The 110323-nt window shown below is 43.0% G+C and overlaps 1 protein-coding gene across 1 annotated transcript; it reads right to left on the bottom strand.

Annotated features, from left to right (window-relative positions):
* Positions 1–970: 970 nt before the first annotated feature.
* Positions 971–83673, bottom strand: TPO (thyroid peroxidase; the record flags this gene model as incomplete). The annotated part of the gene is made up of 17 exons (XM_080911921.1): positions 971–1009; positions 22482–22614; positions 24164–24263; positions 32007–32138; positions 38381–38551; positions 39854–40062; positions 41894–42131; positions 45559–45729; positions 47377–47635; positions 48841–49341; positions 49699–49905; positions 51583–51712; positions 62754–62886; positions 65124–65275; positions 72166–72250; positions 78657–78751; positions 83579–83673. 17 exons carry the CDS (start codon positions 83671–83673, stop codon positions 971–973), a joined length of 2850 nt encoding a protein of 949 aa, XP_080768047.1.
* Positions 83674–110323: the final 26650 nt, after the last annotated feature.

Consider the following 110323-nt stretch of genomic DNA (forward strand, 5'->3'; position numbering starts at 1 on the left):
AGGGTGGGTCCATTTCTGAGCTCCTGTGTAGGTATTTCTGTGGTGTGCTGGCTTAGAGCCATCAGGTACATGCTTAGGAAAGATATGGCCAGATCAAATGGCAACTCTAGTTTTAGTTCTGTGATGTCAATAGTGGCTGCAGCCACTTTACGATTAAGTGATATGGCCCACAAGAGCTAGCTCTAATGGGAAGGTCAGTGGAACTGCCCTTAAAGTGAATGGTAGGACTCCTGCCCTTCCCCATATTTTTTGTGTTTCAGACGTGAGTTGAGCAGCTTTGTTGCACTATGTGACCCCACCATAGTGTTCTGTCTTACTAGAGACTCAAAGCTACGTGACCTATCAGTCATGGACCAAAACCCCAGAACAGTGAGCAACAATAAAACTTTCTCCCTATAGTTTACCATGCCAAGCATCAGTGACCATAATGCGAAGCTGACTAACAGAGTAGGAAGACAAGGAAGGATTAAGGATGGAGAATGAGTGTTAATGAACAAGCTAGGATGGTCATGGTGAAATGATGTGTCTGGGCTTCTAAAGATACATCATATGTAAATATGTTTTTAATGCAAGCCTAGAGGAGGAGGATATCTGAGCTAGACCAGCAAAAGGCTGTGGCATTTATTCATCTGTGCTTTGTGGTGACTGGAACATAATGAGAGAACTGAATGTATCTGGAAAGGAGTCTTGTTGGTTCATGGAATTGTCTGGAAGGATCTGGAGTCTATGCCAGCTTCTCTCAAGTTCTTTCATGTGTTTCTGTTAGCCTTCTACCCACTCATCCATTAGCCTTAATATGTAGGAGAGGCATTAGCATGGTCTGGCTTGGACTGTTCCTGTGGAAAAACATGAGATGGAAGCTAATGCAGCCTTAGACTGATGATAAGATTAACCATCTGCTGTCCTCAAGCCTCTGACTCCAATATGCATCATGTCTTTCTTTGCTCAGGCTCCAAAGCAGTGAGGTTCTCTATTCACACAGGAGGTCCCTGGATCCATAGGCAGGTTCCTGCAAGAGAGAAGGCAGGATGAACAGTGTCCCCAATACTAATACCCCTGATATTTCAGGTGCCACTCAAGTCACTGAGGTATGGGCTTAAACTCAAAGGCACCCTTTGCATTTAGCTGGGCAAAGCCTTCACTTCCATGAGAATGAGCCCCAGGAGGCAGGCTCAGCCACTTGCAGCTTTTGCAGTGAGCCTAGGACCTCTGCTCACTTTAAGGGGTGGAGTGCTTGGGCCCCACCCAGCAGTGAATATTAGGGTAAAAATGGTCATTTCATACAGGCCTCTCATGTGATACATGACTTTGAATTAATTTTGCTAAAAGAAATTAGTCCATTTATTTTATAGGCATGAACATGCCACAGCATACACGTGGAGGTCAGAGGAAGAAAAATCATGAGAGTTGGTTCGCTCCCTCTAATGTGTGGGTCCTAGGTGGGAGTGGGGGTGTCAAATCTGGGTCCTCAAGGATGACAGTACCTTTACCTGTTGAGCCATGTCCCTATCCCTAAATTTTATTTTTAAAGGATAATCCAATGTATTTGTGTTGTAAGTTCTTATATTTTGACATGTGCTAGAATTGTGGAATAAGAATAATAATTAACCAACCTGGCACCTGAAAGTTTTCTTGTAGAGAGAACATTTTGCACACCAGTCTTTCAACAACTCCAAGACATAAAAGACAGTGCTATGGTCACACTTTGGGGAGCAGCCCTTCCTGTCTGATTGAAATTTCACTTTCTATCCTGTATCTCCTGAGAGTCACATACCTCACATGTTAGGTAGCCTGACCTATGTCACACATGACCTATAAATACATCACCTGGGGGCATACCTGAGGGTAAGAGGCAAAAGACAAAATTTGTGCTGATTTTTTTCATGCTGGTTATAACCTTATTTTTGTTCAGTTCTATTTTTACTCCTGTGTATGTGTGTATGTCTTTGTGGGTATGTGCATATGTGTGCCTGGGCACAGAGGCTGTAAAAAGGCCTCGGATCTCCTGGACACTGGAGTTACAAGCATTTGTAAGTAGCTTCCCTGATATACTAGGGACTAAACTGCTACTGTAGAACAGCAAGCACTCCTAACTGCTGAGTCGTCTCTCCCACCCCTTTAGACATTTTATTTTAAAAGGCAAATTTTTTTCCTACTTCCTCCAAGTAATAACTCAGATAATGTTGAAGCAAATGTACAGATATTTGCATGTAGTTTCAAAACCTGTTTGTACATATCTTTCACAGGGTACAAAGTGGGGTTTCAGCACCAAATGTATCAAGGCAAGGTATGACTACTTCAAGGTATGTTCAAAGGGAAGGCTTTCATTGTACATCCAAGGGACAGTACTGCAAGAGGTATCTGGAAAGGTCCAGAGCAGAGAGACCAGGCATGGTCAGTAGAATGAACCAGACTGTGAAGGGGGTTTGAGAGAGGAAGACCAAGAGTCCAGAGGGCACTTGACCAAAGTAGCAGGGTTAGACAGAAATGAGAAGGTGGGGGAAGGAAAGCTTATGAGAGGAAGATTAGGGTAGGTGGAAGAGTGAGAGGCTACCAGCATAGACTGTCACAGTCAGTTACTTGTGAAGTTGGGAGCCTTTGGGGCCAGTGTGTGCTTTGGTATGCTAATAGGCACCTTAACCCTAACCCTATTTGTCCTGTGGTTTCTTTGGGATTTGACATCTGAGCACTGTTTTTTATAAGGGGTGAGGTAATCTCTTCTGTAATTGCTTCTTTGCTGAAATTGGGCTAACTGTTGCCATTGTCAGGGCTCAGGAAGGCTGGGATAGTAGTTAAAGACCAGGTAGGAAGCCAGGAGCGCAGGCTGGGGCCATCTGTTTTGCTCACTATTCAGTTTCTTCTGGAACACTTGGGACCAGTGAAGAACTGGCAGTTTCGGGTCAGCCTAGAAGTGCTGGGTCAAGCCAGAGGGTCTGGCTGGTTGAAAATCCATGACAAACATCTAGTTTACATCTGGTTTCAGAACATCCAGGACTTGCTGGTTTGATTTAGAGCAATTTTCAGGCTTCAGATGACTGGAAATCTCCTGGGACAGGTCTAGACTAGGGACTAAATGTAAAGTTAAAGAACTGAGGGGAATTTTTTAAATTTTTGACATGTACTTGAAACTTCCAGACCTGTGCTCTTGGTAGTTGGTGTGGAAGCAGCAAGTTCAAAGAAATTTTTCTCTCCCCAAAGTCTGGTCTTTAGACAAAAGCCGGCACTGTCTTAGGGACTTGAGAAGCTACTTCTCACTTGCTAGGAGGAGTCATTCTCCTTATCACTGGCAAAAGGGACACATGGTCCTTCTGCTGGGTTTCAGACCCAGGACAAGGGGCTGAGGTGCATATGTTACATACCAAAGTAGACCTGGCCTCCACAGTTTCCCAGCAACCCCGAGTCCCTACCTGGTATCTCCTACCCTCTACCCTGAACTTTTCATACCAGGGACTGGGCTGCCCTTTCTCCAGAGGATCTTCCCCATAAAATCCAAACATTTGGTTCCCCGCCCACCCTACCCACACACACTTCTCTGTATACACACTCTCCTTCTCTCTTTTCCCCCTCCCCTCTGTCTCTCTCCTCATGGTGACTTCCTTGGCCTCATTCCTTGGGACTAGTGAACTCACTTGGAGCTGCTTTCTAATAAGCCTACCCTTATATACTCTATTTTTGTGTGAACTGACTCATTTCCAGTAGAGGAAAAGCTTATCATCTTCCATTAACATATACCTGTAGTGCCCATAGCATCAGGGTCCATGCTTGTCTCTAGCCTCTCTCAGCCTCTACTCACTAGTTACTGTTGTATACTCCAAAGCCTCCCACCAAGCTCACTGACTTCCTCTTAGATGCCCATTTCCCTATAGCCCCAGAGATTATTTTCTCTGTTGCTTCTCCATGGTGATGTCCATCGTACAGACAATTTCTTTTATGTGTTGGGGGAAAGAGGCAGTCCCCTGGGAAGATCCCCACTGAATCTACCTGGCTTGTGTTGAGAATCAGTCCGTCCGCAGGGTAGCCTGAGATAAAATGACTGTCTCCTGACCAGCCTCTAAAAGGCCTCCTGCATCAGGTAATTAATAAACTGAGGGAGGTCACTCTGAGGCCAGATGAAAATACTGCCAAGTCTTATACCCTAGAGAGCCCTTCCTTCAGAACACAAAGCTAGAGCCCAATTCTCAAGAAGGCATGCTTGTCCTCTTGCTTCCTGTTCCAGTTAGCTACCGATATTAGAAAGAAAAGAAAAAAATAAAACTTAAAAGGCTGGATGACAGTCCTCATATTCCCCAGAGAGATTGGCTGGATTTCATGGAAGAAAGAGGCAGGGAAAGATGCAAACTGTGAGAGACTACCAGCTCCTGGCCACAGCCCTATGGTGTCCTCTGAAGACAATGATGGAGACATAAATGAACCTTGGGGCTTGCTTTAAAGTGGCAAAGCCAACCCCTGGGTGAAAACCTTCCCTTCACTTTGCCTACCTCCAGGACCCTGCCTGAACTATAGAAAAACAGGACACGGAAGAGTTGACTATACCTCTTTGCCTCACTAAAGTAGGTCAGTGCCCCAAGTTTCTCCTTCACAGGAAAGACTCTTGGATCTTCTGGGCCTGTTGTCCAAAGATTAACACCACCCTGGGACTTCCACCTCTAACAAAACCATCAAGATTATCATCACAGCAGCCTAGAATAACAGTCTAAGTAGTGGGTAAACCTCTGCCATACCTAATAGATCTGGGAGCTATTTGGCCTTTGCTTCCTGCTTACTCTGATGAAAGTTATCCTTCTCAGATCCTGTGGTGAGTGTGGTAGTGATGGTCAGCCCACCAGCCCAAGGCTACAGGTCCTCTTCTCTGGGGAACATGACAGCTCACTCCCTCCTCATTGCGTTATTGGGCAGAGATATCATGGTTACGTTACACTTTTCCTTTTCAACCAACTTTCCTTGGAATTTCCCCCTCTTTCAGCTTCTGAAGGAGCCCCCTTATTCACAGGCTAACACTAATGCTTTACCATACCTTCTATCAGATTCTCTCACTGACCCACTCCTATACCAAAGTGGCCTCACATCACCCTCTATTAAGATCCCACCCTTGGACCCTATCTTCTACACCAGTCATTCTTAGTACCATACTTGTCTAAAACCTAGACAGGGCTTAACCCTCTCACATAGTGCTTTCTTGATAGGCTCACATACTCACTTACCCTACAACACTCATATCTTGCCTGTACTGAAACCTGATGGTTCATACTGCTTAATTCAGGACCTCATAACTATTAACAACACAGGTGCCCTTCCAATACACCCAGTCGTCCCTAACACTATATTCTATTCTCACAGATTTCTTCTTCTACCTCTTAATTTACTGCCCTAGACCTTAAGAACACTTCCTCCACCATATCTTTACACTCAAATTCACATGATCTTTTTGCTCTTACCTGGGCTCATCCTCACACTGATAGACCATGCCAGCTTACTATGAGAGTCTTCCCCCAGAGGTTCTGACATAATCCACATTTTTTCCAGCCAGGCTCTGGCCACTGACCTCCTCTCCTTAGATCTACCCACAGCCACTTAATCCAATATGTAGACAACCTTCTACTATGCAATCCTTCACTCTCATTATCACAATTACATACTGCCTAGCTTCTTACTGTCTAGGAAGCAAAGGATACAGAGTCTTCCTTTCTCAAGCTCAACTTTCTATCTATTCTTAGATCAAGAATCTGGGCTTTCTGCTATCCATGAATAGTTGTGAACTCACTCTTGATTACAGACAGTACCTATGGATGCTCATGTCTCCAACCATCAAAGAAAAGATTCTCTCCTTCCCTCACCTGGTGAGGTACCTTAGAACCTGGATTCCTAATATTGCTCTTATTGTTAAGCCCCTTGTTCAGCTCCTTGTTAAAACTTGTTCAGTTCTAATAAGCATCTAAGGGTTCCCTGACTGAGCCCTTAAATCCTTTTAAGCCTGTCATGCCTGTTTTCCCTAGCCTCTGAGATGCAGTCCCACAGGCCCCTGCCCTGGCTTTCCTAGACCTTGATCAACCCTTTCTACTACTGAGAAACAGTAAATGGCTGTAGGGGTTTGGGAACAAATGAGAAGACACACATTTGCTTTTGTTATCTTTTCAAACATAGCAATGGAGAGCTTGCCTATGAGCACCAGTAACAGACTTCCTACTGGCCTGAGAAGCTTTTAAGCTCACTTTTGGTTGCCTTCTCTCTGCTGTCTCATCACACTGACTTGAGGATTTCTTCTCAAATAAGAGTCTCTCTCCACTCTGGTCCCTTCTAAGCTTTGGCTGTTTCACATCATCATCATCCTAAAGAAAGCCTGATATTTCATTTGGTCCCTGACCTTCACTTGACCCTGCTACTCACCTACCTTCCTGAGTCTACTGTTCTTACCATTCCTGCCCAGAGTCATTTGAAACCCTGACCTACACAAACCCACAGCTTCCTATTTCTCCTGTGTCAGATGCCTATACTTGGTTTATAGATACACGCTCATCTCTCTATTCCATAGGCTCCTGCCAAGCCAGAGAGACTCCATAGTCTCCTCCAACCTGGTTGTAGAATTTTTCCCTTTAACCCCAAGCTCTACATCTCAGAACACAGAGCTCATGGACCCCACTAGAGCCTTCACCTTATCACTAGACAAAACTGCCTAACATATACACAGATTTTAAGTATGCTTCCCACAGTCTACATTAACATGCTTCTATTTGGCAGGAAAGAGGTTTTCTCACAACCAAAGGAACATCTGTTACCAAAGGGCCTCTAATTCTAAGGCTACTAGAAGCCTGTTACCTTCCCAGTTAGGCAGCAGTTATTTATTGTAGGGGCACCAGACAAATATAACTTTGGGAAATGCATTTGCTGACAGTACTGCTAAAGAGACATTCCTACCATCCTTTTTCTATTCGTCTCTTGGTTCCTCCAAGCTTAATCTCTATGTACTCTGAGTACCAATGACAGGCTCTCCATGTTATGGGAAGCATCATGGGTTTTCAGGATTGGCTCCTTCTACAGTACAGGTACTGTCTTTCTGACTCTCAAGCAATGTCCTGTTTATACATCTTTTCACGTCGGGGCTCAATCTCTCTACTGATTCCTCCAACTCTTATTTCACCAGCCTTTGCCCTTCTTAAGGATACCATCCAGGCACTTGAATTCAAACTTCCCAAAAGGGGGCCTTGCATGATCCCCTCCTTCTTCCAAACCACACTGATTTTAAGGCATACACACACACACACACACACACACACACACACACACACACACACACACACACACACACTATTGCTGTCCTTAAACAGATCAGAAGAGGGCATCAGATTCCATTACAGATGATTGTGAGCTATGATGCAGTTGCTGGGGATTGAACTCAGGACCTCTGGAAGAATAGTGTTCTTAACCACTGAGCCACCTCCCCAGCCACATTAGGGGGTACTCTTCTGAGGGAGGACTGGCAGATCTCCCCCCACCTCTTTCTCTTACACACACACACACACACACACACACACACACACACACACACACACACACACACACCTCAGGATTAGTAGAAACTTCTCCTATTCCAGCTGAAACTGCAGAAGTGATTTGTTCCTACATCATGAATGATATTCTACTCAAGTTTAGACATCCTATATCCACATGTTCAGATAATGACACAGCATTTATTTCTAAAGTCACTCAGTTAATCTTGAGGGCCTTAGGGGTACAGTGGTACCTCCACATTCCATAACAACCCCAGTCCTTTGGAAAATTAGGAAGGGCTAATAGAGTTATTAAGACTCATTTATCAAAACTGTCTTCTGTACGTTCTTTTTCTTGGACTCAACTTTTGTCTGTTTCTCTCACTGGAATTTGGGCCACACGCCTCTTTCCTCAGAACCTTTGAGTTAATCTGCATCAGTACCTTCTAGGAAATTTACTTCGTGTGGAAGCAGCCCCACTGTGTGACTGTTCTACTTACTTCTTCTCTGAGACACCATCTCTGGGAACATGCTGATCTTGTGCTCCTCTAGCTCTCTACTGATTCTACCACCCAAACCACACTGTCCAACCAAACCAACCACAGGAGATTGGTTTTAATTGAAAGTTTCTCTCCCACAGGCCTTCAACCCACACTGAATGGGTCTGCATCTTGTCATTGGTGGTAACTACACCAATAGCAGCTAATTTTCAGGGAATTAAAATCTGGATTAACCTATCACAGCTCAAATGGACTCCTGATCTCTTATCTGAGAAATACAGCAGTCAAGTCTATGTAAACTTTAAAGCTTAAGCTGTCTCACTTACCACCTATCCCCGAGAATGGCCGCCTTTGTCACCTTCCTAACCTTCTTCTCAGACAGCAGGACCACAACAATCCTTCAAGTTCCAGAAATATGCTATTCTTAGTAATAAACTCTTTAGTTCTGCCTTCTGTCTAGTCTCTTGCTGCCACCCAGAGATTTAACAGTGCTGGCTTGGATATGCTTGGCCCAGGGAGTGTGGGACTGTGGGCATGGGCTTTAAGACTCTCATCCTAGCTACCTTGAAGTCAGTCTTCTCCCGTTTACCTTCAGAACAAGATATAGAACTTGTAGCTCCTCCTGCACCATGCCTGTCTGGATGCTGCCATGCTCCTACCTTGATGATAATGGACTGAAGCTCTGAACCAGTAAGCCAGCCTCAGTTAAGTGTTGTACTTGTAAAAGTTGCTTTGGTCATGGTGTTTGTTCACAGCAGTAAAATTCTAACTAAGACACTAACTTTCCATACCCAAGCAGACTTTTTACAAGTACAGCAAGGAATGGTCCACCTTCAGTTTTTATAACAATCCTAGGTACCTTTGTCTTCTGTAATACCAAACCCAGCCTGCACTGACTATTCCTCCTGGGACAGATGCCTACATTCAAGCTCTAAGTACCATCACTATAACCAGGGTGGGACACACAACCTCAACAATGCTGTTGTGGACCATGCCAGGTATGGCCATCTTCATCATCCAGGTTCCTTGAGTTAAAGAATATGTTCAAGGGTTGTGGGGTAGATGTAAACCTATATGACTGGGGCTATCCCATCTGGCAAAAGGTAAGTGGTAATTTTGTTAGATTCCCTTGGGGAAACACTCACCATCCATTTAGGTAATACAGAGGAAGTTTATTCAACAGTCTGAAATCACTCTACAAGTCCAAGTTACAGGAGACCTCTTTTAACCCAGCCCTTTGGAAGACCATTCTAAAGAACCTGAGTCCCCTCCACATCTATGGCAGTGACTATGGGTAGTAGCAGTGAACAGTAACAAGTAATGTAACGTCATGCTTCCTTTATGCTGCTTTGCAACAATCCCTAAAATCTACATTCTATAACCTCAAAACATGGCCCTCCTCCATCAACTCTTGTTAGAATTTCCTCTAGGCTCTGCCCAACAGTTACCTAGCAACAGCCAGGTAGAAGCTTGGCTAGCCTATAAAAACTGATAGTTATCTCTCTCCATTTTTCCTTTCTCTCTACTTCTTTATTTTCTTTTATTGGATATTTTTTATTTACATTTCAAATGTTATCCCTCTTTCTATCTCCTACTCTCTCTCTCTCTTTCTTCCCTACATTCCTGGCCAGGCTTTATCCTTTTTTTCTCTTGCTCTCTCCTTTTCCTTTCTGTCCTTCTCTGTCTCTCTCCCTTCTGCACCTTTCCAGGTCTCAAATACACTCTTGTAGACTAAGCCTGTCATATGGGTGATTTCTCAGAGGGAGCACTTTGGCACAGGCCTGCCCAGGTGCTCCCTTTCACCACACCACCCCAGGTGTGGTGCCTCTGATCCTCTTGTCTCTCTTATCCTACTGCCTGTCCAATAACCATTCTCAGTCCTGCCCTTTGTCCTCACATATTAACCTCTCAACTCCAAGAACCTTCTTCTGGTACCATTTCAAGCTGTATCCATTTTAGCAGTCTTCACAAGCTTTACCAGTCCACTCATAGTCCCCATTTTCCAACTCTATTACTTTCCCAACTAATTCTATAAACAGAAGGAGAATTCTCTCCTCTCCTCTCCTCTAAGTATCACACAGGGTCTGATGGGCTACATAGCCCTTCTGATCATAACTAGAATTAGTCTGTCAGTCTCAGCAGCTGCTATGAGTTTGGCCACAGGCATCTGGGGTTAACGTCTATGTCTGTCTCAGTAGATATCACCCAGCTAGGAGACACCATCCAGGAATCAGTCTCTGCTCTGCAATTACTCCAAAACCAGCTCAGTTCTTTAACCTTGGTGGTCCTAGAAAATGAAAGCTGAAAGACAAGTACCTGCCTCTCCCTCAATGAAGAATGCAGTTATTATGTTAGAACCAATCTGGCCAGGTAGAAGAAAAGAGTAAAAAGTAACATGATCTAGAAAAATCTCTTTGGTGTCTAGAGGCTAACTCTTTTCTAGAACTCTCATTTTTGACTCTTTTGGGTTCCTGGCTCTTAAATCTTCTTGGCCCACTGATTTCCATACTCCTCATAGTAATTATTGATCCTTTTCTCTTTGAGTTCTTTCAGGAAAGAATTAGCAAAATTACCTGGTGGTTGGCAAACCAGATACTTCTGATGGAATTTCCCCTGGTCACCTACCATCAACTGTCAGCCTGAGCCCCTAACTGCTCCAAAGTGGCCTGTAGTTCATTAGCCCTAGATAGTCTTACAGAACAGTGAGTGGAAAAAAAATACAGATGTTTCTGACCATTGCCTGACTTCTCTTCCTGGCCTTATGACTGGCGTTTCAGCCTTCCAGGTTTCTAACAAATGAAATCCTAATTTTGGCTGAGAAGTAGTTAGAGGAGAGATTATATCTTTAGTCACCCTATGTTAACAACCAAAAAGGCTGGAATGTCAGATCTCAGGACCTTCCAAGATCTGTCAGTTAGACAAGAGCTGACTTTCCTTCCAGGACTTGAGAAACTAGTTCCTACTTGCTAGAAGGATTTATTCTCCTTATCTCTGGCAAAAGGGATACATGGCTCTTCCATTAACATATAACTATGGGTGGGGGAGGGGGGAGGGTGTTTGGGGAGGGGGTCTGTAGGTGGATCCAAGTCTCAATTCCCAGAAGCTTACATGGATTTAAAGCTTTAGATAAATTAGCAGATCCTTTGTAATCTGCACCGAATTCCCCATTGTGTGTGTTTGTGAACAACTGTGGTAGACTCTGTTGAGTGATAGAAGCAGCTATGGTTTTTGGGTTTAAATCATGAACACTCCTCTGTCTAAAGGGTTGGATACACAGCCTGGACAGAGATGTTTTCAGCATGATAGCAAGTACTTTGAAGTCTACACAACCAAAGAAAATTTGAAAAGTTGAGCTGGTGACTATGATAATAGCAGTCAGTACTCTACCAGAGCTAGATAGTAGCTTATCAGAACTCCTTTGGTTATTGTTAAAACTGTGAACTTTTGAAGTCTTAATACTAACACTAACTACAAACAATAGCTAGCATACTCAGAGAGAACGGAATCTAAAGCATTTTTTTTCATTTCTCTCACATACACTTTGAATTTACAAATCTTAAACTGCTTTCATGTCCCTCACAGCTTAGGTTTTCACTTAAAATGCATCTACGCATCTTTTTTTTTTTAAAGAAGAGATTTATTTATTTATTATATTTATATGAGTACACTGTAACTGTTTTCAGAAACACCAGAAGAGGGCATCAGATTCTATTACAGATGGTTGTGAGCCACCATGTGGTTGCTGGGAATTGAACTCAGGACCCTTGGAAGAGCAGTCAGTGCTCTAATCACTGAGCAACTTCTCTAGCCTGCATCTGCACATCTTAAATTAATTACTCAGACCCTCACAAGTTACATAAACTCCAAATCTTTTTCTTTAGTCATTTGCCATGACACACAGCTGTTTACTCAGAGCAGTCACTGCAACACGAGCTCCTTTAAATAAAGGAGTAGTAAAATCTTATGTTGAACCCTGTTTGTGAGGTTATCTCTTTCAATGTAAGTCTACCAGAGCAGTAAACAGTCTGCGTTCTGATTTCATATATGAAATGGATTGACCTTGTAGCTGCAGACTTCGGGGAGGAGCTGGTTTGCTTGCTGCTATTAAACTGATAGAGCCACCTTTAGCCACTAACAGAATCAGAGATCTGAAAAGGATAAATCAGGGCAAGAAGTATAGCCCAAATGACCTTCGCATCAATTAAAATGACAAGATCTACTCACTATCTAGGCTCCCCATGATAATCTAAAGGGTCCATTGGGGGTAGAGTTTATCAGTCTTCTGGCTGTCACCCAGGGCAGTATTAAGTCTCAGCTGCCAGACCCAGAAGGTCTGAGAGATTTTCCTGTGGAAGAGCAACTCTGGAAACCTGACATATCCTGAGGAGGCAGAGTAGAGCAATTTACCCTACAGTTCAGTGTCTACAGTTCAGGAAGCAGGACCCTGAAAGTGGGAGAGGCATGGAAGTTCATTTCCCAGTTAGTGTTACTACAATCCAGGTGTAATCATCTGTGCCCCTTGGTCTTCTTTGAGGAGCTGGCATTTCTGTCTATTGTGGGAAGATTTTTCATTAAATATTTTAAATGCCATATTCAGCAGTTCTCTGAGGAGTTTGAGGACTATCTGTTTAGTGTACCTGTTTAAACAAACTTTACTTATTTTTAGTTCCTTGCTGCTTTAGGCTTAACTTTGAAAAAAATATACAGGAAGCTAAATAAACCTTGTCCTTGGAAATGAGTTACATTTGTACTTAGCGTCACTATGAGCATAGATCTGAACGAATTAAAACGTTTGGTCAGTTTTAAGATAACTGGCCATTAACTTGCATGGTTTAATTAGCTTTAACAGTTTACAACAAGTTAATAGCGTACATTAGATTGGGATTTTTACAATTTTATTTCACTTAAAGTTGGGCACTAAGAACTTGAAGACTTAACTAAAAATTCTTTAGCATCTTTGAACTATAAATACAGTTGCAAAAACAAAGGGGCTAGACATATATCTTTAGGTCAGTTTCTGATATTCTTAATAGACCTTAGGAATTCATAAACCTTGATTACCAGATATATCTTATCCATCAAACATAGATGCTGGGTTTCAGACCTGGGACAAAGGCCTAGGCTCATATTTTACACATCAAAGTAGACCTGGCCTCCCAAGTTCTCCCAGCATCTCTCAGTCACTACTGATAAACAGGTCCCCTACCAAGAACATTCTAGCCCATGCTGCCTTTTCCTCAGAGCCTATTTAACCCAGACATTTTGGTCTCACCCCACTCTTTCCTTCTCTCCAATATATGCTTGCTTTCTTTCTTTTCCCCTTTCCTTCTGTCTCCCTCTCCAATGGCAACTTCACTGGGCTCCCTCAGGGCCAGTGAACTGGCCTGCCTGAGAGCAACGTCCCAATAAACCTGTGTTTATATATATTTTAGTCTGGCTTGAGTTGGTTCATATCACCCACAAAGAAATAACTTATCAACATGTTGTTCCTTTAAAAATTTTCTAGAAGCCTGATGTTAAACAGTTAGTAAAGACATAAGTTGTGAGACATGTTCCTCTAAGGTTCTGTTAACATAAACATACCTTTATAACCTTAGAAATTTATCATTATACAAAAATCTATCCTAATCCAAAATATTTTGGAGGCCTGTTGTTTCCTCCTAAGTCTAAAAAGGAGATATAATGATAAGCAGAGGGCTGTGGCACTAAGTAGTTTTATGATTGTTGCCTTGGTTTCTTTATATCACATAGTCATCTGAACTAAGATGGTGGGAAGATTACATGTACCCTTAGTTAAAATGGCTGCCAGCCACATGGTTATTTCCATCCTGATGAGGTCACCAGCCAAGGTGGAGGTGAGTAACATGGTTGCTATTTGAAAACATCTATTTTCCTAAACAAAGTTGAATTCAAGTTACTTAGACAGTATGCTGTCATCTATTTATCTAAACAAGAGTTGAGTCACATATATAGGATGGTATAGCAGATTAAGATTACCTATGTATTGTTTTTTAACAATTACTAGCCATTTTCTTTTATTTTTTTTAAGCCTTTTGTCACAGGTTCAACAGATTTTTAAAAATTGTACCCAATAGTGGTACAGGCTGAGCAACTGGTGAGTGGGAGACCTAGGCTGCGGGGGAGCAGAGGGATCTCTGCGGAGTGCACACGGAAAGGGCACCCCCTGCCCTGACCTGCCCTGTCCTCCCCGATCCAGTGACCGGGAACAGATCTTAGGAACTTCTGTTCCCACCCGGAGACGACTTCAGGATGCAGAGCGGAGCCTGGCCCAACTGCCAGCTGGAAAGGCGGCTGGTACAGGCTGAGCAACTGGTGAGTGGGAGACCTAGGCTGCGGGGGAGCAGAGGGATCTCTGTGGAGTGCACACAGAAAGGGCACCCCCTGCCCTGACCTGCCCTGTCCTCCCCGATCCAGTGACCGGGAACAGATCTTAGGATCTTCTGTTCCCACCCGAAGACGACTTCAGGACACAGAGCAGAGCCTGGCCCAACAGCCAGCCGGAAAGGTGGCTCGGAGAGGCTGAGCATCTGTGACCAGGAACAGATCTTAGGAACGTCTATTTCCACCCGGAGGCAACTTCAGTACAAAGAGCGGACCCTGGCCCAGCTGCCACCCGGAACCTGGGCTGCCGGGGAGTAGAGAGATCTCTGCGGAGTGCACACGGAAAGTGTACCAGGGACACAGACCAGATACAAGGGAAAGGCAAGAACATATCACTGACAACAAAATGGCAAGAGGAAAGAGAAAGAGTATATCCCAAGGAAACCAAGACAATCTAGCAACACCAGAACCCAACTCTCCGATAGTAGCAAACATCGGAATTCCAAACACTCCAGAGAAAGAAGACACAGACCTGAAATCATGCCTCAAGACGCTGATAGAGTTACTTAAACAAGAAAGGGAGGAAAAGCAAAAAGATTCAGAAGCTTTTAAAGAAGAAACAAGAAAAACACTACCTCCCGACACATAATAGTAAAAACATCAAGTGCCCAAAGTAAAGAAAGAATACTAAAAGCAGTAAGGGAAAAAGGTCAGGTAACATATAAAGGCAGACCAATCAGACTCACACCCGATTTCTCAACAGAGACTATGAAAGCTAGAAGAGCCTGGACAGACATCATGCACCCCTTAAGAGAGCAAAAGTGCCAGCCCAAGCTGCTATACCCAGCAAAACTATCAATCACCATCGATGGAGAGACAAAGATATTTCAAGACAAATCAAAATTCACACAATATCTGACCACAAACCCAGCACTACAACGAATTATAGGTGGAAAACCCAATACAAGGAGGGAAAATACAGCCTAGTAAAAACAAGAAAACTCCTAAACAAGAAAACTAAAAGAAGAAAAAAACACAGACACAACTCAACCCAAAAAAGCAAAAATGGCAGGAAACAGAAACGATTATTCCTTGATATCTATTAACATAAATGGTCTCAACTCCCCAATAAAGAGACATAGACTATCAGACTGGATACATAAATAAAATCCAGCCTTTTGCTGCATACAGGAAACTCATCTCAGAGACAGAGACAGACACTATCTCAGAGTAAAAGGGTGGGAAAAAAACTTCCAAGCAAACAGCTCCAAGAAGCAAGCTGGAGTGGCTATTCTAATATCGAATAAAGTAAACTTCCAACCAAAAGTTATCAAAAAAGATAAAGAAGGACACTTTTTACTCATTACCGGGGAAATCTGTCAGGAGGAACTCTCAATCCTTAACATATATGCTCCAAATAAAAAATCACCCACATTCATAAAAGAAACTCTACTAAAGCTCAAAAAATACATTTCACCCCACACAATAATAGTGGGAGACTTTAACACCCCACTCTCACCAATGGACAGATCAGGGAAACAGAAACTAAACAAGGACACTGCAAAACTAGCAGAGACTTTGAACCAACTAGAATTAATAGATATATACAGAACATACTATCCTAAAGTAAAAGAATACACCTTCTTCTCACCACCCCATGGCACCTTCTCGAAAATTGACCACATAATTGGACACAGAACGAGCCTTCATCGATATAAGAAGATTGAAATACTCCCATGCATCCTCTCAGATCACCATGGTCTACGGCTGGTCTTTAACAACAACAAAGACAACAAAATGCCCACATACACATGGAAACTAAACAATGCTCTGTTAAAGGATAGCAGGGTCAAAGAAGAAATAAAGAAAGAAATTAAGGACTTTCTAGAATTCAACGAAAATGATAACACAACATACCCAAACCTATGGGATGCTATGAAAGCAGTATTGAGAGGAAAACTCATTGCCCTAAGTGCTTCCAAGAAGAAACTGGAGAGAGCTCACATCAGCAACCTGACAGCACAGCTAAAAGCCCTAGAACAAAAGGAAACAGATATACCCAAAAAGAGTAGACGGCAAGAAATAATCAAAATTAGGGCAGAAATAGACCAAATAGAAACAAAAAAAAAAACCATTGAAAAAATCAACAAAACAAAGAGTTGGTTCTTTGAGAAAATCAACAAGATTGATAAACCCCTAGCCAGACTAACTAAAGGGCAAAGAGAGAGTATCCAAATTAACAAAATCAGAAAGGAAAGTGGTGACATAACAACTGAAACTAAGGAAATTCAAGAAATCATCAGATCCTACTACAAAAACTTATACTCCACAAAATTGGAAAATCTGGAAAAAATGGACGAATTCCTAGACAGTTTAACCAAATTCCCAAAGTTTAACCAGGACCAAGTAAACCATCTAAATAACCCTATAACACCTAAAGAAATAGAAGAAGTCATCAAAAGCCTCCCAACCAAAAAAAGCCCAGGTCCAGACGGGTTCAGTGCAGAATTTTATCAGACATTTATTGGGGATATAACACCAATATTCGCCAAACTATTCCAAAAGATAGAATCAGATGGAATATTACCCAACTCATTTTTTGAGGCTACAATAACCCTCGTACCTAAGCCACACAAAGACCCTACAAGGAAAGAGAACTTCAGACCAATCTCACTTATGAACATTGATGCAAAAATACTCAACAAAATCCTTGCAAACCGAATCCAAGAACACATCAAAACCATCATTCATCATGACCAAGTAGGCTTCATCCCTGGGATGCAGGGATGGTTTAACATAAGGAAATCCATCAATGTAATCCACCATATAAACAAACTTAAAGACCAAAATCACATGGTCATCTCACTAGATGCTGAGAAAGCATTCGACAAAATCCAACACCCCTTCATGTTAAAAGTCCTGGAAAGAACAGGAATCCAAGGCCCATATTTAAACATAATAAAAGCAATATACAGCAAACCAACAGCCAACATCAAACTTAATGGCGAGAAACTTGAAGCAATCCCACTAAAATCAGGGACTCGACAAGGCTGCCCACTCTCTCCCTACCTATTCAACATAGAACTGGAAGTCCTGGCTGGAGCAATTAGACAGCAAAAGGAGATCAAGGGGATACAAATCGGAAAGGAAGAGATAAAAACATCACTCTTTGCCGATGACATGATAGTGTACTTGAGTGACCCCAAAAATTCCACCAGAGAACTCCTACAGCTGATAAACAAGTTCAGCAAAGTGGCCGGATACAAAATTAACTCAAACAAATCAGTAGCCTTCCTATACTCAAAGGACAAACATGTGGAGAAAGAAATTAGGGAAAAGGTACCCTTCACAATAGTTACAAAAACTATGAAATACCTTGGTGTGACTCTAACTAAGGAAGTGAAGGACCTGCATGACAAGAACTTCAAACCTCTAAAGAAAGAAATTGAGGAGGATCTCAGAAAATGGAAAGATCTCCCATGCTCATGGATTGGAAAGATCAACATCTTAAAAATGGCCATCCTACCAAAAGCAATCTACAGATTCAATGCAATCCCCATCAAAATTCCAACCCAGTTCTTCATGGAATTGGAAAGATCAATGTGCAATTTCATATGGAATAAGAAAAGACCTAGAATAGCGAAATCCATCCTCAACAACAAAAAAAAAAAAACATCTGCGGGAATCACTATCCCTGACCTCAAGCTATATTACAAGGCAATTGTGCTGAAAACTGCATGGTACTGGTACAGAAATAGGCAAGTGGATCAATGGAATAGAATAGAAGATCCAGAAATGAGCCCTCATGTATATGGTCACCTGATTTTTGACAAAGGAGCAGTAAACATTCAATGGAAAAAGGACAGCCTATTCAACAAATGGTGCTGGTCCAACTGGCACTCAACATGCAAAAGAATGAAAATAGACCCGTTCTTATCTCCTTGTACAAAGCTCAAGTGTAAGTGGATTAAAGATCTCCACATTAAACCAGATACACTGGAACTATTAGATGAGAAAGTAGGGAAAACCTTAGAACACATAGGCACAGGATTAAATTTCCTGAACAAAACACCAATGGCTCAAGCTCTAAGGTCAAAGATTAACAAATGGGACTTAATGAGATTGCAAAGTTTCTGTAAGGCTAAGGACATCGTCAAGAAAACAAAACGGCAACCAACGGAATGGGAAAAGATCTTTACCAACACCTCATCAGATAGAGGCCTAATATCCAAGGTGTACAAGGAACTCAAAAAGCTAGACACCAGAGAATCAAATAACCCTATTAAAAAATGGGGTACAGAGCTAAACAAATCATTTTCAGTTGAGGAACACCGAATGGCCGAAAAACATCTGAGGAAGTGCTCGACATCCTCAGCCATCAGGGAAATGCAAATCAAAACAACCCTAAGATTCCACCTCACACCAGTCAGATTGGCCAAGATCCAAAACTCAGATGACAGCAGATGCTGGCGAGGCTGCGGAGAAATAGGAACACTTCTCCACTGTTGGTGGCGTTGCAAGCTAATACAACCACTCTGGAAATCTGTCTGGCGATACCTCAGAAAATTGGATATAGTACTACCTGAAGACCCAGCTATTCCACTTCTGGGCATATACCCCAGAGACACTTTAATACACAACAAAGATATATGCACCACAATGTTCATAGCGGCTCTATTTATAATAGCCAGAAGCTGGAAGGAACCCAGATGTCCTTCAGAAGACGAATGGATACAAAAATTGTGGTACATATACACAATGGAATACTACTCAGTCACCAGAAACAATGACTTAACCAAATTCTTAAGAAAATGGCTGCATCTAGAGAAGATCATCCTGAGTGAGATAACCCAGTCACAAAAGAACAGACATAATATGCAGTCACTGATAGTGGGATGCTAACCCCAGAGGCTTGCACTCCCCCAGAAACAACTCACAGACTGTATGAAGTCCAAGAAATAAAGAAAACAAAAAATATACATATATTCACAAAACAAGAAGACTTTGACTATTTCCATGTTGCGTTTTGTTTTGCATGTACTTTACGCTTATTGCAACTAGTACGTTGTCAATTCATACTGTCAAGCCCTTGAAAAAAATCAAGTACTGACTAAAAAACATATTCACATGGTTTTATGTAAAATTTATTTTAATGTCTGAAAAAACAGTACTGACAAAAATGTATAATTTTAAGCAAAAAATGTTTAAAATCTTTACATTTTTCCTTGTTTTGCAAAATAAAGTCGTTTAAAAAAATAAAAAAAAGAATAAGCTTAAAAAAAAAAAGAGGGGGCGGAGGGAATGGAGAGATGAAGGGAGGAAGGAAGAAGGAGGAAGATGGACCACAGAATGCACAAAACTAGCAGATTGCAGTTATAAGACAGTATGTGGAAGATAAAAGCTAATGAAGAGCAATGAAAATAATGATTTAAACCAATTGGGAACTAATAGTCAGCAATAGTGACAGTTACTCTTTATTAAATGATTTTTATATGCCAAATACTCTGTTAAGTATGTGTTGTATGGTTTTTGTCAAGTAACCCTCATAAAAAATACCAAAACAGGAAAAAAAAAATTGTACCCAATAAACTTACAAATCCTGCATTAAAGAGTTTACACAGTTGTTTTAAAAGATTTTGTTTGAAAGTAGAGCAAAGAAATTGTAGAGGTGAAAAGATTTTTAAGAGTGAAAAGTAGAAAAAGATTAGAAGTAAGAGGCTTTTGAGAATGTAAAACAGAGACAGTTTATATAGAAGACATTTGGGGATGATTTGTTTTTGCAGTGGCAGATGTTGTTACCATATAAAAAAATTTGGAAATCAAGTGTGCCATTTTTAGCCATTGAGTTGTAATGAGAACAAGATGCTTTCAGTAAGACAGCAAGGGTTTAATGAAATCTGAGTCCAAGGAGAGAAGAAAGGATCACAGACTGGAGTTCTACTAGATAAAAGGTTCCAATACATTCCACTAAGAGACAGAGGAGAACAAGGTCTCCATGAGAGACAAGTGTTGCAAGCAGCAACTCTACATAGTGAGAATTCTAAGAGTAAAGGTTCAAGGGGACATAAAGAACCTGAATGGCTTAAAGAGCACCCCCTAGTGGGGGGGTAAGGAGACCCCAGAAAGAAACGTGGGGAGAAAGAGAGGGTGGGAAGGAGAGGATGTCTTGGTGACACAATATTCAATCTGAGCATCTCCAAGTGGAAAGAGAAATGTCCCACATTATAGAGGAGAGGAACCCCTTTCCATATTGATGGAAATGAGAGGAGCATCCTATCCTGGCACATCAGTGTGGCTTTTAAAGTAACAGTAGACAAAGCAGGTGTCTCTGGGGTGATATTTTACCTAGTAGAAGAGAAGTGAGTGGTTAGAGCAGGTAGATGAGAAAGCAGCTGCAGATATAGACTGGGAGAGGCTTTTAGGAAAAGGGAGGATTCGAACAGAGGAAGAGGGGTAAGGGGTAAATTGTCTTAGCAGAGAGAGAGAGAGAGAGAGAGAGAGAGAGAGAGAGAGAGAGAGAAAGAGAGAGAGAGAGAGAGAGAGAGAGAGAGAGAGCTCCAGAAGCCAGAGAGACTAATTGGACAATTATTGAGTGGGCAAGGAAAGACGAATGGTAGCAGGTAGAAGGAAGTATTGGCATGTTTTTGTGCACCGTGGGAAGGCTATCCTTGCGTTGTTCAAATGTTGACTTGTCTGCGTCATGTCTCATTTCAATCTGGACACATGGCTCTGTAATGCTTATGCCAAGAATCTCCCGTTTCAAGTTAGTGTAAACAAATTTTGCCATTTATTCTCTGCCTTGTCAATAAATGGTGATCACTCAATGACTGGGTAGAAGAGAGAATAGGGTGGGGTGGAAGGAACTTCTACCAACCAAAGGAAGAGGAGTTGGAGTTGAAGCATTGAGGAAGGGGTTCAGAGAGAGGCCCTAAAACACATCTGAAGCCCAAAGAGCCAGATCAACAATAATAAGTAAGTATATTGTGATCATGACAGGGAGGTAGCCAGATTAGTTTAGGGGGTTAAGATAGATCACTTGACTGCCCAGATATTGAGGTGAAATATTAAAATAAATGCTAGTTTTTCTGTGTCATTATATTATATAGCTAGAATAAAGATATACACTTACACTTGTATTACAATAATTCATTTTATAGGGAAGAAGCAGCTGAAGAGCCAGACTCTAGAAACAAACATATTTCTTGGAAACAAATATGATGGGTGGCAGAAGCCAGCGGAAACAAATGATTAAAACATGCTCCAGGGGAGTCAGATCAGTAGATTGGTTTGGATAGGAGTGGCCAAGCTGGTTAGGTGGCTCATATGCCTTTTTTTTTTTTTTTTTTTTTATTTTAGCACCAGATGTATAAAGTAAAGATGACTGTTCCATGGCTGAAGGAAGGTTTTTGTCATAGATATGAGGTAGAGTACAACTAGAGGCATCTGGAAGTGTCCAGAGCAGAGAAAGAACATCAGTAGTAGACTAAACATGGCCAGTAGATCAAACCAGTCCATGAAAGGAATGGAGGTGCAGGGGCAGAGGTTGGGACAAGAGGACCAAGAGAGAGAGAAGGGACCAAGAGCCACGAGAGCATATGACCAGAATTATATAAGGACTGAGAAGCTAGGGGGAGGGAGATCCATAAGCTGAAGAAGTTTAGGGTAGGGATGGAGTGAGAAGAGCTAGCCAGCATGGACTCTCCATAAGCTGAAGAAGTTTAGGGTAGGGATGGAGTGAGAAGAGCTAGCCAGCATGGACTCTCCATAAGCTGAAGAAGTTTAGGGTAGGGATGGAGTGAGAAGAGCTAGCCAGCATGGACTCTTGCTATGTTGAGAGGACCTGAAGCCAGCATATGTTCGGGTATGCTAATAAGTGCCACTTAGCCATTTGTCCTCAGTTTCTTTTGGACCTGAAATTTACTAATTCTAACTCACCTGTACTTCTTAAGTAGTAGGTTCAACTTCGGACAAATTAGCAGTCTTTTATAAATAAACAGTGTGAGAAAGAAAGCCAGGAGGAAGGAAGTACAGGATACAATAGGGCTCCATATTAAATAGCTGTTTGAAGAGCACCTGTGTATGGGTGTAAAAACAGCTGAGAGTCTTAGTGACATTACTGGGATTGGGGAGATGACATACACCAGTGTGTACCCACCTGTCGAGTGTCTTGAACTGTGGCCTTGTGTGGTGAAATCCCCCTCTCCTGACTCTTTCTGAATTCCGACTCCATGGTCACTCTTGCATCTCTCTCTGTGATCGGCCATGTGGATTTCTTATCGGCATGTGTCCTGTGAATAAACACGTATCTAGTCATTGTTGCCAAAACTTAGAAGACCACTCCAGGGCCTGAGACCATCCTGTTCCACAGAGCTCGTCATAGACATGGGAACAGTAGTCACTTCTCTGGACAGCACCAGGGAAGTCACTCAGGGGACCACAGAGAATGGCTTTTTCTATGGCCTCATGCAGGTTGTTAAATGATAACCTGACTGTAGAAGAACCAGTGGAGAGGAGTTTTTGGCAGTGTCAGAAGGAGTTCCAGACACAGCAGCTAGCAAAACCACTCATCGTAGCTTGGAAAAGCTGCATCTATGCCTGACCCCGCCTCATTTAATTTATCATGCTTTTAATGATTCAAGAAACGTGTTCATCAAATTGCAGAGCCTGCAAGGAGAAACCAATTTGTAAAGCAGAAGCTTGCTACTCATTGCTTCCCCTTTGTTAATGGCCTGTCACATTTGCTGCAGCTGTAGGATTATAAGCTGTCCTGTAGACAGGGAAGGCCATGTTACTGTCACTTCTGTCACCTCACAGAGCCTATCTACCTTATGGCTCTCCACCCCCATGTACATGCAAGTGGTTATGTGATGCTGGAAGAAGAGCCATGCTTTCTTCCATCCGTGAGCCATGGGCTGTCTGTCTGTACATTCCTCTTCAGCAGGAATTGTGTCCTGTGCACAATCCTACTTCTCTTACAACAAAATAACTGTAAACAAAATTTCTGTAAGATTGATGATGATGGTTTAAAGAAATGCCTTCCCCCCAAAAGGGCCTGGTCCTGGAACCCTAAAACAGGCTACAAAGCCCTATTTAGTGTATAAATATCTTTCCTGGAGGGACGCAAGGTGTGTGAGCTACGGTTAACTGTGTGCTTGGGAAAGAATGCTGTGGATTATAAAAGTAAAGTCTTTCTTTCAGAGACAGGATGGGGGAAAGAAAAGAGAAGAAGGGAGAGGTGAAAATGGATGTGGGGAGAGAAAGAGGGTGGGGAAAAGAAAGGGGAAGAGAAAACTTGACACAGCCTAATTTAGGCTGTACACTGATAAGTTAGTGGTCACCATGGCCAGTGACTTGGGACATGTGTGAGCTGCTTAGTGGAAGAACCACTCATAATGTCACAGTTTCCTGGGAACACTTATACAGTGCTCTACACACTATGGATGTGTGTCCATCCTCCACCTCGTTCTATCATTTTAGAGCTAATCTTGCCTACACAGACTTCACAGATGCATCCAGACTGGTCCCCACAACATTTCATAGGGCCCTGTCACAGTGGTTGATTGGTAGTAACTGCCACAGCTTGCCACCATTCTGGTCATACAGCAGTTATATGCATGACCTGGGTTCTTCTCATTGAATAAGACCATCTCTTCTGTCCCTATACTGCCTACTTCGCCTTTATTACCTAAACCACACCTGATAATATAGTCTGATGTACAGGGCCCATGATAAATAAGATTGGGGTTTAAACTTTCCTCATAATAAGGGAGCTTTGGAAAGAGCTGCACCCAAAGGAGAGGTAACACCCTGTGTTACTAGGCAGAAGGAGGAACTTACCACCTGCAAATTACAGTCCAGGTGAGACTGGCCAAACCACCAATGAGAAGTGCACCCAGTGCAATGGAGACCCAGGATGCCCGAGGTAGTCTGCCAGAATCTGTACAGGAGGACACAGGTCAGCAGATCTGGCCAGCATGACCTCAGATCCCCCCTGGCTCCTAGCACAATTCATGGTGAAAAGCTATTTAGATAATATGTCCTTCTCTGAGTGAATTGAAGGCAGGGAGAGCTGGCAAGGACTGACTGTTAACTGGGAGATAGGTTCAGGTCTAGTGATGGCCACCGTTGCTAGGACAGTGAGCTTCCTGAGTGAGCTTTTGAAAACTCCTAAAGGACTCTGATGGGACATGACAGTGGGGCTACAGCAGCTGCACCTGAAGAACTCAGCACAATTCTCAGAATGTCTTTATATGCATTTTCAAAAACTGTGAAATTCAGCTAGGGTCCAGGAAGTAGTCATGTTCAGTTAGAAGTTTTGGGGAATCTAGGGACAGACAGCAAATTTCTCAGTGATCTTTGCCACATAGAGATATATTGAAGTATCCATTGGGGGTTATGGAGCAAAGGACAGAACCATTAAACTACCCTAGCCAAGGACTTGTAACATCTGATCTGGGAGTCTGAGCAGGCATTGCTCTCATTTCCTCCTGTGCTGCTGCCAAGTTCCTAACCCAGTGACTTCCTGTGAGGAACAGTCTGTTTGGGGTCAGAAGCCATTGCTTCAAAATCTCTATCACAGCCTTGCTATGAACTCTCTTGTCAACTGCTCATCACTGGCTCATAAAATTTGTTAGAAATAACCCAGCATTGGGGCACAGGTATCACTGTACTGCCTGAACCAGACCCTTCTGGACTCTATCTGTTCCCATAGCTAGAGCCAGGGCACTGCCATCAGAACTCACAGCTTACCCGCAGAGAGCAGATTACTCAACAGAGCTCTCCCTCCTGAGCCCACAGGCCCACAGACCCAAAGGAGAAACAACCTCCAGTCAGAGACAAGAAGATCAACCAGCATCACAGATAACAAGATGGCAAGAGGCAAGTGCAACAGAAACCAAGATAACCTGGCAACATCACAACCCAGTGCTCCCACCACAGCAAGTAGCATATATCCAAATACACCAGAAAAACAAGTTTTGGACTTAAAAATCAAATCTCAGGTTGATGATGGAGGGCTTCAAGAAGCACATGAGCAACTTCCTTAAAGAAATATAGGAAAACAAAGGTAAACAAGTAGAAGCACTTAAAGACTAAACCCAAATTATCACTTAAAGAGCTACAGAAAAACACAAAAATAAATTGAACAAAACCATCCAAAATCTATAGATGTAAATAGAACCAATAAAGAAATCACAAAGGGAACCTTGGAGATAGAAAATCTAGGGAAGAGATCAGGAGTCATAGACACAAGCATCACCGACAGAATACAAGAGATAGAAAAGAGAATCTTAGGGGTAGAAAATACCATAGAAAATATTGAAACAACAGTCAGAGAAAATGCAAAAATAAAAAGTCACCTAACCCAAAACATCCAGGAAATCCAGGACACATTGAGAAGACCAAACCTAAGGATGATAGGTGTAGAAGAGAGTGAAGACTCCCAACTAAAAGGCCCAGTAAATATCTTGAACAAAATTATAGAAGAAAAATTTTCTAACCTAAAGAAAGAGATGACCACAAACATACAAGAAGCCTACAGAATTCCAAATAGATGGGACCAGAAAATATATTCCTTCAGACACAGAATAATCAAAGCACCAAATGCACAAAACAAAGAAAGAATACTACTAAAAGCAGTAAGGGAAAAAGGTCCAGTAATATATAAAGGTAGACCAATAAAAATTATACCAGACTTCTCAACAGAGACTATGAAAGCTAGAAGATCCTGGACAGATGTCATACAGACCCTAAGAGGACACAAATGCCAGGCCAGAGTACTATATCCAACAAAACTCTTAGTTACCATAGATGGAAAAACCAAGATATTCTAGGACAAAACCAGATTTATACAACATCTGTCCACAAATCTGTCCATATAAAGGATAATACATAGAAAACTTCAACACAAAGAGGAAAACTACACCCTAAGAAAAGGACAAAACCAAAAGAAGAAAAGCACAAAAACATAATTATTCTTCTAACAACAAAGATACCAGGAAACAACAATCACTATACCTTAATATCTCTTAACATCAGTAGACTCAATTTTCTAATGAAAAGACATAGACTAACAGATTGGATATGTAAACAGGACCCAGCATTTTGTTGTATAAAGGAAACTCACAGCAACAGACAATACTTCAGAGTAAAAGGCTGGGGAAAAGTTTCTAAGCAAATGGCCCCCAAAAAATAAGTTGGAGTAGCCATTCTAATATAGAATAAAATAGATTTCCAACCAAAAGTCATCAAAAAAGATAAAGAAGGACACTTTTTACTCATCACAGAAAAAATTTATCAAGATGAACTCTTAATCCTGAACATTTATGCTCCAAACACAGGGGAGCCACATTTATAAAAGAAACTCTACTAAAGCTGAAAGCATATATTGCACCAGACACAATAATAGTGGGAGACTTCAACACTCCACTCTCATCAATGAACAGATCATGGAAGCAGAAACTAAACAGACACACAGTGAAACTAACAGAAGTTATGAACCAAAAAGATTTAACAGACATCTATAGAACATTTCATCCTAAAACAAAAGAATATTCTTTTTTCTCAGCACCTCACGGCACCTTCTCCAAAATTAACAATATAATTGGTCATAAAACATGCCTCAACAGATCCAAGAAGATGGAAACAATCCTATGCATCCTATCAGATTATCAAGGAATAAAAGCTGGTCTTTATTAACAACAAAAATAACAAAAAGCCCATATACATGTAGAAGCTGAACAATGCTCTACTCAATGATAACTTGGCCAAAGAAAAAATTTAAAAAGACATTAAAGACGTTTTAGAATTTAATGAAAATGAAGGCACAACATACCCAAACTTATGGGACACAATGAAATCAGTGATAAGAGGAAAACTCGTAGCTCTGAGTGCCTCCAAAAAGAAACTGGAGAGAGCATACACTAGCAGCTTGACAGCACAGCTGAAAGCTCTAGAACAAAAGGAAGCAGATACATCCAAGATGTGTAGATAGCAGGAAATAATCAAACTCAGAGCAGAAATCAACCAAATAGAAACAAAAAGAACTCTACAAAGAATCATCAAAACCAGGAACTGGTTTTTTAAGAAAATCAGCAAGATTGATAAACCCTTAGCCAGACTAACTAGAGAGCCCAGAGAGAGAATCCTAACTAACAAAATCAGAAATGAAAGTGGAGACATAACAGAAACTGCGGAAATTCAAGAAATCACCAGCTCCTACTACAAAAGCCTATACTTAACAAAACTGGAAAATCTAGAGGAAATAGACAATTCTAGACAAATACCAGATACCAAAGTTAAATCAGGATCAGATAAACCAACAAAACAGTCCCATAACCCCTGAAGAAATAGAAGCAGTCATCAAAAGTATCCCAACCAACAACATCCCAGAATCATATGGGTTTAGTACAGAATTTTATTAGACCTTCATAGAAGACTTAATACCAATACTCTCCAAACTAATCCACAAAACAGGAACAGAAGGAAGACTACCCAATTTATTCTTTGAAGCCACAATTACACTCATACCTAAACCAAAGACCCTACAAAGAAAGAGAACTTCAGACCAATTTCTCTCATGAACATCGATGCAGAAATACTCAATAAAATTCTTGCAAACCATATCCAAGAACACATCAAATGATCATTCACCATGAGCAAGTAGGCTTCATCCTAGGAATGCAGGGATGGTTCAATATATGGAAACCCATCAATGTAATCCACTATATAAACAAACTCAAAGAGAAAAAAAACACATGATCATCTCATTAAATGATGAGAATGCATTTGACAAAATTCAACACAACTTCATGTTAAAAGTCTTGGAAAGATCAGAAATTCAAGGTCTATATCTAAACAGTAAAAGTAATACACATCAAACCAGTAGCCAACATCAAACTAAATGGTGAGAAACTTGAAGCAATCCCACTAAATTCAGGGACTAGACAAAACTTCTCTCTCCCTGTATCTATTCAACACAGTGCTGGAAATCATAGCCAGAGCAATTAGACAACAAAAGGAAGTCAAAGAGATACAAGTCAGATAAGAAGAAGTCAAAATATCACTATTAACAGATGATATGATAGTATACTTAAGTGACCCCAAAAATTTCACCAGAGAACTCCTACAACTGATAAACAACTTTGGCAAAGTAGCTGGATATAAAATTAACTCAAACAAATCAGAGCCTTCCTCTACTCAAAGAATAAACAGGTTGAGAAAAAAAAATTAGGGAAAAGTCACCCTTCACAATAGTCACAAACAATATGAAATAATATGGTGTGATCATAAACAAGCAAGTGAAAGATCTGTTTGACAAGAACTTCAGGTCTCTGAAGAAGGAAATTGAAAAAGATCTCAGAAGATGAAAAGATTTCCCATTCTCATGGATTGGCAGGACTAATATAGTAAAAATGGCCATCTTGCCAAAAGCAGTCTACAGATTCAAGGTAATCCCCATCAAATTCCCACTCAATTCTTCATAGAGTTAGAAAGAGCAATTTGGAAATTCATTTGAAACAACAAAAAACCCAGGATAGCAGAAACTATTCTCAATAGTAAAAGAACTTCTGGGTGAATCACTATTCCTGACCTAAAGCTCTATTACAAATCAATCATGATAAAAACTGCATAGTATTGGTACAAAGACTGGCAAGTAGATCAGTGGAATAGAATTGAAGACCCAGAAATGAACCCACACACCTATGGCCACTTGATATTTGACAAAGGAGCTAAATCATTTAATGGAAAAAGGACAGCCTCTTCAACACATGTTGCTGGTTCAGAAGAATGCAAATCGATCCTTTCTTATCTTCTACAAAGCTCAAGTCCAAGTGAGTCAAAGACCTCCACATAAAACTAGGTACACTGAAACTAATAGAAGAGAAAGTGGAGAAGATCTTAGAACACATAGGCATAGGAGAAATTTTCCTGAACAGAACACCGATGGCTTATGCTCCAAGATCAAGAATGAACAAATGGGACCTCATAAAATTTCAAAGTTTCTGTAAGGCAAAGCACACTGTAAATAGGTTGAAACGGCAACCAACAGATTGGGAAAAGATCTTTAACAATCCTACATCTTATAGAGGGGTAATATCCAATATATACAAAGAACTCAAGAAGTTACACTCCAGATAACCAAATAACCCTATTAAAAATGGGGTACAGACTTAAAGAAAGAATTATTAATCCAGGAATATCAAATGGCAGAGAAGCACCTAAAGAAATGTTCAACATACGTAGTCATCAGGGAAATGCAGATCAAAACAGCCTTGAGATTCCACATCACACCAGTCAGAATGGCTAAGATAAAAAACTCATGTGACAGCAGATGCTGACAAGGATGTGGAGAAAAGAAACACTACTTCATTGTTGGTGTGATTGCAAGCTGGTACAACCACTGTGGAAATCAGTCATGGGGTTCCTCAGAAAATAAGATAGAGTAATACCTGAGGACCTAGCTATCCCACTTCTGTGTTTATTCCCAAAAGATGTTCCAACATATAACAGGGACACTTGCTCCACCATGTTCATAGCAGCCTTATTTTATAATATCCAGAAGGTGGAAAGAACCCAGATGCCCTTCAACAGAGGAATGCATAGAGAAATTGTGATACATGTACAGGATGAAATACTACTTTGTTATTAAAACAATGACTTCATGAAATTCTTAGGCAAATGGATGAAACTAGAAGCTATCATCTTGAGTGAGGTAACCCAGTCACAAAAGAACACATATGGTATGCACTCACTGGTAAGCAGATACTAGCCCAAAGTACTTGGAACATCCAAGAAACAATTCACAGACCTTATGGAGCTCAACAAGGAGGAAGGCCAGAAAGTGAATACATCAGTCCTTCTTAAAAGGGAGAACAAAACACTTATGGGAGGAAATACAGAAATTAATATAATAGCAGAGGTTGAAGAAAAGATCATCCAGAGGCTGCCTCACTTGGGATCCATCCCATATGCAGCCACCAAACCCAAGCAGTATTGCAGATGCCAAGAAGTGGTTATTGGCAGGAGCCTGATATGGATGCCTCCTTAGAGGCTCTGCCAGAGCCATACAGATACAGATGAAGATTCTTGTAGCTAACCATCAGACTGAGCATGGGGACTCCAATGAAGGTGCTAGAGAAAGGACTGAAGGAGCTAAAAGGAACTCACAGGAAGAACAACATTATCAACCCACCAACTCCTTCAGAGCTCCCAGGGACTAAAACACCAACCAGTGAATACACAATGAGAGACCCATGGTTCAAGTTACATATATATCAAAGGATGGCATTGTCTGGCATCAATGAGGGAGAGGCCTTTGGTGCAGTAAAGGCTCATTTTTTCTAGTGTATCGGAATGGGAATGCCAAGGTGCTGAGTTGGGAAAGGGTGGTTGGAAAAGTGAGCATCTTCATCGAAGCAAGGGAGTGAGGGAAAGGGAATAACATTTGAAATGTAAATACAGAGAATATTCAATAAAAATAAAAAATAATAAGATTAATAAAGAAAAAAAGAAATCACCCACCAAAGAATTGTTTATTAAGTGCCATGCCCTATGTCCATTTCTGACACCCTTAAAGCTATGGGAACTAGTTGCAGCAGCAGGCTGTGGGGGTTGTGTCAGTGCTGGCTAGGGATGATTCTGAGTGAGAGAGGAGGCAGTAGAGTCCTGGTAGCTTAGATTGGCTTTCCTACTGGGACCTGCACCCCAACTGTCCTCTTTCTCTAGAATCTTAAAATCTCTCTTGGAAGCTGAGGGCATCAAAATTTCTTAAAGTTGACCCTTAGAGTTTAAATTTGGCCACATTTCCATGAAAAACTATTTAGATGAACTTCATTCTCTACCCAGCTTCTTTCCTGGACACTGCCTTACCAAGATCCTTCTATCCTTCCCCAGCTTGGACTTTCCAGTGCATTAGGCCATTTACGGTCCGCTGGCCTGTACAAGATGGCGGAGTCTCAGGACTTGGCTTTGCACTGTGGTCAGCTTTATGAATCCCTAGTGCAGGTGTGAAACCACCATATTTTGTCTCTCTGAAATGCTTTTATCAATTTCAGCCTGGTCAAGATCTTCAGTCCCACACATACAAGGGCCATTGTCCATCTCTTGTGTTTCTGGACCGTGTATTCTTTGGTGATAACCCATCAAATGGAGAAATCCTGTTCTCAACATTTTTCTGGCTTCAGTGACAATCATTCAGAAAGGAATTCTAAAGACATCCTGAGCTAAGCATTAGAATTGTAGACATGTGCCCTTTAGCTGATTGACAGCATCAAGAGTTTTATTCTCAGTTCTTAGAGCTCTCTCATGGGATGAAGTGAGGTTAGCAATGCTTCTGGGCCTACTGGGGATTAGGATGCTGACTTCAGGGCCTCATGGTTGGCAGGTTTCTTTCTGAATAAGATTTCTTAAATTTACAAGGTAAAAGCAGATAGAAGTGGCCTCAAATTCTGTTCTACACACTCTGTAGCATGATTTGCATCGAAAAGGTGTTTCAGACATGCTGTTGAGAGCTGTTCGGGTGTCATTCCCTGAATTTCTCCAGAATCTCATTGTCCACTTGCTACTAGGAAGGGTGAGCTTCAGTTTGGCACTTGGGAAATTTTTGGGGTGCCCTATAGGAACATAGCTAAAGTCTGAGAACCCTAAACAGCATTTTTTTTATTCCAAAGAAGCCACTCACCTATGCAGGTCTTTTCATCTTCACCTAGCACGTAGGGATCTGTGCACACACACTGGAAGCTTCCCTTGGTGTTCTTGCACTTTGCAGAGGGGTGGCAAGGTGGGTGCGTCAGATCTGCACACTCATTAACATCTGTAGGAACAAAGCATAGTCAGTAGTAGGGAAAAAAAGAACCCAGGTCCTCAGCTCCATGTAGCAGACTTCTTTACCAAGCCACCTAGGCCCACCCTTGTGCGCAAGGACACCTTGTCTTGCCACTTTCTCACTTATTTGGCCACCTCATATTTCTCATGTTTAAGGTAAAAAACCTGCAGAGCATCTCAGTCCAGATTCTGTGCCAGGCCTATCTCAGCAGCTCCTGTGGTTCATGGTCTACCTTGTCTCTGCTTGCACTGCCATTGAGGCTTCCACTTAGCCTCCACTGCCTTTTTCTTATGAGCATGAGTCATTAAGCAAAAGGGCCAAACTTACCATTTCTGCCTCACTGTATGAAGACTCTGCTGGTTATATGGACTCAGCTCAGCCTCTGTGCTTGTGGGAGGTAATGGATGACTAACACATACTATGAACCTCTCACCTTCTCAATGCATCCTGGGGAATCTTATCCTTACTTTTCCTGTATGCTTTTTTTGGCGGCTGCAGCAAGGAATCACCACAAGCTGAGAGCCTTAAAACCTGGTTCCCTTTTGGTTCTGGTGTCCAGAAGCTTAATGAAGGTGTCAGAGCACAATGCCCCAAAGGCTCTTCCTTTTTATCTCCCAGAATAACTCTGAATGTGTGGCATCTTGTAGACTCATTGTTGTGTTCTCTGGTCCTCTCCAGCTATCCTGGTGTCTTTTCCTGAATGGACACTGGACTGTGGGTAAGGACCACCTGGGACCATCTGAAAAGATTCTATTTTCAAATAGGACTACATACTTAGATACTGAGGCTTAGGACTTGGACATAGCTTTCTTGTAAACAGCAGTAAATCTCAGACTTAACAAGTTCTGTTTATTCAGAACCAAAGTCAATCTAAGAGCTAGTGAATTTGAGAGCATACACATTCTGGGCTTTCTTGCAGATGATTAACCCTGAGGTATGTGCTGCGAGTCTTCCCAGAGTAGAGAGTTGTGCTTTCTACAAAGAAAAGAGAAAACATGTTGAGGCTGGCTACTTTACTAGAACTCTAGTGCAACCTAAATGGTGTTGTGTGTCTGATAAAATTTTGTTTTTATTCAAAATCAGTAGAAGGTGTCTTCAAATCACCATAAACATATCTTCACAGATATGTTTATTCCTGAGAGCAAACATAGAAATAGATGCATGTATCCCTTATGAGGGAGAGAGGGGAGCCAAGAACAGCATCCAGGAGGCCAAAAGAAGGGGCAAGAGAGAGTAGGTAACCAAAATGTTTGAATTATATAAGAAAGAATCTCTGGGGATATGGCAGTTCAATACCTAGGCTAGCAAGTTCAGGCAGAGAGTGGGATATATCAGCAATACCTTATAACAAGTAGGGACTGAGGGATTCTGGGAGAATCTGGAGGCCAGGTTCACTTTGATATGTTACCTTAGACACTTGTCCTGGGGTTGAAACTTGACAAGCATATGATCAGCTTCCCCAAACAATGAAGTCAACTGTGACCAAGTACTCAAATGCCCAAGACTGTGGGAAATATCTCACTGAAAACAGTACATTGCATTCCTTGTATCCTGTAGGCTGATAGTCATATCATAATGCAGAATGCATTTAGTCCAACTCTGAAAGTCTTCATAGTCTCTGAGTTTTACAGTTAAATGTCCAAAGTCTGCATCTTTTCTGAGACTAAAGGCAATATCTAATCTGTAACCCCTGTAAACTCAGAAAGCAAACTGCATACTTTAACACATATGCCATATAATATACACTGCTATTCCAAACGGGAGGTAAAAGCTATAGCGAGACAATAATAGACCAAAGCATGACTAAAACCCAATATGGAAAATACCAAATCCTGTAGCTACATGTTTGATGTCAAAAAGCTCAGACATATCTACCCTTCTTTTTTTCCTCTGTCTGTCTGTCTGTGTCTCTGTCTCTCTCTCCGTCCACTACCAGTGTTCAGCTGTCCTTGGCAGATACTCTAGGCTGTAATATGGAACAACTTATCTCTATTGAAACACAGGCTTCATTTTTACAGCTTCATGCAATGATCTCTTAGGACCTCTTGCTCTCTTAAGGACCTTTATGTAAGGACTCCCCTGTAACAATGTTTTACCTCAGTGGCTCTCTGAGACTGTAGGAGAAGATTCCATAACCTCTTTATTCTCACATCTTTTATGATGTGGATAACACTGGAAAGTTTCCTACCAGCCTGTGATGGACTCTAGAGCCCCTGAGTCACATATGAAATTTCTTTTTGTCTTTCTTGCTCATTTTCATTACAGACATGCATAAGAATGATTACTAACAACTATATGCTAGAATCAATATTAGGGTGCTTAAAATTTCCTCCAACAAATAAATTAAATCATTACCTTTAAATTTGTTCCCAGGCAAGTTCTTAGGACAAGGGCAGAAAGTGGCTAAAATTTTACCAAAATCTCACAATAATGGTTTTTAGCCCAGTTACTAATGTTTTTGTCTTCTAGAATCTCTTGACATGGGCCTCCACAGTTCACAGAACTCCCATCATTACTATCTTTTAAGATCCTAATAGGAGGGTCACTAAGCCACACTGCAGCATTCAAGCATGTTTCTAGTCCTAAATTCCAGGGTCTTTCACATTCCTCTAAAAACCAATATGCTCAAGCATAGCAATAGTCCATTCCTCATACTAACAACATCTATATTTATTACTTTTGTATATTACTGTGAAAAAATATTGTGATCAAAGCTACTTGTAGAAGGAAGGGTTTATTTGTGCTAATGATTACAGATAATAGTCCATCATGGTAGGGAAGTGTGGCAGAAGGGATGCATGGTGGCTAAAACAGCTAAGAACTCACATCTTGAATCCCAAGTAACAGAGAGCAAAATTGGAATGGCACAGGATTTTGAACTCTCAAAACTTGTCTTTAGTGATACACTTTCTCTACCAAAACCACTTCTCCTAAGCCTCCGTAAGCACCACCCACTGGGGATCAAGTATTCAAATGTCTGAGACTATTGGTTTCAACTCATTCAAACCATTGTAGATGGATTTTAGTGGCTAAATGGGATTTGAACAGCGAAGATAAAACAATCTCATTGGATTTACTATGTCAAATACTAAAGCTTGTAGCTTTCCCATCTATAGCCAGTCACATGGATTCACAACTGGTTGGAGATTGGCTAGACATATATTCATGATAATTTACTACAAAAATGTTTGGTCTTTATTATTCTTTAGAGGCTTGGTTAGTTTCCTTGTAATACCCTCTTTGAATATATGTGGTTAGAGGTAAGATTTAGTGTATACACCTGTAGGTGTCTATGTATCCACACCTAGAAGGTTTCCTTAATGTACTGCCACAATTTGTGTAAAAAAAATATAAAAATAGAAGGGCAGAAAACATGGGACTTGTACTCATAAAACTAACAATCTATCTTCATTCCAGTTTCCTATCTTGCTCTGCAGAAACGCCTGCAGTTTTAAGGTCTCAGTCCTGTCATGCTCTTTGCAAGCTCATGAAGACCTTTATCTGTGTATCCCATGCAAATTGGTATGGAACAAATCAGAATTGGTTCTCATTTAGAATACTACGCTGTCACTTCTGGTTTTCTTCAGTGATTTATCTTGGGTAAACTTGGTTCTACAGTATTATCAGACCCTTCTTAATGTATTCAGTATGATATTTCATGGTGTGCAGAGAGGGCACTAGGCCTTGCTCTTGATGTTGTACACTCATTAGTCACTTTAAACAGACAACCAATGAGCTGGATCCCATGCCACTCTCACTGTATATTTAAAGAGTTGGAGGCAGGAGTAAGGCTGAGTGACATAAGGGGCAGAGTAATTCGCTTCTGAAAGAGCCAATCTGGTGTGGAGCTGCTGAGTTACTGCACTGGGGAAAGAGTTCACAGTCAATACTGTTCAATGGGTATCTCACTCCTCATAGTGTCCCAGAGACAATGCCAAACTGACCTCACAACTGTTGGTCCCGAAAGGCTGCAGGTCTGAAAAGAAGATATTGGATGTTGTGTCTTCGGCTCAGAGTCTACATTCATGAGCTCACTTATTGCATTTGAGGCCATGTCACCTGATGTTCCTATAATTGGAAGAACTCAGGAAGCTCAGACATTAAGGCAATGGTCACTAAGTTCTTAGTACCTACTGACCATTGTACTGTACATCTTCTATAACCTTAGGGAGTTAGGGACTCTAGAAGTATAAGGTTAAGATAGGAACAGCTGAAGGATATGTGCTGAGGACAAAAAAAAAAACAATTATTTCTAGGGTATAAAACTGTCTAGTGAGAGCATGAGGGTGCGCTACTATTAACATTTTGCCAGAGGGGAGCCTTGCAAACGGTTATGTCATCTCATATTCACCCATGCAGACTGAGGACATGTAGAGTTTTCTTTAGCTAAGCTTTCCTTTGCAGTCATAAGTCCTAAAGCAATCAGCCAGAATGAGGACATAGAAGTTCAGGTTTGAAGACAAAATGTAGTAAGGTGTACAAGCTTAGATATCATGATCCCAGGGCTGATCAGCCATAAAACATCGCTGTGACAAACCCCAAGTATCACATCAGTGGGGAGAACTGGCAATCCTAGTCAAGTGAGCATTTCTTGTTTAATTGCTAAGCCAAACCAGCATGAAAGCTTTGAGCTTTGTCATAATGTTAATGAAGATTAACTACAAAATGTGATAATTCAGAGGGAGCAAAGTAGCAGCTGTCAGAAACAACACCTGCACACAAATGCTGCCACTTCATAGAACATCTGGGTTATTGTCACTCTTTCCATGAGCATTCTGTCTGCTAGCAGAGCATTTCCGGTTGTGTTCCCAGTGATAAAACTCCTTGGCCTTATTCCCTGGCTTACTATTGCTCATAATCAGATCCAAATCAGAGCTGGAGTGTCTGTCAGCTCTGAGCCTTCACAGCCCTCTTTCTAATGGTGCAAGTCTGAGACAGTGGAATTGTTGGTTTACATCCCAGGATTCAGGTCAGGTTGGTGGTTTCAGGAGACAATCATGGCTAAGGTTGAGACTTTCCTTCTGCTTCTTTCCTACTCAGGGTCTAGAAATGATGAACATTGTAACCCTTCAAGAACAAAATATTCTGGGTTTCAAAGTTAAAATGAAATGTTCAACCTTGTGGCAAAAGAGATATAAAGTAAAGCTCACCCTCAGACACTGACTGTGGGAACTCAAAGGTATCTGGCATATTCAGTGCTGAACAGAGTCATACCAGCTTGCCATAGCTCTTAAAAAGAAAACAAAAATCTCTGCAAACCATCCAGTGTCTTCATGATATCACCTTTGCATTCAGAGACTTTGCTAAATGTCTTCCATAGTAAGCAGGCAATAGAAGGCTAGCTTTGGCATCTACTCCTTCTGAAGGACCACTCGGTATGCAAAGTTTGTCTTCTATTCAGGAGTCTATCACTAATGTGACTGACAGACATTGAGGCACTATATCCTCTTTAAAAGTAGGGCTCCTGTATCCTCTCTCACTGCTCCATTCCCCTGACAGAAGTACTACTTAAAGGAGGTGGATTTTAAGTTACAGAAGATGCTAACTATTGTACCAATAAGTCTCATTGGCAGGGGAGTAAAGACCAGGTATCTTTTCCAACAGACTTGTCTCTCTGCTGACAAAACCCAGGACTCAGGCTTTTCCACAAGAGGCTAACATTCTTGCCTACTTCCCATCCATCTTGGGGTGATTTCTACTCAGCAGAGTCAGAAGAAAGAAGTGAGTAGCGGAAACCAGGGGAGTTCTTACAGCAGGACCTGAGAGTACCTTTTCCCTTCTGTTCTTCTATTACTGGACATGAGAAGGATTGGAAATTGATTTCCTGAGTCTGAGGAGGTCAAGAACACAGCTTGGAAGGTTGCACTCAAAGGCATGATAGTTCTGGGTCTTTCTATGGGTACCATAAATGAGAACTTTCTCTGTTATTTCATCTGGGGAATAGGGTCTATAAATTCTGTCTATAACCTTATCTAGAATTGATTATATTCTTTTCTTCTTTCCTTACTTAAATCACCATGAGTTCAGATTTGATGTGACTGTCTCCATGTATTGCCATCTGGGGAAAGCAATGAAGTGTGGGCAACAGAGAGATTCCTTTTTCTCACTGAAAGATCAGCACTAGGGATACCAGTGCTTAGAATAATGTTTTGGTGAAGAATCTGTTGATCTCCACTGGGAAACAGATTGCTTTGTAATTATTGTTAACCATACCACATGACACCACTGACCTTTACAGACAGGAGGCTCTGAGTCCCATCCATTCTGGGTACATGTGACCTGCTCCTGGCCTTGCAGCTTGTATCCATGGAAACAGGAATACACCAGTACCAGCTTCCCAGATTCTTCACAGTGCGCAAAGTTTCCATTGTCCACCTTCTCTGGGAAGACACACTTGTCATCTGTGGAATGTTGAAGGTCAAACTGCAGTTAGGCCACCAGAAAGAAAGACTCTAGGCCACCACCAGCCCTACTGTGGGTGGAGCTATACCTTTTCATTAAAATTATGTCCCCAATACTCTATCTACATAGCATTACTTTTGGAGATGGAGGATGCAGAGAGGTTTCCTTGGTTATTTTTTTTTGGCCTGGGATGGAAGTGGTTAACTAGTTAGTCTATGTGTCTCTCTCAATTGGTGTAAACAACATGCATCCATGTGTTTCTTTTGGCAAATGGGTCCAAGGCCCTGGAAAAATGTCTGTCATGTAGCTAATTCTTCTGTTCCCATTTGAAGCCAAGTCTTACATGGCACAAATCTGATGTCATAGTTAATGAAGAAGTAAACACTTTGTGTGGTTGAGAAAATTTCTCAGTGAGTGAGGTGCTTGTTGTGTAAGTGTGAAGACCAGAATTTGAATACCCAGAGTCCATGTAAAATCTGGCTGGGTATGGTATTCTGATCACAGTCCTAGTACACAAGAGGCAAAGACAAGGAATTCCCGGAACAACTTGGCTAGCCAGACCAGGGAGTTCTACAGTCAGTGGGAGATCCTGCCTCAATAAAGTAAGGTGAAGCTAGATTGAGAACACCCAATGTCAGTATCAGGTTTCCAGATGCATGTGTACACAGATGTGCACCCAAACACATGCAAGAGCCAAAAATATACATACAGCACACACATACATATGCATACATACAAAAATTAAATATTCATGAGTTGGTGGTAATTCATGAGATATAATTTAGTCTGTCCCAAGCATGTATAGAGTTAAAACCAAGGTGAGAATATTTACTTTGTTAATTAAACCTCGGGAATCTGTAGGTCCCTGCTCAGTCTTACATCTTTTCCATGTGGCCAAATGTCAGTCACTACTTGGTCTTAAATGAAAGTTCATCTGCTGCTTTGCAGCTGGGAAGACTGAGCCAGCAGGCTCCCAGGAGGCTCTGTACTCATCCATGGTTGCCAGAATTCTAGAGTAATGTTCAAATCTCCTGGGCACAGAGCCCATGACAGAAGAGCAAAATCTGGGGGGTTGCGAGTGCTACGGTCCAGCAGTTCCCAAGCACAGTGTATGAACCTAGATGGAGCACAGGCCTTCCAACCTCTGCTCTGATTCTTTGCTCTTGCTGGGGTGCTACCATTCTACAAGAGAAAACAAGGCTCAGTCTTGTCATCTCAGAAGGACAGATTTAAGACCAGCCTCGTTGAGAGGTTAAACTGACTTTAATGTCACAATAAAATATCAAGAGGCTTCGAGTTACCTTGTGGGAAGGTCTCCCTCCACGGTTCGAGGTCCATGCTAGGGATGTCCTCACAGGATTCAAAGTCCTGGGGAAACTTTCCAATGCGGAAGGCATCCACAGGTACTCTGGTGAGGCCAGTGTTGTCACAGATGATCCGAGGTAGTGAATGCTTTTCTAGTTCCTGCCTCTGAGCGTCTGTGAAGACATGGCTGTTCTCCCACCAAAACCTGCACAGGAAAGGGCATGTGGGTGGGATGGGATGCTTTGCTCTTCTGCTTTTTCATGCACTCAATGCATGAAATCCTGTCATAGTGTAGTCACAGCACAAAGGACCCACGAGAATCAGTCATTGTGCACATGGAGGAGGAAAGGAGAGACTGAGCCTGTCTGTGGGTTGGGCCACAAGCTGACCCACTTGTAGTGGAGTAGTCATCCTGAGTCTGTGTGGGTGCAGCCCTGCCTCAGAAATAAGTGCAGCAAAAGCAAAGTCAGCCACAGGAAGAGGTGCTACTCAGCCCAAGGTCCAAGTTTTGTTCTTGCCCCTACCCCCAGTCCAGGGTCATCAGAAAGAAAAAAAAAAAACAATGTTAGTTTTCAGAATGTCAATATCACAGACAAAGTTCCAGTTTTCCACAGCCCTTTATCATATAAACCATGTCTGCATCCCTACTTAGGAACACATTCCCTTAGGATGGGAGAAGGACTCCAGATGTATTGGACAGCACCAGAAAGGAGTCTCCTCTATATCAGTTGGTTGATTGAAATTTTGCTTTTTGGAGACATCCAGTCATAAACACGAGGGTGAAAAATGCCAGCATCACTCCAGTATCTGCCAGAGGCTCTTGGACTTTGCCACTGAACATGACCCACAAGCCATGTCCTACTGAAGGGAGTTTAAGACATGAGCTGCCATCCAAGCTTGTGACTTCTCGTGTCCTAATTATGTCAAGCCACATCATTTTTCTAGAGTCACAGTTTCAAGGGAGATAAAAACTTCCAGGATTTCTTCTAGGTGTCTCAAGTATGTGAAATGCCATATCCCAGAAATTAATAGCAACATTTTTTTAGCAAAGTTAGTGAATGAGTACAAAGGCTGCACCTAACATCCAAGATGTACCCAAAGAGCATTTTGACAGGGAGAGAGGGAGAGATGGAGGCAGGCAGGCAAAAAGACAGTCCAGTATGTAGGGACTGTTAAAAATACCAGAAAGAGGGCTAGAGAGATGGCTCAGAGATTAAGAACACCAAGTGCTCTTTCAGAGGTCCTGAGTTTAATTCCTAACAACCACATGGTGACTCACAACCATCTGTAATGGGATCCAGTGCCCTCTTCTGGTGTGTCTGAAAATAGCTGTGGTATACTCATATACATATAATAAATAGATAAATAAATGAAATGAAAACAGTTGCTTACTTAAAAAAAGAAAGAAATGCTTCCTTGTTTTTTAATGTATGGTTTCTTAATTGTAATGGTTTATGCTTTACATTCTGCTGATCACTATTTAGAGTCATATCATGAGGTACACAGATAACAACTCTGTTCTCCTAACCTCCTCTGTGTGCATGAAGTTCAAAATTTTAGGCTGAAATGGAGGAAGGAGCAAATGCAAGGGCAGGCATCTGTGAGGAGCTGGGGATGGAGGCATGGTGGGAGGTGGTACTGAGTCTGATCTGCCAGAGACTGCTCAGAGGAACTAGCAGAGTCCACATCTGCATTAAGGCAGGTCCACCTATTCTATGCCTATGGTAGCCGGGAATGGCCAAAGATGGAAGCTGTAGATTGTCACAGTTTGAGTTTTGTTCCATGCTTTTTCATCCACGTGACTAGAAATATGAGAAAACAGTAGTCATGTTTCTAAATGAACAGAATATTCTATATGTCTTGTGGTCCTTTTGTGTCGCGACAACAGCATTTTATTGTCAAGGATGTTACATTTGAAAGAAAACCTATTTGGAGTCACTTAAGCCCTTGAGCCCAGCTGCTCCATTCAAACCTAATGTGGAGTATTGTATTGTGCCCAGCGTGCATACAACACATACTTTGCCACATGTACTGACCTGTCCCCATCCCTCAGAGCCTTCATCTGCTTTCCAATGATACATGCAAACAGAGGACCAGTGCGGGCCCCCGGCAAGAAGTTTTCAGCCAGGCCTCCCAACCAGACATCAATGTTGTCAGCATGCTTGTATAACTCCATTATCTTGTTGACCATGGTTCTGTTGGCAATGGCCTTGTTCAGTTCAGCTGGTGTCTCCAGGCGTGATAAGCCACAGAACTCTCTCCATTCATTGTAGCCTGTACAAGAAAGAGAGCATGGGTCTGTCTTTACAGGGACTTAAGTTTTGCCAGTCTACCCATGGCTTCTGCTGACCCCTAGAAGCCAGGGTTGCAGAGACACAGCCCTGCCTGCTGGTCTCTGCTGCAGAGTGACCCTACTATCGTGGCATGACATTCAGCAATATGGAGTTTAACAGGACAGACTGTGTAGTATAGACTTGAGGCTCTTATAAAGAGTGTATTTTGGAGTGAGTTGGAATTAGAAAGGGTGTCAAGTCAGAACACTTTAGTGGACTTATGCTATGACTGGATCAGTCTTTCCCTACAGAACTGTGGGAGCAGGGTCACACCTTTGTCAGAGCTCTGGATGCTCCAGAAGGACACTGGGGGCTCATGAAGAACAAAAATACGCTAGTATATTCTCATTCTCTCTCTCTGTTTCTGTGTCTCTCTCTCTCTCTCTCTCTCTCTCTCTCTCTCTCTGTCTCTGTCTCTCTGTCTCTCTGTCTCTCTGTCTCTCTGTCTCTCTGTCTCTCTCTCTCTCTCTCTCTCTCTCTCTCTCTCTTCCCCTTTCCCTTTCCCTCTCTCTCTGCCTCTCTGTCTCTGTCTGTCTGTTGCTCTCACATACACATACAAACATAGACACTTTTACACATATGTTCATAAACACAGACACTTTTTTAGACACATACTCACACACTCTCTTAGACACAATCACAGACATACTCTTATACACATGTACTCACAGACACACTCTCTTAGACACATTCATACACAGACATACTCTCTATTATAGACGCACTTACTCAAGATACCTTTACACACACACATACTATCTTACACAAATACACTCACATACACTTTCTCTTACACACAGACACATGCTCTCTTACACATATACTCACTCAAGACACACACTCCCTTATACACTCATAAATATATATATATTCACAGACACTGTATTGTTTACACACATATATTAACTCTCTTATACATACACTCACACATTCTTACACAGATATGCTCACAGGCACACACTCTTATATACATTCACAGACACACTCTATTTCTCTCACACACATACATACACTTTGATAGACAGAGAGACCCACACACATATACACGTAGACAGAGTACACACATGCACAAGCCTACCTTTCTTTGTCTGACTGTCTGTAATACTGCGGATTCTCTATCTGCTTGAGGATGAGTTTATCATTGCTGAAAAAGCCCTTCATGGTCCCAGCACCTCTCACTCTTCATTAACCCTACATGTAGTGCTCTGGCTTTGCTGGGCTGCTTTCTCCACACGATATGATCTTGCAGTACCCTCCTTACACGCTGCCTTTGGCCTCATCCTCCTCATCTGGACTTCTTCCAGAAGTCTGTTCCTCCTCCTGACAGTGATGGGAAATGCCAGGCGCCGTCAGCTGTGGGACTCTACCCAGAGGCTCTCAGCAGGCAGCACAGTTCCTTGTCATCCCCTTCGCCTGCCTATTCTGCCATCAGCACTCTGTCGGAGCCATCCTTGTGTTATTTCCACTGTCTTATGCACATAGACCCTCAGCACATAGAGAAACGCACTGAGGAGCAGGCCAGCTCTCCACAGGGGTGATGATGGCATTAATGGGATACAAACTTTGGGGACTCATGGTGAACCCCATGTGTAAATAAGGTAGAATCTAAAGAAATGATCATGCATCTTCTAGATAGTCTGGGAAGGGATGCTGGTGTGACAAGAGCCTTGCTGAGCCATTGCACGGGGTGTGGGAGCATCTAGCTACAGGAGAAAACACAGAGGTAATGGGATACAGCAAGTAAAAGCCAAAATGAGGGAAAGAAAAATCACTAGTGAGATTTAAAATCTGTAGTTCGTGAGCACAGCCATTTTGGTGGTGGATCTTGATGATGGTGGTTCCTTCGTTCTGTTTCCGGAGAAGCTGGGGTGTGTTTAGTGTAGCTATGTGTTGGTGTGCGTATATATGCTTGTGTGTGCATGAGTGTGTGCCTGTGTGTATATGCATGTGTGTGTGTGTGTGTGTGTGTGTGTGTGTGTGTCTGCATTGATATTTGATGCAGCCAAGCATCATACCACATTTTCTGAGCCATCTCACCTGAGCTTCCTGGTCAACAAGACTACTCTGCCCCACTCCACGTCAGCTGTGCAGAGCTGGACCTGGTAAGTAATAGCTCATTGCCAAGTCCTCTCTTCGTTCTCTAATTCCAGTTGGGTCACCTCAGTCATGTCTCTCAGGAGCCATCTAACAAGATGACAGCTTTCCCCTTTCCTGTCTCCTGAGTTCTGACCAGTCCCATAGCATTTTGATTCCATTACAGACTGCTTTAGGCCAGACCCTCACAAGTCCTACAATCCCATGGCAAGCAAAATAAAATCAGTGAATTTGATTTATATGAAAATACATATTCCCACTGCTTGCTGCAGAGGTTGGGGAATATAGGAGTTAGTTACTTCATTGAATATCCACTTGCAGGGATCATTTACTCTCAGGATAACTGGAGCACAAAGAGTGGATGAATTACACTTGAATATCGGGAGAGAGATTTCTCGGGCGCCATGAGCAGCAGAAATGTGCTTCAATAGCTTGGAGAAAGCAGGTGCACCTGGAGCTCAGGGGGAAACACAGAAGGCATGTGACCTTCCATCACACAGAAGGGACCCTTTCTGTAACTTCCCCATATAGACATGCTCTCAAATCCAAGTTGCCACGGCCCTTTTGAAGGCTGCAGTGAGAGGAAAAAATGACTCAGAAGGATGACATCAACTGTGTTGCATTTTGCAGTCAGAGCTTCAGGATGGCAGCCTGGGCCATAGCACCTGCATCTAGGGTCTTTTCTCAATCATATTCATAGGGCAGAGGAAACTGGGCACTGGCCCTGTGAGTGGCCCATTGGGTTAGGCAAGGCATCAATGTGGTAGTTGCTGGGGAATCATGATCCTCCACAGACTTTAGTGGTACTGACTCCATCAGGGTCCTGGAAGAGACTCTGTAATTCTGTAGTTGGATGCCCTTTGTAGACTGGGACTTGTCCCCAGAGAATACAAGGAAACACATCAGAAAGGACGTCTCAAACACATATTACAGATAGAGACACAGATTCTTCTGAAGGGTTTGTGAGGAGTCAGTCTACACATAAGTATGTAACTAGTTACAGGCTTGGCACATTCCTATAATCCCAGTTACTTGGGACGCTGGAGCAGAAGGATCATGAGTTTAAAGCTAGCCTGAGCTACATAGCAAAAACTTATCTAAAACCACAAAGACCAAACAAACAAACAAATAGACAAGCAAAATCCACAAATCTATTCCTTTGGAGCTGGTAGTGCAACAGACTTGTAGATATATCTCACTTTATACCAGGTATTGGCCCAGATAGTTCTTCCTTCGGCACACACTGAAGCAAATCATATAGAGACCTGACAAACCTGGTAAGCCATGGTCCCGGCCCCTCTGCAAGTTCAACGATGCCAGATCCAAGGTGCCCACATTAGATAACACAAAGAGCCTCTCTGTCAGTTCCTCATTCATCAGCTGCTCCTGTACTTGCAGCTTGGCTGGTCTTGCCAGGAGGCCTCTCACTATTGGATCCAAGCCACCTGAAAGACACCATATACACATCAGAGAGGCCCCCTAGGTCCCTGCTGAGTTTTGGGGACACAGGATAGATTCTGTTATAAGAGAATGTTTACTCTTAAGTGTCTGTGCGCCTTCACCAAATTACCTTACACAATCCCAAGATTTCCAGGTTCCTTAGGACACTGCCATTATTAGCAACCATGTGCCAAGGATGCACCTTCAGCACCCCAGGGACTAGGCATAAGCAAGGTCACATTCCTCAGACTTATTATTATTTATTTCTCAGTGGCAGAATGTTCAGAGCCAAAGGAAATATTCACTGGCCTCCACTGCTGGGAGAAATAAGATGTTTCCTGGTCTGGCAAACTCTCAGTTTCTCAAGAACCTTGTTCTAAAACCCACTAAAGTCTGGGCTATCCTCACAGAAGGCCTCAAAGGAAGCAAAGCATCCATTTCTCAGATCTTGCTCTCCTTAGCTGCATGAATCCAGAGTTACATGCAATAACATCCACTGAGAGGCCAGTTACCTTGGGTTACACCCCCGCGCGCGCGCACACACACACACACACACACACACACACACACACACACAATAGCAAGTGTCTAAAACATTTTTAGCTGGGAAGAGTGACTTGGGAAGACCCCAAACCTCTCTCCTTATGCTCAGCATGAAAGCAATGTGATTATCAGTGATGAGGTAAATGATGTCAGCTGCCATCAAACCTGCTCCTGCCTCTACTTTTGAGACAGGTTAGAATTATCAGAGGGACAGGAAGAGCATCGGCGAATGAGCAGATTGAAGACTATGGAGTAGCATGTAAACAACCCTCCAGAGTACAGCTAGAGAACTGTAAGGTTTTGTTGTTGTTTGCTTGCTTTCAGCCTTTGCTTTTGTTTTCAAATCCCACCCCCCATCCCCCACCCCACACAGCTCACAGTGCTGGTCTCACCGGAGAACAGGCATCCTGCTTAATGACTGAGAAATGACAGTGCCATCTATGAGGCAGGACCACCAGGACAGTTTTACTTCTCTGCCTACAAACACCAAGAGAGTGTATTCTACCTGGAGAATCTATCCTGAGCTCCGAAGAGCTGCAGATGTGAGTCATGGCCTTTCTCACGAATATGTCACCTTTTCAAAAACTGTGAACACTGGACTGGGAGTGGGGGCCAGGGGCGAGGGTAGGGATCAATCAGAAAAGTATGCTGCACGGCAAGCTCAAGCACCCCAGAATCTTCCTCAGAACCTAGGCAAATAGCTGTAGGGTGTGATGGTGTGTGCTTGCAATTCCTGTGTTGGGGCAGCTAAGACAGGAGTTCCTGTCCCTTGTTTGGCCAGTGTAATTGGTGAACTTTGGGTCCATCCAACATCTTTTCTCAAAGGAAGTGAATTGTTTTCCTAAGGATGATATCTGAGGATATCCTTTAGCCTCTGTGGTATACACATGCATCTGAATGCACAGAAACACACACGCACACACACACACACACACACACACACATGCACGCACGCACACACTCACAGGAAAGGATTTGAATGCACTTATTCAATTCAACTTATGTAAATACTGGTAAATCAGATAGCATGCGCATGGAAGGTGAAGGGTCACACTCGGCTACCCTGGCTTGTGCTTTGCTGTAGGCTTAAGTCAGGAAGATGGGCATACCTTCCTCAATAAGCCTCCAGGGCCTGAAGAACACATCGTGCAGCTGCACCCTGGGAAGATCTGTGTGGTCCTGGAAGTCGGCGTTTAGTCTTCTCACCAGTGGATGAACTGTGGTGTGGCCGAAGCGGAAGGCAGCAGTGGAGAAGATGTTGGACACGGTAGGGTTCACAGTGGGGTTATAGCCTTCATAGGGGCCCACATACTGCCTGAAGGCATCAGGACCCAGGATCTTGGGGATATAATCCCTCATGGTGATGATCTATAGAGAGGGAGAGAGATGTTCTCTGAGCAGGGAAGGTGATCAGCACAGTCCAGGGATACCTGTAGACCAACAGAAGGCTAAAGGTCAAGCAACAGGGAGGATGTCTGGGCATCCTTACGATAGATCATCATAGGATTCGTGAGGCTCCCGAAGGAGGAGGCAGCTCACAGACACAGGCAGAGGTGTAACCCATCAGGCAAGAGTACAACCCGCAGGAATGTAAAAATATAATAAAGAGACACTAGACTGAGGAGGATGATACAGAAATCTAGAGAGCATCTTTCCTGTTCATTGAGGGTATTAGCACTTTCCCATTGAGAGTAGTCCACTGGGTGATTAACGTTCAGCTTAGCTAAGATCTTCAGATATGCAGAATTAAACCCTCTATTCTACAACTACTGAGCTCGTGGAAGGACATACCCAGTGACTCATACCACAAATACTGTAAACTTCACTAAGGAGAAACATGGAACTGGGTCCTCAGCTCTCTGAAAATGACAGGGCGTTGAGGCTCTGATCATGTTAGAAAGCTAAGACACAAACTGTCTCGGTTCTACCCCCTTCATGGACACTGATGTGAGGTTCTACTAGGGGTGTGCACAGTGATTAAATTAACAACAGGAGTCCCTGTTTACGTATCCCTAATGTTCACTACGCATACACAGGTCCTGGAGTGTTTGACTACTTTGATGGGGTTGGTAAATCCCTGGGGGTAGGGCATGGGAAAGAGACTTAAAACACAAATAAGCTAGAATCCAGCTACATACATACCCACCTCACAGGGCTGCTACGAAGAGTGTTATGAGCTACATACAATCTGTTTGGCTCAGTGAGTTCCGAGTACCAGGCAGCAGCTACTGAAAGACTACTGCCGGAAACCGTTGTGGGTGCGGGAGGTCCATGCTTTTATGGTCACTATAGATGACCCAGTACTTGGACAACAAAGCCACAAGGAGCCCCCTGGTATTAGGAGAGCTTTGTTCACATAAACTGTTGCTTTGGAAGTTCCCATTTGAGTAACCAAGGGTGATCCTGCCAGAAACTAAGAAAGCCCAAGGTGGTCCCACTAGAAGCTACTAGTAAGCCTGCTGTGACCCTACCTAATACACCCGTCCTGGGGCCCTCACACTGGCCTTGTGGACACATCTTAGGAGCAGTCACTTTGTTTCCTGTGTGTAATGCTCCTGCACGGAGGCACATACCTGGTGTAGTGCCCCTACCACCTTGCGTGCCTCCTGGTAGGCAGTATTGGCGCTCCAGTGTGTGTTGATGGCCTTGAAAGCGGTAGCCAGGCGGTTGTGCTCACGCAGCCACAAGGTGTGTACCGCTGCCAGGGCAGGGACCTCGCTGGCGCGACCGTCGCCAGCCAGGAAGCAGGGCGTGCGGTTGGCGCGTGGGGCACCAGGCTCTGGAGCGCAGGCGGCTGATGCGAATGGCAGGTAGGCACGGCCAGTGTCTAGGTGGACAGTGTTGACTCGCAGCAGCCCTGCAGAGCTGCTCCAGTTGCGCAGCTGTTTCTCAATGCCAGGGGAGCTGCCATAGACAGTGGAAGCATCCAGGAAGGAGGTAAAGCCATTCATCTGCTGCCTCGGATTGGCTGCAGACAGGTTGCCAAAGAGTGCTCCTTGGTCCCCAGTGCCACAGGCGGCTGAGGAGCGGTAGAAAGGTAGGCATGCAGTGGTTTCCGAGGAGTTTGAGGGAAGCTGTGGCAAAGGGGAGACTGGATGTCACTTCCGGCTCTTGGGTCCTTTTAGAATCTTTAAATCATAAAATAAAGTTGTGTTGATTAGATGATGGGCAAGGGGGAATACTCATCGCTGAGTTACAATCCCTGGATCAGAGCATGCACACGGCATGGACTAGGAGTTATGGGGTACGTTACACACCTAACATGGTATTGTAAGCAGGAGTGCATTGAATGTCCAAGTAGCATACACATGTGGAAGCTCCTGGGGATAGGGTATGGGAAAGAGACTTTGCATTTTATTTTAAGCTTTGCTGGTTAATGTTTTAAAAGTCACATGCCATTTTATGATCAACGAAGAGTTGAGGGAAATGACCTGTATGGGGAAGCAGGGATTTTGGTTCTCACAGGTCAGCTGACAGTCGACACCTCCCCAGAAGGCTGCCGTGCTGGTGCTCTGTGGTGTGAGAGCAATGTCATGACCGATGTACTGTCCCCACACAGGCAGAAAATCAGAGTACTGGTCATCTTCAGTCACAGCCTCATTTGAAACTTGAATGAGGTGCCTTGTCACCTCCCGTACCTGGGAAAACAGAACAGCTTGCAGTGGTGTAGCTAGACCGCACTGTGGGCCAATAATGGAGACCTTGGGGTCCTAAATTCATGGTGAGGCTCTTGTTCACAGCTCTGAAGAGCCCTGGAAAGACCTCTTGCTGTGCACAGAATGGGAAGGAGCCAAGATGGAAGACAGACACATTTGGGCTTGGATGCAGAGATTATTCTAGGTTTCCAAGTAGATTTAGTCTGGTCACATGGGTCTTTAATATTTGAGAGCCTTCTTGCCTATAGTTAGAGAGCTGTGACTTGGGGTGGAAGATGTGGATAGATTACACATGGCAGACTTTGGTGGAGAAGCCATAGCATAGGCTATAGTGTAGCTTTTAGAAGTTAGGAAAGGCAAGGGTTAAGAGATAATCGGTGGTAACAGCATCTGCCTTGTGTTGCATGTGCAGAGCATTGGGCTTGAACCTCAGCACCCCAACCACAAACACATGTGTGAAAGTCAAGGAGAGGGATTTCCCCCAAGAACATCTCAAAGGGCATAGTCCTGAGACACCTTGACTTTAGACACTTGACTTTTGACCTACAGAACTGAAGGGTTAAATTTTGTATTAGTATAGCCACTAAAATCGTATTAACCGTTCAAATAAAATTAAGACATGAAAAAGAATAAACTCAAGCAGTGGAAAGGTTGCGTGTAAATATACTCGAGTGGTGATTCTTGTAAATGATAACAATATATAAACAAATACAAATTTGTAGAATCTCAGTATCAGTACAGAGCTCAAAAGACCTCACAGTTTGATTTGGTCCAAAGTTGAACATACAATAGGAAGAGAAACAAACTGGTGGGAAGTAAGGGTACATATGAGTACTATGCTTTCTCTATTAACCTTGTACCCAACTCCACATGCTGGTTCTTACCAACTATTAGAAACACTTGGCTTTCTCACTGAAAAGATACCTGAAAAACTGCCTATGTACAGGGCTGAGTCTCCACTGGAATGCTTTGTGATGATAAATGTGCCAGTCTATAGCTGATGGGTCAGCTCCTTACTTCTGGTTCTGTTTTCTCTATGCTGAGCTGAGTACCCGCCATCTATTGTGCATTTTCAGAATTCTGATGTAAAACGTGGCTTAGAAACAAATATTGAGTTATCCATTGATGTGAAGAGTCAAACTTGGGCCATGTTTTGATGACATAGATCAATTGACCTAACAGCAAATGTTGGCCCAAAGGACAAGTAGGAAATGAATGCATTTGTGTCTTACCTCCCTGCCCCCACAAATATGCCATAGGTAGTAAAAGTAGCAAGCATCTGCACATAGATAGTGTGAATACGTGATTTCATTAATGAATGCATATCCTTGCTGAACCTTGTCTTCCACCAGATGAATAGAAGAATTTACTTAAGAATATCAAACTGCTTTCAAGAGGAAAGGTGTAAAATTAGATGAGAGTGACTTTAAATCTCAGTTGTTCTTCTCACTAGTGGAGTATAGCTAACCTTCAAAGCCTCATCCACAGGTATTACATCTCAGGGCTCCAACTTTTTAGGAAGTTTGGGAACACAAGGGATGTTTACATAATAAATCAGCCCAGTCATTGCCCACTGTCCTCCTGGGCTGTGGGGAGTGTGTCAGCATTCTGGGAAACCTGTTCCTGTCTTGTAGAAGTGGGTTCTAAATAGGTACCAACCGGGGGCAGTGGGCAGCCATGGTATAAGAAATTAGGGTTCCAGCCTCTGGGCTGACTGAAGCCATCTTCATAAACAGGAGGCAGCCATCTTGCTAGGGCTGTGTTGGAGGCTCCCCATCTGGGGTGATCTCTGTGGAAACAAATGAAGGGAAGTGTTTGAGATGGAAGAGAATAAAGAAATGTTGAGGTTTCAATACTCACTCAAGATCAAACATCCTGGTGGCATTTCTGAGTCTCTAGGTAGGCCCTAGAAGCTGGTCTTCCTGATGGGTTTCTTGGGGTATGTGGAGGGAACTGATTTCTAGGACCTTAGTCTGTAACCTTCCTGAGGGGAAATCTTACCTCAAGGAGCTCTGCCTGCTGATAACTGCCTCACACTGCTCTTTCCCAGGAGACACCCTAAGGCTTTTCTCCCAAGTAGGGCTTTCATCCCTCTAGAATCTACTGTGGGGTTCTACTCAGAGGACAGCTATTTGGGGCATTCAAAGGGACTATTCAAAATATTGTAATATTTAAACACTTTTAATCAAGACACACCCAGGGCCCTTGTGCTTATCATGATGATGGTATTTCTATTAGAAATAAGATACTTAGGGAAATTCCTGAAGAGAGAGAACCATGGAGGGGATTACATATTAATATGTGCATTTGAATTAAAAATAAAATTAGAACCTTTTCTGAGTTAATTGCTTTGAATTAAGAATGAACCCTGTCACCAAGGCGAAAGGGGGATGTTTTCTACACTCAAACTGATCTGTGATTTTATTCTTTAGTCGAAGTATAACTAGGCAAAGATATATTTAAGGTTCATGCTAAGGCAAATGTGAGTTGATCAGTCTTCACTGATTTCCCAAGCTGCATCTGAGTATGTCAGGGACAGCGCTTCTAAGCCAAAGGGGAAAGAATGGGTCTAATTAAATACTGTTTGACAGTTTCTCCAGAAGCTGAGAAATTGAAATATTAATTATTGGCTACTAGCCCTAATGAAAAGCAGGTGATTTTCAAGTCTTGCTTAAGTAGAACAACCACCTGGAGTTTGTTGTTTTAAGATAGACCAGTATATGTTTGGTTTTGAGATGGTCTCATATAGCCTATACTGGCTTTTAATTGACTTGGAGCAACTTTGGATTTCTGATTCTTCTGCCACTCCCTCTCCAGTAGTAGGATTACAAGCACATCTTAACATGTCCATGTACAGTGTACGTGGTGTTGACACTTGAAGCTCAGGTGTTGTGCATGCTAGGCAAGACTCTACAAACTGTCCTCTTTCTTGGCCCCAATGAGCCATTTTAACGAAAGCTCATTTGTATGTTCACTTTCTTGTATACCTCAGAGACAGTTCTGAAACCCAGATTCGATTTCATAATAAACTTCTGTTGATGATGACAAGTTCACATGTACAAGGTTCCTCGGATCCCTTTACTGAAGAAGGGGAAGGTGGCCACTGCTCACCTCCAGTCCCATAACAGAGAACTGTGCTCAGTGACTTAATCTGAGTCCTGGAGTTGGAGGTATAGGTCAGAAAGTTGCAGAAAGGTAGAGCAGAGTTTCAGAGTTAATGTTGGGTGGGTAACTACTGCTTATGACCTGAGAGATCACAAAGAGAGAATTTTGAAATAGAAATGCCTGAGATTTTGACTTGAAAATTGTTAACTGCATTCTTTCCAGAGAAGCCAGTAGACTGACATCAGAGCTTTACCTTTCCTATTCTCCTCTGTATTCAACACCTCAGTCTCATCTCCATTTCTGTAGCTGAACTGACTGCCTGTTACAGTCTCCCTTTCCTCTCTGACCCCAGTCCCAACAGATCAGTACCATTTTCTCCTCTACCCTCCCTTTCCCCAACTGTCTTAGTCAGGGTTTCTATTCCTGCACAAACATCATGACAAGAAGCAAGTTGGGGAGGAAAGGGTTTATTCATCTATACTTCCACATTGCTGTTTATCACCAAAGTAAGTCAGGACTGGAACCCAAGCAGGTCAGGAAGCAGGAGCTGATGCAGAGGCCATGGAGGGATGTTACTTACTGGCTTGCTTCTACTGGTTTGCTCTGCCAGCTTTCTTATAGAACACATGTCTACCAGCCCAGGGATGGCACCACCCATATAATGGGCTGGGCCTTCCCTTCCTTGGTCACTAGTTGAGAAAATACCTTACAGCTGGATCCCACGGAGGCACCACCCCAACTGAGGCTCCTTTCTCTGTGATTAACTCCAGCTTGTGTCAAGCTGACACACAGCCAGTACACCAATTCAATCCAGCATCCAGGACTCTAATGCCAGCAGGCACTCCCTGGGAACACATCAGCAGAGCAGGACAGGGAAATAGGTAAGGAAACCGAAGACCCTCTACACACCCTCCTTCCTTGAAACTCAATTCCCCATTCTTTCTCAGAACTCTGAAACAGAAAACCTGCTGCAGCCTTCCCTGCCCTTGCTTACATCCCCTGTGGACCCCAAAGAACTTTCCCTCCTAATCTCCCTTTCAGGACCCACTGTTTTATCTCAATCCTGAACTCTAGCAGAATCTCCCTGCTAACCCACACACCACTCATGCCAGAAAAACAGGTAGGCTGACTGCAGATCCATCCCCCCTCTGCCCATTCCTGCGGTCCCCAGGTTCACCCCCAGCTCTATAACAAATGTTTTGAAGTGACCTCTCTTTGCTCTCTACCTCTATCCTAAGAAGGCTAAATAAGCAGGTGCTAGCAGAACACTTTGCTTTCCTCAGCACTGTGAACCCCTTAGGATCCCAAGCCTATTCCCATGACTAAATGTCAATTCCCATTACTCAGAAACACATTTTACCTGGAACGTCCAGCGGCCACACCTATCACGTACACATAAAAGCTCCTAGCAGACCACACACAGCCAACACACTTTCCTAAAATTCAAAGTAAAATCAGAAACCAAGGAACAAAACACCCACCCAACAAAAACAAGACCAGGTAACAGCACCTAGAACTATAATGTTGCCAACTGGATACCTAGACACCAGTGTAAAAGCACAACCAGTAATGTCCAGGACAGAAAGTCTTCTCTAGAACTCAGCAGCCAAACCACAGCAGGCCCTAAACACTCTAACATAGCTGAGGCACAAAGGGAAAAAAAACAAAACAAAAAAAAAAAAAAAAAAAAAAAAAACCTTTAAAAAGCCTGTATAAAAGAGATAGAAGTTTATAAAAGTGGGAAAAAATACCCTTAAAAAAATCCAGAAAACACAAGAGTTAAAGTTAATGAATGAAATTATTCAAGTCCTGTTAAAGAAAATACAATTAAAAAAAAAAACCCAAAATGATACAAAAATCCTGAAAATTCCTCAAATTGAGAGAATTTTGGAAATTAAAAAACAATGAGGAATTTGAACAGGAACTGCAGAGGCAAGCTTCACCAATAGAATACAAAAGATGGAAGAGAGAATTTCAGGCATTGAAGATGTAGTAGAAGACATGGATATATCAGTCAAAGAAAATGTTAAAGTTTAATCCCTGGCACATAACATTCAGGAAACCTGGGACACCACGGAATGACCAAATCTAAGAATAATAGGAAGAAAGGGGGGAAAAAAAGAAAGAAAGAAGAAAACTCAGGTCAAAGGCTCAGAAAATATTTTAAACAAAATGATTTGAAGAAAAATTTCCTAACCTAAAAGAGAAAATATGAGAGCCATACAGAACTGCAAATAGATTGGGCCAGAAAAGAAAGTCCTCTTGGCACATAATAATCAGAACACTAAACATTCAGAACAAAGGAAGAATAGTAAAAGCTGCAAAGGAAAAGGACTAAAACATTATAGGAAGGCAGACCTGTTAGAATCATACCCGTCTTTTCAATGACTAAGCATTATAGGAAGGCAGACCTGTTAGAATCATACCCATCTTTTCAATGGAGACTCTAAAAGTCACAAGGGTCAGGAGGGGGATGACCACAGATGCCAGCCCAGACTAATGTATGACACAAAACTTTCACTTACCATAGGTGGAAAAAGTAAGGTATCTCATAGTAAAACCAAATTTAGGCAGCATTTATTGACAAATCCAGCCCTACAGACTGCTAGAAGGAAACAGCCCATGTAGAAAGAAGGAAACCTATGACCTCATGAATCAGAGCTCCACTATTTGAGGCAGTCTGGCAAACTACCAGTTTGGCATTTTGTTCCAGAAATCCTTTGTCTCCACACCCCAAGTTTTGGGGCTATGGATAGGCTGCCACTTTCACCTGGAGTCTGGGGATCCAGTTGGTACCCTGTGCCGAAAGCAGTTTATGAGCGGAGCCATCTCCCCATCTCCCTAGCTCAGCTAAGTAATTTTTAAGATCTCTTGGAGTATTTCAATACTGTTTATGTTCTTCTTAACCTCACCCTTGTGGATAGACTTCCAAACCCTTCCTTTGTCTGAGATGCTCTTCAGATAAAGGGAGAATGGTTATGCATTACAAAGAACTGCCTGAAATGACCCTGGAGGGGTGAGCTTCTTTGTTTACAGGTCTGCAGCTTCACCTAGGAACATTCAAGGAGGACTAGTTAGTAACAGGCCAGTGCTCCAAGGAACCTAATGACTTTTGGATGTCTGGAGAGACAGTAAGTGGAAAACAATTCTATTATTAATATACTTTATTGACATCTAGCCCACCAGTTGGCTTAATTTGGAATAGTGCTTTTAATTAGCAACGTGAAGCCAGCCAGCCTTCTGCACAGATTTGTTACAGTCAGCTGTTCCTTAGTGGAGCTCCAATAAAGTACAACTTTCAAGAAGGCCTTATTTCACCCAAACTAACATGCTTACACAACCTTGCTGTGAGTTCTATCTCTTTTCACCCCTTGGCTTTTATATTTCAAAAACCCACTAGGAGGTCTTAGGTGCTATAGAACACGGAGTGAACACACAGTGTATTGTCAAACCTACACAGTTAGGGTCGGCTGCTTAATAGGACCCCAGAAGTACATTATGAATGTCACTTGTTGTCTCTGGACCACATAAACACCTATGAGCATGTGCTGAAAGAGCTTTCGTCCTTAGTGGAATCACTGTGTCATCCTGCAGTTATCTTCAGCTCTTCCTTTATTGGCTTGGAGTAATAGCGACCATCTGAACATGCTGGCAGCAGCATGAACAGTTCTGAAAGTGCTATTTGGAGAAGTGATGACTGTTCTTCCATCAGAGCTCCAGTGACCTGACTTGGACTTAGGCATAGGTACTAGGTATTTAGTCACCTCAGTGTTCCACATGCTAACAAGGAAGAAGCCCGTATATCTCCAGGTTAAAAGGGACGCTGTCGTGCTGGGAGATACCATTTGATTTGTTTTTCTGGTTATTTACCTAGCCCCAACGCATAGGAAAAAAATAGCCCTGGGTCATATACAAGATTAGCTTTCCTTTTGTAGGCATGCTGCTTTCTCAGCTTGGGATGAGGAAGGTGGCTACTTTGCATAAGGCAGGCACCCACAGAGCAGCTCAGCACACCTCAGTTGTCATTCGGTCCCAGAGTGATCCATGCATTTTACCACACTTCCAAAAGCAGGCCCTGAGGAATGAGAAGGGGTGGGGGGGGACTCTGGCAAGAGCTGCTTCACTGGAGATGATCTTGGAGGTGGGCTTGTCATTGCTGTGGGCAGTGAAGCACATTGAGGTCTCTCAGATGGGAGCGTGCTTTCCTGTAAATGTGACCTTCTTTAAGAGTTTTAAATCTTTCTCTCCTGGAGCCACTGGTACCCACGTCTGTCTGAGAGTACTACAGGATACCAGCATCAACTTCTCCTTTTCCATTAAGGTTAATGAGTTTGTTAGGGGTGTACTGATCTCCCACATAACCCAGAGGATTTGTTTCGATTTCTAATACCTAGTTTCCACCTTGTTAAGTGATATCTTCCTTCTTGAATTTTAAAGTATGATTTAGACTCTGCATGGGCTCATGTTTGTAACAACTATTGTTTAAAGCAGCTTAACTATCAATGCATAGACTTTTCCCAAAAGAGATAAGCGTGTTAATTTCTCCTAAGAAAGCTTCAAAAGATATCATCACAATTTCATGAATTCTGTTAAAACCAAATGATAAAAATAGGGATTAAAGGTGCCTGTGAATATATGTGCAGAAGACACACATCTAGGGGAAGGACTTATTGTGCATGTAGACACACAGAAACCATCAGGCCTCCTCAGAGCATTGCACCTGTTGCTAGCTAGTCCTTCTGGAATGGTCTCAATTCAAATTCTCAGTTATCAGGAAGTGGGTTATTTCACAATGTATTTGGAAACCAAACTCAAAGTTTCATTTAACTATCAGGGAGTGACTATGGAAAAATCTATAACACATTACATTTTGTGTGCAGATGGAGTTGGGAGTTCTTCTGGAAACAGAAATACAACAGTCAACTTTTTGTTCAAGAGTCTATCATTTCCCCTAAGGATTATTTCTATATCTTTAGACTTGGTTAAACAGGAATGTCCCTGAGGAAGAGGAGAGAGTACCTGTAGGGAAGCCAATATGCTGGCCCTGGGTAGGGCTTGCCCTTTGCTAACCATGGTAGTCTTTGAGTGGCAGGCACAGTTATATAGGCAAAGGTTAGACTACCCTGAGTCAAGTCTGGTGAGGGAGTAATCAGACCATGAGGACCTAGGACATCAGGGCTCATCAAGGACTTTACACAGGCCAAAAAGCTTGCTTTAACTCCGAAATGCAGGAATACCCTAAGATCAGTCATGTCACCTGCTTACTGTGGATACCTTCTAGAATTGCTCTCCTTGGAAAAGCATGCTGAGTTATGTTGGGATATTTTAAGGTTCACATCTGGGGCCAAGAGCAAATATGTTAAATGCAGAAGAGTCATTTTACGGGGACAGTCATAGTAATTATCACTGGGCTCCAGAGGGCACATATGATTGGTAGGGTGAGTCACATTCTCATCTGTGTATGTTTCCAGAGGCCTTGAGCATGATCTCACAGGGCTGCCCTGTTCCCATCTGTTACTACGTGTATTGGAAGGGTCATGCTTGTTTATCAAGGGCCAAGCTTTGGATCCCAGGCTGTTCTCTAAGAAGTACTACCCATGCCTGCTTCCACCTGCAGGAGAGAGCTCTTGGTCCCACTCTTGATGTTCCTTTGCTTTGTGTAGGGCTTCATATATCCCCTCTTTCCTTTTAGTTTCTTAAACATAAGACTGTCTTTTGAAATAGGTAGACATGTCTCCTTCTAGGAACCACTCCCATAGCCAGGGGGTCATGGACTATATAAAGCAGAGAAAGGCAGCCAAAGAGCATCAAGATCTCATGAACATGGGTTGTTGCTTAATCTATTTCTCTTAGAAGGGCTGACCTCACTTCAAGTATCTGGGGTCCTCATGCCTCTTCTGTGTTCTGGGAGGCATTTGTTTAACATAGTACTTGTACATGATTTATCTGTTTCAGCCAAACAATATGTTTAAGTCTTGAGGACAGAGACATGGCCCTGAACCATCTTATGCCTGGCATCCCTCCACAGTGTCAAGCATGTATGTGTGAGCAGAATGTTCATACATCCTGTTCATCACCTTTACCTGTTCTACTATGGCCTTTTCTTTACCCTTCAGTGTAAGACCACTGCCCATTGAAGTATATCAAGAGCTTCAGTATGTAGTTGGATCTTAGGTAGCTTGCCTTTCTTTTTCTAGAATCCTTCCCAGAGACTGTTTTAAAACATGAAAGAACATCTGTGCTCTCCATTGGTAGGTTCCTATACTCAACCAACACGGGGTTAGGTATAGGAGCAGATATGGTTCTATAAATCCTGGGTGTCAAAAACAGTCATTACTTCCTTAGGGATTCATGAATAAATCAGAAGGCTCCTGATAATAAACCACCACATAGAGAAAGGCTCAGTAACAAGATGTTAGTGTGGGTGGGAGAAAAAGCCTCATGGGTGGATAGAACATACCCAGGTCTGAGGAACAGTTCTGCAAAGGCAACTATTGGATCAAAGGGCTGAGAATTTCTCCATCTTCTTAGTCTCAGGATCCCTCTAAGCAGGCAGTTCTAAATCTCTAACATCTGCCCACAGGGAAGTTGCTTAAGGGTGAGCCCAGCCTTTGTGGTACACTTTTTAGTTCCTTAGGATACAGGTTTGTAGTATAAGCTCTCTGGTAAGTAATACTTAAGGGCTGTATTTTTAGGGAAGGAAACAAGGGCCAGGGATAGAAATTACTGCTGTAGCCAAGTGGCTGTAACCAAAGCAGCTCTGTCAAGGGAATAGCTGATACTCAGTGGAGCTTCTGCTGGGGGAATGAGGGAGCAATGGCAGTGGGGCACACAGCTGGTGTTTTCTAGAGGCCAACAGCAATCAGATCAGCAAGAACCTACTGACAATCAAAACGAGACTCCAAACAAAGTCATGTTTACAGGTGATGGTGACTAGGGAAAGAACTCTGTTTTGTTTCATTCCTCACAGCCACAAGCCCTTAACTCCTTGAATGGAATAAGCCAGTGTGGCTTTTTTTTTTTTTTTTTTTTTTTTGTTGCTAGTAAGATCCACACTGGCTTCTAGCATATGACAGAGGTCGCTTCTGTTGCATCCCATCTGTTTTCCTAGTATGGTTATGACCTCTGGGATCATTGTATACTTCTCTCCCATAATTGCCAGAGTTCAGCAATGAAGTCTCACATACATGAAGGTCCATGGTTCAGGATAAGGTACTAATACAATGCAGCATAGAAACAATAATGTTTTAAATACACTGAACATCATTTATGTACACACACACACACACACACACACACACACACACACCTCCCCTTAATGCCCACTACAAATGTCACAAAATTACCAAATGAGGAACCCACAGGTAACATGACAGATTAGAAGCCCATTCTGATAGTGTTGATCATCAATCTTATAGAATTTAGCATTATCTGGTACATTATTGTGTATGCCAGTAGAGAATATATTGATATGGCAAGACCCGCCTTAATTGTGTGTAAGACTATTCCTTTGGCGGGGCATCCTGGATTAATAAAATGGAAAAAGCTATCCAAGCTGCAACCACTCTTCAGTGTTTTCTTTCATGACCAGGGGTACAACGTGAGCAGCTGCTTCATGATCCTGTCCTACTGACTTCTCCACAATGATATAGCCCAGACCTGTACATCAAAATGAACCCTCTCTCCCTTCAATTTTTGTCAAGGTATTTTACCATCACCACAGGAAAAACAAAAACCCAAGACAACCTTAGCATGACCCACAGAAGGAAAATAGCCAGGATAATAAGCAGTAGTCACTATTCTAACAGGAGCTGAAAGATGAGGGGATGATATACCAGGTGAAGTCTCCAGGGCCAAGATCATGAAGTTTTGCCAAGGCTAGTGGGAATTCTAGAGAGATCCCTCATATACACACAGTGGGAATTATGGGCTGGAAAAAGATGGACAAGGCTGTAGAACAGTGACCGGGACTTGGATATACAGCCAAGAGATGCAAGACCAGCTCTGGAGATAGAGACTGAAGTGTACCTGAAGCTGAGGCTCACTGGGAATCTAAAGAGAATGGCCAAGAAGGAAGCATCCTGCTATTGCCTGGGTAAGTAGTGACCTGGGAGTGGAGAGGCACACTGCGGAACTCAGGGTAGATGTGTCAAATCAAGACAAGAAGCAGCTCCGTCTGAAACTCCATGCTGATTACAGAAGCAGACTCTGATAGAGGTAGTTAGAAGCCCGGTAAGAGGGACCTGCCTAGTTGAAAAGGTAAGCTGTAGTGTGTAGTGTGGTAACATTAGGTCTTGGATATAGCAAATTAATCCAGGGAAGTAACACCAAGCACATGTGCAAACTACCCAACACTGGCACATTCTGGTGGTTGGAAGAACCCAAAGAAAGAGCTGGAATCTACTAGCAGCTGAGCAGAAAGAACCCCAAAAGAGATTTGTCAGAGTATACAGTATCTTCCTTAAGGGGCTTGCTTCCCACAGTGTTCCTTACCATACTCATCCCACACACTTCTTGGATACTCATCTAGCTCTACCCAGCCTTGATATGCAGCACGTGTTTAGAATCAAGGCAGGGTTATGCGCCCCTCAGTATATAGGTACAATATTGGGGAGGGTAAAGGGAAGGGCTAAAATGGAGAAACATGAAGGAAGTAGTCAAAGCATTGATATAACTGTCTGGCTGGACTAGGTGGGAAGCCCAGGAAGAATAGACTGAGCTAGAATCTTGCTCTGAAGCTAAGTGAGGGCAAGATGTATAAATTAATAAGAATTAAGCTTATCCCCATCTAGCTTCCAATGAATGAAACCACAACTATGATTTATTTATTAGGCTCTGTGTAATTACTTGGGGATTACCCCAATCTAATTCTCTTAATACTAGACTGGCTCCTTTCCCAACCCTGCTTCCCAAATCCTTGCTGCTTGCATCTTCCTGGGTTAGTTATGCTCCATAAGTCTGGTGTCCTGGGGAGGCATTTCACTTGGGCACATGCAGCTGGTCCATCATGGCTAGTGGAGACCTCCTGCTCTCCCAGTCTTCCCTTCTGTACTCCTCTCTCTTTCTCCTTTCTCCTTCTCCCTGGACACTACCTTCCTCAATTCCCTGCAGTAATTGGCTGCTGTCAGTTTTGTTTAACCAATAGTTTTAAATTGGGGAGTAAGGTTTGCACAACAAAGACTTGTGTATATGAAAACTTGCTCCTCTTGGGGCAACCAGATCTTTGGGTACAGAATTTAGCATATGAACACAAGCAGCACCAGACCAACCCCCAACAAAGAGGAAAGGGGCATTGTGATGGTTTGTGTCTGACTTAGGGCACATACATAAAGGGAAGCAGGAGCTACATGTCACAAGGGCAAATGGTCATATTCTTCCATCAGTCAGGAAGGTGGGAGGAAGCAGATAGACCTGGTATAACACACCTATGTAGGAGATTTGGAGAAAGCAAAGATGTTTAGTATCTGGCTTGGGATATTAGGTGATGATAATCCATTCTGTACTTTTTGGAAAATAAGGATGAGATAGAGAAATACATCTCCCCTCTGTTCCTCTATCGGGAGTGTAGAGAGCAACATGAGGCAGATAGTTGGAGTGTGAGATAATGAGACACACAGAGGGGTGGGTGGTCCCGGGTCATGGATCTAGAGCCTACTTCACAATGGCTTGTGGTCATGATCTAGTCTTGAGAGGCTCATGATGAACAGAGGGTCTTCACATAGTACCTGTTGTTGCACACCCCTGTGATGGGCCGGTACTTATTTGCCAGGCAGGTGTCAGGACATCTCGGTGGCAGCATGAAAGGCAAGCATCCTGACAGGTTGGCGATTGTGCCCAGAATGTCTGCTGATAGTGCATCTGTAAAATACAATAGATCGGTATTGACGTTAGGTCCAGTTGGTTCTTCTTCCCAGCCCCATGCTCTGAGAAATAAGACTCAGACTCAAAATACATTTATAAATACTTTGGTCATATAGCTAGGCTCATCTCTGACTCGCATAAATTTAAAAAATCTCATATATTTTAACCTAAATTCTGCCATATAGCTGGTTATCTATGTTCAGGTATCACGTATCCATCTCCTCATATCTTCCTAGGCTGATATTCCCATGCTTGGCTCTATCCCAGTATCTTTCATCTCCCGACTGCCCACCTCCCATTTCCTGCCTATGCCATAGGCCACAGGCTTCGTAATTGACAGGTGATGCATCCATATACTATGCAAGGTAGTCTCTCGACATAGCAGAATGTGTGGCATCTATACCAGATAAAGTATCTTTCCAACAGTTGTATCAGACATAGCCTCAACATCTAAGTCAGGGCTTCGTGTGCAGCCTCAGTCAGTGCACTGAGGAAACCCTCCATCTCCTTCTTAGTCTATGCTTCTTTATTCAGTCCCTTAACCATCTTCATTGCTAGGAGTGTGCATGGAGGGGGGGTTGTTTACTTTTTGGCTTCTTGATGATTCTGAAAAGCAACCCAAGAGCCATTTAGCCCTGGGAAGACAAGTCAGCAGTCAGAGTTGTCTCCCACCTCACAAGATACATCGCTGGAACCAACCTGTTCTATCTCTACAACAAAATATTCCCATCTCACAATTACCCAGGAGGGCACTCAGACAGGATATGTGTATCCTCCCACAGAAACCCACTTTGGCTGAGCTTGCTAATAGCATTCATTCCTTCTGCTATAAAAAGCCTTTATTTTTTTTCCTCCTATTGATTTCTCTGGGTTAGTACCTCCGAATGCGGTCTCCTTTGTTTATATTTACTGTTTTTCTTCCTAGTTCTGTCACTATTTATGCTAGTCAGCAAATCAAGGCGAGGGAGCTCAAAGATGACTCTATAAAACTGTGATGGATGTATACAAAAGAAACTGAGAGTCTTACTAGAAAACACAACCAACAGAAATGCATCCTATTTTCAAATAGAAGAGTTCTCCGCCCCAGTCCTTACTGAGCAACCCGACAATGGTACAGCTGTATGAGGGCCATGTGCCCCTTATTTGCTAAAGCACAGCATATCAAGTCTGGTAAAGAGACTTGGGTGACTGAACTTTTGTTGGCCAACAAGCCATTGTTCAGGAACAACCTGCTACCTATTCCCAGTGTACTTGCTGATTGTTTCTGCAGGCATGGCAGGAAGTCTGTTTGCATTGGCTCACCTTTCTTATATCTTTAATGCTCCAGAGTGACTGAGTCTATAATGTAAATACATTTAACATATTCTTTAGGGAATTTTTCACTACCAATTTCACATTATGGCCTGTCTTCGAAATGTGTTCTCCCTGGACTGAGAGCCCTATGACAATAGGATCCCATCCTCAGGACAGGTCACCCCACCATCACTTCTACTAGTGTCTGAGCTGATGTCACTACTGGATAGGGAGCAATGTAATTAGAAAGGTCTTTCCACTATGTGGTCTGAAATGAAACCTTTTGCAGAGTGACTTTATGGTTGCTGTTAAAGTCAAACTTAACTATTCAGTGTAGGATCTGAGAATTGTGGTTAATACTAGTTTAAAATGACTTCATCTCATCAGATGAAGTAGCACCAGACTAATTTAAGAGATCAAACAGCTCATAGCACTGCACTGAAAGTAAGTCTCACTGAGGTTGTTATGAAGAAAGCTTAGTTCTGAGTGTGGCACCATAGTCATGGAAGCTTTAATTTGGCTTCTGTTTTCTTCAAATATACTCTACTGTGGCCACCATGAGAGGGGACAGTGACAGCATGAGTCTCATTTTTGAAAAGCCCTTGGATTGTTACATTCTATGGAAAACAGACTAAGTCAGAAGGTCCTGGTTACAAACTGGGAAGCTGCGAGTCCTGTCCAGTCCTCTGCTTGCTGTGACAAGACACAACCCGAATGAATGTCTCCCCAGAAAGCCCTTATGAGTGAATGTGTTCCCTGTGTTTCACTAGGTGGGAAGGCTATAGGAAAATTCCCAATGTATTTTAGAACATAAATTAGAGTCTGTTTAGCTGCTTCTCCAAATAGAATTTGATTATGGGAGACACTGTATTTCCCAGAATAACAAAAAATAAGAAACTAGGAATGGATTTAAGCAGAGACAGAGGCATGCAGCTGCTTACCTGTGGAGAACTGTGATTGTTCATGCTTCATGACTTGTATTGATGTTTCCATGATCTCTGCTGCTCGGGAAATAGCCCCACTGGTGGACTCTGGCAGCTTAGAGAAAGAGAGAAGCTGGGCTGGAGAAAAGACTTCCCTTTTCTTGCGGTTTCTAGAGTATAAGAAGTCATAAGTTAAACAGGGATCAAGAGGCAGCTCAGTTTGCAAATGTATTTGATGAACAAGCATGTAAGTACTTATATTTGACCTCCAGAAAATCTGGGCATAGTGATTAAGTTCCTGTAAGCCCAGTGCTGTGGAGACAGAGACAGGTAGATTTTTTTGGGTACCTTCCAGCATATCCTCACTGGTAAGCCCCAGTTTCCAATGAGAGATCAAGTCTCAAAATATAAGATGTATAGTTCTTGAGGTTGACTTCTGGCCTCTTCATGTATATGCATATGAATTTCTCCCATCCAGCCTTTCCCTATCATTAATACATATACCACATATAATACAGACAAAATAAATAAATCAAAAGAACACATATTAAGTGACTGCATATACCAGACAATTAACTGTGAACCACACAAAGAAAAAGCCTAGTTAGTTCTGAGCCACAGAACTGCTCAGTTCAGTAAAAGGGACAAAGCATAACTAGAGGGTATAAATATTGGGTGTGGAAGAATATGGCCATTATTTTCTTTTAAATGCATCCTTATCTCAGATTCTCTTCAACTGGGTTTTTTTTTTTTTTTTTTTTTTTTTAGGTTCTCACCATAACCTGGGCCAGGAGGTCACTACAGGTCAGAGTCTTAACTGGACTAAGGAGAATCACCAAATCCTCCAGATTCTGACCTCTGAGGATCTGAGGCCAAACAGAGCCCTGAAGCTGTTACAAATGTTCTTTCCTGATGTCGACTCTCCCAGATGGACCCAGGTTTATATCACTATGGTTTTGGAAAAAGCAGCCCTCTTTCCAGTTTTATCAGATTGTGAATAAGCAGAATGTTGTGTCTTTCCATGACTCAGTAATAGCCTAAAATACATACATACTGCTCCTGAGCAAAAACCATATCCCAGGGGCTTCTCTGCAGTTACGTTATACTGTAGCCTAAAAATGTGATGAGATCCTTCCTGCTCTTACCACAGAACACAACCAGTCACTTTAGGTGATAGACAGTGTCTGTTGTAATCTTATTTATCTGTGTTTGTATCCAAACAGTATGCTGCATACCCAGAGATACACAATACGAAGGAAACTTAATAACCTCAAGCTATAAATACTGTAATTATGACAATTATGCAGATGAGGAGTTTAACACTTAACTTATGTGAGTCACTTAGCTTTCGCAAGGTAGGCGTGAGTGACAGCAACAACGTTGAGATACAAACACACCTAACTCACATAGATGGGAAACCAGTGACTCAGTCCACCAATGTCCATGATAAAATGTGACACGCGAGTAAAAATATCCGATGACATCCTGAGCCTTGAAGAGATGGGTTTTTTGGTTGTTAATTACAACATACACTGATTGAAGCTTCATGGGAACTGGCAGAGGGGCAGGAGACCCCAGTTCAGAAGTGGAGGTTATTGTCCCTCACCGCTAGCAGGGCTACATCTTCCTGAAGAGCCAATGGTAGACAGAAGCACAGCCTTTAAAGATTTATTTCTCTAAAGTATATTTGGGCAGAGGACGTTGCTAACAGGAAAAATGTGATGTTGTAATGTCTGTATTGTGAGCACTCCTTTTGATGTTCCTCTTTGTAAACAGGCAAATATTTTGGGTGCAAGGTGATTTGTGGTTGATGGATTCTCTAGCTGCCTTGAGAAAAAAGACAGTTTAATAGCCCGAATACACCATAGACACCTTACCAATGTCCACAGTTTTGCAAATCATCCCAGCTCCTCAAGGTGGTCTATCCCAGGCTGTTTGCTTCCATGAGCCTTATTGAACATTTTCTATCTCATTAGGGAAGAACATCTCTTATCTCATTAGACTGGCACTGGGACAAGGCCACAATGGATCCAAACACAAGCTTTGATGGGTGCGACTGGTGCTAGTATTGAAGAGGGTCTGAGTAGCCAGGACCCTGACTGCCAAGGAAGCAGCTCAACAGTTTGAGAGCAGCTCAGCAGGACGAAGAAATCAGAAGGGAAGATGAGAAGCTGATGAGCCAGTGGAGAGCTGAGACAAAGAAAGGGCAGGCTGTGAGATGTCAGAGAAGAGAACCTATAGGCCCTGCCTGCTGGAATAGTCTCAAAGAGCTGTCAATTCCTTAGAGTTAAGGGTCTTAAACTCTAGGCGGAGGGCTGTAATACTAGTCCCCGACAAAGGCTAAATGGCTACAGCTCTAGGCCTGGTAGGGACATCCATAGGACTTGGGGCCCTAATACTTGAGACTCACAGGGACTGTGACACTAAAGGGTGACACTTAGAGTTGCTTCTATAAGCTCACAACTGTTGCTCACTGCTGTCAAACAGGGAAATGAAAGCCACTAGAGATCAGCATCTGAAGAGCTTCTTGGATGTCCAGGAGTCCTATCTGGATGCAGCAAATGAACCCTTGGTTGGCTGATTGGTGATGTCAGTATTCTGCCCTGTCTGAGGTGGACAGCTACTGGAGACTGGCTGTCCTGGTGCCTAGACCCCTAGACTTGACATTCTAGTCCTTATAGCTTGCTGATGATAGTGGTCATTACCATGGATCAGTGCCCATCTCTTCCTCTGGTTTGTTAGCTATCACACTTCAAGAGGATTGGTCCTGCCTACTGCTTACCTCACTACCATGCCCTATGCTGTGATCTTAGGGCCTTGGAGAGGTATGTATCAATTGCCTGGTCAGCTGTCTGTCTGCTGCTCTCCCCAGGGCGATGCAGAAGAGACAGCTCCATCTGTTTACCCTCCAATCACAGTGCAGAACAGAAGTCTCCATGATTTAACCCTCTAATCACCGTGAAGGTCTGCAGCCACTTTGTAGGGCTCATTAACACTCCAGCTGCAGGGAGTGGGAGGGGGTTAAATGAGGGGTGTGTATCCTATTTGCAGAAGGATATCGATTATATACTCAGATTTCGGGAACTTCTGGTTTAGCTGGCTCAGCATTCCTCATGTGAAAAGCAAGGAGGAGAGCCACATGTCAGATTTATGTTCTCTTTAGTCCCCCGAGTGTTTGAGGAGTAGAGAATGCAGAGCAACAGTGTTGTGTTCAATAAGTCATCCTATGCCCTTTGCTTCTGAGTCTGCTGCCAGGCAGAACCTAGACTATCTCAGTGTCAGCACACTGAGATGATATCACACATCTGGACTCAAATCATCCAGATGAGTATATCCTGGAGCCCATGAGCAACTGTGAACCAGAAATTATGGTACTTTGTGCTGTCTACAGCTTCCTGTTTCCCTAGACCCACTGCCTCTCAGCTGAGAAAAAATAAGGAAATTAGTCAATCTACATTCTGGACTGGAGGGAAGGAAGAGTGTGGGACAATGGACTGTGTCAGGAAACTTGGTAATGGAGAACAGGTCTGAGACTCCAGCACTCGGTATCCACCTGAGATAGTAGGTGCGTCCCTGCTCCCTGCCAGATTCCTGTCTTAGAACACATGCCTGCATTCCCCAGGTTAATCATATAGCCCAAGACAGAGTTCTCCATGCTAATGAGGTAAACCTGAGGCTTTAGCCAATAAGCTTCCCTTCCTGGTCATTTCTCCCTGCAAAAGGTGTTTAATCTCTGGTCCACCCTGAGAAGTTGGTACACATCCGTTTTCCAGGATGAACATCTAATAAACGGTATGGCTAAACATGGGTTGTCTTTTTTATTGAAACCACCATGGGAAACATGAAGAATGCTTTCTTTTATAGAGCTGCAACCTGTCTCACATAGAAGGCCCCTCAACTTTTAGACCATCACAAATATTTTTGCTGATGAGATAAACCATAGTTCTCTAGCCCTAGGTTTGTAATTGTCTTCATCCAATGGATCCCCAATGGTCCCAGCCTCGTCCCAGGCCCGTGGACCCCTGATCCTTTGTTCCCAAGTCTTCTGTGTGACATCCCTATGGTGACTGGGTGCCTAAGAGTCAGAAAACCCCAACTTTGGCTTCCTACAACTTAGACTGTGTGGTGTCTAGGCATGTCCCTAAAGCACAACGCCTGGCAGCTTCCTTGTGTTTTGCCTGCCCAATAGCATGTCCCACAACCCCACTGCAGGGCTGAACTTAGGAACCACAGAGAAAGAGGGAGAGGAGGAGGGGGCTAGGAGATAAAGAGATAAGGAGCAGTCGGGAGAATGGGAGATAGATAGATAGATAGATAGATAGATAGATAGATAGATAGATAGATAGATAGATAGATAGATGATTGATAGATAGATAGAGATAGAGGACCACCTAATGAATATATGGATATATGTTTGGTTCTGCAGATGCTCAAGTGAAAGTTTGAGCTGGGAAACCTCATTTCCTTGGTCTACCGAGGATTCTTGGTTTGAAAGAGTCAAGGAGTTGGTGGCTTCACTCCTATAGGTCCAGAAAGGGCACTAGTTGCCAAAATGTGTTTAGTAGGAGCTACCTCCTATGTAGCCCAGCCATGACTAATAGCAGGTCTTATTCACACTTGTCAGCTTTTAGACCTGGCTCTATTTCCTGCTGCAGAACAAATGGTTCTGGTTCAACTGATGGTCAGCACTTAGAAGAATGCAAATCCAACCATTCTTATCACCTTGTAAAAGCAAAAGTCCAAGTGGATCAAGGACCTTCACATAAAACCAGATACACTGAAACTAATAGAACAGAAAGTGGGTAAGAGCTTACAACATATGATACAGAGGAAAATTTCCTGAACAGAACAAGAATGGCTTATGCTCTAAGACCAAGAATTGATAAATGAGACCTCATAACATTGCAAAACTTTTGTAAGGTAAAGGACACTGTCAATAGGACAAAAATGAAAACTAACAGACTGGGAAAATATCTTTACCAATTCGACATCCCATAGAGGGCTAATATTAAATATATACAAAGAACTCAAGAAGTTAGACTCCAAAGGATCAAATAACCCTATTAAAAATGGGGTACAGACTTAAACAAAGAATTCTCAACTGAGGAATATCAAATGGCAGAGAAGCACTTAAAGAAATGTTCAACATCCTTAGTCATCAGGGAAATGCAAATCAAAACAACCCTGAGATTCTACCTCATACCAGTCGGAATGGCTAAGATAAAAAATCAGGTGACAGCAGATGCTGATGAGGATGTGGAGAAAGAGAAACACCCCTCCATTGTTAGTTGGGTTGCAAGCTGATATAACCACTCTGGAAATCAGTCCTCAGAAAATTAGACATAGCATTACCAGAGGACCCAATTATATCACTCCTGGGCATATACCCAAAAGATGCTCTATCAAGGACACATGTTCCACTATGTTCATAGCAGCCTTATGTATGATAGCCAGAAGCTGGAAAGGACCCAGATGACCTTCAGCAGAGGAATGGATACAGAAAATGTGGTACATTTACACAATAGAGTACTACTTGGCTATTAAAAACAATGACTTCATGAAATTCTTATGCAAATGGATGGAACTAGAAAATTTCATCCTGAGTGAGGTAACCCAGTCACTAAAAACAAACAAACAAAAACAAACAAACAAACAAACAAACCACACATTGTATGTACTCACTGCTAAGCAGATGTTAGCCCAAAAGCTCGGAATACCCAATATACAATTCAAAGACCACATAAAGCTTAAGACAAAGGAAGATCAAAGTGTGGCTGCTTCAATCCTTCTTAGACAGGAGAACAACATACTCAAGGAAGGAAATACAAAGACAAAATATAGAACAGTGACTGAAGGAAAGGGCATTCAGAGACTGCCCTACCTGGGAATCCATCCCCTATACAATCACCAAACCCAGACACAATTGCTCATGTCCAGAAGTGCATGCTGACAAGAACCTGATATAGTTCTTTCCTGACAAATACAGAGGTGGTTGCTGGAAGTCAATAATTGCACTGAGAATAGGGTCCCCAATGGAAAAATTAGGGAAAGGACTGAAGGAGCTAAAGGTGTTTTCAACCCCATGGGAAGTACAACATTATCAACCAACCAGATCCCCCAGAGTTCCCAGGGACTAAACTACCAACCAAAGAGTACACATGGAGGGACCCATGGCTCCAGCAGAATATGTAGCCGAGGATGGTCTTGTTGCGCACCAATGGCAGGAGGGGCCCTTGGTCCTGTGAAGGCTCCATGCCCCAGTCTAGGGGAATGCCAGGGTGGGGAGGTAGGAGGGAGTAGGTGGGTGGCAGAGCACCCTCATAGAAACAGGGATAGGGGCTATGGGATAGGGATTTTTCAGAGGGGAAACTGAGAAAGGGGATAACATCTAAAATGTAAATTTAAAAATCTAACAAAAGAAAAAAAATCCTGTGATACCAGGGATCAGAGACATGGCTCAGAAGGCACTGACTTCTTTTTTAGAGAACCCAGATTAGATTCCCAGTACTTACCCTATGGTTTGTAACTGTCTGTAAATCCACTTTTAGGGATCTGATGCCCTCTTATGCTGACTGCAGGCCCAAGGCATGTATATGAATTTTAGACATGCATGTGGGGAACAGATGTACACATGTGATAAGATTATAAAACAGTTTTAAATTAAAACTTAGTATATAAAGCCCATTATTCCGGGATCCAGTGGTGAGCAGGTTGAGGCTCTGGTTCTATGCTTGACGGAGTGTTATAGTAACATTACAGTGGCTAGGCACCAAGCCTGAGTGTGCAGCACCCCTTTCTCTGTAAAGTGTCCTAGTGTTATTCCTGTCTGAGTTTCAGACTGACATCATGGCATCTTGAACTATGATTAGACCTCCAGCTTTTGATTTTTGTTTTCTCTGAGCGAAGAGTTTTGAGAGTGAGCATTGTCTTTTCATTGCAGACAATCCCACCAAAACCATGAATCATGAGCTTCAATGCCTCAATTGCAAAAGGTTGTCATGGTGAACCCTGTTGTCACTTACTGTCACAAATGAACGTTGTGGTAAACACCGTCACTAACCTTTTCATGGTGTTGTAGACTGCATTGTCCACCAGGAGCTGGCTGGTTTCCACAGCACTGATAACACGGGACATCATAGTCTTCTCTAGATTATAAAACACATCACCATTAAAACAGACCCCGCCCCCAAGTGGAGCAACTCTGCCAGCCTTTGCTTTCTTCCTCAAGTGCAGAGGGTGTAGTGACAGTCTTGTGATCTCTAGAAATGATCCGCTTATTGGAACTCTCTTGAGCATTAACCCCTATGTAAAATTGAAACAAACTGTGTAAAAGTAAACTACATAACTGCCTATTTCAGAAACTGTATCAATCAGAGAATTTTGCAACATTTAGCAGCTGACAGCATCTGCCTTTGATACTGGAAGGAAAAAGAAACAGTATGAGGGGAAACTGGATGATGGGAAGCTGTCTGAGACCCTGAAGATAACAAGTTCAAAGGACTACCCCAGTCTCCAATGGGGGGAGGCAGTATGCCTACTCAGTTTCCTTCTGAATCTATCATTCTATAACCAATTCTCATGTCCATTCCCAATGTCAGCTGTGGTCCTGAACTTACCAGCTTGGGAAAATACTCTTCTTAGACTGAGCTGGCATTGCTGGCCTTCTAGCAGGGAGGCTATATGTGTGGGTTCCAAGGTCAGGATACTGTGGTAAGATGGCATCGCTGAGGGATGTTGGTGTGGATCTCCCTGCCCTCATTGTCAGGTTTGGTCCACAAGGGCAGTGGGAACAGAGACGTGGAACAGAGAGAGGTCATGTAGGAGTGAGGCAGTTCAGAAGCCCTGTGAGTATGTACGGGGAATGGCCACACTGAGACCAGTCAGAAAGCAGATCAACTTAGGGTCATTGAAATCTTACAAAGTTTTAAGGGATTGAAAACAGGGACGTCCAGGATGGGCAAATGTCATTGGCTGGGGACTTTGGGGTACTTAGGATGTCTCATTAACGTGGGGGAAGTATTTCAGGAATCTCAGGTGCTGGCTGAACAGATTCTGTCAGGAGAAAGGAAATTGGTCTTATGAACTAATTGAGGCTACGTGACATTCCTCAGGTAGAGGTGGGCTTGGAGACTTAGAATTCCCTGAACAAGTTCAGAGGAGAAAAACCCACCAATGAAGGGAGTCTCCCATAATGTGCTAAGCCAGGGGCTATCTGGTCATGGTGGACTTTGACCTTAATGAGCAGAGTTTTTCCATAGTTGGAATGCTACATCCTGCTCAGTGCTCTCACAGTGAGAATAGTAATTTCTTGGCTCTGTTTATAGACAAACTGTAGGGCTCTCTGTGGCAAGCCTGTTGAATCCAGAGGGCCCACAGAATGCCAGATCTCTTGTCTATGGTCCTATTGTGCCAGCCTTGATTCTTGGGTTCTCTTCCCTTCCTCCTCCATGGCATCTTTGGCTTTTTGGCTTTTATTTCTCTCTTATCCTCCCCCAAATATTCATCTTCTTCTTCAACTTCTTCTGTTCCAACCAGTATTCATGGTCTCTGTCATGTTTTGAATAAGCATGGTACTCGTAGGCTCCTCTGTTTGAATGCTTGGGTCAGTTATTAGAACAGTTTGGAAAGAATTAGGAGATGTGTCCTTGTTAGAATAGCATGGTGTCTCAGTCTCTCCGTGGGTGTCTGTTAATCCATCTGCCTGCTGCCTATGGCTCAGGATGTAAAGCGTAGGTCGGATGGCTTTGTAAATATAGAGCTGCTGGATTGTGCCTCCCCTCATAGTACAAAGACCTGATGCCCACAGAGTGACACCCACACTCCTTTCCATGGACTTTAAGACCCTCACAATCTACAAGGACAAGGTTTAATTTTCAAAGCTCTAGATATGATAGCTTGATTTCCCCCTTACTTTAAAATGCATCATCATCTGGCACTAAAGAAATGGATTAGTGGATATAGGAACATTTGCATTAAAACCTCAGTTCAGATCCCAGGATCCAGGGAAAAGGTTTGACATGTCTGCACATGCTTTTACTGCAATGCTGCACAGATCAGGGATGGAAGGATCACTGAGGCTCATTGGCTGCCAGTCTAGCTTCAGGTTCGGTGAGAGAACTTGTCATAGGGTAACATTGTGGAGAGTGATAGAATAGAAACTGGAAGACGCCCTCTTCTACCCTCTATATACAGGCACATGGGCACAAACACCCTTACATACCTGTGTATACTCCCTCCAACCCACTCCCCCATGTATCGACTTAAATTATCCGACTCATTCTCTCGTCCTTAGCAGAATAATGACCCTCTGAGTGGAATACAGCAGAACAGAAACAGACCAGTCCTTCACTGTGTGCCCTGTGCACTATGAACCTTGGAGGGCTGGACCATAGTCTTTACCTCTTTGGCACCCAGGTGGAAGTAGGACTTAGTAGAAACTTGTCATTATGGGATAGCTAAATGCTTGTATAGAACAATTGCCTGTGAAGAAAAATGGTGTGTGTGTGTGTGTGTGTGTGTGTGTGTGTGTGTGTGTGTGTGTATGCATGCTTCATTTCCAAGGAATAGTAGCTGCTAGTGAACTAATTTCTTGCTATTAACCAATATTAAGTTGATATTTAAATTGGCATGTATTGCTTATGCTCCCATTTTCTATATTATAAAATACTTTTCCAATTTTAAAGAAAACTTGATTGTTTCAAAATTTTATCTTCGAACCAAAAGGTTTTCTATTGAAAGATTTCCCACAGAAACACTTCTACGATCTGCCAAACTCCCTGTGGAACTGGATAGACTTGAAATTAATTATGGTTTAGATGAACAGAGGTGTCTCATTCATCCAGAACAGAGGAGAGAATCTTCTCTTCCGTCCTTCTTAGATGAACTTTCTGGGGTCGAATGAATTAGACAAAGGAAGGATAAACAAGAGAGAAAACTGGCAAGCCAGCAGACCTTGATCTGTGTGCTGGCATCCCTTGGGAGCTGCTGGAGCAGAGCATTGGCTTGAAAAGAAAGGAAGGAAAAAGAGGAAAGAGAGGGGAAGGAAACAGGTTGTTACTTACTAGGGAACAAGCTGCAAATAGGCAGATAAATGGGGAATGCCCCCAGGCACATAGCAACTGGCAGCTGTGGTTTTAATGTGGGTTCCTGGATGTCTATGGCTGCCTAGCGACCTGGAGCCTCCTTTCCTTCTTCCAGATAGGGAGTGGTGGGATGATTTGCAAATGGATTTTCTGGCCAGAAGGGGGAAACAGAGTGCTTCTCTAAGACCTGTGGCTTTTTTTTTTTTTTTTTTTTTTTTTCCTGCATCTCAAGATCCACCCAGCAGGTACTCGGGCTACCTCTGACTTGTGGTTGAGGCTAGGGTCAATAATCCTAAGAATTTCAACTTGGTCTGTTTGTCTAGAACAGAAATCTACATTCTAGAGAGTAACTTTTCTTACTGCCTATCTTGGAGATAGCATCTGTCATCTGGCTGTCCACGTGTATGTCCTGAAAGTGCCATCTGCTTTGGGAGTCACACTGGCCTCTAGAATCACACCTCTCGCATATTCATTACTGCAATGCAAGAAATCATTATACAAGAAGATACTGTATGTCAGGACAAAAAACCAGGCTACATAGTACATAGTTCCAAACACGTTCAGAAATACAAAGCAAAAGACGTGAAAGAAAGCCAATGTCTTCCTCTCCAAAGCCACACAGGACCAAGGCTCTTCTGCCCTGCCCTTGGCTGACTCTGATCACTTGGGATTCACTTGGAGCCACGAGTGGATCCTGTTTTGATGATCTCTGTTTTCAGAAATCTGGTGAAGTGGAACAGAGCTGGCCAGCTTCCTTTTTAAACAAACTCCCCCACCAGGCCGGCTTCCCAATCTCAGGGTTTGCAGGCAGCTTTCCTGCTCACGCTGTTCATTTGCATCTTATTTTCTTTTCACAGCTACAAGGAGCTGCTGAGTTCACCATAAAGATAATTTCGCATGGATCTTAATTTTGCACAAACACTGGGAGCCAATCTCAGTCTGTTGAGAGGAAGTCACAGGACTTCATGAAGCATGTGCTACTGAGGGTTGTCAAGAGACACAATGAGCAGTTTCCCTAGATTTATAATGATTGTGGGTATACTTTAGGAGAAAATGAAGCCTTTTTTTTCCATTTTCAGTACTGAATTTCCAGGTGCTGAGGCTTCTTTTCCTCTGTGCTTTGAGGCATCTGGCTTTACAAAGTAACTCTGTGTGTGTGTGTGTGTGTGTGTGTGTGTGTGTGAGTTGTCCTCTATATCTTTGCTTCTCAAAGTATCATTGATGTCCCCCAAATGCACAAAGAAGTCATCTGCATTGTCATTTTCCAGATACATTTAATTTTGTCTCTGGTGAAATAGATCATATGAAAATTGTGTTTCAAATACCTTTGATTGGTATTTGAATATTTATTGGTTCAAAGGCACCGATTTTTAGTTTTCAACTGATAAATGTTCTTACATTAAAGAACCTAACATTGAACCACTGTGGAGCAAATACTGTTTACTTGTTTTGGTTTTTCTGTTTCAGACATTTCTATACCAGACTAAAGGCATTGCCAAAGCTGACCTCAGCCTGGTGAGTCTCCTGTTCTGTCCTCTTCAGTGTTTGCCTAACAGTATGTGGCACCACTACCTGCAGGATTTCTACCCAAGAAATCTGTAGAGTAGATGGATAATAAGCCAGCTGAAAAATATTCCAATGAATGGTAAAACGCACTCCAAAGTGTACTATCATTATGGAGGTCATGTTGTACATCATTGTATATTACTAAAATGTAAGCCAACGAGTTGCTTCTACTACAGATTTGAAAGTCTAGCTCCTCATCCCAGCACTCTGGAGGCAGAGGTAGAGGCAGCAAGGTCTGTATGTTCTGCATGGTGATCTCTAACCTGACAGGAACTGTTTACTGAAACCCTGTTTCAAGAAACAGAACAAACACTCTGTGGGCAGAGTTACAGATGTCCCATGTCCTCATTTTTGAAAAGATTATAATTCCAAAACTTTTTTAAAGTATAGAATAGAGTTTATTCAAGGCATGGGGAGGGGAGTTAAGAGGGTAGTTGGGGCAGAGGGGGGAGGAAGGGAGTTAGAAGGAGAGAGAATGAGAGAGAGAGAGAGAGAGAGAGGGAGGGAGGGAGGGAGGGAGGGAGGAAGAGAGACACAGACAGAGAGAGAGGAGAGAGAGAGAGAGAGAGAGAGAGAGAGAGAGAGAGAGAGAGAGAGAGAGAGAGGGAGTGAGGGAGTGAGGGAGTAAGGGAGGTAGGGATGGAGGGAGAAGAGAGGAGTAGAAAAGTAGAGGCTGGCCATGAGCACGTGGAGAGGGGAAAGAGAGAATGAGGAGAGGAGGGACAAAGGGGGTAAGGGCAAGAGAAGAGAGAGCAAGAGAGGAGAGCAGAAGCATAATTTCAAAACTTTAAAGCCACACTGCAGACGTTTTTATGAGCAGCTGACAGGTGCAATATCAAGCTCTTGACTAGACTCTTCTCCTCCATCTTTCAGCCTTGTTTTATTCCTCTAGGGTCTTGATCACTATTGAACAAAAGGATAAAGTGGTTTACTTCCTTTTGTGTGCTGAACACCTGTCATGGTCCAGATGTTAGAAAGATTGGAATGAAGGGGTATGCTTAGTTTTTCTTGAAGATTTAAAATGAGCACTTATGGTTTTCTTTAGTTGTCATGGAAACACAATTCCCACGATATTAATGCTCACCAGGAATACCTGTAGTGGTGGTCAGTTGAAGACCCAGACTTGGAAAGGCAGTGGCATTCCTATCAGAAAGAATGCTTTGCAGATCCCAGAATAGCCGGTATGGATGCCCAGAGGGAAAGGTGGAAGGATGCTTTCTTTAGGAGCTCCTGAGCCTAAGAAGGCAGCAGGGTGACTTCAATACAGTCAGGATATTCAGGCAGAAAAATTAGGCAGAATGTAGCTCCTATCAAGAAACATGTCGGAGTACAGATGAGGATGCTAAGTCTCAATGGCTGGGCTGTTTCTGAGAGCCCTTTCCCAGCATCCTGCCACCAGAAAGCTTGCTTTCAGGGTGGCCACTTGTTCTTTCTTCCTTCCTTTCCCTAGGTCCCTTTCTTGTCCATTCCTTCCCTTCTCTCCCCTCTTTTCTTCCTTTTTTTCCTTTCTTCCTTTCTTTTTCTTCTTTATAGCAAAGAATGATTATGTTAATCCAGACATCTCAGTAGCTTTCTTACTATAACTTCTCATACAACTAAATAAAAAACTCTACCAGAGGCATTTAAGATGCTTGTATAACAAAGAAACAAACATTCTCATAACTTTAGAAAAGATATATGTATAGATAAGATGAAATGATTTATTCTCTAATCATGGAAAAATCGGTTCTTTTAAAGGAGGAATTATAATTTAATCCTTCTAAACTGAAGAATTACATTATTCTCTTTGACAAGCACAAAGGGGTCTTAACTGATTCTCAGCAACTGCTGTGACATGTTTGGTCTGTTGAGTGTGAAAAGCAATCTTACAAAACTAAAAGATCATACATCATTTCTTACTCACCCCACAAGAAATTTCTGCTTCTCAGGATGAGAGGGAGGAAAATTCCAGTTTTCATTACCACCAGCGTTACTGCCATAGCTCCAAGTGTTCTCACTCTGGAGTTGAAGTTGGGAAGAGATAATTAGAAAGTCAGCAAAATACTGAGGGATGTATCATAAATATCCAGTACTCAGGTGGGTTGTCTCAAGTCCAAGGCTGCCATCTTAGGACCTTAAACTATCCTTAGAGCCAGAAAGATGCACAGGCAGCCTGAAGTGCTGATCAGACCTGGTCCCCTATTCATCAGGATCCCTGACTCAACATCCTGAGATGAACACATTATAGTAAATATGGGTCTATAGGTGTCCTAGCACATGTGAGCTGAAGTAATGGGAATGGGGCCCCACCAAGCTTCGCTAGGAAAAACATCTATTTGCCACACAGCCCAATAATGACCTCCCATAGACAACCTTACACATTTCATGATAGATTCTCTTAGAACATGGGAAAAAGTTCTACAACCTGACCATTTTCCTTCTCTCAGCTGAAGAGGCAGGGTATTCACAGCTTGGTGTGTTCCTTGTGGCCTTAACTTCAGAACTGTGAATCTCGATCACTTTCTGGGGACTTGGTCACCCACCCACCGTATAAATGGACTCCGTGCTCTGATGCCCATTCAAGCTTAGACAGGAATGGCTTCATTCTATGTTTGTTTAGTATTGTGTTTCTGCCAAGTGCTTATGTGTCCTGGCTGGTCAGAAAAAAAAAATGTGCCACTCATAGAGGACATTCTGTCTGCCTGACCTAGAAAGACAGAAAGGTTCCATATCCCTTATTGCTAGGAGTTTTAGCTAGGGTCACCCATATAGGTTCCTGGGAGTTTCTCTTGTCCTAAACTTCCAGTTCGTCCCAGAGATACCCCCACTCCGCCAGTTCTCTCTCCCTCTGTCTTCCACACACTTGATCTATGTTCACCACCTGACCCCCTCTCCCACCCAGTTTTCCCCTCCCCATTCAGTCCAGATGTCTCCTGTAACCAGACAAGACTCTCAATGAAGGGATGGGGACTCCAACCCACCCACAAAAGCTTTGAGCCACAATTTGTCCTGCCTACAAGATGTTTGGGATAAAGATGGAGCAGACATGGAGGGAATGGTCATCTAATGACTGGCCACACTCGAGAGCCACACCATGAGAGAAAGTCAACCACTGACACTGTTACTGATATCTTCTTGTACCTGCAGACAGGAGCCTCGCATAACCGTCATCACCCAGCAACTGATGGGAATGGATGCTGAGACCCACAGCCAAACATTAGATGGAGATTGGGGGATGTCGTGCAAGGGGGGTAGAATTGAAAGAGCCAGAGAGGTCAAGGACACCACAAGAAAACCTAAAGAAACTAATGAGGGCCCATAGCGGCTCACAGAGACTAAACTACTAACCAGAGAGCATTCATGGACCAGACTAAGCCCTTCTACACATATGTAACAGATGTACAACTTGGTCTTTATGTGGTATCCCTAACAGCAGGAACGGGGACTGTCTGTGACTCTGTCGCCTCCCTTTGGCTTCCTTTTGTCTAACTAGGCTGTTTTGTCAAACCTCAATAGGAGAAGATGCATTTAGTTCTACTGCAAGCTGATATGCCAAGGCAGATTGATATTTATGGAAATCTTCCCCTTCACTGAGGAGAAAGGGAGGGGGAGGGGTGAATATGAGGTGAGGGCAAGGAACTAGAGGAGAGGAGGGATGGGAAGCTTCACTCCAGATGTAAAGGAAATAAACACATTAATTTTATAAAACACAGAAGTGTGATATTCGGAGAAAGAAGTAACTTATTAAAACTAACCCCTTTAACACTTCCACTTTTCTGAGATGATGGAACCAACTGGACAAGGACACACACACATACACATATACACACACATACACACACACACACACACACACACACACACACACCAGTAAATTAGAAAGCAGACTTAGGAAGAAGAAATTTGGTGGGGGCTGGGTAAGGGAATGAGAGGATAATAGGGCACTTTGATTAAAAACCACCATACATACACATATAAAATACATGTGAGAAACTGTAAAAGAATAAATAGAATAAATTAAAGTACCACATGAAGGAGGAGATATGAATCACATGACATCAGCTGGACTGTATCTTCTGCTGGTCTCCAGTGGCAATGGCAACTGGAACCTTTTGTGTATCCCTGAGATACCAGGGTTCTTCTGGCTGAAAAGCGAATGAAATACATCTACTTTTAAAAGGGTGAATAAAGAGTCTCATTAGGACGTACCGCCTTGCCAGCCACATCCCCGATCCCACAATCTCTGAAAGTGAACAGATTCATCAGGCTCCTCCTTCCTGTTGGAGGAAACAGTAAAAGCCAAAGTGCAAAGAGAACTCTAAGGCAAACTGAGGCACCAACAGGCTAAGCTACCTGCAGGCTGTCCCCAGATCATGAGCTGTCACCCATGCAGCTCTTTGAGTCATTTCTGCTCCTGCAAATAACTCCTCACCTTTAATTCTACAAGTAACCCCAGTGATCCAAGTTGGATTTTGGTGAGTAGACATGTGTTGTGTTGCCCCGGAAGTCTTATCACACATCGGTAAACACATTTCAAAGGCACCTGAGGCCAAATCAGAGTGCCTTAGGGAAAACCACTCCTTTGAAGGCAGCCCAGTAAATGTTAAAAACTACAACTTTCCCTCTGAACTATAGCTGCATTTTTTTGTTTCCTTTCATTTTTATCAAATTATAGTGATGAGTAAAAATTATATCCACGTGTGGACAGCACTTTAGTGTATAAAAGCAAGGACTGGTTGGATCCACTTAAAACACGCTTCATCTTGCGTGTGTGCTCCTATAGCCTCTCCTCATGTCTCTTCATAACTCCCCATGATCCCTCCTCAGATCGTCTCTGTATGTTTTCTCTTCTCCCCTCACAGTCTTTCCATGCACCCTCTCCCCACAGGCTGCCTTCACATCTCTCAACCTCTCCTCACATGCCTTTTTCATCATCTCTTTTTGGCCTTACCTCTCATCCTCTCCCTGCATCTTTTCCTAGTCCCCTTCTCCCATTGTGTCTTCCTTAAGGCCACTACTGCTATGATGAAACACCATGACCGAAAGCAGCTCAGAGAGGCTTACACTTCCACATCACCGTCCATCACTGAAGAAGCCAGAGAACAAATTCAAATATGGTAGGAACCTAGATGCTGCAGCTGATGCAATGGTCATGCAGGAGTGCTGCTTACTGGCATGTTCTCTGTGGCTTGCTCGTCCTATTTTCTTATAGAACCCAGGAATACCATCCTAAGGATGATGACATGGGCCCTCACCCACCAACCACTAGTTAAGAAAGTGCCCTACATGCTTGTCGACCACCCAGTCTTAAGGAGGCACTTCCTATTTTTCTTTTTATTAAATGTATTTATTCACTTTATATCCCAGTACCAGCCCCTTCCTCTCAGTACCCCCTTCACACACATCCTCCTCCCATTCCTCCCTTCCCTTCTCCTTTGAGAAGGGGAAGTTCTCTCCTACTGCACATCAAGTTGCTGCTGGGAGAGGAGAGTCTATCTTCTCTCACTGAGACCAGACAAGTCTGCCTATTTAGGGAAACAGGATGCACAGGGAGGCAGGCAACAGATTCAGGGACAGTGCCCTCTTGCTGTTGGGGAACCCACATGATGACCAAGCTGCACATCTGCTACATGTGTGCAGGGGCCTAGGTCCAGCCCCTGTGTGCTCTTTGGATGGTGATTCAGTCTGTGGGATCCCCCAAGGACCCAGGTTAGTTGACTCTGTTGGTCTTCCTGTGGAATCCCTGTCTTCTTTGGGACCCTCAATCCTTCCCCCAGCTCTTCACAAGACTCACTTATCTCCATCTAATATTTGGCTATAGGTCTCGCATCTCTTTCCATTGGCTGCTGGGTGGAGCTTCTCAGAGAACAGTAATGCTGGGTTCCTGTCTGCAAATGTACAGCGTATCACTAATAGTATCAGAGATTGGTTCTTGCCCATGGGATGGGTCTCAGGTTGTGGCAGTCATTGGTTGGCCACCCCTCCCTCTCTGTTCTATCTTTGTCTTCTGCACATCTTGTAGGGCATGCTTTGGGTTGAAGATTTTGTGGATGGGTTGCTGTCCTTATCCCTCTACTGGGAGTCCCTGGCTACAGGAAGTGGGCACTTCAGGATCCATATCCCCCACTGCTAGGAGTCTTAGTCCCTACAGACCCCCTGGAGCATCCCCCATCACAGGTCTCTGGCACATCCTAATATTGCTCCCCCAACTGATTGATTATTATTATTGCCCCTACTGTCCCTATCTAATCCCACCCACCTCTGCCCCATTCCCCTTGCCATCCCTTCTCCCACACAGTTCTCTCCTACCATCCACCTCTGACAATACTCTATTCCCCCTTCTGAGAGTCAACCATCGGAGGCATTTTCTTAATTGAGAACCCCCCCTTTCAAATGACTGTTGCTTGTGCCAGTTGACATAAAAATATCCAGGATAATTGACCCCTTGTCAACTCGACACACAGACTTATCACCATTAAGATGAAAACTTTTCTTTCTCATTCATCCCAAGATCTCATACTCTAAACATAAATAGCTTTAAAAGTCTCATAATGTTTATAAATTCAAACATTAAAATTCAGTCCCTTTAAACTATCCAGTCTCTGTAGAAATGCATTTTTTTTCTTTTAAAAGTCTCAATTCTTTCAACTGTGGGGTTCCAAAAAAAAAGATCACATTAAGTACTTTCTTACTTCAAGAAGGAAGAACCAGGGCACATTCACAATCAGATCAAGGCCAAATGGGTTGCCTTACAATTTTCTGGCCTGTTTCAAAGGCATCTTGCCACGCCTCCAGCTCCATGCTCTGTATCACCACATCGCTTGTCTTCTAAGTTAGACTCCACACCTCAGTTGCTGCTGTTCTGGTGGCTGTCCCATGATACGAGCATCTCCAAAATACTGAACTGTGTTCTCACCAATAGCCTCTCCTAGCCATTCCATGGTGCTTTAGCTTCTCTCTGTGACTCCTTCAGTTCCAAGCCTTCAATTGCTACTGAGGCTGCATCTTTACCCCTTTCCAAAGGCCTCTCCTGGCCCAGACAGTACGGAGCTTCATCTGTTCTCTGTGACCACTTCATACTTTCAAAACCAAACCCAGTACTGCCTGACTGACTCTTACACTACCAAGATCGGCTGTCAGCTCGAGGTACAGCCTTGGCTGCCTCTGGAATGTAGCTTTTTTGGTGCTGATTCTCAGGAAATATCTAGCAGATTTCACCTCAGTGATGGTGGCCTCAGCTAAGCTCCAGCTGACCAGCAACAACTGTATTGGTAACTCAAAGGTTTTGTGTCAGTGGTCTGGTCTCTTGTTAATCCCAACCAATTCCTCAGCTTCAGTTGACCGGAAACCATAGCTTCTTCCTACAAAATGGCACAGTAGAGCCCTTGCTTCCATCTGCAACATCCTAAGTCAGGCCTCCATCTTCCGTACTGTACTCAACACTCTTATCCTCAAAGATCCAACAAAACAGCTCACTGAGCTCTCAACACTCAATGGCCATTCTAGCCCCAATTACCAAAGTCCTTCCACAGATTTCCACAAAACATGGTCGGGTCTGTCATAGCAATGTGTCATTATCCTGCTATCTCCTCTGTACTAGTTAAGGTTAACACTGCTGTGATGACACACCGTTACAAGAAACAACTTGGGGGAAAGGGTTTATTTGGCTTACACTGGAATATCATAGTTCATCACTGAAGGAAGTCAGGATAGGAATTCAAATAGGGCTAAAACCTGAAGGCAGGAATTGATGAAAAAGTCATGAAGCTGCTGTTGCAGGATTGCTTACAGCCCAATCTTACAGAGGCATTGTTTTTGTGTTTTTTTTAAACTTGGGGTTTCCTCTTCTCAGATGACTTTATTGAGTGTCAAGTTGACATTAAAAACTACCTAAGACACAATGTCTCCTCATCCTGTTCTAAGGAACTCTACTCAAATTCTGGGATTTTGTGATGACTTCTTCTAAGATCCTTAAGCAACTTCCAAGAACACTGTCTCTCACAGAAGTTTTCAAGGTGTTCGAAATCATATGTCACACCATGTCTTATTCCCATAGATGGATCCAGAGTATCGTCAAGCCCAGCAGCCATTAGGATACATAAGTTGTAGTCTGAATTCTTCATACCTGTTACTTGAATTTCTAGTTTTGTGGTCACCGGGCTGAACCTTAGGTCCTCAGGAATTTTTGTCTTACACAAGAACCTTGGCCCATAATCCTTTAGTTCAAACCCCTGTTCTGACACCAGTTTCCATTCCTCACTTTCATAATCTTGATTCTTTTAGGTTCTATGTATAAGAAAGATGGTGAAGTATTAGACTTTCATGACTGAACTGTGTGTGTGTGTGTGTGTGTGTGTGTGTGTGTTCATTCATAAACTTGGTTATGACTCCTTAAGAGAAGAATATCTTTAAGCCATGGAAACAAAGGGTCTGTGGTACTAACACCTCAACACAGTACCTGCATTGCATCCCTGGATAAAAAACAGACAGACTAGAGAACTAAAGAACCCAGAACAAAGTAGCTTTTGAGAAGGATGATGTTGAGGTTTCTTTCCTGGTTAAAGAATGTACTGCTGCCACCATGTTCCTTTTGGGGGAGGTTGTAAAGATAGCTCCAGTCTTCCAGCTCCCTTGAGAATCATCTTAAAGTTTCCTAGGTCATCATGCAATTTGCTCATTTACATAAGTCAGAAGAAACCAAAGGCATTGTCCAGAAGAGACTCCAGTTGACAGAAATGACACAGGCAATGGTTCTCTCACACACTTTCAATCCTCCATATGTAGTGGTGACAGTCTCCACAGTCCAGATGTTGAGTGTGAGCCTCAGTCTGTGGGATCCTCGGTCTGTAGGGGCCTCAGTCTGTATTGGCTTATTCATCTCAGCCAGTGAGCTCCATGGTATGTCCAGGGTAGAGTTCATGCTTATGAACTTTCTGTGTATGTGGCCACTAACTCCAGTCAGCTCAGTTCAATTAAAGAGACCTAGCCATAAGTGGATGCTGTGTCAGGGGCAATGGCCATCTACAAGCCTGCTTTTATAGTGTCTGCATGTATCTTCCAATGTCTAAAGGTGTGCACTGTGGTAACTGCCTTTCAGTGAGCTAAAGCTATACAGTGGCTCTCATCTTGGAATTCAGAATATTCCACACCCGCCCAGAGTCATCTGCTCAGCATGGTGTGAGGTCCCATTGATGTTAGGCATGTTAGCTACGTTGGTTTAGAGGACAGACAGTCTTCACAGAGACAAAGTGAACAAAAGAAGGACCTTAATGTCCAGGTCACATGTAAGCAAAGAGTTCGGTCTGTAGCTTCCCATTTTCAAGGGTCTCTCCTATTACTATAGACATGAAATGGATGCTTTGGAAATGTGAATACTTATACTATTGGAGTCATGTCCTGAGAAACTGACAGCAGGCACTTCCCCTGAGTAGGACTGAGAAGGAATTGTTTTCTGGGCTCCTTTTCTGGCACTATGTAAGGCAGAGCAAGCAGAGAGAAGAGGGTAGAAACTCCCCCATCCCTGTTTCTAGGAACTTGTAGCTTCAGCTACACTGTAGTGTGAGTTTTTATTTCTTTCTTTATTTTGTTTCTCCTTTAACCATCTGATTTTTATTTTTTAAAATATTTATTTATTTATTTATTTATTTATCCTATAAGTACACTGTAGCTGTCTTCAGACACACCAGAATAGGGCATCAGATCTTATTACAGATAGTTATGAGCCACCATGTGGTTGTTGGGATTTGAACTCAGGACCTCTGAAAGAGCAATCAGTGCTCTTTTTTAAAAAATTTTCTTACAACTTTATTTTAAAAAGAGAAATATATGTACAGATTTTTTAAGGTATTTTGGAATAAAACTATATGAATATATTTTTGTCAGTACTTGATTCTTTTAGAGCTTTGATAGTATGCATTGAAATCTTACTAGTTACCATAAGCATAAAGTACATGTAGAACAGAATGTAACATGGAAACAGTCAAAGTTTTCTTGGTGTGTATAAATTAAGCATAATGATTTTTCAATACCAAAAAATGCCACAAGGCTATATTCTTAGCTCTTGAATTATTAATGATTTAAGGTTTAGGTATAACACACTCTGAGAGGGTGCTATATACTTGTTTTTTTTCTTAGAACAACTGAGGCTTTCACTTTATGGCCTTTGATTTTTTGTTTGAGCTTCATATGACCTGTTAATTGTTTCTAGGGTATTCAGACCTTTCTGGGGCTAGTATACAATTATCAGTGACTGCATATTATGTCTGTTCTTTTGTGACAGGGTTCTTTATAAGATACCTACTATGCTCCCACTTCTGGCTGTATACCCAAACTGCTAAACCAGGAAACCAGACAGTCTCTTGTCAGGGACTATGTGTAACTCTTCTATAATCAGTCTGGAGACACCCCTTCCCCAGGCAGAGTAAGGGTACCCTCCCAAGCTGAAACAGAAAGCCAGGCGGCACTGCCCAGTTCAGGACAACCAGAAAATTCCTGTTTCTGGAGGAGAAATTACAACCCTTATCTGACTGCTCTGGTTTGACGTCAGATGCTCAAGTACCGTGTGTGTCTTCCACAGTTGCTTTGTGAAGTGGGAATGTTGAAGGGCCCTTTGTCTCTCTTAGGAGTTTTCAGGAAGTGCTAAGTCACACATCACACCATATTATACTCCCCTAGATGGATCCAGAGCAATGTTGTCAGGCCCAACAGTCATTAGGGTAAATGATCTGTAATCTGAAGTTTTTGCACCCGTTACTTGAAGTTCTAGTTCAACTCACCTTTACAGGGTTATCCTGAAGAAGCATTTTCAAACATGATCACTGTATCCTTGACCTAAGAGAGAAAGAGGAGGGCATAATTATTCTTACTTTGGTGAGCTGAGGTTGCAGCAAGGGAAGGGGGAAGCAAGACATGTCAATCAACCTAAGATGTTACCTAGTCATCTTGCTTGTTAATGCTTCTGATACAGTCAGCCCAGGTTTTATAGACAAGTTTTCACTTTGTAGCCTAGACTGATCTTGAACTGGCAATCCTCACGTTCAGCGTGCCTCTTTAGTTTGGGGCTTAGAGGCATTGTAACACCGCTCTTTGACCGCTTTAAGCTCAACTTTATAGTGGGCATTAAGATACAGATACTGGAATGATGTGAAGAAAAACAACTCCAGGGTTGTTCTAGAATGTAGAACTCATTCATAGGTTTCAAGACAACCTGGGAATTAGAGTGCTTTGGGAGATTTATAAAAAATAAATGTGCCAATTTTAAAAAGAAAGAAAATAAGACAGTGGCTTTTCTTCTGGTGACAAATAATGTCAAGGACCTGCTCAGCTGGTCATAAAAACGAATGGCGCTGCATTTTCACACAGCACTCAATTAATTTTCTTGTGTCTGAGGGTCCTAGAACTGCACTTCATCTTGATGTCTGGATCAAATCGCTACCAGTGTCCCAAATCTACACCTCAGCTGCCTTGGGCTTCAGGTGAGGGTCCCCTGGATGGCAAGGTGCTTTGCTGCCACTACAACCTTTCTAAGGGTATGGGGAGTGAATGGTGCTCACACGGCTCATTAGTATTAGCATAGAATGAATTAAAGCCCCCTTGGAGGATGTGCAGAGAGGACCATACATCATGATGTTCCTGAAGGCTGCCCATGAGCTTCAGCCCTCCCCCTACAAACTCTGGCATTGCTCTCTTTTCTCCTTCCTATCTGTGTCTCCCTGTGCTTTCCAACATCCATAGGTAGGAAAGTGAATTTGCTGCTATCCCCAGGGTGGTGTGCTTACTGAATGACATGGTGACACATTAACACATCATCCTTTCCAGGTCTGTGATCTTTTGGACGACACACTTGCTCAAAATGGTTTGCTTTATTTGAAGAGGTCCTGGCAGCTTTCTCTTCTCCTGACATCCCTGTCCTTTAATTGAGAAAAAGCTCAGTCTTTCGCTTCTGGAAGGCCAATGACCCTTGGGGCTGCAAGAGGTTGCTAAAGGTGATTAAGCATTAAGGACAATCTATCTTCACCTCTCAACAATGTGGGAAGCTGATCTCCTGGTATGAGATACCAGGACATGAGATACCCAGGTCCTTGAGCTCTAGAATATACAGGCAGGACTATGATGGATAGATGGTCAGAAGTTCAGTTTGCTGTTATTCCCATTTTCTGGGGGCTATGAGCCAGGAGTGATAATTTCAGCCCAAATTTCCATAGGCTGGGAAGGCTGTTACCAATACACATCAGTGAGTGTGATAATGCTCAGCTAGATTCCTCACATGCTTTTCATGGAAAGCAAACCACAGAACAGTTGGTCTAAGGAGGGGAAAAAAAGGAACATTTTGGGGTTTTGAAAGACATGCTGCATTCCTACATTCTTCACTTCTGCCAGACTCAGAATTATTAGTTGCTAGATAAAGTTCTGGAACCACACCAGAACACAGAGCTTCTCATCTAGAGCACCTCTCTAATGTGAACAAAAAAGACCACTAAGTGAACTTGAGAGAGGGGCTTTGGTGCTTTGAATAATGATGACTCCCAGAAGCCCACAGGGAGTGGCACTAGTTGGAGGTGTGGCCTTTTGTAGTAGGTGTAGCTTTGGTAAAGGAAGTGTGTCACTAGGAGGCAGGCTTGAAGTCTTAGAAGCTCAAGCCAGACTTAGTGGCTCACAGAGATGGGCACATGAAGGATATGGGCAGATTGGTGGGTGAATGGTATAAGGTTGGTAAAATAAGTCAATGAATGAATGAATGAGGGATACACACATTTTAGGAAGTGTCTGGGTCATTATAAGGATACATTATAGTGAATGAGTTATACTCTTTAATCTGAAAGTAAACTACTTCTTTTTATAATAAATTTATAAAGGGGTAGGAAGATGTCATTTTAGAGAGGATTTTCTTTTTATTTAGATTGCTTGACTTTTTGGTACCAAGAACACATGATTAAAAAGCAATCTCTCTCTCTCTCTCTCTCTCTCTCTCTCTCTCTCTCTCTCTCTCTCTCTCTGTGTGTGTGTGTGTGTGTGTGTGTGTGTGTGTGTGTTTATAAAGTATAAAAAGAATCTTAAAGAAGACTTTCTTTAGGCTTATAGATCAGTGACTGACTTGTCAGGATAGAAGGAGGCCTGGGGGTGAAGTCAGTGGTCTCTCCCCTATTACTTCACTTCTACTCTTAAGGGCAGACACTGCTTGCATGAAAACATAGAGGAAGTTCACACACCCACCTTCCCTATCTGGACCCACCGTGGCAGCAAGGATTTTTCTTGCAATGATTTTATTCTCAGATAAATGTGAAGCCAAGCACCAATACTTCGTTTTTAAAGCAAGGGTTGTTTGCGATTTCCTGTATTTCGTGTAACTCCTGTATTTTGTATAACAGCATTTTGAAAATAGGTTTTCTGAAGGTAAGAAGGTGCTGCAGCAGGAAGCGGAGGAAAGTACCTGTCCAGAGCAGGCTGCACCCTTCTCTCAGCTGTGTCCTATTGTGTGAAACAGCAGCTCTCAGGCTTTGTGTTGCCCTCAGCACTGGCTTACTTTTGAGGGTGAATGTAAAAGCAGGATGGCTCTGCTTCTAGTCGTTCATGTCAGCACCACTGCTGGTCCACTATCACTCACTGGACATTAGCTAGTAGATAACTTATTCCTAATAATAAAAACTGCCACTTTATACATTATCAGAGTCCAACTGTTATGGATATATAAAAACCCCATCAGAAACAAGACTGGAGAACTTATCAAGCACACAAGGCCAAGGAAGGATGCAAACTCATCTGTGCCTCTTAATGAAGAGGACATAGATGCTGGAATGTTGGGATGGGGCTGGCACCCACAGAACTGTCAATGTGTGGGTATCAAGGAACTGACTGGCAAATGACTTTTGATTCCCCCTTGGGGTTCAGCTCAGTTTTGTCCCTTCAGCTGACACAGCTTTACTCAAATTGCCAACAGCGTTTCCATCTATGTTTTCCTCTGCACCTGACTGTGTGCCTCTTCTCTAAGGTTCTATAGTTCTATGTGTGTCCCTGTGACCTCCACAATCCCTTACCTCATTTTTATAGCTATAAATCTCCTTAACTCTGAAACCACCAGTTTGTCTTACAGTTTAGCTCTTTAACCCCTGTGGCTCTCTAGTAAGACCTAATAGGATGCTTCTAACTCTACTGCAGCTTTCTTAACCCAATTTCAGTGATTCTCTCTCTCTCTCTCTCTCTCTCTCTCTCTCTCTCTCTCTCTCTCTCTCTCTCTTTCTCTCTCTCTCTCTGTCTGTCTGTCTCTCTCTCTCTCTCTTACACACACACACAGAGAGAGAGATCACACAGACATATACATTATTATTATTATTATTTATATGTTGTATGTGATTTGAGACTTAATATAACATGATCAGAGGGGGAAAATCTGTATTTGCTAACAGCTCCTTCCATCTTAAGGACTCTAGGTCTACTCTGCAAGACAGACATGTATCTATTGTTACTACATAAATTGTTGCATTATGCAAAGACACACATGTATCTATCCATGTGTTTGTTATGGTTGATCTCATTACAGTGTCATAAGAATGCGGAAGAAGGCTGGAAAAGAGGTGAACTTCAGGCTGAGAAATGGTGATGGCTTCCTGGGAATTCCTAGCATAGAAGGCCAACTGCAGGAAACTTGTTTGCAGTGGAGATCACATAGCTAGGACCTGTAAAATGAATTGTTTTAATACAAATATAATCAGTAAATTAATCCAGCAGCTGTATTTCTTTACCTGCAAGTCCCCAATAACTACATAGATAAACTAAGATTATTTCAAGTTGCACCTCTATACCTAGGCAGTTAGATGATCTACCTGAACTCTCTTTGATAATCCGGCTAACTCCCATCCCATAATATTTGCAGTTTAATATTACTCTAGCTCTCTCTGTTTTAGATGTTTCTTTCTATGATGTCTTCTCGAGTTCTCTTCCCTGGGCTCCTTCCCATTTCCAACTCCTCCTCTTTTTCTTCCTCCTCTTCCTCTTTCTCCTCCTTGTTCTTCTCCTATTCCTTCCTTTCCCTCCCCCATCCTCTCTCTCCTCTGGCTGGTGGAAGTCCTGCTCTACCCCTTTTTCTGCCTGGATTGAGAATAAACGATAAGATTTGTTTATACAAACTTGAGACAGGAGATTCTTGATCTAAGCATCACAATGCCATGTCTGGATTGAAACAAGATACAAGAGTGGAGAAATCACCATCTGAGCAACACAAAAATAACCTTTACACCATGTGCAAAAACATTGTGCCTACAGTGACCACTGAAAGCCAATGGACAGGTGGGCCGTGTAGTGTTTTATGGCTGTGTTTGTGAACATAGCATTCCCCGGGCCATTGGATGTGAATGATTGACATGGTGTTGTTGAGGTGAAATAAGCACTGAGAATCAGACAGACCACTGCAGTGGGATGAGGAACTTCTATAGGATGTTAAAATATAAGAGTTAATGTCACCTAGGGACTGGCCAACGCCAGAAGGGACCATGGGGAGATTTTATATCTGCAGACAATGTAATCTGATGATAATAATATATACAAAAGCTTGGGGAGAACAGGTGACCTGTGGAGGGTCCCCAGTGAGTATACCAAACATTTTGTAGACTTGTAGGATGAGAGATTGACAGGCAACAGGTATGGTCATCTGTATCTGGCAAATACATCTTGATAGAAGACCTGGAAATGTTTTTGAAGGAACCCTGGCAAGGGAGGTGAAAGGACCCAGGTTTCTCTCAGCACTAGGTAGATAGATATTAAACATTGTTAAAAGTCCATCTTAGCCTCTTTTGTGTTTAAATGGCTAAGATGGAAATCCTTTGTGTTTAAATGGCTTCTCTAAGGGCAGAGAAGTTGTAGGGCATGGCAGGACCTTATATGGGTGGAACAGGAACACATATGGGTAGCCACTGCTTCAGAGGAGTTTGGAGAATGAGAGCCTTGCGTTGCAGCATGGACTTGACATAGGGAATTCTGAGGAGAAGTTCTGAGCTAAATTCTGAAGTTTCTAGTAGATCTAGAGCCCAGCATGAAAATGGCCTGGAAAGGGAATCGGGTATGTTAACTTGAGATGATAGGACATGTGGTCACAGGTGTCCTGTGTGGGCCTGCTAGCTCCAGGACACAGTTACAATATCACTAGATGTCATCAAGCATATAAGCATACATCTACCAGCAGAGAATAAGGAGTGGACAGAACCTTCTCTCTTGAATAGTTCTTCCCAGAATTGTGGTTACCACTGAGAGATGTTTTCTAGCTGGATGCCAGGTTTTCTGGGTTTGTTTGTTTATTTGGTTGGTTGGTTGGTTGATTTTTGAATGACTGGGTGCCCTTTTTCCCCCACTGCACTCAATGAGAACCTAGGATATAGATGAAATTCCACTCCTAAAAAAAATCCAAACAATATTTTCTCCTGTCCTTTGTAGAATGTTTTTTTTTTTTTTTTTTTTTTTTTTTTTTTTTTTTTTTTTTTGCATGTGTGAATATTTGGATTCCTATGGACAGACCCAGTGGGAGTTAGGAAATAAATTTCTGAAATGTGAGGGAGGATCTGAGAATGTTTTACTCAGACATTCTGGTAGGAGAGGACAAAGGAAGTTTCGAGAAAGAGTGAGGAAGATCCGAATGGGTGGCAAGAGGCCAGAGCAGGTACGTGTTTCCAGGGCAACAGACACTGCAGCACATAGGAGTGCTGTAGGGAGAGAGAAGGAATTGTGACCAGATGGGACTAGCAGGCAGTGGATATCTTCTGGAGAAGGACCCACAACACAACCCAGCCCTCTGCAAGGACCTGGAGAGACCCACTGTGCTTTTAGATAAAGTGTGGGTAGGCTTTGCCTGACACCCTGAATCACAATCCTGTGGAAAGCCTGGAAGCGACAAGGGAAGCTGATGGAATGTAGCCAAGGTTATGTTAGTGCTCTTTTGGGGGGCCGGAGGGAGTCTGGGGAAGAGATGTGCTAGCTGCCCTCCTTTTGAGGAGGACATAGGGTAGTAATTTATGTTTTAATCAGTGACTATCCAAGCATAGCATTTGCACACATCCAGGTCCTAAAACAGCCCAATACTCTGGGGGGTACATTAGGTTTCTGTTTTCTCATGTTTACTTGCAATGCACATAGGTGGCCAGATTTGGGAAGAATACTTTCCAAATTGCAGACAGTTTAAAGACAAAAACAGTAACATCAACCATATGCTAATAACTGAAATCATCAAGAGAGAGCAGAGATACATTAAACTGCATACGGGTTGAGTCTTAATTTCATCCACCATTATTTCTTCTTTTTAGGTGAGAGAACAGATCGATAACGATCAGCTTTGAGTCTGGAACGGATTAAGTCTTATTTGAAAAATACCTTCTATGTGAACATATCCTGAACAAGTGTGACGTTTTAGGCAGTATAAGAATGTCCAATTCATATTCTATGATTTATTCCCAAGTAGTACTTTATTTCATTTTAGGCAGTATAAGAATGTCCAATTCATATTCCATGATTTATTCCCAAGTAGTACTTTATTTCATTTATCCATTCAACACAACGCCTTCATTAGTTTAAAACTGCGCATAAGGGACTGATGAAATGCAAATGTGCTGAGTATGTTTGTTCATAGTTATTTTGCAGAACTTTGCTTGCATCCTGTGGGCCCATGCACAAGCCTGTCACTAGCCTCAAACACAGAGCTCAACTCCTTTGACTGGGAAAGCAATTAGGCAGGAATGGTGTTTCTCTGCTTAGAGGATAAAGTTCCCTGTACACTGTAGATGGAATGGTTGGTAACATTGTATTTTCCCGAGTACTTACTTCTACAGGCGGGTCTGTTTCTGGGGTAACAGACACTGTAACTTCCTTCCTGGTTACTACCTTACAAAGCCACATGCAAAGCTAATGGATAATCTTACAATGGCTACCACGTGGCTGAGCCAGGGGCATACATATACTGGCCCATTTCACATGGCAGCTGTGTATTTAGGCTTCTGTAGGTCCCTAGCAGCTGAGATTCACATTGCTCTGCTCATGTGGTTTTGGAGGGCCCTGTCCCAAAGGATGTGGCTGTCAGTAACAAAGTCCAGTTCTTACTTGAAAGAGTTTATTCTGAAGTCATATTTGAGTGACCATAGCTTGGAGATAGATTGCGATTACTCTAAATACCTTGTTTTAGACGTAGAACATTTTATAAAATTTTATAGTCATAGAACAAGAAAACCATAAACATTTCTTTTAAAAATATTGAATGAAATGTCAGGTAAGCAGGCTGCAAAAAAAGGGGGGGGGGGATCCCTGCTATAGGTTTCATGTGCAATCTGATGACATCCTTATTCTTGGTGTAAAAACTTGGAAGGAAGCTAGGGGACAGGATTAAATTGCTTCAGGGAAGAGAGAATGATAAATGAGATTCAAGAGTCATTAGTAGACATTATAATAATAATAAGATATAACATATGCTAACATTTTTCATGTGACAAAACACGAATTATGTTTTCCTTGTATTAATCGATTCTACTAACAATCCTGCAAAAGAACTATAATAGTGCAGAGTGCTATATATACATATATATATATAATATATATTTATATATATAAATAAAAATAAAAGACAGCCTGGACACAGAAGGTGGGATGCCCTCACCATCTCAGCCTGGGGACTGTTTGTCAGTGATTCCATTGTACAAAGAGGGATCCTGGACGCATAGACATACTTGGTCTATGAATGTCAAGAAACATTTATATTATATATTTTTTATATTATTTGTATAGATGCCCTCTACATTTGATGGTTTCATGTACGAAAGACACTGTGTGAGACAAATAGCATCAAAGGACCAAGAGCTACATCTTGGTAGCTCAGGAGCACAGCACAATGTGGCATCTGTGGGTTCCTTTGTGACCTTAGAGGCAGTCTGGAGAGGACAATGCTCTGAATCATGAGGAAGTGTCACAGTGTGTGCCACTAGCCTTGGGAAAGTTCAAATGTCACCTCTGGAGTGTGGCTTAAATTGGCCACACATTACTTTCGCACCATGGAATTGGGGACTGTGTGTGTAAGCCTAGAGAGCTATACTTTATATGAATTAAACATTGGTAGAAATGCCAAAAAAAAAAAAAAAAAAAGAAAAGAAAAAAAAGAAAAAGAAAACCGGTAGAAACATTGATAAGGATTTCTTTCCATAATGACTCTCCTGTCTTTGCTGTTTACTGGTCTATATTATCCACAACGGACCTTTGTCAACTCCAAAGATGAACTTTGGAGGAACTTCATAGCAATTCACATTCTTTTCAGTGTCCACATCTCCCCTGGTAACTCAGTTCCCTCCCACCCAGTCATGCACTGTCTTTAGCTCTAGCTTGTCAATATATACCTCACTATTAGCCCTCACAAATCCATCAGCATTTAAAAGGCTGTGTCATTCTTTCTTCCAGTCTTGCCCAGCTTCCCATTCCTGATCCTCACCCCTGTTCCCCTTCCTACCCTTCTCCTACCCAGTTACCCCTTCTAGTACTTTAGATGTCTATTTTATTTCCTCCTTGGAGTTAGATTCAGTGTGAGGGGCATGGCTGAGCTGGGGAAGGCTTCTGTGAGTCCGTGGGGGTGACCCTAGCTGAGACCTCTACCAAAAGGGGATTTAAAGCCTGAAGAGATCTCCTGCTGTAGCTAGGTGGGACTTCCAGTGGAGGGCAGGTGACACCAACACACCCACAAAACATTCAACCAGATATTTGTCCTGTCTACAAGAAGTTCAGGGATAAAGATGGAGCAGGGACCAAGAGAATGGCCAACCAATGACTGACTCAACTTGTCTCCCACCGTATGGGAGACAGCCAACCCCTGACACTATGAATGATACTCTAATATGCTTGCAGATGAGAGCCAAGCATAACTATCTCTTGAGAGGCTACATCTACCAGCTGATGGAAACAGATGCAGAGACTCATAGGCAAACAATAGGGGAAGCTTGGAGAGTCTTGTGAGAGAGTCAGGGAAGGATGAAAGAAGCCAGAGGGATATAAGAAGACCTATAGAGTAAACTAGCCTGGACCCATGGAGGCTCACTGAGACTGAACTACCAACCAAAGAATATGCATGAGCTGGACCTAGGCCCCTACATATATGTAGCAGATGTACAACGTGTTCTTCTTGTGGGTCCCTGTGATGGCTTATATATACTCGGCCCAGGGAATGGCACTATTAGGAGGCGTGGCCTTGTTGGAGTAGGTGTATCACTGTGGGCATGAGCTTAAGACCCTCACCCTAGCTTCCTGGAAGTCAGTATTCTGAAAGTGTAGAATTCTCAGCTCCTCATGGAACATGCCTACCTGGATGCTGCCATGTTCCTTCCTTGATGTTTATGGACTGAACCTCTGAACATGTAAGCCAGCCCCAATTACATGTTGCTCTTTTAAGAGTTGCCTTGGTCATGGTATCTGTTCAATGAAATAAAACCCTAACTAAGACAGTCCCCTAACAATTAGAGCAGGGTCTGTCTAGGACTCTGTTGCCTGCCTGCCTTTGGATCCCTTTACTATAGCCAGGCTGCCTTGTCTGGCCTCAGTGGGAGAGGATGCACATAGTCTTGCTGCATTTTGATATACTGGGGTCGGCCGGTACTCACGGGGACTTCCACTTCTCTGTGAAAAAGAGGATGGGAAATGGGAGAGTGGATGTGAGGGTGGGTCTGGGAGGACAGGAGAGAGGGGGCTTGAGATCAGGCTGTAAAGTGAATAAGTAAATTAATTAATGAGACACAAAAAGGCTATCCCACTGAGCAACAACTCCTATTTGTCCTTGTAGGCTGCCTCTCCCTTCTATTAACTATTATTTCACAGTTCTTCACTTTCCAAACTCTTCAACCTCATCCTTCACTTACCCACACGCATAGCCACGCTTCTTTCCTACTCACTTAGGACCAACGGCAGCAGTGAGGGGCTACCGATGGCACGAATGCAGAGATATGTTTGGTGGAGGTGCAGTATGCTGTGGGGGAAGGGGGTGCCTCTGCAGGCCCATGCTGAGCCATCCCTTTCCCCTGAAGTATCAGTCATACATGTGGTACAGTATGAAATAGAGTTTATTTAGGGCCTGGGGAAGGGAGTTGAGGGAGTAGAGACAGAGAAGAAAGGTAGAAAGAGAGAGAGAGAGAGAGAGAGAGAGAGAGAGAGAGAGAGAGAGAGAGAGAGAGAGAGAGAAAGAGGGAGAGAGAGAGAGAGAGAGGAGTAGAGGCTGGCCATGAGCATATGGGGAAGGTGGTGAGAGGGGAAAGGGTAAACAAGAGAAGGAAAGAGAAGAAAAAGAGAGGAGGGGGTAAGTAACTCCTTTTATAGTGACTCAGTCACACCTGGCTGTTGCTAGGTAACTGTGGGGCAGAGCCTAGATAAAATGCCAACAATTGGTGTGTTAGATTTCAGATAGGGATGGAGTCTTTAATGATTATGTTCATGGATTGCCTAAACCTGCAGTAGGGCCTTGATATTCAACTGTCAAGAATGCAGTGACAAGTCACTTAGATGTGCCCCTTACAGTTCCAGTATTCCTGGAGCTGCCCTATATCTGCCTGTCTGCATAGTTGGAGACAAGTATTCCCATTTTACTCAGGTATTGGCCACTTATTAGTCTTATTTGGTTCATGATAACTGGGTATAAAAGGCTCCTTATTAAATTTAATAGAAGTCCATGGTTCTTCTGTGACTAAGATATCTTAAGATTCTTGGTGGTCATAAGACAAAGATGAAATTTAACTAGAGTAGGGATTTAAATATTTATCTGCAGGTTATATCTCCCCTACAGTCTTGCCTGCCTAAAATCTCAGGTATGCTCTTCTTCCTCACCTGGGTCATTGATGAAGGTCATTCTGCTTGAGTCTGTGCCATCAAGATGCTGGTTTTACAACCCACCCACAAAAATTTTCACCCAAAATTTATCCTGTCTGTAAATAATACAGGCATGGGCAATGGAACAGAGACTAAGAGAATGGCCAACTAATAACCAGCCCAACTTTAGACCCATCTTATGGGCAAGTGTGAACTCTTAATACTATTAATGATACTCTGTTATGCTTGCAGACATGAGAACCTTGTCCTCTGAGAGGCTCCACCCAGCAGCTGACTCAGACAGATATAGACCCCCACAGCCACAGAGGATGGAGCTTGGGGACTTTTCTGGAAGAACAGGAGGAAGAATTGTAGGTCCCATAGGGGATAGGAACTCCACAGGAAGACCAACAGAGTCAACTCACCTGGAACTTTGGGGCTCAGACTTTAAACCACCAACCAAAGAACATCTATGGGCTGGACCTAGGCCTCTCCACTTATATGTAGCAGATGTGCAGCTTGACCTACTACGTGTGGGTCCTGAACAACTGGAATGGAGGCTCTCCCAAAAGCTGTTGCCTAAAAGTGAGATATGTTCTACTAGTTGGGCTGCCTTGTCTGGGCTCAGTGGGAGAGGAAGCACCTAGCTTCACAGAGACTTGAAGTGCCAGGGTGGGAGAGATACCTGGAGGGCCCCATTGCTCAGAGAAGGGGAGGGGATATGGAGGAATGATTGTGGGAGGGAGTGATTAGGAGGGGGCAGTGAGCAGGATGTAAAGTGAATAAGTAAAATAAATTAAATTAAATTTAAAAAGAAGCTGGTTTTATATTTTGTGTCAGCATTTTATTCGGTGCTGAATTGTTTAAACACACTTTTGAACATTCCCTAAGGATCTAGCACTTTCTCTGATCTGCTTTGTAATTAAACTTTTACAAAAGACAATCAGAAGTTATTGTGGAGTTGCTAGCACCTTTGTGTACTAGTGATGGGACTGTTAATGGGAAACCAAATGAACAGGTCTTGGAAACCTAAAAATAAAACTGCTGTAGGGCCCAGAAACTCCCCTACCGCATTTTAAATTCAACAGAATTGAAGACAAGGATTCAGAATTTGTAAAATACATGTTTGTACACCCAGGATCATTGGAGCATTGCTCATGATAGTCTGAAGGAGGAAACAGCTCATATATACAGTACACATGCACATGTGCTCACAAGTACACACTCGTGTGTATACAGATACATGGACACATACAAAGCAGACTACTTGGCTTTAGGAAAGAAATTCAGACAGGAACTACCACACAGATGAACCATGGGAGATAACTGTCACCAGAGAGTTCTGGTTTGGGACAAAGGCATTCTGGCTTTGGGTGATGGCTCTACAGTACTGTGCCTAACGCTGCTGCCCTGAGAACGGTCCTATGGCTTTCTACCCAGTTGACAAAAGCTTTTCCATTCTCAGTCACTCGGCTCCAAGCTTCCTTCCCTACCTCCAGCTCTACAGCCCACAGCCAAGGATATGTGGCTCATGGCCAAGATTACTTAAAGCAGCTTTGACACAGTCAACCATGTCCTTGTTCCTGGAATACTTTCCCCCACAATGGTCCTGGCACTATACTCTCCTGACCCTTCCACTCCCCCTGAAGTTTTTAGAGCCCTCAGCTGGTCTTCTAACTCCTCACTATTGAGGCAGCCCCTGGCATAGCTGCCACATCGTGCCCATTCAGTGTGCTTCTAGGCCCGTATAGTCTGATCCAACTTTAGAATTCTAAATGTCACCTGCAGCTGATGCTCTTATGTTCCGGGCTCCAGCTGGACTTTGTTCTTGGCCTTAAGAACTGTTCCCCTGATTAGCTTTTGTCATCAATCTTACCTCAGTTTCAAAAGTAAATCCCGCATGATCTCCCATGCTCCTCTGGCTCTGTAACAGCTGCTTGTGACCCAGCATTTCACCCAACACTGGGTCCTCTCACAGATCTTTCCCACCATCTGGACCATGGCTGCAGGCCCAGGAAACAGCCTTTTTCATCTGCATTTCTAAAATGCATTCTGAGAGGTCTGTGCCATCTTTTCTTTCTGCCCTCCCCTCTCACCATTGAAACCTAGATAAATGCTCTCATCCCCAAGATCAGACCTGCTCATGCCTTCCATTTACCCCATGACATCAACCATTCTGTTTGCTTCTGGTCTTCAGTTCACAGTGTCCAGAACTCATATCTTGCCAGTAACCTTTGTCCTGTTCCTTCCCCCCATCCAGGGTCTCTGTCCAGGAAGTACCTCAGAATGCTCTCACCTCGGCTGGTAGTGGAAAGAATGGCCAACCTCAGCGGGCTTCTGGAGGGTTTTCTTCACAGTAGTTTTCAGGAGACACTGTGTCAAGTGTTTCTTTTGTTCTTCTGATCATCTCTTGTCCTGGATTAAAAGTCGCAAATTCTTTGAAGTTTCTTTCATCAAAGAGAGAGAAAAGGTTCAATATGACCTTCTCCCTGTGCTGCACCGTCTACTAGAATGTGCAGGTTTCATGTAACAGCAACATGACTCAACATGCACATGGTCAAAGGGGAGTGTGAAGAGCATTTGCTGTGTGTTTAAGTGTGTTAGAAAAACCTTCAACCTTCAGGAGATGAAGGCCATGAACTCTGGGGCAGCAGATCAATCAGACCCATTTCTCCCATTTTTCTGGGTGTCTCTGATATGACACAGCAGGTAAAGATCACTGCCGTGAGCGAACAGATTTGTATTGATACAGATTTGAGTGGATTTAAGCAAGTAGACTGTCTCCTTCAGTGGGGCTTCTGCTGGGTGTTAGACATAGATAGAACATAAAAATATCCTCTCTTCTGTCAGCAGAGTTTTTACTATAGGTTTAAAGTTCTTTCCCTGCTTGAGTTTCTGCCCTGACTTCCTTCAGTGAAGGACAGTCAACTGTAAATATAAGACAAAATAAATCCCTCCCTTCCCAAGTTGCTTTTGATCATGATGTTTTTTTTATCACAATAGAAACCCTAAGTTGGGTGAAACAAGGCATGCTTAAAAGTTTTCCAATCCTTGCTTATCACACATTGGGTTAAATATTGTCTTTAGACTATCAATCAGGATATAGGATTGTCAACTTGATACTAGCTAGAGTCATTTTGGAAGAGGGAACCTAAATTGAGAAAAAGCCCCATTAAATTGACTTGTGGGAAAGCTTGGGGGAGCATTTATTTATGTGGGAGGGCTCAGACTACCATGGGTGGTGCCACCATAGGCTGGTGGTCCTGAGTTCTATAAAAAGCAGGCCGAGCAAGCTGTGATGAAAAGCTCGTACACAGCACTCCTTCATGTCCTCGGCTTCAGTTCCTGCCTCCAGGTTCTTGCCCTGCTTGAGTTTCTGCACGGTTTCATGAAAATATTAGATGAAATAAACCCCTTCCATCCCAAGTTGCTTTTGATCATGATGTTTTTGTCACAACAAAACCCTAACTAAGATGGTGGCTATGGACTATGGAAGGCTCTTCAGGATGAAGTCAGTCCTGTGCCAAGGTTGAGCAGCAGCAGACCTGTGTAGCTGTGACTGGGTATAACACAGTGGGAGGCTCCCCCACCCCCATCACCTCCCTGCCCTACCACAGCCAGCACCTCGCTGTGGAAGTACAAGGGTTTAGGGTATCTAGCTTGAGAGCCTCTCACATGCACCCTGAACCATGAACTCAGCCTAGGGTTGGGCTGCACCTACTGGAAAGTAGCCCAAGAAATGGAACTCATTAAACCCGTCAGGACTGCTTTCCAGAACATTCCGTTCCTCCTAAGAAAACTTCTCAGAAGTAGTTTGCCTTTGACTGGCATCTTGTGTGGGCACATTATGAAGGTGGGTGAAAGGAAGCATTGGAGTGTGTTCACAGGGCATTCCTGGGCCTCTGTGTCCTTCGTGTCTGTCTCTCACTATTCTCAGGACAGACACATGGGTTCATCTCCACCAGGGGCTGAGGAACTTGAGAGAAGTTGCTCACTTGGCAGACCTGCTGCAGGGATGCCCTGGTCTGAACACAGATGCCCACAGCTCAGGTGTTTCGTCAGTAGTATTGTTCGATGCCCGGGCAGGGGGTCTATGATGGAGGGCCACCAAGTCTGGGCTGTCACCCTGTACTCATGGGTTGTCAGCAGTAGTGGGGGCGGGCTCAGCTGTGCACTGACTTAGGAACAGTCTGAGAACTCCATTAATCTAGAGACATCTACTTTCATAAAGCCAGGGAGTAGGAAGCAGAGTTAAAATTTATCCAAAGACATTTTTTTTAAAAAATATATATGAGCTGCTATGTGTGGGTTTTGGGAATTGAGCCTCATTCCTCTGGAAGAGCAGCCAGTGCTATTAACTGGATGAGCTATGGAGAACTTAGCCAGTGCTTTGAACCACTGAGTCCCCTCTCAACCTTAGGTATGGCGATGTTAGGAAGAGAAATTCTGTGGAAGAAAGTCACATGACAGAGAACTGGTCAGGATTAAGTGGCTCCAGAGTAGCCATGTGCAAGGACCTATTCTCCTGCAAAGGACACCTCAGACTGAGTCCTGCTATTCCTGGCATGAGATTGCTGGATTATAGCTCATGAATTAAAACCCCAGGTCACAAGTATTGCAGGAAAGATATATATATATATATATATATATATATATTACTTTTGTTTTTGAGATTGGCCAAAAGAAAAAAAAATCCATCTATAAGACCATACCTGTGGGTCACATAGGATTAGGCCTTAACTTGGCTACATTACTATTTTAACAATCTTTATAGCAAATTCTCTTAAGTGTGCTGAGCTGGAGGGAGGGAGGGAGGGAGGGAGGGAAAGAGCGAGACAGAGACAAAGAGACAGAGAGAGAAGAGAGGGGAGGAGGGAAGGGGAGAGAGAGAGAGAGAGAGAGAGAGAGAGAGAGAGAGAGAGAGAGAGAGAGAGAGAGAGAGAGAGAGAGTTCAGTCAGACTGTAGCATAGAGTTTTTTTTTTTTTTCCTTTTTATGTATCCATATTTTTTTTTAGGTCAAAGATGAAGATCAAAGCTTGCATCGGCCATGAGAGCAGCTGGAGGCCTGGCTAAGCTCTGCCCATCCAATGCCCTCAGATCTCACTTTTACCATTTTTAATTTATTTCCTCAGAGCTGTGTGGTGATCGCTGCTCATCCTGACATCACAGGGGTCTGGAATGAACAGGTTGAAATGCTGAGCTGATCTCTCCACGAAACCCGAAGGGAGGAGATAAGTAACTTTTACAAAATTCTTGTCAAAGTATAAAGCAAATGATGAAAGATAGTAAGTTGAGGCAAGGGTTCATTGAGCCTGAACCACGCATGTGCAGACCTTCAGCAGCCCACGAGACACATCGTGCTCCGAGGCAGCCTAGAAAGACCAGTGTGAGGACAGAGCTGGGAGTGGTTTGCAGGTGGTGGATGCTGTCAAGTTCATTTCTATTCTGTTTGTGGGCTGCTTCCTTTACTCACTTTTAAGGGAACTATCTGAATCACTCAAAAGTGCCTGTGAGATTTCTCTCCCTTCCCTCTTTCTTTGTTGGAACTGTGATTCAGTCCTCTGATCCCATCTTCCAGATGCTAATCCCAAGGCCCAATATTTTGGGGGTTTCTGAATTTGTATTGAACAACACATAAGTCACTGTGGTTCTCAGTTTTCCCATCCTTAAAATGGGGATAACAACACCGCATTACAGTGCAGCAGGTGATGATGAGCCATGGGGTATTCACACACTGAGCACTTCTGAGCACACGCATGTGAACATGCGTGCAAGCTGCAGTGAATGTTAAAATCTAATTTTCTCCCCTTTCAGCCCACCTCCTTCATTATTCCTGTCATTTCTGGCATTGTATAGATAGAATGCAGATGATTTAGGAGAAGAAACCTTTCTAAGTTCCCCGTATTCTTCTGTAAGTGGGAGTGGAGGCCAGGAAGCAGGAGAAACAATGTTGAAAGTTAGGCACACACCTCATCTCTCTTCAGGGAGCTCAGCACTTGATTTTAACACAGGAAAAGGCTCTGGCTGTGGGAGAGGCAGTGGCTGTGGAAGGGTGGCCAGGACAGAGACTGGGCAATGTTCTCCAGGAGGGTGGCTTTGAGATTCTGCATTTAGCTGAGCTCTACAGTCTTTATCTCTTAGGGAGAGGTGGAAATCTTGTACAAGAAAGGAACACTCCTATCCCCATGTTAGCATTTCCTGGGAGCTGCTGTCCCCAGTGGCTGTTAGGTCACAACAGCACACTTGACTAGAGTCCAGGTATGACACTCCTCAGGCACTGCTTCTGGTCTACATTAGGGTGGAGTCCTCATTTATGTGCTGTGACATACACATTTTGAAGACTCAGGATCTATAAAGGTTCAACACACCAGAACATAGAAAAATGTTGTTATTTGTATAAGAAATGTTCATAGAATATAACTCCTTTCTAAGAAATTATTAGCCTCCTCACAGCCTTGTAGGAGAAAGCTAGTACTTTCCTACACACCTGGAATTTGATTTGATTGACACTATTCCTAGCATGGCCCAAGCTACTTGAAGAAGGCCTTTGTGATTGTTAGGCGTTGTGACTCCTGAAGGTTCTAATCTCCTGGTCTTAAACAGCTTCCTGCTAAAGGTAGAATGATGCTGATTCTGGGTATTTTAAAGCTGAAATAGGAGAGTATAGAGAGGCATTCAGTGACAGAGGCCTATTTAAGTTCCATTTAGGAAAGGGGCTCTTCCTCAAGCTTAGAGACTAAGAAAAATTGGATCATATTAAGTTCATTTGCACATGTTGGACAGACAGGCAGACTCATCTCTTTGGGTGTTGGCTTCAGGGCTTGTGATGAGCAGATGTAAAGGCATCACAAGGTCATATAGTTCAAGCAGGAAGACTCATGTGAGTGGCTCTAATTGGTTGGGGTTCAAGGTGACTCATGATTGCAAGATCAAGGATAAGGTTTGGCATCCTCATGAGAAGCATAGCAGATGCTGTGGACCTCCTCTGCGGTGAGGATGCTGAACCGCTAGGTTTCATTTCCAGGCTTCTCAGAACAACACGGTGGTGATTCATGTTGAAATAGATGCCCTGCCTTGGCACTTCTTAGTGGTTTTCTGACCTTTCCCAGAGGGAGTTGGTAACTTGCTAGGAGTGCAGTCTTTACATAGGCAAAAGCTGCATTCTCTCTCTCTCTCTCTCTCTCTCTCTCTCTCTCTCTCTCTCTCGATTCTTGTCTCTCTCTCTCTCTCTCTCTCTCTCTCTCTCGATTCTTCTCTCTCTCTCTCTCTCTCTCTCTCTCTCTCTCTCGATTCTTGTGTCTGTCTCTCTCTCTCTCTCTCTCTCTCTCTCTCTCTCTCTCTCTCTCTCTCTCTCGATTCTTGTGTCTGTATTTCTTTTGGTGGATGTGTGCACAGGAGTGACGGTAAGGAGGCCAGAAGAGGGCATCTGATCTCCTGGAGCTGAAGCCGCAGGCAATTGGTCATGACCCCAGAGCTGTGGGTTCTGGAATCTGAACTTGAACCCTACAGAAGAGTAGTACACACTCTTAATTGCCGAGCCATGTGTCCAACCACAGTTGTTGGCTTTCTAATTGACACTCCAGCAGATAGCCTCTCTCTCCTGTAAATCCATAGTTCAGGTTTCCCCAGAATTGTCCATCTTAACCCCTTAAGTAACAAATGATCTTCAAGAGCCACAGAGCAGTCTTCCTGCTTACAATCCTTGGACATCCATACCTGTGGCAAGGATGATGGCCAAACCTATGGCAATCCTACACAGTTTCTGGTCTCAGGTTCTGATGGAAGTGAGCCTTTTTGCTAGTGGGATGTAGATACATGCCCCTTCTTTGACTCTGTAATGATCTGCATGGAATCTGCTGATGTCATAGACAAGGAAAACATAAATGAACAGTTGGGAAGAGAGGAACTGTGAGTAGCTGTCTGTACATTCCATTTGGGGCCATTTGTCCAAGCAGGAAGTTATTCTTCACGACCACCATTGCCATGTGCATGGTTCTCCTTAGAGTTTAAGGTCAAATCATGTTCAAAAGGTTTACAACTTTAAATGCTGCATGGCTGCTCCAGCATTGGACACACAGCTTTCTATCTAAACACTTAGGTAACGCAGCAAGGCTAGAACAAACTACCTACATTAGCTTAAACTCAGGAGGTAGTCCTGTGAGACAACGTCTAAGCTGGGTTAAAACATTAACCCTGTTTAAGTTAGCTCTTTGAGAATTGTTTTGTTTTGAAAATTGATAATAGTTTCTTAGGTTCCTGTATAAAGGGATAGCTTAGCAGCTGGGACCCCTGCAAACACACACACACACACACACACACACACACACACACACACTACACACACCTCTATCCAAACAAAGCACCCCTTCCTAGAATCTCTCCACTATCATACTCACTTGATTAATTAATTTATTTATCCAAGCACATGCTCACCCACACCCTGGAGCTAACATCATATACCATTCAAGCCTAGACTGATTTGGGGTATGTTCACAGTAAGGAAAACTATGTCATAAACTGAACTTTTAGGGAAGAGGAATTCCTCTATGTACCATCTTATGCCTATGCATGACTGGCCATGCACATTATTAAAATTAGATGCATCTTAGGAAAGCCTGTGAGTAGAGAATAAAGGCTCGCATAACCTGCCAATCAAAACAGAAAACATTCATGCTCCTGCTTCTAGTGATCAACCCCCAGGAGCCATGGAAAGAAGCCCTAAGAAATAGTCCAGAGATCTTGAGCAAATCTCACTCAGGGCCTGCAGCCCTTTTGCAGAATATCCCCTCGATTTTCACTTTACCTTTGAATAAACTCTTTTGCTACTTTGCTATTTGTGTGTCCTTTTAAATTCTTTGAACTAGACATTAAAAATGGGAGATACTGAGACCGTACAGTGATCACTGGTTACCGTTTCTTCACACAAGAGACTCGGTGTTTCAACCCCTATGATGACGATGCTACAATACTGTGTCATGTGATAACAAGTCCGAAAACGCAGCCTGTGTTCAAGGTATACAGCTATTCTGTGGAAATAATGGGATAAACAGGGTTTTCATTGGGAAACTATTTTTTCATGTTATTAGATAACATAAAGAACAGATTTTCTTTCTTCTTATTTTTTTCTTCCGAGTATTTGTCAAAGCAGAATGAAATAAGAAGACAGATGACGCATGTTCCTAAAAAGAAATCAACATCTATTGTGTTAGCCCTGTGTCTATGAAATACACAAACAATTGAGGTAAATGCCCTTTTCATTTCTTAAGGCAGGGCCTCTCTAAATGGCCAAGGCTGGCTTCAAATGTGTGATCCTCCTACTTCAGCATCCTGAGTCCTGGGATTAACAGCCCCGCCATGCATGGCTTCAAAATTAATCTTTTAAGAAGCCAGGAGAAAATATTTCTTTAAGTCTAATAGAACAATGAATATCCAACACGGTCCAAGACTTCTCATGGACCAAGTCGTAGCCTGTTTAGCATACATGAATTTATTTTCAAGGTTCAGTGTGTCAGCACAGTATTTGCAGAGTGGTATACACACCGACATAAGCGGCCTCACCAGATGTACAAGTCTCAGGGATGCTCCAGGGAAGCCATCGAATAGCGGCTGAAATGGGCAGCAGGGGAAAGGAGCTAGCAAGGGAGTTTTCCACAAGTTGGGATATTTGGACCAGAAAGTGAGCACATGCAGAAAGGACAGTTGGTGCAGGAGGAGGATGGGCTATGAGATTGTATGAGGAACCTAAGGACCTGACTCTCCACCTGTGGCTAATCCCTATGGCTTTCATTAACATCCCAGCAAGGGGCTTTTGGATCACAGAAGGGCATAGCCATGGCAGTCTGTATTTTCCCCCTCTCCAGATCACTGCTCTCTCTTGCCCCACTTGGCTGGCTGGGCATGCCCTCTCCAGGTATCCCGGGCACTGGCATTATTTCTCCTCATCAATACCTATTCTCCCTGCAGACCTTATTGGACCATAGGTGGGGTCAGAGGTCGTCCTCTCTGATTCCCCTCAGTGGTATGAATACAGCCGCCCAGGAAACCCTTTGTAAGAGGAAGAAGAAGCCCACATTTGGAAACCAAGGGTAATGCATATGCTGATAGATCTCCAGGCACATAGTTTTAGGCAAATCTGCCTGGTCATTCTGTGGTGTGGAGGCTTCTGGGAGACTCCAAGGTGAAGGAATCTAGCTGGGATCTAGGGAAGGGATTCACAGAAACAGACAATAGAAGCAGATCAGATCCAAGGTTTCACACCTTTTACTGATATTTTTCTGGCTCTTCCACACTAGACACTGACCAGTTTAAAATAGCAGAGACAGCCACATGAGTTCCCTGCATCCAAAGTTTTAAGTTAATGGAGGGGTCCAGAGGAATTTATTATTCTCTTAGTGACTGTGCTAAAATAAGCCACCACTCTCTAGAGCTACAGTTCCACACCTACACTACCCTCTGGATACACTGATGTGGCATGTGAAGCCTTTGTTGTATGTTTTCTCCCCTGTGATGAAACACCCTGACAATAGAATCTTATGGGAGAAAGGGCTTATTTCCGTTCACTGTTCAGAGTTCACCATGACAGGGGAGGTAAGGGAGGAGGAGCCTGAAGTAGCTTGAAAGCTAAGCTCCCTTAAGGTGGGGAAGCTCCTCTGACACACATCCCTACTGACATGCTGCTGGGCTCAAACGCAGGTCCAACACAACGCTAGACTGAACCCTTTGAAACCAAAGTAATGACCTGACTTTGTGGGGTTTACATGTAGCATTTTATATGGCTATGCAAAAGTCACTACCCTTCTCTGCCTGTCCTGGAATTCTGGTAGGACCTATAAAGCTCTCCCAAACCAACCCACACAGAAAGCTTGTTTCTGTGTGCGGCCTCCTCCCTCCTGCCTCTGAAAGTTGAGCTGAAGAACTGCCACAAATCTACCTAAAAGGGATGTGTCTTCTCTCTCCGCGGTGTATGCCGAGCTTCAAACTTGCTCTGAATCCCGGTTTTAAATGAGCAATTTATCTCAAGAGAAACATTTTTCTTGGTGCTAAATATATGTTGTTTAAGTTTTCTAGCTGCTACTCTGGTGAAAATGTAAGAGTTAAGAACCAATAAAATATCCATCCGTCACCCAGCCAAATCCTGTGGAATCTATTTTGCCACTTCCAAATATGAAATATATGTATTTTTTAAAGCCAAGTGTTCACTAAAGCTGTCTCCACTGCCTCCCCATGCACTGTTCTTTTAATATTGCTGTCATACTGCCAAAGCTGTTGGGGGATTTATTTTTAAATTTAGAGATATGAATTTGGCTTTCCACTCACTTTCACAACCATTTAAGTTTCTTCAGCTTTTGGAAGGATGCTGTTCTGTCAAGAGATGCGGTTTTTCTGTTAGATGTTTGCACTGTTGGATTAGTCAGGGTTCTCTAGAGGGATAGAAGCAATAGAAGGCGTATGTATTACAAATGGGACTTACTATCTTGACTTATACAAGGGCTGGGTAGGTCAACCACGACCATCTGCATGTTGGAGAGGCTGAGAACCCAGTAGCTACTCAGTCCAGACTCCCATGAGTCTCACGCCTCAACAGTCCTAATCGGCTCCTGGAGGACTGGAAGATTCTAGAGGGTCACTGGTGTTCAGTCCAGGGGGAAATGCTGAGGAAAATGGGTTTTGATGTTAGCAGATGCTGCTAGCCACAGTGCAGAAATGATTCCTCAGAGCTTCCTGTCAGGATTAAGGGTCCAAGTAGGTTTCATTTGGTTTGTCCTTCTCTGTGTTGCCAACCTTTGTTG

Source organism: Micromys minutus, assembly GCF_963924665.1.
Source record: "Micromys minutus genome assembly, chromosome: 1".
Lineage (NCBI taxonomy): Eukaryota > Metazoa > Chordata > Mammalia > Rodentia > Muridae > Micromys > Micromys minutus.